This window comes from Mastacembelus armatus, chromosome 15, assembly GCF_900324485.2.
Source record: "Mastacembelus armatus chromosome 15, fMasArm1.2, whole genome shotgun sequence".
Lineage (NCBI taxonomy): Eukaryota > Metazoa > Chordata > Actinopteri > Synbranchiformes > Mastacembelidae > Mastacembelus > Mastacembelus armatus.
In genome coordinates, this window is record NC_046647.1 from 18,599,859 (window position 1) to 18,737,959 (window position 138,101).

The 138,101-nt window shown below is 39.9% G+C and overlaps 5 protein-coding genes across 11 annotated transcripts; 3 read left to right on the plus strand and 2 right to left on the minus strand.

Moving 5' to 3' along the window:
* Positions 1–10,279: 10,279 nt before the first annotated feature.
* Positions 10,280–39,258, plus strand: LOC113132160 (inactive phospholipase D5-like). Of its 2 annotated transcripts, none has more exons than XM_026310080.1 (10): positions 10,280–10,768; positions 27,511–27,647; positions 32,277–32,463; positions 34,282–34,390; positions 34,695–34,822; positions 37,090–37,287; positions 37,734–37,870; positions 38,024–38,189; positions 38,275–38,365; positions 38,514–39,258. In XM_026310080.1, the coding sequence occupies exons 1-10, from the start codon at positions 10,763–10,765 to the stop codon at positions 39,047–39,049; spliced, it is 1,695 nt and encodes a 564-aa protein (XP_026165865.1). In that variant the 5' UTR covers positions 10,280–10,762; the 3' UTR covers positions 39,050–39,258. The 2 variants fall into 2 exon arrangements, with proteins under 2 accessions (XP_026165865.1, XP_026165866.1); XM_026310081.1 differs by having other exon boundaries at positions 32,282–32,463.
* A 4,351-nt stretch (positions 39,259–43,609) lies between these two features.
* cfap36 (cilia and flagella associated protein 36) lies at positions 43,610–52,619 on the plus strand. 3 transcript variants are annotated; one of them, XM_026310008.1, is made up of 12 exons: positions 43,610–43,964; positions 44,356–44,420; positions 44,547–44,648; positions 45,803–45,917; positions 46,013–46,100; positions 48,004–48,163; positions 48,432–48,518; positions 49,241–49,343; positions 49,515–49,699; positions 49,896–50,054; positions 50,239–50,331; positions 50,816–52,619. In XM_026310008.1, the coding sequence occupies exons 1-12, from the start codon at positions 43,859–43,861 to the stop codon at positions 50,897–50,899; spliced, it is 1,347 nt and encodes a 448-aa protein (XP_026165793.1). In that variant the 5' UTR covers positions 43,610–43,858; the 3' UTR covers positions 50,900–52,619. The 3 variants fall into 3 exon arrangements, with proteins under 3 accessions (XP_026165793.1, XP_026165795.1, XP_026165794.1); XM_026310010.1 differs by lacking the exon at positions 50,239–50,331; XM_026310009.1 differs by lacking the exon at positions 48,432–48,518.
* Positions 52,620–52,935: 316 nt separating this feature from the next.
* ppp4r3b (protein phosphatase 4, regulatory subunit 3B) lies at positions 52,936–62,496 on the minus strand. The gene is made up of 16 exons (XM_026309526.1): positions 62,070–62,496; positions 61,477–61,532; positions 60,895–60,993; positions 60,056–60,679; positions 59,267–59,344; positions 58,582–58,698; positions 58,322–58,438; positions 57,302–57,433; positions 57,021–57,123; positions 56,876–56,917; positions 56,445–56,603; positions 56,018–56,187; positions 55,763–55,902; positions 55,475–55,620; positions 55,252–55,388; positions 52,936–55,073 (listed from the first exon to the last, which is right to left on the minus strand). Exons 1-16 carry the CDS (start codon positions 62,209–62,211, stop codon positions 54,969–54,971), a joined length of 2,367 nt encoding a protein of 788 aa, XP_026165311.1. The 5' UTR covers positions 62,212–62,496; the 3' UTR covers positions 52,936–54,968.
* Positions 62,497–62,704: 208 nt separating this feature from the next.
* Positions 62,705–72,298, minus strand: pnpt1 (polyribonucleotide nucleotidyltransferase 1). Its single transcript, XM_026310147.1, has 28 exons — positions 72,101–72,298; positions 71,877–71,937; positions 71,387–71,461; positions 71,011–71,116; positions 70,846–70,895; positions 70,631–70,694; positions 70,480–70,527; positions 70,213–70,326; positions 68,428–68,614; positions 68,094–68,145; positions 67,820–67,877; positions 67,601–67,697; positions 67,405–67,507; positions 67,202–67,272; positions 66,939–66,975; positions 66,767–66,833; positions 66,586–66,675; positions 66,377–66,430; positions 66,022–66,131; positions 65,791–65,862; positions 65,567–65,630; positions 65,396–65,479; positions 65,191–65,274; positions 64,916–65,022; positions 64,536–64,591; positions 64,291–64,369; positions 64,162–64,209; positions 62,705–64,039 (listed from the first exon to the last, which is right to left on the minus strand). The coding sequence occupies exons 1-28, from the start codon at positions 72,217–72,219 to the stop codon at positions 63,893–63,895; spliced, it is 2,304 nt and encodes a 767-aa protein (XP_026165932.1). The 5' UTR covers positions 72,220–72,298; the 3' UTR covers positions 62,705–63,892.
* Positions 72,299–78,133: 5,835 nt separating this feature from the next.
* On the plus strand, positions 78,134–137,523 carry ccdc88ab (coiled-coil domain containing 88Ab). Of its 4 annotated transcripts, XM_026308865.1 has the most exons (37): positions 78,734–78,796; positions 78,921–79,021; positions 86,710–86,818; positions 97,752–97,821; positions 102,450–102,508; positions 103,225–103,308; positions 103,511–103,651; positions 104,573–104,745; positions 107,777–107,858; positions 108,279–108,437; positions 109,189–109,335; positions 109,572–109,716; positions 110,311–110,489; positions 111,894–112,031; positions 112,765–112,948; positions 113,047–113,177; positions 113,630–113,923; positions 114,298–114,480; positions 115,183–115,461; positions 115,596–115,720; positions 115,908–116,046; positions 116,953–117,129; positions 117,254–117,415; positions 118,373–118,650; positions 118,876–119,019; positions 119,177–119,363; positions 119,643–119,788; positions 119,941–120,033; positions 120,394–120,596; positions 120,857–120,904; positions 124,050–124,124; positions 125,701–125,937; positions 126,114–126,167; positions 129,900–130,180; positions 130,526–130,979; positions 135,643–135,746; positions 136,650–137,523. In XM_026308865.1, exons 1-36 carry the CDS (start codon positions 78,734–78,736, stop codon positions 135,696–135,698), a joined length of 5,580 nt encoding a protein of 1,859 aa, XP_026164650.1. In that variant the 3' UTR covers positions 135,699–135,746; positions 136,650–137,523. The 4 variants fall into 4 exon arrangements, with proteins under 4 accessions (XP_026164646.1, XP_026164650.1, XP_026164647.1 ...); XM_026308861.2 differs by lacking the exons at positions 135,643–135,746; positions 136,650–137,523 and having other exon boundaries at positions 78,134–78,796; positions 130,526–132,536; XM_026308862.2 differs by lacking the exons at positions 120,857–120,904; positions 135,643–135,746; positions 136,650–137,523 and having other exon boundaries at positions 130,526–132,536.
* Positions 137,524–138,101: the final 578 nt, after the last annotated feature.

A 138,101-nucleotide genomic window follows, 5' to 3' on the forward strand; every position in this document is an offset into this window, starting at 1 on the left:
TCTGAGTTCCTCTACCCCTCCCTTCTCCTTTCTGCTCTTCCTTACACGTATGCTCCCACACTGGGGATGCCTGTGAATCTGTGAAAGTCCTGATCAGAGTCGTCATAGTCCCTGCTCTGCTGAGACCTGAGCCTAACAGGTTTGTGCCCAGGTAAACCCAGTTCAGCCTACCTTAACAAATCTGGAAGATCTCTGCATTGTGATGAGGGGGAAAAGCCTTGCTTTCTGGAAGCATAATCGAAGAGGATTTCCTCCAGCCTGTGGACATTACATTTGCCAGTACCTGTGAAGACGGGGATGCCCCAACTTTTTTAACATAGAGGTATGATGACATGAAAGCTATTAGATCATGCATCTGCAGAATGCAAAGCTTCAAATGAGATCTTATGTGTTTAAGTCCAAGTGGTAAAGGGAGATGAGGACATGGGTAATACTGGTGTTTTTGTGATTTCTTTTTTCAATTTTCTCCACATTCTGTCAGAAGACAACCCACTGGAGCTGAATGCTTGCAGCCAAGAGCTTTGAAAGGAAAATACAGCCTTTTACTAGACAATTACATAAGTTTATTTATTTTTTCCCTATGCGCATAGGAAATAAGAACCACATTTAAGCAGAATGTACACAATGCACGCCCAAAAGGAAGATATTTCTTCAGTTATTAAGAAGAGAAGTTAACAGATTTCTTTTTAACAAAGACGAAGAGATCATTACACCATCTACCCAGCTAAATGGATCTGCGAGGAGCCCGCGTGTCAATGGGTGGCCAGGACCAGAAGGGTCAGGGGTTAGGATTTGGCATCCCCACTGGGATTCCAGCCAGTTCCGTAATAACGGCCGTGCAGCAGCAGGACTACTCAGCCAGTGTCTGGCTTCGCAGGAGGGACAAACTGGAACATGTGAGTTCTGAATACGGGAGCTGGTATCTGAGAATCAGATGAGGGTGAAATGTTGAGACAGAAAGACGAGAGCTAAAATGTTGGGCCTTGAGCAAATATATGAATATTTAAGTGATTCTAATTTGTTTGTTGCGTTGTTAATATTCGTGTACAAAATATTGCTCTGCTGAAATATGTTTTGTAAATTACACTTTGAACTTCAGGGAAAATTTGCAAAGTTAGTATAAGCTGTAACACTGTGATCAGACTGATAGCATCATGGTGTATCACTACAATATAACACGATCTGAAAGGAAACTGGTTTTATAAGGTTGTCAGAAGATGTACATGTTGTATAGAAGTGCTTGAAGGCAGGGCTTGGTTTAGAGGCACTGAGGGACAAAATAAAGGATTTGACATAAAATTATGGGACTGTTGGAGACTATGAAGCAGAGATAATACAGAATTGTGTGTAGAGTTGTAAAAGCAAACCCATGAACTGAATAACTGATTAATGGCTTCTCATTTTATTGAGAAAATAAAGCTGATTGATGTTAGTTGCAGAGCTAATTATTTGCTGTGTGGGTGAACTTCAACTGTAAACCTTTGTTTGAATAAGACACAGTGTAAGCTTCTGAATTTTGCATGCTGTGTAAGAGCTCCTGTTACTGATGGAGGAACCAACTGTTTTCCTCTTTACTGTTTTCTGTTAGAGTTATAATGTCCTCAGGAGACTCACTGCTTGAAGGGAAAGACTCTCATCATTCCAGGGAGAGCTTCTAGGTGTAGAGATTTAGCGTCAGGGAAGGAATGAAAAGGGTGTGTGTTGAATATTTGATGCTGGAGGGGAACAGTGCCACATCCTGAGAGCTGCTTTCTAAGACTGTCTGCAAAACTAACTAGGATGATGTATCAGCCTGTCCCCTTTATGCAGCACCGCACACACATACAGTGCAGGAAGTGTGCACATGCACACACACACAAACATACAAGTGTGTTTTTGGAGACACCAGGTCATGCACACAGACAGTTAATTTTTCAGATAAGCCTGCAGCAGTCGCTTCACAGACAAGGATTTGCAGTTTAACATCACAGCAAATTGAACCTGATACACACCCACACTCTATGCAATGTTTAGAATAAATTATGTCTCTCAAATATGCTTCTTACATTTTCTACTCTAGTCACATCAGTTGATTTCTTATTCCAGTCATAAAAAGCCTGATTATTACGTAATGCAAATTTCTTCAGATTCAATAAACACGACAGCTCAGATACAATAAAGAAGAGAGCCAGAGTTGTCCTGCTCACAGAGCTGACAAATTGGAAAGTATAATGAGAAAGAGATAAGAGCATTATAGACAGAGAGAAAGAGAGCGACACAAAGTGCTTCAGGTACACTGAGTACCACTATCAAAGCAGTTGTGTGATTCAAGTAACAAGTTCAGCATCAACCTGTCAAACTCTGAGTCAGTGATGCGTCTCAGGGAGTCACAGACCCAGCTGTCATTTTTAGATAAAACTCTTGAAGCCTCATTTTTGCTTTAAATATACAGACGTGTTGCTTATTGTCTTTCTAAGAACAATCAAGTTTTTGAACCTGAAATCTATTACATAACTGTTGCCAACAAAAATGCAGTTACAGTATGACAATTGTCACAGTGGTAAATATTGTTTGATAGTGCATTACAGAACAGTAACAAGTTCTAATCCAGTCTATTATAACCTCTCTGATGTCACAGGGTGAGTTATTTGTTTGCTTTGCTACTGTTTCAGAACATGAGGGTGATGCAAATGGATGACACAGGTTGATAAAATGTCTCTGTCTGCATTTTTTCTATCGGACCTACCAGGCATCTGGTAATGATTCAAACTGATTACTGGACTCATCTCACAGATGAACAACAGGCCAGTTGGGTGCCAGCATGCTGTTAAGGGTTATTAGCCAGGAGCCACGCATGCATATTTTCTTCTACTAACTTCTGTTTCCTGTTACATGATACTCCTCTGACTGATTAGTTTTAGCTCATGCACTGTGTGGTTACTGTGTTTCCTTTGTAAGTGCAGCTATGTGGATTTAATACTATTAGGAATCTGGTTAATGGCTGGATGGATGGATGCTCCATTATTTTGTTATTTTATGAGTGGTATTGTTGTAGTCACTAATGACAGCTTATTGGTTTCAGATGCACATTGTACTGAGGAAAGCAAATTAACAGCTCAAGTATCTATTGAGGCAATAACTGAATGCGGAACGAGTTGACTGCTTGCTCTTATGATGGAGTTAAAAGTAGATGAGGCAGCAGCTGACAGCCAGGTGGGGAGACTAACTCTCGATCAAAGAGGGTGAATTCTCCCAGATGCATTTTAAGGGTTGGCAGCTCAAAGTAGAGCTGGCTTCCCACAATGATTGCATTTTCAATTTCATGGTGATAGGAGTGATGAATGGACCCAGGTCTGTAGTACTATTGGTCACACTATGTAGTCAGGGCCCGGAGGCTTTCTCTACCCAATACAAACTGGTTTGTACAGCATCTGGTTTTATTTGATTTCTTATCTCTAGATGTTGGGACTGAGGAGTACATGATGAAGACAGTTATACAGCTTCAACTCAAGCCAAAAAATAGATTAAGCCATCAATCTATTGGAGGTTAGTCACTTAATGAAATATTAGTATTTATTATACCCTAGAAAATTCTAGATATTATTGTGTGTAGTAATATAGTTGTACCTCCAACCTGTTCATATTGTGCAAGTGGAGGTTAGAATTGAAAGCAGGTAAAGAAGATAAATTCCTCTCTATTAAAATAAGCAATTTTGTGTTGCAATAATAACATAGATCATGAGCAGTTTAGTAAAATGAAACAACTATAAAGTTTGTTTATGGTTTACATAACCACAGGCAGTGACGCTCCTCTATATCTTTTCATAAAAACTCTAGGTCAAGTTTCAATTGAATTTTTATTTGCATGTTTCTGAAATGTGATTTTAATAAAATTAGCTTTTTGTTACCAGTTTCCCAGCTGTTAATATTAGTTACAGACAACACACAGAAGGTACAGCAAAGTAATATTCCTGAGATTTAAAGGTAATTTTCACAATGAGTGTTGACAGATTTACAGACATCAACAGATTAATCCGGTGAAAGTCTGTAGGGTGAGTTAAACTCAGTTACACTTCAGCTCCTTCAACGATCTTATTTCCTTTCATCACATTTAATCTCTGTAAATCCTTTTATAACCAGAGCCTCATTAAAGCCGCTGTCTGTTGAGCTTCCCTACCAGGTGTACAAATCCCTGCTGTTCATCCCTATTATGTGCTGAAGACCTTGAGCTTTGCCTCCACTTTGCAAAGCAGCACAGACCTGATGTTTTTAGCAAAAGATGAACATACTTTTCAGACTTTTATATACCATTCATTTTTAATTGGTGATTAGTATCTGACAGTTATTCAGCCGGAGAAAATACTTACCTTGAGATAAGCATTTTATCTGTGCTGTAACTGCCTCTCAATACTTGAAGCTAAAGATTTGAAGCTGCTTGACCCTTAAGCTGTTAGCAACCTTTGCTCTGACTCATTTGCTGACTGTCTCTCACTGGCTAATTAAGGGTGTTTTGTCCTACCCATTAGACAGGTTATTCTCTCTGGGTGGTCTGTGGAAGACAGGCAGTAACAGAAAGCCTGAAAAACCAGATACACTTCAGTGCATGTAGAGGCTAGTTAGGTGAGCTTTGACATATTCTGTCTTTTACTCTCTACCTGAGTTACCTGTCCTTAAACAGAGAGTTTCCTTATCTAAAAATATTTAGACTCCAGATGGTGTATATGTAGATACCTCTGGCCAGAAGTTAACTATCATCCATCACCTGCTCTCATCGTGTTCAATAGATACCAATTAAAACGGATGCTTAGGGAACTTGGCTCATTCTTTAACAGCTTGGCTCAGGTTCAACTTCCCTTCACTTCACTTCAGCAGCAAGTTAACTTTGTTTTTAGACTTCTGCCTTTAATTAAAGTTTCCTCCCATCTGCTCACTGCTGAAATGTGTCATGCTGCAGCATGACATGTAATTGATTTACACAGTTGCATCATCTGAGCCGACTCACCAAATCCATCACATGGATGAACACTAACCATTCATGCTGGCTGTCAGTTATCTTAATGTTATCTAAATGCCACTCACTTAATGCCACCCACTAAAGCAACAACCAACTATAAATCACTATAATGTGGTCTCCATCAGCTTATCCATAAATCGTCTGCCCATTCATAAGATATTTATTTAATGAAAACTCAATTGTAACATTTTATCGGTGATCACTCTTTGCACAAAGGATTTATGAAAGCTCAATGCATAAAGCTGCATTAATGTAAAGTATACTGCAAATCCAAACAGGGCTGGACTGGTGCAAAAACACTGGCCCTGGTGTTTTTTGTCCCACAAACTGAATAATAAATGCTGTGGGCAAAAGTACCAGTGTAGGTGAACCAATGTACTGACTCACTCTTGACTGACTTCTAATATATACAATAAACTAATGGGCTGCTGTCTCCGCTTTGTGGAGAAGTGCGTCAGCCCAGTGGGAATATGTCCAGTATGGCAGATAACCTGTCCACCCCGAATCTAAATAAGCATTGATGCAGCGACTGGAGCTATGCCATTAAGACCTCAGACAGTAGAGGGAGCTATTGTTTAATATAAAAACACCACAGCCATACAAAAACATGAAGACTTTCATTTATAAACATAATGTTTCAAGATATTTGTGTCTCTCTGTGCACATATCTGACTGTCTGTGCGTAATTATTCTTGCTGCAATAATGAACACTATTCATTTCAACGCTACATAAATAAATGTCTCTCCGGGAGGGTTTGAAACTTGCTGTCAGTTTTATGTCTGTGAGCTTTAAATTTCTTACATCTCATTTACTTTAATTGGCTGCTTTTTTTTTTAATTTGTTCTCAGATGTTTTTTATTTTTGCTGTGTGTCATCTCACAAAAAACTTGCTACCTCTATCTCTTTACACACACACACACACACACACACACACACACACGCAAAACCACATGCCGAGGCAGATTAATGGCGAATATCCACTGGATGCCTTGTGCTTTTTCATGAAGTGAACTAATTAGGCAATTAGCTAAAACTCATTAGACAGTTTGTGTGTGCAGTCTTTGGGAAAGGCAAGTTATTTTAAATGAAAAAGAGTTACATGAGTGTGATTGCAGGGTGCTCATTGATTTGTGAAATTCATATATCATCAAAATGTCAGAGTGATTTAGCCCAGTAATGAATATCCAGTTTGTATCTTCAGTATATCTCCTACAAAGACACTCTCTGGCTCTTTTAACACTTGTAGCCCTGAGTTGAGGACAGTGATTAAATAGTAAATATTCATGTTGGCATTTCATCTCATAATCCAGTTTAATATTCCTCTTCAGTCCTGTCTAACATCTTGATTTATAGAAATGTTTTGTATTAAATTTCACAGGCGAGCAATTCGCTGCTTGTGGTTGTAATATTGGAAGCTATATTGCACTCTCATGGTTCAGAAATTTTCAATAAGCAGATGAAACAGAGCAGACAGTTGTTGTGGTGGTGGAGTCTGTGGCTCAAGGTGGAATCATTTCTTTGCTTATTACTTCATTACAACAGCAAGTTTAACAAGTTATGTTGCATTTGTTTAATCCATACACAAAATGAAAAGTACAAATTGTGGGTCTATGGGGATTTATGTGTTCTTAGCAAAAGGGAGGCATAAGAGCCAAGCAAGCTGCCTACAGTCTTCATGCTGGTTAAGCTGAGCAAAGGGATGAGAACAGCATCAGTCTTCTCATTTATATTCCACAACAGGATGAAACAATAATATGATTATTGTGGTGGTTTAGAGGTTAGAGGGCGACACAAAACAAATCTTTGGCCAAGAATGAGAGCAACATTATTGATACAGCATTGATCAGATCTAGGGTTCATTAGGTTAGTTTAAGGGGCTTGTGATGGAAGATCTGCAGGATAGTGTTTTATTTTTGAATAGGATTCAGGTTTGAGGTAAACATCCTTGAGAGGCAGAAACACATTTTGATTGTGGCTCATTTTCTCATGAAGAAGCAAATGTATGTAGAATAATGAGGTTTCTATGATGCTTCACTTCTCTAGACTCCTGTTTCATGTAGTACACTAACCTTTCTAGCAGTGTTAACAACAGTTATGTGATGTGTATCCATCAGAGAGCTGAAAGTGACTGTAAACACTTAAACTGTCTGCTTGGAACTGGGACATCCTTCCTTACCTCAGCTTAAACTGTTGCTAGTAAAACACAAACAGTCCTGATATTTGAGAAGATCCACTCTACTTCCCTGTCAACTGTAACAAACAAGTAGGTCTTATCTGTTATAGGCTGGCATTTATAGTGGTTTCTGAGCTTCATATAATCTAAGAGCAACTAATAGATAGTGCACCTAAGCATTGAAAACAGTATATTTTAAATATGACAAATGGCTCTTGCAGTTTGATGACCAGGCCTTCAGTGGAGTGTGGGATGCAAGGAGATGTCATAACCAAAATTGGAAGTGTCTTTAGAGTATATTTCCCATCCTAATATTTTTGAGACTGGGTTATAGACAGTAAATAGGCAACAGGATTGTATGAAGTGATAAATGATATAAAATCCATCTATCAATTATCTATGCTTATCCTGTTCAATGGTCTCAGACAGGCTGCAGCCAATCCCAGCCTGCTCAGGGTGGAGGCATGGTATATTATAGTATTATAGAGCTAATATGTAAAGACTAAGGATGCAAATTATTGATTCATTCATTAATCATTAGTTGGTTGACCTTGTTGATCGATTAACAATTAATCCTAATTATAAGTAGCGATTTTCCTGTGAACCTAAATTTCTCTCAGTTTATATAGGGATAAAATCTAAATGTTGCTTATATACTGAAAAAAAGTGCATGTCATATTCCTTAATGATTTAGGGATACACTGCAGACCATGGCATTTATGTATTATAACAAAATAAATTCTGCGTAGAAATTAAGTAAAGTATGTAGGATACTCATCTGTTGCATATGAAACATTAGCAACATAAAATAAATTCTGAATACAAATCTAAACAAAGTATTATTTAGCTTTAGCCTACATAGAATTAAGCCTACATATAATATTATTTAAAAGAAAAGAAAATATTACCCTAGTAGGCTACTTAATATGAACAACATGAAACATCAGCATTTACAAATAATCTATCGTCACATACTTACCTTCCCAACACTGCAGAGATTGTAGGTTGTGAAGCTGATGAACTCTTCACATTCACACCTACAGGCAATTGAGAGTTACCAATCCACCTCACCTGCATGTGTTTGGACTGTGAGTCTTAGTTTATTGCAGTTTATATAAAAGTACATTATCTACAGGAGAGAAAAAAGTGGGGAAAAATTCCTATTCAATTTTGAAACATGTGCATCTGTCCCATCACGCCAATTAGACTCTGTATCTTGTCTTCACTTCGCACCCACATACCCGTAGTAAACGACTTAAAAGCCACCTGGGTATTTTCTGTCACATATCACCATCTGGTTCAGGTTTGTTTGTACACAGAGGTGAAATCAAATCAAACAGCGGGCATTGTTTGTTGGTGCAATTCTTTTCTAGGCTGTCACATTCTGACACTAAATCCCACAGAAACCTTGCAACAGCTATACTCAAGGTACACACGTTATTTCAAAGGTGTTTTGAAGCTTCACAGTTTGAGTTAAATGCCTTATAAATCCAATCTGGAAATAGGACACTTCAATGACAATGCATGAAACTCTCACAAGAGAGCAGCAACAGTAGGGTTTCAGTGACAGGGAAACACATCATCATGCTGTCTAACGTCCAGCTCACACTGACCAGAAAGCATCAGCAGCTTGACCCAGCAGCTGGCAGCTCCCCACCACATGACGTAACACGGGGAAGGAAAGCTGGAGTTAAAGCCTGAAAAGTGGCTGTGAAAAGACCTGAACCCACAAACCAAAATGCCGATGTACTGTAACTAAGACAGGGCCAGCCAAAGTCCTCCTTGTTTTTTGTTGTGAGCCATGCCAAATCAACAACAAGCTCACAGTTCAAAGCAACAACCAATTCTCTCCAACAACACTTACTATGTACTATAGATGGATATCATAGATGAGTGCTTATACTGCATCACTAACACCTGTGACAAATATAAACACAAGTCTTTTTGGTGTGTGTGGATAGAAAAACTGACAATAATCTAAGTGGATAGTTTTAGTGATTGTCACCTGTTATTGATATGAATAAGAATAATGTTCCCTAATACAAGTGTACAGTCCATTAATTGCAAAGTGCAACAATTTTAAACTTGAGCTAAAGGTCATCCTGCATGTGATTTGTGAATGTTGGCAACTGTCTTTGTTTATGGGCTTTTATTGCCAATGCAGTAAAGTTGTACTAGAGTGGAGGGCAAGAGGTGCAGGGGGATGCTCAATAAAATACAATGACAATGTTCAGTGTAAAGACAATGTATTTATAAGAGCTTTAAATATAAAAACACATTTTCTGTATTTTCTACTCAGTATTCTTCTCTTCTCTTCTCTTCTCTCCTCTTCTCTTCTCTTCTCTTCTCTTCTCTTCTCTTCTCTCCTCTTCTCTTCTCTTCTCTTCTCTTCTCTTCTCTTCTCTTCTCTTCTCTTCTCTTCTCTTCTCTATACCAACAGTGCTCCCTGCTGGCCATTCTTTGTCAGTACACAGCTACAGACAGACTTTAAGACATTTACTGTCTCTACCTCTGATCAGGTGCTGCACTGCATTTCAATGTGCTATTATTGCTGTTTATACTTCAGACTGTGAACGTATTAGTTTATAATATCTTTATTTTGAAGTCACAATCAAGAATCAGAAATGAAGTGCATTATTGTGTGTGTGCCCTTAGTTATTGCAAAATAATAAAAGGAATGTAGATATAAGATTTAATACTTTATAATACAGTAGTATGGTTGTTTACAAGTGTCCCTGGATCAGTATCAAAAAGGTTTTCCTCCACATTTTTTATATTTCTGATTGAAACGCTGAGCAAAATAGACCTGAGAGGAATAGGTGTGCATGCCGTTTGCTTTAATCACATTGAACAAGGGTAGGGCAGCTGTCAGTGATGCACAGTAGGGTGGGAGGAGAGGAGCAGGACAGGAAAACGAATGGATGGTGACAAAAGAGGCGAGTCAGACCATCTATTAATTTTCTCTTCCCTCCCTCTTTCTGTGCCTGTATGGGAGAACAGAGAAATGCGAGCTTTCTATTAGACAGAGAGGGTGGGGAGATAGCAGCAGTGAGGGTGGGAGAGAGAGAGTTAGAAGGAGGTGGACAAACACACGATACCGTGAGATGAGAGGAAGGGAGGAAAGTGAGACAGAGAGGAGAAGAAGAGGAAGGAGGGAGGACAGATAACATAAAGAAGAAAGGAGATGATAAAAAAATAAAAGGAAAATAGATAGATAGGTTGACAGGTAGCAAGAGGCCGATAGCTTTTAGATGACTGGATTGGCCGTGTCCTTTTGTGTTAGAGTTTTCATTCATACAAGAGCAGGGGAGTCTAGGAGGAGCAGCACTTTCCCTTTCCAATACACACACACACACGTGCATTTACCAACACCAACAACACATACATTTTTGCTTCGGGGAAGAACGGACTGCCCTCCCCTGTGACTCCAGGGGAAGGAGGGAAACAACAGATCTTATTGCTCTCTCCTCACTCTCTCTCATTCTTACACACACGCACACACACACACACACACACACACTTTCTGCTTCTCTCCTCACACACACTCAGGAAAGCACATGTGTTAGAAAGTGGACTAGCAACGGAGGGATGCGTCATGAAGGTGAGCTCTCCCTACTATACATTTATTATAGTTCTTTTTTTCATGTGAGTGTGTGTGTGATATTACTTTAATTGTCTGTCTGAGAATAATGCTCAGACATAATACTCAAACATTTGTGCTTGTGATCCTTGTGCTGTAGATGTGAAAGTGATTACATTTCTTACTGGAAGTGACAGTAATTCTCGACTGCTTCACTGAGGCTTTTTAACTCAGTGTGTATGTTTGTGTGGAGAGGCTTGAACACTGAAAAGGATATTAATCAGTTGTGTTAATGTTGTTCTTGATTATTGTGCTTTGTTAAAAAGCACATACACACACAATGCACTGAGAATGTGTTAAGAATGTGCAGAGTCTACTTTTATCCATTGAATTGATGTTTCTATGAAAAGTAGCTCAAAGCTATTTTAATGTACTGCATGTTATACTGCACATATATCTGAGTGAGTCCTCGCAGGCCTTCAGCACTGTGCATGCTCACACAGACTACATACAGAACACCTAGAGGATGCTGCTATTTGCTTTATTGTGTGAATATTTCACTCCGTGCAAGTGATAAACATTCTGTGCCCACAGGGCAAGTTTACAGGCAACCATCCCTGTAGCTACACTGTCTTAGCGCTGCATCACAGCTTCTTCAGTACATTCGGAACACGTGAAGCCCAACTCTGATGCTGAGCGGAGCCAGCAAGACTTTGATCATAGATATGATGTTTTTGGTCTTTTTGTTTACCACAATTTCTTTGGTAATCAGAGGAAAATGGGTTTTATTGCATTTCATTTCTTCATCTATTTAATCATTATGTACTTTCTTTGTCATTTCATAGACTTTTTATAGTGGGGTGGGGGTGGATGGTGGCTGACTTTGAATTCATGTTGGCTGATGACATCAGCTTAATGTATTTTTTCTGAATTCCTGGAACTAACTCAAATCCTCTTAAGGCTAAAACAATCACATTTGGAAAAACACAGGGGCAAAATCAAAATTTGCTTAACACACAGGCCTGTTGCTTAAACAGCCACTGAAGCTGAAACTGTAGCATTGTTTAATATCTGTCCCTCTCTGGCTCCTAGTCCCGTCAGTTTTTCAGCCTGCATGCACAAAGTGGGCTCCTGGGCCAAAATCAGTTGGCCAAGTCTTACTTGCTGCACTGAAGGGGCAGAGAGGAGAAGAGGAGAGCTAGTGATGGGGATGGAGTTAAATCACAGGAGTAAAAAAACAATGGAAGGGATGACAAGATCAAAATGTGTCATTGTGATGAGAAGAAGAGGAGAGGGGTGTAGGAAAGATTACAGATTACAGAGACAGAATAAGTGCTGTGGCAGAGAAAAAAGGGTCTTTTGTTATTCTGTTCACAGACAGCATCAATACGCTTGGTATACAGACACACACTCTCACGCCTGTGCACACAAACAGACCGAGAAGCCATCAGACCATGGTGCAAAGCACCAGAAGAGAGTAGAGACCAAAACACCTGAAAAGGTATCCATGGCAACCAAACCACTGGCCTCTGCATGCTAGTCAAAAACAGTGGGACAGATCCAGAGTCAGCGTATTCGTTGTGATATTTCTTCAAAGACAGATCATCTTAACCAGACCTCACTTCTTGAAGAGGCTTGTTTACACTGCAGGTTAGAGTTTAGATTAGCTGAAGTTCAGGGGTTAAGTTGTCTGAGTCAGTGCACTGTCTAGAGATGGTTTATATGTATTATACATCCATCCTGTGGAGTGTGCTTATGTAGGCACCCATTATGTCTGGAAATCTATGATTTGAATGCACATTTCAAAAGGCAGCACAAAAATATTTTTCACTCTTCCCTGTAGACTGAATCTAATCATTTCCTTTGCTGATCTTTCCATTGAAGGATATTGTCCAAGCAGCTGCCAGTGTGCTGCTGTCAGAAACTTGTTTTTGCCTTTTGGAAAAATGTTCCTCATTTTCCTATCCTGTAAGGTATGCTGAAAAAAAGGGAGGAAAAAGCTGACAAAATGAAAATGCATTGTACAGTAGAATACAGAGGTGGTTTTTGCTGTGTTGGCTGTCACTCTGAACGCTGTCCAAAGTTTGATTTAGGTGTCAAAGTAACATTTCAGCAGTGTGATGCAGAACTACCTGATTTATTTGTTCTGTTGCCAGAGGCAAGCTTAGCAAAGGAATAATATAAAATCCTAGCACTAAATCAAACTCTGGTCTGGACCTGTATACACACTGACATAATGGTCTTCAATATAAGCTCGAGTGCTTTTGAGACCATTTTTAATTGTAACTAAGAACATTTTTGCTTTTAGGCCAAATTCAAAACAACAAATCATCAAAGTACAATCATCATACAAAGGCTAAATCTCTGTGTTTTGTACTGTGCATTTTTGCTAGTTCTTTGCCTTTCATGTCAAAAAAGAAAGGTGCTGTAGAAAACATAAGTCATAATCTGTGAGAAATTAGAGCTGATTTAAACAGGCCTGTGTGGTTAATAACAAAAACTGCCTTATGATTTGTTGCTACATACATACCACAGGCCGCTTGACATATTTCTGAACCAATGGCTCAGTCCTCTACATTACTGATTGGACAAACACACACACTCAGACACACACACACACGCACGCACGCACACACACACACACACACACACACACACACACACACACACACACACACACACACACACACACACACACACACTTCCTGAAGCTCTATCCATCATTTTCTGTTAACAAGGTTTTAGCAGGCAAAACAAATGACACCTCTCAGATCATTGCAAGATCGTAGCGGAGAACGCAATGTCTGATTTATCAAGGCATTAATTATGGATGAACATGATTTCATTAGAGGAGAGTTATGGATAGGACAGGATTTTGGTCAGTGCTAATCAGGGATTCAATCATCATTGCTGTCTGGTTAAATTACTTTTCACTGTTTACAGTGTATAATATATCTACATTTCCAGTCTCTACACATTTAATAAGTTTGTTGTTGATATGTATTAACTTGATAGTTCTGAGACAAGCATGATGGCCGATTGACTTTCAGTATGGTAATAATACATCAGTATAATTTTACAGTTTTATAGCTGTTGTCTGTGTGACAGACCAGCAGTGCACGTTTTTCACAGCTGTAAAGTCAGTATCTTCTTAAAGTCTGCAATAATCAAGTTTGTCCTTGATTTTCAGTGTGTGCTTTAAGTGCAGACTCTTTTATTGTGTTCACGTCATGTTCAGTTCATCCATTTTATGACTGTCACAGCTTTACTGTGCATCAGTTCCCATTAAGCTTCTGTCACTGTGCAATAAACAGCTACATTCATTTCGCTTTAACTAGGGAAGATACTGTACAGCATACAGAGTATCACTTTGTCAAACAAGATGTGCCTCACACAGCAGCTCCTTCACACACTTATGGAGCTTTAAAAACAAACAGTACCAGTACCATATGTTCACCCACTGGCAGGAACACAAAAGCAACAAACTAGCAAAGACTTGCAGAGGTCATCAGTGCTTTTAACTTAAATTCTTGACGGTAGGCATGGTGGAGAGTGGGGTATACAGTGATTGCCTTTCAGTGATTACACTCTGACACATCTGCTGTTAGAGTAGTGGTAAAATGAACAGTTTTCAATGTGAGTAGTTAGACATTATTCAGACGTGTTCAACTCTTTTTTCCACTGCTTCCAATTATAACTTTTTTTCTGTTAGCACTTTTTAATGGTCACATCTGGACAGGCTCAGCAGGACTGCAGACAATACGTAGGAGGTTGAGTTTTTGTATCAGTGTGAGTGTCATTGCAAAAAAGTCTAGACTCAGTGTTTTTAAAGTTAGCTCCCTGCCCCGGTGTTAAGAGTTAAACTTCTTAATGTGTCAGCTCATTACTATAAGCATCAGCAACCCTGGTGCCTGAGAGAGAGAGAAAAAAGGCCAGAGACACAGAAGGCTGAAAGACTGTCAGGGCCGGGCACACAATGACATTTTAGTCATACATTCTGCTGATGATAAGATGTAGCATCAAACAAATGCATCAGTGTACAGCAGCACAAACTGTTCTTTAACACTGCATAGTGCCTAACGCCTCCGGTTATTTCATTGTAACTGATTAACAAAGCTAAGTGTCTACTGTCAGGATGGCAGCTCTGTGAGGCTGCACTGAAGCACAGCACTATGATAATGTGTAATGGTGGCCACAGTGAAACTACACTTAGTGTGTCAGCATGCTAACTTTTGATAATTAGCAATAAGCACAAAGTACAGATCAGGCTTCAGAGAAGGTTTTTCAGGTATTTGGTAATAAACCAAAGTTTGTAAACAATGATGGATTTGTTCATTTATATGGAGGGCATCAGATAAAAAAGTCACTCTGAGTCATCTGATCATCTGTAAAAAAAATGGATATTAATTAATTAGTATCTCTGGTGACATTTCACTAAAGCCCAATTATGTAAACCTTGTCAGATGATCCAGTAGTTGGTGAGATATTTCAGTCCGGGCCAGTGATGGGTCGACTGACGACATCGCCAAGCCCAGAGCCGCGCTGGCAGCTAGCAGCACTAAGTCAACATAAAAAGAATCACGCAGGCATGTTAACTTGATGTCTGTTTTTTAATCTGTTGCCATAAAATAAACAATTAAAGAGACATTTGGATATTCAAATCACAGACACACAAATGGAGTGTTGACAGGCTGACAGCACCAAACACACACCCATAAACATAAACCACTCACACCAGGAGCAGTCAACGCTAACACGTAGTGTTCCTGTCAAATGACACATTGTCAGTGAGCTGCTGCTGGGTTCAAATTTGTGTAAGACACACAGTCTTTGTGTATTTGCCCACACACAAGCACCCAAAGCGCACAGACAAAAAAAAAAACTTCACAAAGATCTGCATCATGAAAAGTTTTAGGGGCTACAATTCTCTAAAAAAGGTCACGGAGAAGAGTTGTGCTCAGTTATATTTCAGCTGCACTGCAGATATTGTAGCGAAGCCCCTTCTCGAGAACAGCTCATCTCTTGGTCCCCAAGGTGATAACTTTGTTCAGCCACAGCAAAGAAACCTGGTTCTAACCTCATTTTAATCAGTGCAGCGCGTGTGCAGTATGCTTGTTTGCATGTGTATGTTTGCAGCTGTTTGGAGAGTTTTGTTTTCACATTATATTCTCATATTCTCCTTAAAATTGAATTTCATGGCACATTGCTTTGTGATTGTTTGACTGATATCCTGTTTTTAAAGCTGCTGATAATGTCCTCACTCAGTCCTAAAAAGTCCAGTCAAATTAAATTAAACAAGAGGAGGCAGATAGCTGAGCCCTTATTGTGAATCGATTCATGGCAGTCTCCCTCCCTCTCCCTCTCTCCGTCTTTCTTTGTTCCCTGCCATTGTGGTAATTTAGCCAAGGCCTGTGGCTTGTCAAGGGATCAGGACCAAGCAGCTCCACTGGCAAAGCTTTAATGAAACACTTTTGGCTCGCAAAAGATGTTTGTGCTTGACTGGGTATGTGTGTGCGCATGTGTGGGTGCTCAGTAAAACATACTACATCTGCACCAGCTGAGCCAGTGCAACTGAATACCCTGTTGATTCCACCACAGACACATGAAAGCACACAAACTCAACATATGCACATGGTAGTGATGGTAGTGACAAGAGCAGTGGCGGGACGGTTCAGTAGCCGTTTATGAGGAGAGCGGTGGGAGCAAATGACATCAGATGGGCAGGAGTGTACAGAAAAATGCAGGCGTCTGCAAAAACATCTTCTTTTTAGTAAGATGAGAAGACAGTAGTAACTAACTGTTATAATTTGCAGTAGCTGCATTGATGTGTTTAAGGTGGGTTGCTCAGCACTGCCCTGTGTACAAATTTCGTGTATCAATATTAGTATGTCCTCTGTATTAATCTATATTCAGTCTTACCTACAGAAATGTTGTTGAAAAGTGCTACTAGTGGGTGTAATGTAGTTTTCAAGCACTACACTGAAGACATGTCAGTGAATGATGCTTAGCTTCTGTGCTAAGATAATATATAGATCTTCAGTAGTATTCTCTCTGTGTGAGCTTCCTGTGACGTGCCAGCTGTATGAATGACCAGTACATATGTTCTGTTCCTATTCAACATCGACAAAGAAGCAAATCTCACACGTATTATTTATCTACAGTGTCCACCCCCACCGCTGACTGAAGGAAGATGCTTAACTTTCCCATTATAGTTGGTTTCTGACTGCACTGACTGGATGTGTAAACATATGATTGATTGGTAGGTTACACAGGGCTCAGCTCTCATCCTGGTCAGCAGGGCTCTCATGACAGTTTTACTGAATTATCTTTATTCATTTGAAAGCCCAGCTGTGCACAGCAGCTTTGCAGAGGAGGGACACATGAAGACAGCGATTGAGAGGAAGTAGATGGAGTGCCTGATAGTGACAGAGGTGCTGTTGTAATGGCAGTAAAAGAGGCAGCAATGACATTTTATATTGCCTGACATAACATCTTTAGAGTTTACATGACTCTAGACATATTTAATAGTAACATAAAGAAAATACATAACTTAGCAGGTAGGGTCAACAAGAGGCAACTACAGCACTATGTAAAATATGTGACAGATGATGGGAGTGATGGCCCATGGCCATAACAGGACTTTGTCAAAGTTCAGAGGTTAAATAAACAGGTTTACCACTGGACACACAGCCAGATCCGACAAACATACAGGATTTATCTTTACCACTAAACGTCTGCAAGAGCTGATGTACCAGCTCACTAATGTGAGCGTCAGCATTTCTGGTGACATGAGGCTGACAGACTGTCAGGGCCACATGCAACATAAAATTCAAGTCATACACTCTGCTCAGTGTAGAAAGCAGGGTAAAGAGAAAGTATGACTAACAGGCTGCTTTACTAACAGGCTGTTTTACAGGATAGACAAGTGTCCACTGCTGACGGTAACATTAAAGGTATTCAAGAATCAGGTAGTAGAAATGGCTCAAACGCCTAAGGGCAATTCAATACAGACTCATGCTCTTTTATGTTTTGTCTTAATGCCATCTGTCCTTTAACAAGTTGCTGCTTGCACAATGAAAATTTGCAGAGTGAAAATTTGCACATTGAAAACTGGGGACAGCCGTTTAGTGAAAATGCCTTCAAATCTTTACCATTTAAACTTTAACCTGCACACTTCAACAATGTGGTTACATTGACTAAACCTCATGGCTGTAATTAATTCAGTTATCTCTGAGTCAATAAGTCTGGTTTTTACTAGAACAGCAGTGCAGTAAGTGTTCTGTCTAAAACCTTAAATTCATCACCATGTCCAGCTTTGAGCCTTTCTTTGGGAATCACTATGATTTCTGTCCATATTTCACTCTCTCTTCCTGTCTCACGTACACAAACACTTTCAGGGGTGTGTGCCATCCTTTGAAGGTCAGCTTCAGCACTGGTGTTTGTCTTCACAGGTGGACACTGACCTTTCTCTGTTAAGCCAGTTACTGAAATGGTCAAGGAGAAGGTCACACAAAAGCTACTGTGAAAGAGTAACAGACTCCACCAGATAAGGGTATAGATGATGGCTGGGTGGGACTTGTAGGCTGCTAATAAGCCATCACTCATCACACCTATTGCACAAACATAAATCAGCCCTTACTGACAGTGTGTATTCTCACTAGATCCCATTTTTGTGACCAGTGCACTGCAGCAGTAATCATAAATTATTATTTTCATTGCTATTGCACCAATTACACACACACATACACTAATTCTGCATCCCAGACCCACTGGTCAAAACATATATAATGGACTGTACTTCAAGTAAAGCGGGCCTCTGTACAAGCCAGTGTTCTAACCTTCAGCGCCAATGAGCCCCAAGTGAGAACTGGAGAATAGATCCAGGGATGAAGCGGGTGGATAGAGGGGTGGAACAAACAACTTGAGAGACCAGAGCACATTTCCCAGCTGAGCAGAAATTGATGAGCATGGTATGAGGGTATATGACTGTAAATCTAGGAAAAGACTAGAGCTGCTGGGACTGTATAGCTCAACCCGTCTCATCCCCAAACTGTCTTGAGAAATGATGGATGGCATTGCCATCAGCTTCAGGAATAGAGTCCTTAATTGATACAGAAGCAATTCCACATGGAACAACTATATACAAGAACATACAGCAGGGACAAACCAAATATCTATTTATTGAGCAGTCATTTGTCAAATAAACGAAACCAAAGAACACAAAACAAATACATACAGCATGAAATATAAGAAATATATATAAATATGATGAAATAGATAAAAAGGATAAGAATGTGTGATGTGAGTCTGTGCATGTGTGATTTTGTTTGTGGACAAATGCAGCCAGGTGTTGTTCCAGTGCATTGTTTACCTGCCCAACTTGCAATGTTACTGTTTATATTTACTATTTTCAGCAAAAAAGGCTCTAAGGTGGATTCAGCACTACTGAGCTGTATCTGCATTAATTGCACAATTAATTTTAGAACTATATTTTCATAGGTTCATTAGCATCACTATATGTCAGGAAAAACATTTGCAGTGTGAATGCATGAAAAAATGTGACTACTTTAAGAATTTATATACATTTTGTGATTTTTATATCATAAATATGTCTCAACTCATAAAATAATGTCAGTGACATCTAATCACCTTCAGACAAAGTGAGACACTTCTATGACGCTATATGTTCTATAGATTCAGCCAAAGTATATTAAAAGTAAATATGCGATATATAGTGTTCCAGATTATTCTTTTGTCCTGTGTGTGCACCTGTCATGGATGGATGGATGATGTTCCTGCTGTACTGATTTGCATCAGCAGTGCTTCAGACTGAAAGTGAAAACAATAGTACTGGCATTAAATCAGACACTTTTTATGTTGACCAAAAGCTTTGGAATACACATTTTTGTGTATTCTGTTTTTGCATGTTTGTTTTTATGCTTGTGTTGGGTCCTTGTCTGTAAGCCAAGTTTCACAGATCAGATAATAAAATGACTGAACTAAACAGGGCTGTGTAGAGGCAGACAGGCAGATAATGTGGAGAAAACTCAATAATGTTATAAGTCAATGTTTATTTTTGTACAAACTATGAACAAGACCTAAGGGACTTTATATACAATAATGGTACCACCAGTGTCAAAAGCCATAGCATGCAAAAAAGTCCCAGTGAACAGCTACAGAAAATGAATCACTGCATAATTCTTGTCCATGATAAAAATCATGTCATCCAACTTTATGCCTTGTAAACAAAAGGCCATCTGGACCCTTGGGTGCATCACAGTGTTTTTTAATGACATCTGAGCTTGCAGGATCAAAAAGCACCAAACATAAACATGGTGTTTAATTACCATAAGGCAAAGCAGGGCAATAATGAAGGTGTAGAGAAGGGACACATGACATATTACCAGTACAACATAACAAATGAGGATGCTTCTGTGCAGCCCATGAGGGATTACTCTATAAATAATTATATGGCTCATATGTTATGGCCTTTACAGTCTATAGATCTCAGTGGGACATAAGGCCAATGTGTTTGACCAGCCTTGCAATTGCTATCATGACAACAACCAAACAAGGGACAGTCTTTAAGTAGAATGATGTTCATCCCTCCTGCAGAGTTCAAAGACTTGGATAATTTATAACAAAGAGAACTGATGCTGTTCTAGCTCATGGGAGCATAACATCCTACTAAAACACCTTCATCATCATCATCAATTTGATTAACGCATTAAATAGTATATAATCTACACAGACCTGCAAGAAGCATCTTATAGCCTAGTTCCAGACCTCTGAATCACCATCTTGGACTCAACTGGTTGATGTTGCGACTATTAGATTAGCATGAAAGGCGTTAAATACGTCGCAGTTTTGTTGCATAGAAAGGTGCTAAAGAAATACTGACAGGTTTCAACTTAAACGCAGGTAAAGATAAAGGAAACAAGACTATGGAGAAAAAGGCCATAACAATTTAACATTTTAGTGTAAAGTAAAAATCATTTATAGCATAAGATTTTTTTAAAAAGCTGGGCAGCTACTTTCCCCACCATAAACAGAAATGGTATGTTGACTAGTACACTGTTTAAAAAAAGGAAAGTGTTCCTTTGAAAGAACATCAACAGATTGGGTATATAATTGATTCAAACAAAACAAAATACCAGTAATCACACTTCACAAATACCTGCCAATGACAGGCTCAGTGAATTAAGTAAAAATGTAAAACTAAATTTGCTAAGTTTGTCTTGTTACCTCAGAGGTACCCTGAAAGTACAGCTCTCATTTTTCAGCATGAGGTGACCTTTAATAGAACTACATCAGAACAGTCTTATATATACAAGCATTTTATATATTAATAACTTACAACTAGTTGGTTAGATGAATTCTGGCTACACTGGTTTTTAGTAACAGTTTCTGTTCTGCAGTCATCAACACAAACTTGAGCAGACCCATAAATGCACAAGACTTGACAAAGCTGTCAAACAGACCTATAGTGAAAAATCTTTAAAGACATAGCTCTGGGCTTCCAGCCATTACAAACCAAGCACCAAGAAACTGGACATCTATTCTTTTCTTTTATTTGACCAGTGGTGTCAAACTGAGATAATCACTACTTTTCAAATTAACCAGAGATGGAAAAAGGGATCTTGGCCAACCACCTACTGCACTCTGTAATTCAAAGTCAACTGTATTTCCTTTGTACTCTTAAAGACATTTCCTGATTCAGGATAGACTCTCTTCTGGACTTGATGCATGTCCAGTACTGTCCCGGATGACTAAGAAAATGCATAAACACAGTACCCTTTTTTGTCAAGGTGAGCCCTATTGTTATGGAGTCACATCCTTATAAAGCTGCTGTAAGTGTACAGAGCTCCTCTGGCTGGCAGAGCATACTCAGGAGATCAGACAGTCAGCGAGTTGAAGTAAGAGCACACTGTCTCTGTGGAGAGGAGCACTCAATGTTACTTTTCCTAAATCAGGAGCAGACGCACAAAGGTGATAAGACGTGACAGTACAAATGGAGTAGCATGCTGTCATTTCTTAGATAGAACGAACCAGATTCATTTTCTGTTCCTCTGTCTTTCTTCTCAGCATTTATTTGGTTTTAAAAGTGAATACAATAAAGTACAGCCTGTATTGAATAGACTGTGATGAGGTATCAGAAGACTGCAAATAAATATATTAACCACCAAAAGCAATAAATCAGACATAAACACTCATTGGTTTAATGTGGAGCTAAATGGAGGGTAAGTGACAGCAGATGTCATCAACTGCAAGTGATATACTGAAGCAATTATGGCTGGTTAAATGTCCTTGAAACAGGCCATAATATGCAGTTATGCCTGAGGTATTGTCCCAAAGGAAAGCACAAAGGAAGAATTATTCAATAGTGCAACACATTAACAGACATTACCTGCAACATAACTAAAAATATCAGCCCCCAAATCCACTGAGTGGTGTTTACAGGTCATTGCAAAAAGCTGATAAATAGCACCAAACCTAACAGACTCTAAATAAACATTTAGTGTTAACACTGCCATTTGCTTTTAATGCTTTTCTCTAGAGGTTTGTTCAAAGTGAATTTTTTTACCCTGTGTCATTTGCACAAATTTGACCACTGAACCGTTCATGCAGTTTGTTTATTCACCCAGACATGTGTTGGGCTGTATCTAAAATTTCTAGAAATTAGAGGAAAGCTGTTGTTGTGCAACTACAGCTGTTGATGGTGTTAAGTAACTGTTATTACTAAAAAACTAATAAACCCAGATGCAGAGTAGTGAGCAAGATTTCGGACACATGCTGCATTTACACAGTGGCAAAACACTAAAATAACACCTTACCTCAAGGTGGCAAGCGTTGGGAGTTATTGTCTGTTTCAGAAATTGTAATTATTTAAAAGGTTATGACATAAACACAGCATGAATCTAGTGACTATAAGGGCTACTTGTTGTGACTACACTTTGTGTCTATTTGTGGTACTTGGAAGAATAAGAAAGGAGATGGAGAAAGAGACAAAAGAGACAGATCAAAGACACTGACTCAGATAGTAAACGTAGTAAAATGATAAACATAACTGGTTCAACTCAACACACAGAGATAAAAAGAAATGCCAAGTGTAAGAGAGAACAACCAGACAGTTTATTGGAAACACACTGTGTTCCCAGCATCCTGCCTCCCAGCACTTAGGGACCATGGCAGCACACTGATATTGCTCTCATACTGTCACTCATTCTCACCTCAGGCATTCAAAAGCTACTGTACTCTAAATCTATAGAGTGTGTTTTTTCAGAGTACGCTGCCTATAGCAAAACAACAAAAAAGTATAAAAAAACACATTATTTATCCACATGTAAAATGGATTGCACAAATGTATGTATAGGATGGCCAGAACACTATGAAATGTGTGTGTTTTCATGGAAAAAAATAGCACCTGAAACTGAAAAAGCATCAGACTGCTAAACTTACCTAATTTCCTAATTGCTTATCATACTTGGCTTAGGTGTATTATATTTCTTTACTTTCATTTGAGTGATACTTGATTTTGAGAAACAGCTGGATTCATGGATGGAAACTTGGCTGCACTAAAAGAAGTGTCTTTTTAAAAGCCAGCAAAATTGCATCCTGTCACCAAGCCTGTGGCAATCTATGCTCTACCCATCCTGCTTGCTTCCATATACAACATCTGCAGTGCTCCAAGCACTCATTAGACAAATTAGTCCAGGATATGTGGTTGATAGGTCAGCCAGATTTCTGTTCTCTAAGCAGCATGGCTCTTTGGTCTCACCATGCCCTGATATAGAGCAAACAGTCATGAGAGAATAATTAGGCCCTGACACTTTCCTGAGGCTATGCTGTAGAGAAATTCAGTCTGCATCTCTAAAGGCACAGAGAAACACATTTAACATTTCCTACATGTGCTTCCAAAGCTACAGGGACCATATGACTTGTGTTCATGGGCTGTTAGTTCACTGCAATTCTTCTAATGTCCTTTTACTTTATTTCAGTAACTATATACTGGCACTGCATCAAAAGACAGAGTCAAGAAAAACAGACAATCCCCATAATATTAGCTGTCAAACTCAGAACAGGTACAGTGGGTACGGAAAGTATTCAGACCCCTTTAAATTTTTCACTCTTTGTGTCATTGCAGCCATTTGCCAAAATCAAAAAAGTTCATTTTATTTCTCATTAATGTACACTCAGCACCCCATCTTGACAGAAAAAAACAGAAATGTCGAAATTTTTGCAAATTTATTAAAAAAGAAAAACTGAAATATCACATGGTCATAAGTATTCAGACCCTTTGCAGTGACACTCATATTTAACTCACATGCTGTCCATTTCTTCTGATCCTCCTTGAGATGGTTCTGCTCCTTCATTGGAGTCCAGCTGTGTTTAATTAAACTGATTGGACTTGATTAGGAAAGGCACACACCTGTCTATATAAGACCTTACAGCTCACAGTGCATGTCAGAGCAAATGAGAATCATGAGGTCGAAGGAACTGCCCAAGAAGCTCAGAGACAGAATTGTGGCAAGGCACAGATCTGGCCAAGGTCACAAAAGAATTTCTGCAGCACTCAAGGTTCCTAAGAGCACAGTGGCCTCCATAATCTTCAAATGGAAAAAGTTTGGGACGACCAGAACTCTTCCTAGACCTGGCCGTCCAGCCAAACTGAGCAATCGTGGGAGAAGAGCCTTGGTGAGAGAGGTAAAGAAGAACCCAAAGATCACTGTGGCTGAGCTCCAGAGATGCAGTAGGGAGATGGGAGAAAGTTCCACAAAGTCAACTATCACTGCAGCCCTCCACCAGTCGGGGCTTTATGGCAGAGTGGCCCGACGGAAGCCTCTCCTCAGTGCAAGACACATGAAAGCCTGCATAGAGTTTGCCAAAAGACACATGAAGGACTCCCAGACTATGAGAAATAAGATTCTCTAGTCTGATGAGACCAAGATTGAACTTTTTGGCGTTAGTTCTAAGCGGTATGTGTGGAGAAAACCAGGCACTGCTCATCACCTGCCCAATACAATCCCTACAGTGAAACATGGTGGTGGGAGCATCATGTTGTGGGGGTGTTTTTCAGCTGCAGGGACAGGACGACTGGTTGCAATTGAAGGAAAGATGAATGTGGCCAAGTACAGAGATATCCTGGAAGAAAACCTCTTCCAGAGTGCTCAGGACCTCAGACTGGGCCGAAGGTTCACCTTTCAACAGGACAATGACCCTAAGTACACAGCTAAAATAACAAAGGAGTGGCTTCGGAACAACTCTGTGACCCTTCTTGACTGGCCCAGCCAGAGCCCTGACCTAAACCCAATTCAGCATCTCTGGAGAGACCTGAAAATGGCTGTCCACCAACGTTCACCATCCAACCTGACAGAACTGGAGAGGATCTGCAAGGAAGAATGGCAGAGGATCCCCAAATCCAGGTGTGAAAAACTTGTTGCATCATTCCCAAGAAGACTCATGGCTGTACTAGCTCAAAAGGGTGCTTCTACTCAATACTGAGCACAGGGTCTGAATACTTATGACCATGTGATATTTCAGTTTTTCTTTTTTAATAAATTTGCAAAAATTTCTACATTTCTGTTTTTTTCTGTCAAGATGGGGTGCTGAGTGTACATTAATGAGAAATAAAATGAACTCTTTTGATTTTGGCAAATGGCTGCAATGACACAAAGAGTGAAAAATTTAAAGGGGTCTAAATACTTTCCGTACCCACTGTAGCTTCTCATCTCCTAGATGAGTAAAATGGATTTTTCAGCAGATAGCAGAGAGCAAAAAGTCTCTGTTTAAAACATCTGCTGCTGATCTGAGGATGTAAAAATCCACCCTTTCTGCACTGGCCTGCACCTCTGTCTGCATGTGTTTGAGTGCAGAGACATTAACAGTGGGAGAGTGTGTGCTTTTTATATGTCTGGCATCATGCCATCCACCTTGCACAGCCTTTTTTAGATGGACTCCAAGGAGCTTTTTAAAACAGCTGGCGAGCAATCTCACTAAATCATGTTATTTATGATGCTTTTTTGCAAGTCACTGAGGGCTATCTTAGCTTTTGGTAGAAGATTGGAATTTTCTAGCATATGCTACAGTAATTAACTGCAAAGAGAAATATCCCAAATTGTGATGTGTTTTGAAAGTTGTGAGATGAAAAAAAATGCACAAAGGTTTGATTACTTTAGTTTGGCATTCATATTTTTAGAGTTACTGCTTTGGGGATGCACGTGAATGGGTTCAGTACCTTTTTCTTTTTTCCTATTCCTATTATGTTTAAACAGTCTTGCTGCTGTGACGCAGACTACTTACTGCAATCGATGGTATATTGATGCTTTCAGGTGCTCCAGTGTCAGGTAACACTGTCCCTAATGCACACTTTGACTGTTTCATGTACACCTGCCATTATGCACATATACATCCAACCACATCTATATGAAGCAGCTGGTAGATAAACACGTACGAGAATCATGCAGCACTTGCATGTCCTGCAAGTAGAGCTTCATCTGTACATGCGTTTTATTGCAGTATGTCTTATATAAGGTGCAGCAGATGAATGACAGTTTTGATTTAACCTCCATTTACCCTGTGAGTTGTTTGCGGAGTAAGCTTTGGTTAAGTGCCTGGGGTTCTTTGGCAGCGTAAGATCAGTGGTGGAGAGAAATATTTCTATTCTTTCACCTACATTTTTCCAATCATGTCTGTGGATGTGAACCAGTTGCTTTATGCTCAGGAGGTCATTCACTTTAATTTTCATGTGTTTGACTTTCAGATAGCGGCACATAGTAAATAGCTACTGAATAATGTTCCACCCGCCAGCACTGCTAGGAAACAGAAATTTCCTATTCCCATGTCAGACATCAGCTCAGACCAATAGCTTTGTGAGGACGAGGGCTTGAAACTGCCAATGTCTCTCCAGTCCACTGGGACCATCCATTGGCTGCAGTGGTTGGGAGATTCATCTAATTCCCCCATGAGAAACTATGGAAATGAACATCTTTAGATTCAATAAACACAATGAGACAACCCAGGCTTAGTGTATGTATTAGCAGAGGTCGATGGTGTATTATATGAGATTTGTCTCTGAGGATAAGAGCTGGCTCCTCTAATGATCTGCTGTGTTCAAGGATAATTAGTTTTGGCTCTAGTGATTTTCAAAGGGATCAGGATGCATTTATTATTGTTTCACAAATAGCTGGGGCGTTTCCCAGTAACTGGGTTAAATCCACTGTACATCAGCAGCTCAGTGAGTTGAAAGCATGAGTGAGGACATCCTGACACTGCAAAAGACAAACTTTCAGTCCTGTGTTTGCCTTTTTGTCCTATGTTAGATTAAACACTAAAACGAAATTAAATACATGCTACATAATTATGTAATAATGCTTAAAATAGGAGCAAGAGGTTTGTATTATGACCTAGCATGAAAGCTAATATGAAAGCTCATATCTTTATATCACTGACTAGTATAGTATCAAGTAATAATCAATACACAGGTCTCAGTCTCCAGCAGAGATGTTTACTAGACTGTTTTCACATCATTAATAGTTATAAAAATACACTGATCTTGCAAAGTCATATATAAGTCATACTTCTACATGTTTGTATTAAATCCCCTTCTATATAAAGTTGTGACCTGCTGACGTGTACATGAAATCTGGAGACATGTCAGCTGGGAGAGCCAAGGTCAGAGTGCTTTGGCCTTGTTTCTGCAGAAATGTTGCAGAGTAGAAAATACACCTTGAAACTTAGTGTTGTTTTCCTTCTCTTTGTTGCAGTCTCAGCAGAAGTGCATTATAATATTTGCCTTGGTGTGCTGCTTTGCCGTACTGGTGGCATTGATTTTCTCAGCCGTGGACGTCTGGGGTGAAGATGAAGACGGGATCACAGAGGAGAACTGTAGCAAGAACTGCAGGTGAGAACACCCAACATGAATCCACATTTTATCGTGACTTAGTCTTCAAACCATGTGTCTCATGACCCCTCATCACAAGTTATGGCTTTTGTGTGGCCAAATTGATTTGCTTTTCTTTACCTGAATGTTTAGTTTAGAGGCTGATGATGAGAAATATCCAGTGTTTCACAAAGAAAATGAAAAAAGAAAGAGAAGTTTTAAGATATTTAGAATTTTGTCTTCCTTCCTCTCAAATTGATCTCTGGGCCCTTTGGTGGTGCTGACCCTGAGGTTTGGGAATGCCTACCCTGCTCTCAAATTATCTCCAGGCTGTTTTAAAAGTTACTTTATACCTGACCTAAGCAGGTTTCTTCTGTTTAAGTTTAAAGAATATAGATCCCCAGACAAAACTCTGAAAAGCACTGTAATAACTTCTGGTGGTCCAGAGTGAAACTGGCTGATCAGCAGTCACTTGGCTGATACAGCACTTCTTGTTCTCCTAGTCTCCACTTCCTTCTGGTTCCCCTCTATTAGGCTCATACCATTCAGCCTTGAATTACTTCCCTCTCTTTATGTCAGTGTTCATCTACTCGCCCCCTCTTCTTCCTGAAATCAGCCATTTAACAGCCTTCCAGAGAACTCTATCAGGCATCTTTCTCTTCCACTTAAGGCTGGAAGTGTAATCCTGACTTGTAAAGTAGAATTGGACTTCTCTCCTCCTCTGTGCGTATAGAATGAGAGATAAAAGCAAAGCTGGAGAGGGGAATGGTGGAGAATGAGGATGAACCAGGTGGTGGGAGAAGAAGAGGAAGATATTAGACTAGATTCTGAGTTTTGACATGATGGGATCACTGGGGGATTGTTAGTTTAACATTAAGCAAATCTCAGAAATGGGTGCTGTCCATGTCCTCAGGGTGCCCTGTTATTTACAGCCCATAAGCTTAATGATCACAACTGTTTTATTAGTGTTATTTTAAAAGACCTACAGTATACAGTGTGCACGTGTAACATACTGAATGATTTCATACAGTACTTTGCTCAAAGGAAGGTCAGCTGTAATATAGGAAACATGATAGATTACCATAAGCCTGACACAAATACTATGGGGTTTGATGCTTGGTCATGCTCAGTTAAATTCCAGAAGTACTTGTAATTAATCAAAGGAAATGCATCTTAAGCCATTTTAATCACTGCTGTTTTATACACATAATCATTGCATTACCCTGAAATCCAAGACTGCTCCTACTGAATAATCTAAATACAGCAGACTGACCTGCATCTTTCTTGTTTTACTCTTTCTGAGCCAATTACTCTCCCAAATAATGACTCAGCAGCTCTTTCGTTTCTGATACACAGCTGGTGGTTTGTTATTTATATTTCCCTTTAATCAGTTTTTGCCTGCCTAATGAATGATGCTACTCCATTTCAGGGACAGGAGACCTGTGGTTATTGTTAATGTGCATGTGCACAGAAAAACACCTTTGACTAGCAATCAAACACCAAATTAATTTGATATATATTTTCCCTGTGAGAATCAACAGCATCAGATTGCAAATATGATTACAGTAAAACATGATTTCTCTTAGGCTTACAAGAGTGTGTGTTGTTGGACCAAAGAGGGAGCACTTTATAGCCTCTCATCCAATCATATCCAGATGCCAGGCTGCTATATCCCCAGTGTACATGCATAACTGCCTGGTGTCAGACAGCTAATAAGGAGTTTAGCATTGATCTACAGTTGCTTGTAGTTTGATAAACCAAGTCCTTGCATAGCTAGAGGACTCTACATTCATTCATTTGCATAAAACACCAATCTCACAGTGGATCAAGTTTAAGATAATAGATTGAAATTTACATAGTAATTTTCTTTACAATGGCAACAGCATTTTGGTGGTGCCTGATGAAACACTGCAATTAACATTTACTGTTGAAGTGAACAGCATACTGTAAGCAGAGCAGCAGCAGTTCCTGTGATGCACATATTAATGTCCTCACCGCTCTACACCCAGAGCTTGGGGCAGCTCATGAGAGGGTGGATAATTTGTATCAGATGTCAGGAGCTGCTTCTGCCACACTGCAATTTTCAACACGATCACATGCTGTTACTCAGATTGCTAAAGCAGACACACTGTGTCACAAGCATTTGCATATAATTGGCATTTTTATATAAATTATCCTTATATGCTGTAGTAATTTTTATATGTCACCTACTGGTTAACATGTAAACCTGCATCAGCCCTGACATTGTTGTTGTAGTGGTGTTTGATATGTGCGACTTTTTGGAATAAAGCATTTTAAGAGATTGGCTTTGAACTGTAGGAATCACTGATTGTTCAGAGGTCCCTGTGAAATTTTGCATGTATGCACACACGCACACACACACACACACACACTGTGAAGTTTATACCACTTAGGAATTGGCTGATCAGGCTGTACCACATCCATGACTGTGCAGATATGTTACAATGGCGGCGACCAGCAGTATATAAATCGATGAATCCTCTGCAGGAAGTGACAACCCCTGTCTTGCTGCTTTGTCTTCTTTTAACACCAAAGCCTGTCTGGTTGTTTGAACTGCTCTGAATTACCATTCATCATCGCTCTCAGCCATTAAAATGAACTGAATGGTTTTCTTTCATCCTCAATCTGTTGTCCATTTATCCTTGTATTTCCTCACTGTGAGGTGTTTACAGTAGCTGTCCTAGTTTTTGCTGTTGTTGTGGAAAAAGCATTTCCCATGTTGTACATTCATCTTCTATTTAATCAATCACAGTTCCAAACCCACTACACTAAACCAATTGATTAGCATTACCATTAGAAATTAGCATGCTATGATCACAGAGGGTGTGAATGGTTTGACCCTTGGCCACTTTCCAAAGTCTGACTTACTTTAGACAGGAATACATTTCAAGCTGTGAGTTGGCAATCGGCCTCTTAGTGTGATGCCAGTACATTATCACCTGCAACACATGCTCCTGCCAGTGTGCCCTTGAGTGAAGCACTCATTAGACCACGAGCTGTCACACTTTGGCTGACCGTGTGCTCTGACTGGGCTGAGTTCAGGAGCTCTTTGTTATTACAAAGGCCTGTAGTTGTCTTTATTCTGAATTGATCACCAACCTAAACCATACAGTGGCCTCTCCAAACTTTTAAACCTCATATTCAATTTGATAATTCACCAAAAATAAATGTTATCAGGTGGCTAAGAACAACAATCAATATGCAATCAGAATAAAAACACTCTACACTACTTCAAGAGCTGCACTAATCAATATTGTTATATCAACAAAGGATGCAATTGCTTTTGTAAGGGTAATGTGAAAGGTGTCACATTAAAGACAGTAGAAGTTTTCAGGCAAAGACGTGCAGATAAATGACACAAATGATAAGCAATAACATTATTAATGATAGCATTACATGTAGAACTATGTTCATCAGGCTGAAATAGCATCATGTTTTATAAGATTTCTAAAGACACAGTTTGGCCTTTTCCCTGCTTCCCTTCGACCATACCTATGACAATCTATCATAGGCACAGTCATAATAATTCACCCCCTATGCAGTATTAAAGCACTGTTGGTGGTGTGTTTCTGCTCGCTTCTTGGGCAGGATTGTATATGGAGAACTAATCAACCAGCAGTGGTGCCACACAATTTATATCTGAGCTGTTCAGCCTTGCTAAGCATCATCTCCTTCTATATATTTCTCACTTAAAATACAGTTGGCAGAAATCAATGTGTAACTCAGATAGAGAGAACATGTTGAGCACTGGAGCTTGATAATAGCCTGGTTCTGTGTGGCTGCAGATGTGGGGCTGCAACAGCTAATTTAATCTGTTGACTGCAGTAGTAATGCCCCTGCTATTTTCAGGCATCCTGGTGGAGTAAAATGGGAAGTGGAGATACGTTCAGGAGAGCGGAGAGAAATGGTTAGCCACACAACTTGACATTAGGCCTTGGCAGGGGGGATCCTCACAGTGATGTATATGAAAAATTAAATTGCAGAACTATTACTTTAGCTTTATGATCAAGAGAAATACCTGACTGCACATCATCTGAAGCAGAGGATACAGCTGTTTTGTACTGCCTACATATATGATTTCATTATATACTGCTTGCTGTAACTTTAGCTTATTAAATCTTACTTCTATTGATTACATTACTGTAATAGAATACTGTATATGAAAAACAGGACTACAGCAAAAATGAGTCAATCCAATCTACATTACTGAGAACTGCACATTAACCTTCAATTATTCTCAGCCCCTGCCACAGGCAACCTGTACAAGTGATTTAATCATGCTTGATGGATTCTAAGGTTACGTGTGGTCGAGAAATCTTGATTCCTCTCATTAACTAATTATCTAGAAAAAGAGGAAGAAGGGTGCTGTTGGTTAATTCAGCCTGGAGTAGTCTTAATTGAGGAGAGGATTATGACCTAATTTCAGTGGCACTGTATATCATAATAATTCTGCCACCAATGCAAAAGGATAATTCGTTTGTTAAATACCATGAACCTCACATTAATATAATGCATTTAACCATTATTATACTTAACCCTGTGGCTTTTGTTCATGCAAATTCTGAATATTTTTTCTCTTCCATCATTGTGTTTTTCCTTTACTCAGTTTTCTCTCTTTGTTGTCCACAGAGTAGTGCTTGTGGAGAACATCCCAGAAGGCATCTCCTTCTTAGACAATGGTACACCCCATGTCCCGCTCTCAGCAGGGCTGCACAACTTGCTGGACCAAGCTATCCGGGTCGTAGAGATAGTTTCACCACAGTGGCTCCTCAACTCCTCTGATTATGAATCCAGCTTCCAGCCTGCTGCCAGACAGGTAGAACCAAAGCAAACGAAAAGAAACTTGACTCTAAAAGTTAAAACATTTATTTAAATGTTGTGCCTGTTTTATATTTTCTCTGTCTCCTCATAAAATGTACCAGCTCTGCAGCAAAATGCCCCTTAAAGTTATATATTATTATTATACAAACTGGAGCCTTACTGATGCTTCACAAAGTAAACAGCATTTGACTGTTGTAGCTGGAGCTGAGCTTTTTGTAGCTATTATATTTAAAATGTACAATAAGCAAATTAGACACTGCCTTATATTGTGGGATCCCAGAAAGAAAGTGTAGTGAAAGTCTCCCAGAATGCACTGGGGTATCAGATTAATATGCATTATTTTCTTTGTGCATGTTTCAACACACTGAGATTTTCTCAGAGAAAATGTTCTCTCCCTGCAGTGCTCTTGTTAAAAGTTCAGACAGAATATTTGACTACCGCTACAGCTGTCAAATAAATGCACTGGAGTAAAAAATATTTCCCTTTGAAACAAAGTGGATTTAATTTATTTCAAATGGTCAATATAAATACAAATACTTAAAAACTGTATCTGATCACAATGCAAGTCACAGTGCATTGTTACTTTCCACCACTTCTAAATATACATGTAGCGTGATAGAAAGTTAGTAACGCTACATGTTTTACAGTTGATTTTTCAACATTAAGGAGATCTTGAAGCAAGTGATTCATTTTGGACTTATAGGAAATGTGTATTACAGACATCTGCTTGGAGTGACTGGCCAGGCTGTATGCACCACCACAGAGTTGGGCTTTAAAAAATAGAGGTTGTCTGAAGCTGTTGATTGGAAAGTAATAGCTCCTTTAGAGGCCTCTGGGCAGCAACAAGCTAATGGACTTTCAGCCTGCAACAATCTATCGGCAAATAGTTACCAAGAAACACCTGATCATGAGGGAGATTGGACCAGAAAATATAACTAATATAGTTTACTGTAAAGACAAAGTTAGATGAGGTGCTAGAAAGCATGTGCACTGCATGACTGTCACTTGTACTGTATAATATTGTTTTAATGTATGATAACTAAATTCCGTGACATCCAAAGCTTTAGGTGCAGTTACATTTTTAAAGACACAGCATCAACTGCATCACCTGGAATTCAAATTACTTTGCTTGCTTCGGTTTCTTGTTTCTGATGTGCTTCTTTTATATGTCACTGCTGCATGAATGTTGATGTGGTTGCTGACTATCTGCAAAAGGAGGAGAGGGACCACACACAGACTTACTTCTTATCTTCCTTGTTAATTTTCTGCCTTCATCAGGGACTCAGATGGCAGATGCCAAAACGCTGGGCTTTTAATTTAATATGCTGTCTGAATAAAGACGCAAATAAGAAGTAAGACTATGTGTGGTCCTTCTTTTCATCAAGAGTTCCCGGGTCACCAGCACCAGCACAAGCTTTTATAAGGTTGAGGTGACTTTTTATTCAACAGCAAAGACGTTCAATTCTATTTTGCTTCATTTCACTTTTGCTCAGACTTCTCTCTAGGTTTTCTGCTTTAAGTCATGTATATCACCAAATGTAGGGCTTTCACATAGAAGAATTACATGCATATACAGTATACCCTGAATGACCAAATGAAGTCTCGCTGACCGAGCAAAGAATGAAAAATGTCACCAAGTAAAATGAGTATTTGACCAAAACAAAATCCATCAAATATTGCATTGCAGGCTCCAGTAAGAACAGCATATAAATTAATTTTGATGGTGGCACGGTTTCAAAGACAAGCTTAAAAACTAAACGTGATTCTCGTCTGAGAACATTGTTCATGAATTTCTTCGGTGTGCTTCCCTCAGGGCAGGGCTCTGCTGTTCAGGCTGCAGGGGCTGAAATCCAAAGGAATTCAGCTGAAGATCTCCAGCGGGATGATCGACTCGTCTGAGCTCAGGACACTTGCCAGACATGGTCAGTTCTCACTCACTTTATTATACATTCTGTGTCTATTTGTGTTCAAACATGCTGCAGCTTAGCTCTGTCTGTTTAGTCTGTTGACTGTTCTCTCTCCCTATTTGTCCTTCTCAGTCATTTCAGTCTCTCATTCCATTTTCCCTTCATCTGTCTTTGTGATTCCTGTTTTTGAGGATCTCTCTTTATCCTCTTGCTTTTTTCACACATAACTTCCTTTAGTACAGTCTAGCTTTCTTTTTCTTGTTATTGTTTATCTATTTTTTGATATGTACTGTATATCTGCTTCTGTTTATCTCCATAGATGCTGAGGTCCACTATGTGAACATGACAGCTCTGACCAAAGGTCACCTCCACTCCTCCTTCTGGGTGGTCGACAGGAGACATTTCTACATCGGCAGTGCCAGCATGAACTGGAGATCCCTGGCCACAGTATCCAATAAACACCACATAACACAGAACACAAAGAAACACACATAATGTACATAGTTCTTGATGCAAAAGGTATAGATGGGATGGATGGAAGGTGTTCGGAAGGTACATTCAAAATAGAAAGCGGTCATTCTTTCATCTTCATCTTCAAAACTGATGGATCTTGGATGGTTCGTTAAAGTACAAGCCCATTTCTTAGGCAGCTACATTGATCTTTTAATGTCCAAAGATACAAGAGACTTTCATTGAAGAAAATGAATTGCCCAGAGCTCAAGGTGACCACCTAAATTTTTATGTAGTTTCTTTCCAAGAGGTTATGGACTGTATTTTTAGTCTTTCAGAGTACATGTTGGTGTGGTTTGAGGGCAGTAGAATAGATGGTGTCAAATAAGACTTAGGTAACTAGGATCTATTCTTAGGAAAAAATATGCTCATGTATGTGGTGCAGTGAGAGAATGAATGTGCAGAGTGAAAGAGAGAAAGAGAAGGCCATTCAGAAGGTACAAGCTGTGGATCTGCAATTGAGAAGTGGCTCTTTGAAATGAAAATACTGCAAAGACCAAAGAGAGAAGATCCACTGTAGTGTTTACTCATTCCCTGCTGTTGTGATGAAGAAGAAGAAGAAGAAGTAGAAGTAGAAGAAGAAGAAGAAGTACTTTATTAATCCCCTAGGGGAAATTCAATTGTTACAGCAGTTATTCTAATTTAAAGTTATTAAATGTAATATTATTTAAATTATATTAATTAATAGTAATTAATAAAGTAATTAAAGTAATTCACTTGTATGTAGAAAAGTAATAAAGTAATTATTTATTTTGGGGGGGTTGTGTGTGTGTGTGTGTGTGTGTGTGTGTGTGTGTGTGTGTGTGTGTGTGTGTGTGTGCGTGTGTGTGTGCGTGTGTGTGTGCGTGTGTGTGTGTGTGTGTGTGTGTTATTGTTTATATTGAGGAATTATAGAGTCTTATGACCGTAGACACAAAAGACTTCCTGAATCTCTCAGTCTTGGCTTTAGGAGGAATTAGTCTGTGGCTGCATGAACTTCCCATTCACCACAGTTCCTCATGAAGTGGGTGGGCAGGATTGTCCAGCATGGAGTTGAGTTTGTCCACTATCCTCCTCTCTGCCACAGCCTCCAGACTGTCCACTTCAGACAGATTTTGTCTTCCTGATCAACTTGTTTAGTCTGTTGGCCTCACCAACCTTGATGCCACCTCCCTAGCACACAACTGCAAAGAACAGTGCACTCGCTACTACGGACTGATAGAACATCTTCAGTACCTTGTTGCACACGCCAAAGGAACAGAGTCTCCTGAGGAAGAACAGTCTGTTCTGTCCTTTCTTGAAGACTGCATCTGTACTGTTTGACCAGTCCAGTTTGTTGTTCATGTGTGTAATGAGCCTCAGAGAGAGGTTGAAGAGTTTCTGAAAAACCTCTGCAAGCTGTCGAGCACACACCTTAAGTACTATGGGACTGATCTCATCTGATCCTTTTGCTTTCTTGGTCTTTTGTTTAGCTAGTTCCTTCCTCACCTGTTCGGTGGCAAAGGCTGGGCCTGTGTATTGTGTTGAGGAGTCAGATGGTGAGGGTAGGGGAGGAGGTATTGGAGGTGAGGTATACTTCAATGTTATATGGCTGCTGATAGAGGAGATGGCATCAGTGGGCAATGGGGAGGCAGCATTGGCAGAGATGTTGGTGGAGGGATGTGAAGAGACCCCAAGGCATCAGCTAGCCTTCTTATAGCCAGTCATTATTTTCATCCCATTCTGTCTCAACTTGTGCTCTACTCTGTCTCTATGGAGCTGCTTTGCCTCCCTCAGCTTCCTCTTGAGTTCTTTCTGCACCTCCCAGGTATCCTCCCTGTCTCTTTCCATGAAAGTCCTCTTCTTCTTGTTGAGGGGACCTTAATGTCCTTATTTATCCATAGTCTATTATTGGGGAAACAACGAACCTTTTTGGATGGAACAACATTGTCCTCACAGAAGTGGATGTAATCTGTGATGATGGGCAAAGGCCTGTAATTGGATGAGACTTGTGGGTAGTATGGCCTAAACAGGGAAGATGTGTGTAGGTGGCTGGATGTATAAAAGTAATAAAAGCACATTCTGGGTGTGATTCTTTAGAAATCTGATGGAAATGTAGATGGTGGATGGAATTTTTGGAGGTGATGGTTAAAGTAATGTCAGTAATGTTCACAGCAATTACAAAGACAATAATGTAAATGTTGGGCTCTTATTGTGATCTGACAAAAGATTTGTCTGTTGTCCAGAGGAAGGAGCTGGGTGTGTTAGTGTACAACTGCAGCTGTCTGGCTCTGGACCTGCACAGGGTGTTCAGTCTCTACTCTGGGCTCCAGCACAAAGACTTCATCCCCTCCTTCTGGTCCAAGCGCCTGTTTGCCCTCTTCAACAGGGACACACCACTGGATCTCACTCTCAACAGCACTAAAGCTCAGGCCTATGTCTCTGTAAGTGATAATGTCAGCCGGGGTTTGAACTAATGGCACAATTTTACATTTTTTATATTATATTATATAATTAATTATTAATTATTAACACTTCATGGGCTGCATTCCATTTAGGTGAGCTAGTTGCAAGTTTTAGTATAATGCATGGAAGTGACTTGTGCTTAATAAAGTTTGTTTCATTTGTGTGTGAGAAAGGAGAAGGGAGAATGTCAATCAGGCCTGATCTGTACAGTGTGTACATAAAACAAACAGCAATCAAACATCTAGTCTTTTGTTGCTATGATAAAGATAATACCAGTGTTTTGATGCTAATGCTGCATATTATTAAGATTTACTTCTGAATGAATTAATAATTTTGATAATAAACATCTGCAACACCCTGACACTCTTATACAATTGCCAACATTTCCTCACTGTGTTTGCTTTTTTTCCTCCTCTGTTGATAGAGCTCTCCAGATGTTTTCAGTCCCAAGGGTCGTAGCAGTGACCTGGAAGCCATATCCAGGGTCATTCAGGAGGCTCACCATTTCATATATATTTCCATCACCGATTACTTGCCCCTGCTCAGCAGCAGCGCACACAGGTTAGAACCAATCTGGCACAGAAAAACTTTCTGTCTTTAGAATCATTTGACATGGATTTGCCTTGCTTCAATTCAGATGATTAAACTTTGTATATGTCTGTGTGTCCACCTGGCCGTGTGCCGACATTTTTGTCTGACTGTATCTGTGCCAAGGTACTGGTCTCGAATTGATGGTCTTATCCGGGAGGCTTTGATCCTGAGGAAGGTGCGGGTCCGACTGCTGATAAGTTGCTGGGAAAACACTCATCCACTTACTTTCAACTTCATCTGGTCCTTGAGGAGTCTATGTATGGAGCAAACAAACTGTTCACTGGAAGCTGTAAGTACAAGACCACCATACTGTTTTCTCTACAGATACACTTTATCAGTGCACGCTGCGCCACTGTGTGTGTCTGTGTATGTAGAAGTTCTTCAAACCCAGAGGACAAAGGGATGGCAGTCTTCAGGGAATAAACCACAACCGGTTCATGGTCACCGACAGAGCCATTTATTTAGGTGAGCTCACTGACTAGACTTTACGACTGTGACCTGTACACGTCTTCTCAGTTCAAAAATCTGCTTATTTTGTCATCTGGGTGTGTTTTTTTGTCTTTTGTGGTCATGCTTTGTTCACTTTTTTGTTCCTTCCTCTGGGTCCTGTCAGGTAACCTTGACTGGGTGGGAAATGAATTTACCTTCAATGCAGGTGCAGGCCTAGTGATCAGTCACCCAGAGGGCGTCGAGGAGAGGAACCCAATGGTGGTGGAGCAGCTACGAGCTGTGTTTGAGAGAGACTGGTTTTCAAATTACACCCGTTCCCTGCAGGCCAATAAGATCCCTGTTTGCAACAAGCACCAGATCAACAGGCTGGTGCCAGTAAAAGCCAGCCACCTAGACAATGGACCAGTGCCTATTAGAACAAGCCAGCATGATAATGGACCTGCACCAATGAGAAGCAGTCACAAAGACGATGGACAGACACCAGTTAAAACAAGGTCCCATGATGACAGACTAAGTAAAATTAACCACCAAGACATGACAAATGGACTGGTGTCAAGTATAGACAGTTACCAAGAGAGGGGACGAGTCAAAATGAGTCACCTTGACTCAAAAGTAAAAATCCATGACAATCCAGTGGATCCCCCGACTCATTCAGCTGAGAGCAGCGGCAGCAGAGAGACTCTCAGTGGATCCCCGTGACCGCAAGGCATGATGGGTTGTTTTTCACTGAATGATGGTTTGAAGACCTGCTCTTTTCCAGTCACAATGGACTCAGATCCCTTCATCTTTGTAGCATTTTAATATTGTCATTTTGTAGAAAACAAAAACTTTCAGTAGTATCTGGTTTGTAGGACTTAAATGTACACGGATGAACTCAGGAAGGAAAATAAATACTCCTTTACAGTCTGGCACTTTTGATGGACTTTTCAAGAAGGAAACCAAAACATGTTGGTTTAGAAGAAATACTAATTAATACACTATAATAATAACTTATAAACTTGCTACTTATTTAATCTTTCTTCTGCACTTGTTGAGTCCTCTCAACCAAAGGAAACAGATTAAATGGGATTGATTGCCTGGATATTGTATGTCATGTAAGCAGTTTGTGGCAGTCATAATCTATCACCCTTTAAAAGGGGGAGTGGCACCTGCATGCCTGTGCAGAGATGGGAGGCAATGCAGGTGTAGCTACACTGGCTACATGTAGCATTCAAGATGCACTCCAGCTTTACACGCTGTGGATCTCTGCCTCTGTACTCAGATTAGTAGTGTATGTTTTGGTCCCATGTAAATAGTATGTGCATCTCCAGCAGTAAGTTACTGTGCATTAAAATAACATTTGCAAACTTATTAATTACAGCCAGTAACTTCATGCCAGACCAAACCAACCAGAAGCCATCCTTTTAATACAATAATCAAATGAATGGAAACAAACCTCACAAGGCCCTGCCAAATAATTTGAGACGAACAGAATTCATATTTTATATTAAAATGTTTTAAATGTTTGGCATATAAATGTAGAATTTAAAATTTATACGTATTAACAGATGCCAGTAAATGATTTTAAACATTTTATTTGAGGAGCCCAGAGGAATAATTTCCTTTGTGATCCCTGCTAAGACTGAATCCTGTAATGGAAGAACACCAACCCACAGTCGTGGCTCTAAAGGGATCGATCAAATTACGTCCACCATGTTTTAATCTCAATATCACAAGCACTAAACACTGTACAGAGACCAGTTAGATAATCTAAAGACTTAATGCAGCATATACTTTATCTTTCCACAACAGGATGGCGTTTTTCAATATTTTGGATTCATGAAGATCATAATTGAATTAGATAATGCACCTACACCACTGCTTATTAAGTCCAGTTGTCCTTTGGCCATTAAACAACTACAGCCTTCATTACTTTAATTCAAAAGTAGGTACAATAGAGGAAGAGGCTATTGATTTGAAAGGGTCCTATAGAAAATCATTACTGTACTGAAAGGATATCTATAGTATCCTTCCAAATGCGATGTTGTGGAGCTTTCAGAAGAAGGGGCCACAGGGTCTCTGTGTCAGCCAAATCAATACAATGAATTTTTAACAGAGCCTAACAGTTGCAGCTGCAGCAGTTTTACCTCAAGAACATGGTGGGCTGTAATGCCCTGCTCGTGACCGAATACATAATCCCTTTACCACGTGGAATAAGAGCCAAAAATACAGGATTGTTAGTAAAGAACAACTAATTTGCCTTTGACTCAAAGCCTGTAGCAACTTTCATTTGCATTTTGAATAACCGCATGTTTATGACCTTTACATACTCTTTGCTATGAGTCCAATTTTAACAACACTGCTTGTGGGCTTATAATGTGAAAGCATTTTTTAACTTCCAAAGCTGTTAATCAAGAGAACAGTAAAACATTGCCAGAGAGCTAGATAGTGATCTCTGCAACAATTTTCCACCATGTTAAGGTGATTGTTTTAATGTGAAAGCAGCACGATCTGTCTTTGTGTCAGGATGAACATTAGAATAATTTAACTGTGCTGGTAAAGTAAAACTGTCACAGCCTCATTGCATGTTAAGAAAAGCAGTAATCTGGAAGAGCTACAGTGACAATCGTTCTAAAATAACAGAATTTAAACAAATATTTTATTAATAAATGCATTGATCAATAGAGATTAATTGGCAACTATTCAGATAATTGATTAACTGTTAATATTTAAGCAGTAAATGCTTAAAATAACATCTTAGGTTCTGGTTTTCTTGGTCTTTTGGCTTTTTGGACTCATAGTTGGGAAATGGAATATGTTTAATTTTTCTAACAATTGGGCCAAATGATTAATTGATTAATTAATTAATTAATTAATCACGAGTATTTCTGAAATTAATTGACAGCTTAATTGATGATGATAATTATTATTATTATTATATACTTTTCAGAGCATTTATGTATACTCTGTATCGGTTCTGATTGTGTTACAGGTTAAACCACGCCATTATAAACAGTCAGTTTTGTGACAGCATTCCTTTCATGCCACTGAACCACAAGCATTTGTCAGTAAAAAACACTTGTAATCTGGTCATTATGGATAACTTCTGCCATCTAGAGGATGCCATGAGAAAAAAATATTTCTTCTCATTGGCTGCAACACATATTTTGTTTGAACTATCAGGAAATCAGATATTCATTCTTTTCAAAAATAATTTTGCTCTCACAGTGTAATATAAAGTATGAAACAGGAGTAATGAAATAAAAACATACAATACACTTTATATACACTTCCTCTTTACACATCATAATGTCTTATATGACTTATATATACATTTTATATGATACTAACCTTTATATAAAGCAAACGCATCATTTTCACATCACTTGATCTTGTCACCACACTGTTCTGCTAGTACACTGACATCTAGAAGTCAGGAGTCAGATTCACTTTATGCTGCTATTATATATGATTGTCACACTGGGTCCAGGAATGCTGCCAGTGCACTAGGTTCTTTGTGTTATCATGTTCATCTTTAGTTGTTTTTAAAATACTTTTTACCATGAAAAAAACTATTTGCCTTTAAAGGTATATTTTCACCAGAGACTTATTATAGCTTGGGAAACAGATGTCAAGGTGTGAAATTAGAAATTGTTTACAGTGTGCTACATGCAAAGTACAAAATATAAGCAAAAAAACAGAACAGGAATGTTTCTGCACCACGTCTCCCCATTCCTCCAGTGAGATTAAATGAAACTGGACAATTTTCACTGAATACTCACTGACAAACAGTTTTTCTTGACGTGAGAATCAACGGTAGTTGCGTTTACGGTTAAACAGAATGATGCTCACTATAAAAGCTTCTTAACGTTGCCTACCTTTATTCTGTTGAATTTTTTCAGCATGACTGCTGCTTGCATGCCCTGCCTTTATGAAGAGCACACAGTAGCTATTAGCCTTTCTAGAGATGATGCTATTAATGAAATGTTATACCTTTAGAGATACAGAATGAATGTATATTGATTGAATATTCTTGTTAATGCACATTGCTGAATTATCTGATCACTAACTTTTTACTCTTAATAAAAAACAAGTACTCTTAACTCTTGGTGTGAGTGTGTGGGTGTGTGGGTGGGTGTGTATTTGTGTGGGTTTAGCTATGAGTAACTTAGCTCTCCTTAACCCAGAGGCTGTTAATTAAAGCAAGGTGGCTTACCTCAGACGTTAATCCTCAGTCTATCACTACACTGTGGCTACCAGTCAGGTCCTGTCCTACATGTGGTCTGAATGAGTCAGTCTATCAAAGCTGTCCAGCCTGTGAGGCTCGGTTTCACACACACATTTTATGTAAATCCGTTGTTTGAATCCAGAAAATTATAATGCAGATAAGGTTTCAAACATTTATAGCTGGGCTACATGTTACAGAATTTACAGAATAAAAATTCACCAGCTGTCTTTCAAAATTTGTTTTTCTTTCATGTTTTCTCACTTAAAGGTGATCACAACCAGAGTTCTATGTATTTACAGTCAAGTTTCTGAATGTGTGCATAATATTGTAAAAATGCATTATGATATTAAGCACCGAGCCCCACTTCCATTGCTTGACCTTTATGAAAGGCTCATCCAGAAGAGAGAAAGGGGGAAGGTGTTATAGATTCAAACTGTCCTGAATATATAACATTTTGCAGTTGTCTGGGACAATGTGCATTTCACTCTTCCAGTCGCAGAATGATTTACAGCACATCCCAACATTGTATGTTACTTTTTATTCACCTGACTATCCCATTCCCTTAACACCACAACAGCAATTCTTTTCTTCATGGAGATGGAAAGTTTATGATGGATGTCTGGACGGGAGTGGTATGATGAGGGATGAGAAAAGCTTATTCCTTAGGTGCACTCAAGAGAGGACAGAATGTGTGGCCACATGCAGAAGACAGGGTGACGGAGTTCTGTAATATAGTGCACAATCCATGCAATAAAGAGGACTCACGTTTTGTTGTATTGGAATCTTGGTTTACCTCAAATAAGTAAACAAATATACACAAGCAGTGTTGTGTATCTTTAATCACTATACATATGTTGTTTGCGTGGTAGTGTAAAAGTTAGATTGTATTCTGCTATTGAGCTGTGAGCTGCATTTGGGTCTGAACTGTCTGTTGTCAAAACCAAGAAAAGTGTGAGCATCCAGCTGTGTTTGCAGCAGCAGCAGCTCCGCACGCTCGGACCTGCCTGGGCGAGTGACGTAACGGGATGACGTAACGGTTACCTCAGCAACCGATCAGGCGTCACCAGTCGCCGTTGCAAATTCATGAGTGCGCACTTCTTGCGGGAGACCGTCCTGTCCAGTCAGTAGACGAGAGAAAAACTGGGACTGTGCCGTGCAATGGGAGCCAGTTTATGAAGCACATTACACCAGATGTCTTTTCCCATCGGGCTAGGTCGGGTATGTTCGCGCTGTAGCGGAGCTGGACGCTGTGCGGGTGCGGTTTTTGCTAACGTTACCCAGCAGCAGCAGCAGCAGCCAACATGGCTGAGGATGACAGCGAATGGGTCATAGAGAGCATCGTCGGCTACCTGGGAAGCCCTGAATGGGTCATTCCTGTCACGGACTTTATGGAAAACAAATGCACAGGTAAAAACATCTTCAGTCTTGGTCACGGAGTTAAGCTTTTGTGGAGCTGCGCACCGTTAGCGCGGTGGCTAAGCTAACATCTAACAACTTGTGACATATATTTGTAATCTCTGATATTTTTAACATGAATAATCTGCAGTCGACCTAATAATTTACGCGTCCCTGTTGTGAGTAATTGAGCAGAACATGTGCTTAGCTAGAGGTTAATCCACAAAGGACGCACGTGAGGCCACAATAAAGTAACCTATGCAGGCTAGCTAGCTAACTTAGCTAAAATGTAAACTTTTTGTTGATAATTATTGGTAGAAAATACCCAGTGTCAATGTACACAAGTTAGTAAATACAATACAAAATACATTTAGGTGCATGTTGCTAATTTTCCCTTTTTCAGTTTTTGATGACGAAGATGAAAATAAGTTGTCATACACAGAAATCCACCAGCAGTATAAGAAACTGGTGAGTAGCGTCTTGGTCCATTTTCCAAAGTGTCTTGTTTGCATTCATAGTCTCATCAGCATTTTTCAGTTGTGGTTTACTGCTGACTCATTCAACTGGAGTTATTTGAGGTGTTTTGCTTTATAGGTGGAGAAGCTGTTAGAGAATTACATGCAGGAGGTTGGCATCAATGAGCAGCAGTTTCTGGATGCATGCACCTCTCCTTTTGCCAAGTCCAAATCTCTGCAGGTATGTTAAGTTCCCTGTTGGCACACCACTGTCAGGCTGTCACTTAGGCTGAAGGGACAATGGAGGACTGGATTTGATTACATAATCCCCATTATGTGGCTTTTTACCTGGTGCCAAATGTAACCGGTATCTCTCGTATTCTTCAAGGCAGATGTGTGCTGTCCAGATGATTCAGCAAATGAGAATCCAGTTCACCAGTGACATATGTGCTTTTTTTAGTTTTTCAGGGTAGTTTGCATTTAGGTCTTTCTAAGCATCTGAGCAAATTTGCCACAGTTCTGTCCTTTCATGTACATTAATCCCAGACCAGTTCCCCATTGTGAGGACCATACAGGACTTTTCTTCTTGTTGCTGAAGACTGAAGATTTTTCCCTCTGGGTGTGTGTTTGGGCTCATCACAATGCAGTGAAAACTGAAATTATCTATCATGCTACATGTGTGAAACAAATAAAGCAGAGTGAAAACTTGCTCAGCATGAGATACCAGGCACAAGATCTTCACTGACAAAGTGGTCTAAAGCATCCAGACTGATAGGAGAGGCCATGAGTTTGAGCTGTGGACAGGACAGAGGAGAGTTGCAGAGGAATGTGTCTTAGACTTGCCTACTGTAGCTGATCTTACCTTTTCTATGAATAAGTTACTCAAAGTAGGTTACATTGTATTGAATTGTATTGTGCAAAGAACCTAAATTTGTATTACAGACCTACAACCCCACACACAGCCTTGGATCCTTAGACCGGGCTCACTCACTTTGTTTGATCTTTATTGTGCTGAACTAAGTAAAGGTTATTATTATAAAAATAAAGATTCAAGCACAGACGTGTTTGAAGTACTGAACAAAAATTAATGTCCCTATTTTTTTTCCTTTATATAATTTTGAAGTGCAGCTTTGCTGAGTAAGGTTTAGCCTATTGGATCAGTTATTAAGAATTTCTAATATTTAAGTAAACTCATCTTAAACATCGAGAAAAAGTACTAGCATCAAATTAAGGCTCATTATGGTCAGAGTATATTAGCACTCACATGTACTGTGTAATGTAGCTGGTGTATACTGATCCATTCACAGAAGTGTCTCTCTACATATACATGATGCCATTCATTCATCATCATCTTATATGTTGTTATTTTCTGTTTTGTTTTGGGGGTTTTTTCAGTCATTTTTCCAGCCAGTTCTGGCTACAGATGATTTCCAGATGTTTCGTTCACTTATGGTCCAGAAAAACATGGAGCTACAGCTTCAAGCCCTCAGGGTCATTAAAGAAAGAAACGGTAGTGTGACTAAACACAAACATACACCCTAACAAATACTTATGAACAAGAAAAGATTACCGATACAGTTGCAAGTAATATGCCTGTGTGTGTAGGGGCCCTCCCAGAGTGTCTGACTGACGGAGTGGACGTGATGACAGAGTTGCAGCAGCAAGAGATGAAAATCCTGGAGGAGGTTCTCAAGTAAGTCACTTATTCTTTCTTTCTTTCTCTCTCTCTCTCTCTCACACACACAGTCTATTGTCCTACATTTGTGATTTTCTAGATGTGATATCATACACTTGAATTCTTTGCAGTGGCTGAATGTTTAATTTCATGGGAGCTGCAAATAAATAAAATTCGTCAGTTAAAACAAGGATTTGAATTTCTTTGATATCCCATGATCTGATGATGAACAGTCTCTTTGACTGAAAATTAAGTTGAGTATTATGGGTAGCAATGATGAGTTAGCTAATGATCATATGCTCTTTTAATTTCTGATAAAAAGCACAAAATCATTAATCAGTGACAGTATTTATGGAAAATACAGGCCTTGTTTGGTCTGTGAATCCTGAACACTGAATCTCATAAATACATGTATGTCATTCAACAACTATCCATATTAAAACAAATGTCTGTTTATGGTTTAGGGTGACATGTGACATTGCGTAACTTTGACATTAAAGTGTGTCCCTTAAGGCATCTTACAATTGAATTCAGTAGATGTGTATTTTTTTAATTGTTTGTTTTTGACTAATTTATTTGCTTTTTCTGCATTATATTATGTTTATATGCAGTTATTGCCCATATGTGCAAAGGTTTCTAGAAGCTCCTGTCCCTGCTCTCTAATGGGATTTTGCTAGTGGCCTGGAACCAAGTAGAACATACCAGGTCTAATGTCGCCACAGTTAAGCTCCTTAGGATCCAGCTAATTTAGGGATTGACACTAAACAAGTCACTGAGAGAAATAGTATTTTTATCCCCCTTTGTCATGCCAGACTACTTTGGCTCCATATCATCACTGCATTCTTCTGCTTGCTTTTCATGTTTTCTGTTAGTACTGCCAATACAGCACTTTTCTGCAGTTGATTTCTATACAAGCACCTGAATGCCCCATAAATATATTTTTGATAAATAACATTATAACATACCTTGAGAATTCTATACCAGCTAAATCTTTATAATGTCAAACATTTAATCACTAAATAACAGAATAGACATGCTGTAGTATCATTCTGTTGATGCCCACTGCATAATAGCTACAGCCACACTGAAATAAGACAGACTTTTAGTCCAAACATGTTGCAGTAGCAATATCTCAGTCAATCCTCTTAGATGCTACAGAAATATTTATAGGATTTCTGACAAGGCACAGTTGAAAGAAAATGAAAATGCTGCAATCCAACTATACTGTAATATTCTATTCAGCAGCAGTTTGTATTAGACAATTCGTTTTTCTTTTTTACATGATCTCTCCTTCTATCTATATACCTGCCAGTAAATGCTTTGCGGAAGTCTCCACTAAGGCAATTAAAGTTGTTTAATAAATCAAATTAAAGGATCTGTGTGGTGTTCTGGAGATGCCTGTGGGCAAGCTAGGGCATAGCGTGGTTACAATGTGGAAATCCCTGACATTCCTGTCTAATTCTAATTTCTAGTCCATTTGTGTCATTGCCTTGTCTAAATGGACAATAGAACCTGGTTAACTCTAGATTAAATAGGCTATTATAACACCTAGGCTGCTAAACATACCCTGAAACAGCTCAAATGGGTTCTGTACCTGTTTCAACATTTGCAAAATAACCTGGTTGAACCCTAATGTTGTTTGTCTGTGGAGATTCTCAGTCTAATGTTTAGTGTGTGAAAATACAAAGAGCACATTAAAAACACATGGGGATGTCATGCATGAGTTGAGACATGTCTTGTTGTAACACTTTGATTGTCCAACGCTGAACTGACTATGCAACAAACCAATTTAGGCAGCACCAGATAAGACAACCTTCGTACATTTAAAAGTGTTATTGCACTGTAGGAAAAGGAATTAATGCCATGTGTCACTAAATTGTGACTGTATTAAAAACGAGTACACCTGGTACTTTGTTCTCAGAAAGTCAAAGGAGGAGTATGATGAGGAAATGTCCAAGAGGCTGTTGTTAGAGGAAGACGTTGCTTCCACCTCCATGGGCTGCAGTGATAGGCCAGAGGCAGAGCAGAGAGAAGCCCAGAATACCACCTCTGCTCACGGGCAACAAAGCAGCACTGCAAAGGTAATGAGCCTCATATGACCCCAGTGGCATTTTTTGTGAAAGCCCCACCAAGAAGAAATGTCTGCTTTGAGAGACAAGGTGACAGGTGTAAAACCTGCAGCATCACTCTGTTACCTTTGATTTCATATCATTTTTTTAGCAACTCTAAATGTTTGCGTGATGCTACAAATCCTTAATGGTTATTACCAACATCCGTTTTCCCCGTAAAGTCCCATGTCTCCTTTACAACCTGACACTGTCTCCCATGTGCTGTTTATTCCATGCTAAGGCCAAAGGTGAGGGCAATGGTGACAACAGCAGCAGTGGTCACCAAACCCCACTGGTGAATGGAAACACTGCCACTGAAAATAATCTGGTAACTGAAGCATCTGTGTAGTAACATTTTAGTCAGCGACCTAATAATACATACACCACCATGCCCAATGTAAGGATGCATTGATGCCATTTCACCTGTATCTGTAATGGCTAACAGTGTGTGAAAGGGAAATGTAAAATTGAAATTGGGTAGATAATCCAGTTTCTTTTGTTAGACTGTTGGCATAAAAGGCCTGCTCTTACAACTGTACTGTGGTTCACTAGTATTGATATGATATTCAAAAGCATTTCAGTGCATCCTGAGGGCAGCGCTTGCATAACCTGCATAGTAGTCATGTAGTGTCTTTGTAGTTTTAAAGCCTCTGAGTTAGGTTGCTCATGTTGTATGAGTAGATTAAAAGTTTCTTACCCTATTAACAATTGTAGCATTGTCTTTTTCAAAAGGCTGTTTAAAGGCTGTTTCACATCTGAGTTATTTATCAGGTCAGGATCTGCCCTCACCACTTTGTTACCAATCAGAGCTTAACCATTAGAAAAGAAATGGTGCCTGGTCACAGAAAAGCAAAAGTACAGAAAAGCCAACTAGATTAGTATGTATGGGTTATGTATTCCTAAATCTAGTGTCTGCAGATTTACAATGTGAAGATGTGTATGTCTTGTAGATGTTGCTTTTCAGTGTATGTTGCAATAACTGCTTCAGTTTAATTCAGTGTTTGTTTCATCTGTGCAACATGTATTAATGGCCCACCACCACCCACCCAGGTCAACAGCAGCCCTATCAGAAAAGAGAAGAAAACAGCTGCCCCAGGAGGTGAAGATCAGAAAAGTGCAGCTAAGAACTGTTCTTCATCAAAACCCACAGCAGGTAACACAACAGAAACACACTCTCAAACTCCCTACCACAACCGACTGGCTTACTTGTTTTATTTTTATCTTAGGAGTAGTTAGATGACAAACTGTGTACTTCATAATGCTGTGTCATTTACGACAGTCAACCTGAGAAAGTTACAAGTTACCATAATTCAAATGATTACAGACTGTGGCAGTAACAGTGTGGAGTCCAGACTCCTTCCAGCAGTGAGAGCTCCAGTGAAGTCCAGTGAGCCCTCCGTCAGCAGCAGTCCTCATACCAAGGAGCAGAGCAGCAGCACCAGCCAGTCTGCAGCCGAGGTGTGGCTGGAGGAGGCGCACAGGGAGGCTGGCTTTTCTAAGCCATATACTGTAAGTGTGTGCGCCTGCTACATAGATTTATTCTGCTGTGTCATGCACACAAATCTGAATTTTCCCATAAACACTTGTTGCTTTAGTTGTGAACTGAAATGTAAACTATGAGCTAGGAAAAAAATCACCTGGGTAAAATGTAAAATATTTATATTTTGCCTGTTTTTGACTCACCTTCACCTCTTCTTCCCTTCAGGAGTTGTCAGTGTCGCAGCAGGAGCAGCTCCAGCAGAGGGCAGCGTATCTGCGGCAGCAGCGAGACAAACTGCAGGCGCTGAAGAAAGAACAGCAGAAAACCAGACAGACCACCACACCAGAGGAGGAGCCCACACCAGCACCCACCGCCAACCCCACGGTAAATACAACCTGTTCTTCTTGTCCTGCCTTAGTCCTCCCCCCACAAAGAGGCTGGAGGTCAGGTTCAGCTACCTTTAATTTTCTGTTTCACTCTATTTTCTTTAACCCATGTTCCAACTTATTTACTGGGTTGTTGTTGTGCATTTCCCTTTGCCTTTGTCTGCCCTGGTCTGGCCTGTCAGGAGGCAGTGGGGCAGTCTCAGAGGAATGGGGCCTGTACCCCTCCTCTGCCTCCTCCTCCAGCACAGCACTCTGCTAACGCCTCCAAACAGAAGGTGATCCATCGGCTGCCTCTGCCTGATGTGAACGTGCTCGTGTGTTGATCTGCTCTTGCAGTGTAGTGCTTTCTCCCCTCTGTCTCTGCTGTACTGTTTTACACCAACAGTCCTCAACCCTCAGGCCATACAGTAGCAAATGAATAGACTGCAGTCTGAGCTAATTTCCTCTAGTTAATTACTTATTAAAGCCACAGAGTGCAGATAATCAGCTCTCAGTTTCTTTGTGGATTGAAATGACAACCACTGAAGAGCTTTTTGCCACTACATATATTTGATTCTTTACTGCCACTTTGAAATCCCTGAAAATATAGGTGAAACTTTCCCACCACCAGCTGCTTGTGTTTAGTTTTCTTGGTAGAAATAGTATAAACATTGGTTTGGTTGTATTTTCTACTGCTTTTCCATTCCCTCAACAACCTTTGGTGACTATTTTATCTATGAGTGTGTTAAATCTGCTGCCTGGTCTGGTGTCTTTACACAGGAGATGTCCGCTGAGGAGAGGAAGAAGCTACAGAAAAGAAAACATCTCGCTGACAAGCTGAAAGAGGAAGTGATCAAGAAATAACTTTCCTTCCAACTGCAATATTCTTGTTTATAACTTGACTTCCATGTCACCTTCATCCAAATTATTCACTTGACGTAACACACACAGCAGGGGTCCAAAGCAACATGAAAACATATGAGATCTTCTTTGTTCAGTTCTTATTTGCTGTCAGCAGATGTAAATGGTACATCTTTGTTTATGTTTTAGATGTACCAGTATGCGGCAGTCTGCAGTCTCTTAACTGACCAATCAAATATTGTAAGATCTCTTTGACAGAGCAAATCCAGAAAACACCAGGTGAACTAAAAAGTCCATGGAGGCAGTCAGGCAATGATGATATTACGTTTGAGTGGAGAAGACGGAGGACTTTTACTTTACCTGACTAGACATACCTGGCCTGTGTCCAAAATGACTCCTGATTTACCACTCAGTACACTGCATTTACTGTAATGACAATTTTCAATTTCCAAAAAATTGACAATCTATATAAAAAAATAAAGTGTTCACAGCATGCAAACCTAAAAATAAATAACTTGAAAAGTATTGTTAGTCGCAGCCCAAACATTTCACAGTGCAATATTTCACCTTAGGTGCATGTAAAAATGACACTACACAAGTTTGTAATGGCTATGATGAGCAAGGGTATGATGATAATGGTGCTGAGCTTTAATCAGTGCCACAGTGACATCTGGTGGATTGTCGGACTTACTTTTGTTCAGTGCTTCACATTAAATATGTCACTGTGCAGCATGTGACTGTAAAATAAATGACACTTATGATTATGTATTTCTAGTATGCATGGAAAAACTCAGTTGAGCACCAGTGACGTTTGAAGCTGTTACACTTAACTGTGGTGCTAGCATACTAACCTGGCGGTATCCAGTGGAAGTAAAAACAGCTAACACTAACAGGCTCGAAAACCAGTGTGGTCGTGGACCAGTGTCTGTATGAAATGACTATTAGTCAAACGACTAGGAGATGCAAAATAAAGAGTAAAAAAATTATTTCAAACAGGCACAAAGTGACACAAAACAGGTATGACACTAAATGGCAAAATATGCTAAATTACCTCCTAGATTACATAAAAACACAGACCAGAAAAGAAGCAAAATACCTCAAAGAAGGAAAAAAAGTACCTCAGACTCTTTCTTTGTGGGGTCTGGCCTATCTGCAGAAGGGGAGAGGGCCTGATGTCTCATAATCCCTCCATGCTTATAAGTGTCTGAAATCTCATTCTACTTCTTGCTACAGGTGTAACTAGTGACTAAAATGCACAGAACAGTGAATGGAGTGTTTTTGGACACATCCCCAGGGATGTTTCTCTGTACATGAGTCAGAAAGTTCACAAAAGTACTGAAACAACCAAACTCAGCCAATTTGGAATTAAGTGTTAATTCTCAATAGAAGCCTTGATTGGGAGAGTCCTATGGGAAGGTAACATTAACTAGCACAAGTGCAGTCTAGGTTTCTGCTGTCATTCACTCTCCCAGAGGAACAGTTGCTACATCATGTAGCTGAAAAAACTAGCAGCTCATCCTAGTCAGAGCGCTGTGGAAGCTGTCAAGATGAACAGTCCTGTGTCCATAAAAAAAAAAGGCCAAGAGAACAGCATGTCACTCCTTATGAGGATTGCAGTATTTATCTCCAAACTAATCTACAGTCTTCAAGCAATCCTGATGCACCTGTTTCTATGTAATGTTATCATATATGCTGTTTAATAAATCACATTTTATAGAAACAACCCAAACTCCAAGCTGTGTGTCTGTAAAAAAAATGGACAGCTAGTCAGCTGACAGGTACTTGGGGTCAGAAGGTAGGTAGCCTGTCTCAAACTGATGTGTTTTAATCTGGGGAAAAGGTTTTGTGTTTGAAGAGTCCAATGTGTTGCATTTTAATCGCCTAATACCATATGTTCACATTTGTATCCGCAACACTTTGACAATATACTTTGTAGAAGAAGTCAGCTCAGCTAAAAGGAACCGCTCTGAATTAATTAGCACTTTTGCAGCTCAAATTGCCAAATTAGGAAATTGTCAAAAAAAAGCTAGATTCACAAGTTCGACATCAGGTTCACATTTAATTTCAAAACTTATCAAATAAATCCATACAAATGTTAAGAATGGATAGTGGTAGTAAATGCACTTTGTACAAATTCATCAAGGGAGAGCAGAAACAGTCATATTGTTGGGCAACACTGACAGTAGGAGACAATTCACTGCTGAACTCCTGAAAAGCACACTGGCAATAATCGTACTTGTGCTCCTAACCTGCTGCTTGTGGTTTAACTCAGAAGTTGTAGATAAAAGTCTGGTTGAGCATTTATGCAAGTTTTCAATGTCTCCATCTGCCTCTCAGCGTGCGTCTGGTCAGGGCTGGAGAGAAGATACAACAAGAAGTCTTTCAACCTGACACCGAAATGTTTTGTCTTCAGACAGTGAAACCTGGGGTTAAATCATCATTATGACTCATAAAAAGAGCCCATCTCATCAAATTTGAATTAAAACTAAAATACAATTTCCATCAACTATTTTTTGATCTGCAGTTTTACAGAGAGGCCAAAGAAAACTTGAGGTAAACTGCAGAACTAGGCTGAATATGTCCGACCTGCATCACCTGGTGCTGAATATGCTGGACATTCAAACTGGAATAAAGCCCCTCATAACTCACTGGAATCATTCGGCACTCGAAAATAAATGAGATGTTTGACCAGACAGCAGTGTTACAATGCACAAAGTGGGCAGCTTTTTGTTTCTGATGCAAACTGAACTCTGAACCTGAGATCTGTGAGAAAGAAGGATGCCAAGGCTTGAACCTCCTAAAACAGAAGCGTGCACTAAATCTTCTCCAAGCACACCAACAGCTCAGGTGTCAGTCAGTTAAAACAAAAGACTGGGCTATGTGTGCGTCATACCGAGGCCACTAAATTCTTCAATCCGCTAAAATACAAAACTCCAGACATCTTCAAAATGTTGGCTGCAAAAACGACTTTACTGCAGTTTTAATGTTTTTAAAACCATCATTTGCAACTTCTCTGCATTTTACATTGGATCAAACGAACTGGACTGAAAGGGCGAACAGTGACCCCACCTTTGTGTGCAACAAGAACAACAAAAATACACAGGCAGGTAGGCAACTCTCTCCCCTTTCAAAATCAGATCAGGGTCAAGTGATTAAAAAGGGAAAAACATCTGTACAGTACTTTTAACAAAGTCAGGAAATACAGGATTTCTGGCTAACACAGTCCTGCGTGTGAGAATGTGTGCACCTTGGCCAAACTGACACCATGGCTTTAGGGTCTGAGTCCTGCTCCTCTGGATCCAAGTATCACTACTGCAGAGTTTACAACCTGCCACGTCTTGTCATTTATCACCTCCCCGTGTCTCTGAATGGTTTAATTCTTCTATGGTGCCTAGATCCCCCTATCCCCAATAGAAGTGAACAGTTCTGTTGCAGGACGGCGCACACACTGCCTCAGCCAGTCAAGCTTTCTATAACTGTGACGGCTAGTCCTGCTAGCCTGACTGGCCTCTCAACAGTTCGTACACTGGCTGGCTGTTCTGGCTTCCTCCGTCTCTGGAGCTCATTGGTTTGGGTTTGAGAATGACATAAGGAAAGAGTTTAAATGAGGATGTGTGAGGGTTCATGTGGGGCTGATGGAATACCAGTTTCCTTGCTACTGTTGCTATAGCAACGAAAAAAGAACTGGAAACCAACGTGGCGCTGTGATTTTCACTGCAGCCTCAGTAGCTGGTACATAGGATGGTAGATGAGGACAAGAAGGTTATTCAGAGAGTGACTAGGAGAGCAGGAGAGTGTTATAAAACAGAGGGATGAGTCTGCAGAAGGATCAGGAGGTTCTGGGACCCCCTACAGGAGGCTGTTGGTAAGAGTTAAAATCAACAGGTTCAGCGAACAGATTGATCTGTCTGTGTTTCCAGAAAAGAGAAGTTCTCTATCTTCATCCACCAAGGGAGAAAAGTGAGACTGACAGGTGGCTCAGGCAGGCTAAGGACCAATGAGGCAACCAGAGGAGGCAGGATGGGAAGGACTCAGTGTCCGTCCACCACGGCCAAACAGAGGACAATTAGCTTTAAGAGCTCAGACGGGGCCGCTTCCTTGGAGACTGCTCTTCCTCCTCATCTTCTTCCTCTTCATCCTCATCATCAGGGTAGTCCACCAAACCAACCAGAGCAGTCTGTGAGAATCAACAAAGTGTGACAAGAATGTGCCAATACCATGCATATGTGTTTGAGTTTTGTCGTTGCTTATGAAGAGTGTACAATGCTGAATCGCAAGAGACAACATATTTTGGTCTTCACAGTCCACACATGCAGAACAGACTTCATCAGATTCACTGCATTGTTAATAAATACCTTGACTACGGGCGTGGCAGGAAGGCCAACTGTTTTCACAGAAGCTGAACTGTTGTTTGGAGTGACAACTGGTGAGGCAGGCGGGATTGCAGCAGCCTTCCCATTGTTGTTGGCACCATTAGCTCCACTGGCAGCTCCTGCAGAAACATATGCTGTAAATATCACACTGTAGGGCTTGTTTCCAGAGAGAGAGAGAATACTAAGGAGAAATACCAAAACGTACCTTTTTTGGCTTCCATGTACTTGCCGTAGCTGTCAGAGAAGTCATCCTCCATTCTCTTCTCCACAGCCTCTCCATCGTCGTCATCGTCGTCGTCATTGAACCACAACTCCTCATCCTCATCCAACGACCGTGCATCTCTACGATATCTACAGATGAAAAGCTGCTTCATAAGGTACAGTTTTCTACAGAAGACTCATGAACAAATCTGTGTGTGCTTAAAACACACATAACATTTGTAAGAAAGATCTCTTCACTGATTTGATCTTTGTGTCCAATCAGCCCACTGACCTGCTGTGTCTCTGACTCTGTCGGTCTTTCTCCTGTTCGTACCGGCCTTTCAGGCCCTTAAAAGTCTGGACATACTCAATAGATTCAAGTGCGTTGTAGAAGTTATCCACAATGTGAGCTATGAGAGATTTAATGTCCTCCTGAAACAAGAAAACATGATGGAAAACCAAGAACTATCCCACTTTCACCACACCTTGTGCAAGCACAACACAAACGACCAGTTTTCATTAAGGCAGAATGTGTGTGTTGACTCACCACTTTAATAAATTCAAAGAGTTCTATGATGGCCGAATTGAGAAGATTGTATCGAGTGCCGTTGTCCAGCAGGGCATTAATGACAGGCTCAAACAGGTTCCCTTTGATAATGTAGCGGTTGTAGTACTCATCCTTCAGACCAATGATCCTGCGCATGAAACGTAGCGCACCTTGGACAACAACAGACGACAGTTTCATAAAAGTGAAGCTTTGTTTGCGTTTAACTGAAGAGAAACAATGCTGTGTGTTTGATGATGCCAGGTTGCATACATCTAGCTATGCCACAGCTCTGGCATGGTTAAAACCCATGACAATAAACTTGGAAAAAGTTCTTCAGAAAGAAGAATGATTGACAGAGGGGGAAAGAAAAAGCAGCAGAAAGGTCAGTGCATGTATGTGTGAATCTTTTGTGTGGGGAGGGACTTACAAAGAGCAAGGAAGGTGTGCTTAGAGTTCATGAGCACCAGCACTCTCCTGAGCAGGTCTTTGTTCATGATATATGTCTTGATGTGATAGGTGTGATGCTCCACACAGAAGGTCAGAAGCTCCAGGATCAGTGCTAGCAGCTGAGCTGTCTGGAAGTTGTCTACACAAACAAACAAAACTACTTCAGGTCAATAAGTCACAAGTACGCAATGCAACATTTCTAAAGCTCACTTTATACATTTACACTGCAGACTATACCCGAAACTCCTACCATCTCTATAGGGTCAAGCCAGTTAAGCAAAGTCCTCGTCAGTTTTTGAGGGGTCCAATTAAAAGAAATACTGAGTGTAAAATTAAATTTAAAATTAACACTATTCTGTTAGATAAATAATTCAAAGAAAATTTCCAAACACAAAGTTAAATAACACCCACCTGGACAGACTGGGTTGATTTTATTTGATCCCTCTGGCACATCTGAAAATTCATGACAGAGAATAACCATAAAATTCTCTATGTCATTACCCGAAATACTCAAAACTGAAACACAGTTTATGTGAGATCACTTCCCCTCGCTGACCTTTTGAGTTTTTGTCATGTGCAGTGTTAGCCAGCAGAGGAGCAGTCAGGACATGCATGCAGTACTTGTAGAAGAAACTCAGAAATTCTGTCTTCTCAGTTTTCTAGAAGGAAACACGTGAAACAGAGTGTACATTTAAAAGGCTGGTCAAGGAAAACACATTGGGATTTAGGTTAACTACTTGCAGGTTTGATGGGAGCAAGACAAATGTATTACATTACAAAATACATTATTTTTTTTGCCATTCCAATAAAATTATTCTATGTGCTGGTTTTGCTTACATTGGTGGAAGCCAACATGTTCTCAGGGTCAATGAGTGTCCTGAGCAGACCCATGAGCTGCACAGCCCCTCCTAACTCTGGGTCAGAGTCACAGATCATCTGCTTGATGACTACATTTATCAGCAGGACATCCTGCAAACAAAAGAAAGCACACAGACACAGTCAAACATGATGCAGTTTCAGATTAGAAAGAGACATAAACTTTACATGACAGTGAAACAACTCTAAGCAACAAAATATATTTTAGAGATGATCATGGATTCACTGAAGTAGACATGACAGCATATGTGTAAAAGTGAAAGTGTAAAAATGTTTTTTTTTTTTTTTTTTTAATTGTTAATTTACTAAAGCATCTCTAGCTGATGGTGCTGATACTGATTCCCACAGGACACTTGTGCATGTGTGGTATATATGCTTTTATAAAAGTATATGGGAGGTAATAGGAGCAACTGCTCAAGGCATGGCAACACCATGGCCATGGTTCTGTAGTAAAACCCAAGCTTGGGTGTGGCTGAGTGGTCAAGTAAGAAAACTGAGATGTGAAAATTGTCAAACAGTGGAGGCACATCTTCATGAAAATTTTGACCCAAAAAACACGCACTTGCACAAAAAAGTCATACACCTTTTAACTTGACTGGAGGAAAGGAAAAAAAGGATAAAGTCTGATGTGAAATTCAGAGTTCACCTCAATATTAAGTACTCAGAAAAGTGAGAACTTTTTCAATGTTTTTTGTACATTTTTGTTATTTGTGCACATTAGCTGTGTGAAAATTAAATTCACCAGAGCCAAAAAAGCTGTATGAGGGAAATGTATGTTTGTACATAAGGGATAACACATCATACTTGCATCAACCAACCTGAGGATGATACATAAATTAAGCATTGTTTTCAATTATTCCTTTTGTCACAAAATACTGCGCTACACAGAACTTTCTAAATGCTGTGCTACACTGAACACAACCCCTCCCTGACCTCTAAAAACTGCAGACATGCTTATACCAGTGATGTTTAGGTGCTTACGTCATCTGTCTGCTGTGGTTCTTGCATAACAAACTCCCTGACCATGGATGGACTGAATTCCACCAGGTAAGAGAAGATGTCTGTAGCTGCCGCCCTCACCTGCAAATCATCCATTCCCTAAACAGAGAAGCGGACACAAACATAGAGAGAACTCTGTACAAAAGCATTCAAAAAAGACATTCTGGAGCATGACATACCATAGAATAACTCTTATTAACAGCATCTTACATATTCATGTTCATTTTATGTGTATAGCATACCATGACAATTTCAAGAGCAGGTAAAATGCCTAGATTTGCCAGAGTTTTGAAGAAAGCATCCCTGTTTTGTGGTTGCAGCGTTTGTGAAAAAGCACAGAATTCCTTGACAAAGTTCACCTATGGAAGAAAGGGGGAAAAAAAAAAAAAAAAAACAACCTGTAATGACTGTTCAGCCTGTCACACATTCATTCAAACTATTCACAAAAACAGCATTTCCAAGCACTGATTCAGTTTTTATAGCTGAATAGCTGTATTAAAAAAAAAAATCATTTCTTGCTAAGTCTCAAACACAGGCATCTTCATTTAGAGCTTTAAAAAGTGGAATAAATGGCTAAAACAATTAATACAATCAAAAAGTGAATAACAGTTATTTTGTTTTTCACTCAGTGACAGCCTCCAGTGTTTAATGAACATTTCTACCAAAGTTGATGTATTACAATCTATTTGACAAAGACTACATTTGCATCAAAGAGAACAACACACCAGGATACTAAATGTTTAGCCAATGCAAAAGAAACTGTTTTATAGACAGCAAAATGAATCCATAAATCAAGAACATCAACACTGAGCACATTTTACTCTCACCAGTGAGAGAGAGAGAGAGAGTACCCAACATTTTAATTTTTTACATTTTACAACATTATTCCTGCATTTGACCTACAGCTTTGATGATGATTTGACTTACAAGCTCTCTCCTTTTACTGTCCTCCGTGGCTTCATCCGTGAGCTGTGCAAAGACCTCTGTAAGGAACTTCTCGTCCTCCTGTGGCACAGGAAAAGCTAATTTAAGAAATCCAGACACTCAAAAAGTGAGAAGCCAAAACAAAGCATATAAACAACTGTCAAAAAATGAATTATTCCATCAACACAGAGAAATCTATAATTCCTAGAGAAAGCCACTTGACTTCTCATCAGACCTGAAAAACAATCACACATTATCATACATTAAACTTCAGCACATTTGCTGTATTACTTTTAAAATATGTCAATCATCTTTCATGCCTTTCTCTATCATTATCTTTAAAGCCACACTACAAAACTTGTAGACTGTTACAATCATTCACTTCAGTTTATTTAAGATTTAAACTCCTGTCAATCTGTCCTCAAATGTGCATTTTCCACATGATTTTACATTCAACAATCCCAATAACAATTCAATACATGTACATACATTCAATACATAATCCATTTATCCTATACTGCTCATCCAATTCAAGCTCACTGTGGGGTTATACACTTATCAAGCATGAGTTATGTTATCGTCCTGAACCAGAGACAGGGCAGGTCTCTCACATGTGTAAAACAGATGTCAGTCAGATGTAACAGCTGAAAATTCAACACTAGGCAAACAACATAGTAGATTTAGGATAATACTGTAGATGCAGATGTGTTTAACTGGAAATGACATTTGGTCGGGCTTGTTCATTAAGTGGGCTTGGAAGAAAATTACGCATTACCTGGTTTGGCTCCTTACCTGCAACATACTGACAATCTCCACCTTGTTGAAGAAGATGAAGGAGTTGAGTGTAGACAGAAAGTTATCCTCAAAGACAGAAGGTGTGGGCAGGATGATGTCCTGGATATACTGCACCCGGTAGGTCTGGTGGATCTTCTGGCGCAGTTCAGAGTCCGTAATAGGTATCACTTCCTTAAACTTTGCTGTCTTGGTCAAGAATTCTCGATGCCGTTTAGGCTGAACTAACGCCGGGTCATACTCAAGGCAGCCCACCACATCCATGATACAGTCGTCAGAGAACATCACCTCAAAAAGGGCTGCTTTATTGAGGAACAAGACACCTCGGACAATCTCATACAGGTGATGTAGGCCTTCCCTATTGTCCAGGTCCTCACATACTCTGAAGAGCCCCAGGAGTTTCTTAATGTAGCCCTCGCTCATCAGTGCCAGGGCAAGTTTTTCCCTCCGAATTGGTGAAGACAGGACAGCAGTAACCAGGTCAGCTATCTCCTCCAGTCGGCTTAGCTCGCAAGGAGGGAGTTCCACCAGGTGGCTAGTCTCTGGAATCTCCTCAAAACGCTCCTCCTCTGACTCATCAATGGGGTCCTGGGTGATGTCCAGGGAAGGGTCCTTGCCTTGAACCTGAACAAACAATAATTGGGAAAAAAGTAAAGAATTAAACTAAAAAAGCTCATTTTCGAAAGTATCAAAGTCCCAGCACCAGCAAACTCAGGCCACTCTTGCTTGTGAACATCCGAGTTAAAAAGAAAGAAAAAAAAATAGCTAAAAGAAAGAAGGAAAAAAACAAAAAAAAACAAAAAAAAAAAAAACCAATGGCCGAAACTCGATAAAACTACCTGGCAAATCTTCTCCCAGATCTCATCACAGCCAGCCTTTTCCTGGAAACTCAGGGCAAGGTCATAATTATCTGCTTCTGACCAGACAATCAGTGTGTCCTGCAAAGAGAAGAAAAACATCAAACTATACACAAAGAAATTCTTATCAGAACTTACAGTTCAACATGCTTGAATGCATTCTCACACAGGTTACAACTGAAAACAAGACAAACTGGCAACAAGTCCTTTAAAAATGTTAAGAAATATTCCTTAGTCTATAATATGCAAAATGTGGCTCAGGTCTATTTCCAACCACATGGCAAGTTTCTACTACATACTTATGCCATCGCACCGACTTAAAAATAAGTTTGCTGTTATTGCAAATACTAAAAATATGTCCTACTTGTTCCCACATTTACAATCGGATACTTACATTCATTTTGTCTACAATGAATCACTCTGGCACTGAATTACAAGCAACAATATTAGTGTTGACATTACTAATCTAAACTAACAATTAAAATTTACATTATTGAGTTTCCTAATCATTTTCAGTGTGCATGCCTTTGTTGGCTGATCAGGACTAAGGTGATCTCTACTTACCTGTTGTTTCTGATATGCAGTATTTGGGCTTATCTTCGACTCCAGTAGTAGTGATCCTAAAACACAAAGAGTAACGTTTACTTTTAACTTTCCAGCCAGTATGAGCGATTACTACACTGGGCGATTTGATAACTTTACAAATCAGTAACGTTATCACGCTAAGCAGATGTTGCAAAAGTACAAAGTTAAAATTTTCAACAGAAGGGATTATTTCCCACTGCTAGCCTTTTCTCGTGATGCTTTGTTTTCCTTTTTTGCGATCTGCCAACAAAAACCCATCATCTCAAGTGTGTATGTTTAAGACCAGACTGGATGGGCCCCATGGCACCGATCACGTCTGTTGCTAACTATCATTAACGCGCCTGTTAGCACAGCTATTCCAAAATCAGCTTTCCTGTATGAACAGGTCTAATATTGGTTATTCAGTCTGAAAACAATGCCTCCACATGTTACAGCAAAGGGAAACACAAGCACTACACAGTAACAAAGGACACAAAGTGACCAGTTACAGCTTTCTGTCCGAATAGGACTTAGCTAACATGCTAACGTTAGCTAGTGTAACGTCAGTGCGGCTAAGCTAACTGGGAACTTACCGTCTGATTCCGCCCGAACTAATAACGAGATTCCCTTCAGTCGCTCAACAAAGGTAGACGAAACGTGCCCAGTACCCCGATCGTCCCACTGTCGATCTTCATTCAGCGTATATACTTTCACTCGCCGCCGAGTGTCCGACATGGTTAACCGAGTCGGGGCTAGCAGGCTAGCTAGCTGCTAACGAGCTATCACCTCACTCCGTCTACTGTTCTCCTGTTAACTTTGATTCCACCCGCATGTTAGGAGACATGTGAAGTTCACAGCGGCTGTAGCATATATTTATATCTATTTCATACACATTTTACCATTACGGTGTAAAACAACTAACCAAGAGGCCTAATATCAAACTGTAAAATTCACAGAGCACACAACAACTCCAACGGCCTCCTCGCTAACAGCCACACACCGCCATCTTGTAATCCGATCTTGTGTTCTTCTTCTTCCTCCACGTCAATCAAGCGCTAACTGCCGCGGGGGCTCCTCCCCCGAGCGGCTTCGTCCAATGGCAGAACAGTAGCTCCACAACTTGAGGCAAGAACAGTAATAGCGGCAGACACCTGCAGAAGATATGATGTGCAAGATGTTGACAAAACATGTTTGATTTCTACTAGTTTGTGTTTATTTAGTAGCTGTTGCAACACGGTACCACGCTAACTACTTAAAATAAAGACGTACATTAGTACGTTTTGATGCAGGATATAGTGTTTAAATAAGAGACAGAAACCAGGTTATTTATATTTACAGTTTACATGATCATAACAGTATTCAGCTTCTGATGGTCTGTGTGCAGGTGTCCTGGCTCCTGAACATCCCATGATATTATTTATTTGCTGACTGAGTTACCTCAACAACGTAGGATCAACAGTTCTGAAATCATCTGACCACTTCTGGTTGGAAATGAGAACAATAAATGTCATGATCTGCACTGCCAAATCAGATTTTACCCTTTAGGTGTGCTGATCATAATTATTTAAACCATTTACCATCATATTTTTTGCACACCTAGTTTAATTTTTATGGATCAATTTACACTCAGTAAAGTTTTTAGATTATTATTTTTTTTGCAAATGTATAAAAAAATCCTAAAATCAAAAACTAAAATCTCTCATTTACAAAAGTATTTAGATCCTTTGCTTTAATTTTCCGTGAGATGAAGAACTTGACTGGAAAATGTGTAGTGACACTTAAAGATGGTGCTTCACACCCACACTTGAAAGCAGCACTACCCAAGGTAATGAAGGAGGTGACTCCTTTAACAGCTGATAATGCTCCAGGCAGTATTCTTGCAATATCACACAAAAGGGGTCTTCAATTTACAACACACATGAAATGAACTAATCTGTATAATCAACGTTTATTTACCTTGCTTATAGTTGTGTCATCCCATTAATATTATGGACTAATTTGAAGCATTTTCTTTGTCTTTTTTCAAATTTGGTATTGTACATAGAGGAGCCAAAAGAGTATCTAACTGTCTATGATAGCTGGGGTGACAATTCTGAAACATCATAAAAGGGAATAGATAAAAATATAACACATTTATAACTTTTGACAACATGTCTCCCACTCATTATCATCAAAGTGTTCTTGTTCTGTGCACATCCCGAGAAGCACAATGTCAGCAGGACACTGTATTTTATGAGCTGCAGTTCAATCCAGTCCATATCCACAACAGCAGGGAAAACCTTTCTCTGGTTCAGAGGTTCAGTTTGAGACTAGATCTGATTGGTCATTTTCTAAACAGGACTGTTTAGTGGCAAAATCTACTCTCGGAAATCCAGTTTGGTGGCAAAACCAGAAGTTATCCCATTGTGCTGATGTGTCACGAATCATTGCTGGCCGTGCTTGAACCCATAGAGATGCTCTGTTTCTCATTTAGTGTCTTGACAACTGTTGTAGCAGGAGACTGGAGCACTTTCCGTGAAAGTCTCATTCTGCCATCTGTGGGGTCCCGTCCAAAGTACTTGACCTGTTAACAAAACTCCAGTTAGGAACAAGAAGCCCAGAATGCAAACACATGAGGTGAATTTTGACAATACAATATATGACAATAATATTGACAATATGTGTTTAGTTGTTATTGACACATACCTGTATCTGCTGTCCCACCTCCAAACCCAAAGCAGTAGGATGTTTGATCTGAAGAGGGAAATATAAAGCAATGACTTTAAAGTAATGTATGATACAATGACAAGGCAAACACTAAAGCAAATTGCTAACCCGTTTGTTGTCCAGCTGTGAGTTGTGCAGCAGGACAGGAGTCATGTTGGGATAAAGTTTCACCATCACACCAATGTCCCTGAAGCAGAGGAGGATAAGTCCTTAGGAGTTGCGAACTCAAGGTCTGATTTAGCCATAGTGTAATTTCATAGTGTGATTCTCTTGGCTTTTAAGATCATGCAAAAATTCTCCTTAGATAGCTTGTCTACGGTGGCTGGCAGAAATAAAACAATGATTTGGTTCACCTTATTTCAATGATGGTGGCTGTGTAGATAGCACCAAACTCCAGCTGCTGTTCTTGCTACAAAAAAACAAAAAAGAACATACATGCATGTTAATGAACATTCATGTGTATGTATATGAACCTAATGTTTTCATTTAATAATGTAATGATATAAGTCAAACTATATGAACAACATTGAATTTACAAATGTGAATAAATAGACTTGTCAACACATATGTGAATATGCACACACATTCAGATACTTGTGCTGTTTACCAACTCCATTTTCAGCACATCACCAGTGATATGTTACAGTCAGCGACAGTTTTTGCTATGTGTTAAAAATGATAAAACAGCTTCTTTGCAGCTTTCCAGAGGCTCGCACAAATAGCAGGCACTCACATCATCTTTGCAGATCTCACTGATGAAATCTTGTGCTTCATTCATGGCTCCTGGTGTTGGAGCAAACACAGAGAAAGTCTCCTCGTCCACCTGACTTATTGTCACACCTGAAGAAAAAAAAAAAAAGTGCTAAAGTTTCGATATTCTACCAAAGAGTTTGTGTTGTGTAGCTGAAAAAAAGGTGTGATCATCGGTTAGTGCCACATCAAACACATCACAGTCTGGTTAATTTCCTGATTCACTGAGATTTAGACGTTTGATTTCATGAGTCTTACCTGTTTCAGCTTGTAGTCTGCGAAGGTTATAGCCCCCTGGTCCAACAAAGCGAGCTCGTCTAGAGGCAGGCACCCGAACATTTTCTGAAGACAGAATACAACTTTCCCACATCAGACCTGAATATGTCCAACTTGTTCCAGGCATGTCCCTTCTACATTACAACGTATATGGACATATTTACACTTGTTTAAACATAAAACTTACCAATAACAGGTCCATTCGCTTTCGTGGCCTCTCTGGGTTTTGCTATACATTTGTTCATGATGCCTAAGATTTCCCTCTTTGCCACTGAAACATATTGATTTTGAAACAAAGGCCATCAAACCACCACAAACTACATTCAAAATGTTCCGTTTCACTGGCATTTGGGAATACCTGTGGCTTGTTGAATAGCCTCCATTACCACTTTCAGAGGCAAACCTGGTATCTTGACATCAGCCTGGAGGTTAAACACAGAAAAGAAACCGGAATTAGCATTGAGAATATAGCTGTATTACTGGTGATCTAAAGCAATGTCTTTCAACAGCTGCCACTAAAAACATCTTTAGCAGACAGACCAACAAAGTGAAACAAAATGTTTACTACGAGATATCAGTCACCTGTAAAGCAGTGATGCCCTTGTTTGTGCCTGCCAATTTAAAGTCCATATCTCCAAGATAATCCTCTATTCCCTGTTTAGAGAAAAATAATTAGCTCATACTCAACATCTCCAATATAATTAAATTGGGACAGCAGCTATAACTTTTGGAAGATTTGTATGGATTAACTACACACTTTCTACCAGTTCAAAGCAATAAATGAGCACATTTCCACAGTTTTACTGTATGTACCAGGAGATCAGTTAGTAATCTGTAGTCTTCGATCTCAGCAGGTTTCTCTGGGTTAGGTTTGGAGATAAGGCCAACTGCTACACCTGCCACAGCTGAGGAGATGGGCACACCTACAAAACACAGTTTTCGACTGTCAGAAAGCCTCTATTTTTTTAAATTCCAACTATGGTACTTGGAGTCTGCAGAGCATGTAATAATTAACTTTTAATATCAATTCAATAAAAATGTATTCTTTAAGAAATCTATTAGAAAATGCTACAGCATTTAGGTTGGATAAAAACAATAAACATGAACAATTTTACCAGAGATAATATTAAGAGTCCAAAAGTTATCTCATGCATTTCTACTCTAGTACCTGCATCCATCAGGGCAAGACTTCCTCCACATGCTGAAGCCATTGAGGAAGAACCTGAGAGGTGATAAAGACGTGCAAACAGGGAGAGAAAATAAAAAAAGCTTTCATTGTAACGCCATGCTCCTGTCAGACATCCTGCCAGACAATGATCAGATTTCCCATGATGCCTGTGTTCTTTCACACATTAAAAACAGTGTCACCACACTCACCGTTTGACTCCAGCACCTCGGCAGTGACCCTGATAGTGAAAGGGAAATCTTTAGGAATGACTGGTCTCAGAGCCTTCTCAGCCAGGGCACCTGGGAAAACACACGTAAACATGAACAAATACATGTGCACATTCTTTGCAGGTCTTTATGGAGCTGAGTTCAGCAGACACTAAATACACACCATGACCAAGCTCCCTTCTGTTGAGGCCTCCCATCTTTCCAATCTCATTAGTTGCATATGGAGGGAACTGAAATTCAAGGCAAGGATGATTTAAAGTTCTCCTTGATAGGACACAGAATCATATATTTAATAATCTATGTCAGTTTAAACATGACAGCAGGATTTTACTCACCTCATAATGAAGCATGAAGTTTTTGTCTTTAATGCCACTAAAGAAAGGAAATTAGTGCTGCATTAAACTGTCTTAATGGTCTATTTATTCTGTGAGGACTATCTGAGCTGGGCTTTCCACATATGACCATACAGTGACGTGACATTCAGATATGATAAGGAAGTACCAAAAAGGCAGTTCATTCACCAATGCTACCTGACCTGTGCTGAACATTTGAACAATATGAGAGGGGTTTCATGTGTGAAAATGAATGATCATTTTACCTCAAAGCTGTGGTGATAATATCTGCTTTGACACTGGATTCCAGGGAATCAAATGTGACACTGCACAGTACCTAAAGGAAACAGAGGAGAACGAGCTCTCTGATAAACTACTGTAACAGCTTTTGTATTGCAACACTCGTAAATCTTGACCAATAATATTACTCTCAGCTTTTTAAAATCTGATTTTGTTGATCTTTACATACCTGTGTTTGTCCTCTCTGAAACAGAGCTGAGCCATGGAGTGGCTTAAAGAGGTCTACATCACAAGAAATGTTCCTTAAAGCAGTCAACTCCCTCCCATCACACCTAAAGATTTTTGTTATACAATAAAATGCAATGCTGCATTCAGCCAAAAAGGCACATCATCAATATCAATAAGAAAACACAGAGAGTGCTTACCTCCTGTACTCATTCAGCACTAAATTGCGGAAGTTTTCTTTGCTCACAACATTGAAGGATTCAATTATTTCAAAGGGCTCAGCCTGAGGAAATCTTTCTACAAATGAAAAATGAAAATGAAATGTAATAAATATAAAATAATGATTTGTGTAAAGTAGGTTGCATCAATACACAGCCAACTTATTTTTTCATGCAACATAAATAGTGACTGTGACCTGCCTCTTAAGTTCTCCTCAGTTTCTAGTCGAATTTTGTTGATAGCTTCATCTCTTGACATCTAAGACATGATTATGAATGTTATTAATCAAGCAATAAAGTGACCTTCTGAAGTACATCACAGAGAAGATAAACTGTGAGTCAGTGATTCTAGTCATTATAAATGACTAGAAAAACTCCCAACAGAAAACATTATGCTAACTAAAATGGTATCTAGAGGAAATTCCCACTTGGACATAAGTGAGTCAGGAAATGGGGAACAGATGTCAGACTTTACCTTATCGTGGGTGTAATCAGTGAAAACACCATAGATCCTCTCGGAAGCAAATCTGGAAGAAAGAAAATGAAAATCAACTAATTAGTAACATCTAAAATAACATAAATCAAGTTATCAAGTACAACAAATACATTAATTAGTGAACATGCCTCCATCTTACATTAATTAGTGAACATGCCTCCATCTTACATACAAGTTGACTAAAAGAGCATCCTGGAAAGTTATTAAACACAATCTTGTTGCCACATTCATGTTTTGCATTTCATGCCAAAATTTTTGCATTTGACTGGTATCACTTTGAAACTATGAACAGCAGTTTCATTATTGGCCTTACTGCCGAACATGTTCCACCATGTCAGTTGGGGCTGAGAAAACCCTGACTGGGGTGCGCTTGGTGACCTTCTGCTCTCGTGTCAGCTGCTGGATGGCCTGTATGATCTGCTGGGTGTGTTTGACTCCCACCTTCACTGCATGGCAGAAGTCCTGCTGCAGCACATTTTCAGCCGATGCCTCAATCATCACTGACAGAAAGACAGCCACATGAGAAAGCAGTGTTGTATGATGCTCATCAGTAGCAGCAGACAGAAAGAAAGCCAAATATAGCCGCAAGCGGCGATGATCGGCCCTCGCCTCGAGCGAACCGCCTCCCCCGGCGCGGCGCCCCCGCGAGCGAACCGCGTCCCCCACCGAACCGCTTCCACGAACGAACCGCCTCCCCAAGCGAACGGCCTCCCCGAACGAAACGCCTCCCCAAGCGCCCCCGCCCTCCGAATCGACCGTCCCCCAAAAACCGGCGGCCCCCCCAAAACCCCTCCCCTGAGGAGACCGCACCTCCCCAAGTAGACCACGTCATTCAGCGGACCCCCACGGAGGTCTGTGCCAAATTCGGTACAGTTCTGACAAAGTAAGTGCAAGAAAATAGGGGGCGCCATCCGCCCCCCCCCCCCACACCGCCCCAAGTAGACCATGTCCTCTCCTGGAGCCCCACGGAGGTCTGTGCCAAATTTGATACAGTTCTGACAAAGTAAGTGCAACTGCATAGGGGGCGCTATCCGCCCCCCCCACACTCCCCCAAGTAGACCACGTCCTTCACTGGACCCCCACGGAGGTCTGTGCCAAATCTGGTACCGTTCTGACAAAATCTGGACATTTTGCAAAATTCCCATAGGAAACGAATGGCGAGATCCGGTCATCGCCAAGGCAACCACATGCAAATTAGGGCATGGGTCCGATCGGCTTTTATGATCAGGACGCCCTAAAGGATGTGTGTGCCAAATCTGGTACAATTTTGACAAAGTAAATGCTTTGGTTTGAATGGCAATTTTCAAATCGTTATACAGGGGGCGCTATATGGCCTATTTGGATTTAGTTTAATCAGATGGGTCCAGGGCGGCAGGGACTACAATTTATCAATTGGTCCGATTCCAATCCGACAATGCGTGTGAGAGTTATTACAAGTTGAAGAAACGGCGGCGAGCCAAAAGCCTAGGCCAAATTGCCGCGCCCGCCAAAGGAAAACCGTAATACTTATTCAAAGAATTTGTCACACGACCGGGACACAATAAGCTTTTTTGCCTGGCCTGACATGAAGAAGATGTGTGCCAGTTTTTGCGACTGTACGATGAAAAAAGTGTCACTTGACCTCCCATAGGCCCAATGTATCTCGACCTCTGTCGGGGGCGCCGCAGAGCCATTCTTTTGAGGTCGTTTATGAAACCCATAAAATATCAAATTGTGACGCGATTCTGAGGGGGGTGCAAATTTTGATGAGTTTTCACACACGTTCAGGGGGTCAAATAAGGCTGTAAACGCTTCTTCATCCCTTGCCAATTGAGCGATTATAATAGTCTCTGCGCTGGGACCTCGGTCCTTGCTCGGGCCTAATTAATAACCTGTAACACTGGAATAAAAGTCACAGATGTAGTGATGACATATACATAACATCTAAATAACTTACACCGTATCTGAGGGTGACAGCTCTCATCTCACATGATTTATACAACTCATTATCATTTCAGATGGACAATGTTATTCCTATCAAGTCTATTTTCTGTATGTTTTTTGCAGTACAAAAACACCTGAGCTTTTGCTGGGAGTTCTATCACGTTTGGCAACTTACCCACTTGACTGCTGGGAGCTCCAGCCACAATCAGGTTAAGACTGCTGGAAGACATTTCTGTCCTGGTGGGGTTGATGAGCAACTCTCCATCTACCATCCCCACACGCACAGCACCTGCAAGAACACCAAGACATAAGTGGTGCAAAGCTAGATTTAAGTATATAATTATATATAATTATATCACAGGAACTGAAACAGAACTGCCAGGATTTTCGGTTAATAAATCAAAATCTGTTAACAAGGCTGAATCTGTTGTGTGTTCCTCACCTATGGGTCCATTCCAGGGGATGTCAGACAGGGCCAGAGCAGCTGAAGCTTGAATGAAAGAAAAAAAAAAACTTCCATCTTAAAAAACAAAACAAACAAAAAAAAAAAACTACAACCTGTGGAAAATATGAATGGCAAAAATGTAACTTACCAGCATTAATAGCCAAAACATCTGGATCATTAACACCATCAACTGCCAGAAGGTTACAAAGGATCTTCAGGAGGCATAAACACACATACATATAAAGGGTTAGCAACAAATACACACGTATGACACCTTTGTTCAAATAGCAAAATAGGGCAAAACTTCCAGCCCATTATAGTAAAAAAACAAACAAACAAACAAAAAAAACACACTGAACTGACCTGAGTGTCATAAAAGTAGCCAGGGGGGAAAAGTGGTCTAATTGACCTGTCTGAGCAACAGAAACATGAAGCACTCAAGTCACAGGCATTCACAGTACAACATCAGTATACACATGTGCTACATCGAAGCTACATGTATAACAAGACACATTCTTATCAACTCACCGATAAGTCTGCTGGTAAGGATCTCATTATCGGTGGTGCCCAGCTCTCGCCTTAAGTAGTTGGTGGGTATTCGACCTGCAGCAGCTGCTTTCTGTCTATAGTCCACCTGTCAATTAAAGTGGACATTCATTTACCAAACTGAGCGCAGACACAAGTCAACAAATCCATTGTGCTCTAAGATAATCTTACATGAACATCTGTTTATTTTCTAGTCCAGGCAAACACAAATTATTGGTGTCAGGATATATAGCACTTTATATCTTCGACCACACCCAAATCCATTTATATCACATATAATCACAAAAAGAAAGCTTCTATTGAGAATGAGCTCCATAAACTGTACACCATCACTGGGAAGGTTAGTTGGAGAACATACCACAAGAGGCATGAACTGAGATGGAGAAGGTTTGGTTTTGCTCACAGCAGTTACCATCACAGAGGTATCCCCCAGCTTCAGGCAGAGAAAGAGATGGAACAGGTCACCAAAGAATATACAAGATTCATATCAAGCATCAAACAACTAGGGCTGCCTAGTTCAGCCTACAGCACACTGTCTTTAAATAATAATAATCCATAAATAAGTATTTTAATGCTCTGTGACATGTTGGCATAGATTACCTGAACAAAATACATGAGCCCCATATTCCCATACTATGTGTCAAGTGGTTTGTATTGATTTGTCCCTAAAAGCACAATGTGAATTCAAACATTGAGAGCCTGACTGTGGCTTTTGTATCACTGTCTGTTTTGTCTATGTGTTTGAAGAGGTGTTGTCAAATAACAAATGAACATGATGTGTAAGAAGTCATCTTTGCTTGAGCAGCTTCAGGTGATGCACCTGTCTGTCATCATTTGTTTTTGAGTACCTGTACTACAGCAGATCCATCAGCAAACCGGGCAAACGTCCCTGAAGAGATCTCAAGTTTCCTGTAACAACCAGACCACAACGGGTTAGACTGTATGAAACACTAAGCTACGGTCATAATTCCACGCACTTACAGCTACATGAATGGCCACAGCAGCACAGGTCACATATATTGTCAATACAAACCCTGCTGGTAAACACACATTAAGATGCAAATCAACTCACTTTTGCCCAAGGTCCACTCCCACTCTTCGTGGACATCCATGACTGCTGTAAACACTCTGGTGACACCAACGGAGCTGAAAGCGGCCAAGCCGACGGCCCAATCGGAGAAAACTCTTCATATCGACAGAGCACGGAGACAAAACCAGAAAGTTACCGGGAATCCTTCGCAGATGTGCGCATGTGAGCTTCCATGACAGTTCATCACATGTACGGAAATACGTCGTAAAACCGCGTCTGCTGATTGGACTGATCGAGATCTGGGTGTAACATTCAAAGTGTCCGTACCAGAAGATACACAACAGTTCCGCGTTACATGTTTCAAATGTACATGATGTAAATAAGTGTTGACGAGCCTGTAGGTAATATTAAATATTTTAAACGTCACCGAACACCCAACCTCTTCTAATATCTGCATATCAGACAAACCCTTTTATTTTGATTTAGACTATTTCACATTTCCACTATTAAAATGTTAGAAACCTTTAAAAGATCATTTGTGATGCCACTTTCATGTAAAGCCAGTCGGCTTTCTACGTGTTTCAACATGACTGAATATAATTGTTTTATTAGTAATTGTAGGCAGTCAGCTCCTTACATGTGCGTTTGTACTGCCATCTGATTACAACTGTAAAACTGTTCAATCACCTGAACAGATAAAAAAAAATCAAGGATAAAAATGACTGCCTTGTGCACACCAATAACATCATATTAACCCATTACAAATACATTTAGGCTATATGCTATGTCAAGGTCCACTTTACTTAATTATCTCAATATCACAATAATTTTGTCTCAAGGGGCTTTACAAACTGTACATCATAGAACATCCTCTGCTCTTATATCCTCAAATCAATAAAGGAAAAATTGCTTCAGTCATTATGAGTTAAGCCTGGAAATATAATTTAATTGCTTGTAAACAGCAGTCTGTGATTTCAGTATGCAATTTGGAAACCTCACCACTAGATGTCAGAATTACCCGATAAGGGTAATCTTTTTACTGAGAACAAATTTACAAAAAAAAAAAACAAAAAAAAACTGATCTGCTGCCTTATACATAAGAAAGTTTTTTTTTTTTTTTTACTAATATCTCATTTAGGTCGACATCCACAGGCTACTTTTAATTTCTCGACACAGAAACACGAAGGCCCTTTCAATTGTATTTCACTGCAGGTGTGGAGAAAATTGTTCTGTGTCTTTATCTTCCTACATTTACTGAAAATGTGCCTCTGCTCAAGTCAAATGTTCACAAATGAAGATTACTGTTGTTGTTAACTGAAATCTTAAATGTTACAATCGACTCTCTGTGTCTTTCAAACAACCCAGTCAACACATTAGGCAATCGGGAAAATCAGTGACCTTCATTTTAAACAATCAGTCCAGAAGTTAGTTTATCATCCACACAGCCCTCCAGTCAGACACAGAGCCAGCTCACTAACGGTGGGGCTGCTACAGTTGTTATGGCAACAGATAAGTGCTAACAGCATCTATCACACTCTCTGTATTACTTTCAAGCAAAAAAACACCAGCATGTACACAAACCTATGCACACACTCCCACTAATTGCAGGGAGGAAAAGTAGGATTTCACACAAGCACAAACACACTGAGAAACACAAGCACCCATTCCTATTATCACCAAGGTTTTTACTAGTATTATCTTGTTTCCATGGCTCCGGGTGACATCAAGATCTCATTGTTACCAAGCAGAGCCACTGACTATTAGTGCATAATGGACCAGTTGGTGCTTATAGTGGTAGATTGCAGGATCCTAAATAGCTCAGTAGAGGATGTTGAGTTGATTTGTGTTGAGAAGGTTTTACTTTTCAGAGAATCTTCGTGTCAGTGTCCACTGAGCTACATAAAAGACACTTAAGACACTTAAAGACACATAAAAGATTTCAAGATTGAAAACATATGACGGAGTCACTGCAACTTGTCATAAGAGTGATAGAGAATGTATAAAAGTATAAAAATATTCTTCCTTAGGTAAAATTTCAAAGAGTGTGTGGGTGCTGTGTGTGTGTGTTTGTAACTCATTTTGCACTTTTTTACTCACATCCATTAATTTATGTGACTATAGAACATTTAGCATTATTCCTTCCTGTCAATAAAAACACAGTTACTGGTTTACCTCCCTTTTGACTGATATTGACATGCATAAGTATGAGGGAACCACCATTGAGACAGCTCTGTATGAACTAGATGGAATAATTCCCTTTGTCACAAGTGTAGTGATTTCATTATTGTAGGTTTCCAGGTTTTATTCTGTCAGAACTAAGTGGAGCACAGCTGCAACATTTGAAAAAGTACTTGCAACACCAAATGCAAGTACACAATGGTGGAAGAGCTGTTCAGTACTAAGAGTCATTATGTTCCTGTTACAGTATATCACATATTATATTGCCAGAAAATACTATACCTAAGGACTATCAGCCCTCCATACACATACAGCTCAAAGGCAGATCAGCCTTGTTAATATAAAACTCAATAAATTAACTTCAGAGGATCAGCCTGTTGTTTGGATGCAAATTTAAAAAAACAACTGGATGTGTGTGTTGACTGTCTGAATATGATGATAGGTAGATAGTAGATACATGTCAGTAAAGAAATTCTGATTCACTGCCAATCAATCAAACCAGATTATCCATCCATCCATCCATTATTTATACCTGCTTATCCCTATATAGGGTCACGGGGATCTGCTGGAGCGTATCCCAGCTCGATCACTAGTATATCACAGGACCACATATAGATGAACAACCATACATGCTCACACTTACTCCTATGGGCAATTTTAGAATCACCAATCAACCTGACATACATGTGTTTGGACTGTGGGAGGAAACCAAAGTACGGGGGAGAACATGCAAACTCCACACAGAAAGGCCCCTGTTGGGTTTCAGGAAACTTCTTGCTGTGAGGTAACAGTGCTAACCACCGTGCTGCCCTCAAAACCATATTACTCAGTTCTTAATAAAATTTTAGGAGAAAATATAACATAATTCATATAAACAATATTTATTTACTGGGTGTCTACATTTTAGGCTGATGTTTAATGGCATGCAAAAGGCACAATGGTTATAATCAAGCCACTTTAATTTACTACATGGTACAGCAGACACCAATGTGTACAGCCTGTACAATTCTATGTTTTAAAAATAAAAAACATTTTCAGGGATGAATTTCATGAAAAATATCAAGTGACTAAAATTTGTTTAATTAAAACCCTGACCCTTTGCATTTCTAAATATTGACTCCCTGCAGCAATGAGCTAAAAAGCCTCTTAGACAGAGGGCAAATACAGTGATTTAAAGCCTTGAGACCTGGACTGGAAAGCGCTGATTACTTTTTGGTCAAGCCTTGAATCCAAAGAGTCTCATGTTGAGAATCTCAGACTGTGCTGTGGCTCATAATGGATAGAATAATCTGGATTAAGCAACAGAACAATAAAACAGACCCAAGCAAACCTATAATATAAAAATAAAATCAGTGTTTGCCATAGAAGCTCTACAGAATAGAGACGAACAGAGACAGAAGATGGTCCTAGTGACCTGCATCGTCGAGACAGAAATGTTTGACAATTCTTGTAAGAGAACCATAATGTGAGTTTGGTGTAAAACAAGATACAGTGTTGCGAAAACTACTGACCAGATTAGACTACCATTAAATTTATCATTAAAACCTTTGGTCACATCCAGATATTTTATCATGAAATATTCTTACAACATTCACTGTCCCCACAGGATGTAATGTCATATTTGGCACCTTAAGAGAATTTGTTTAGATTTGTGCTTAAATATATACTTGTACACAAAATATTGTCTGATTTTGACTCATGTCCTTTTGTATGAGGAAGTAACCTGAACTATCTTCATCAACAAAAAAATGTAACAACATTGTCCACCTACCTGTGACATTAGCCACATTAAGGGCATTCAGTACATTAGACAGAGTGAACACTTTTCAGTACAGTTCTGCCCAGCATCACCCTACCACAAATTAAAATGTTTGTGGTGACTTTATCTGAGGCAGGAGTTGCAAGGCCACACAATTCAGAATTTATTTTTTCTGTTGTGGATTTCAGAGTAGCTTTGACTTGTGGTTAATGGATTTCCTCCCCTGGACTAGATAATACCAACTATGAAACAATCTCGTTTATCTTAATTCTATAGAGTTGAGCTAAAAGATGTTGTTGGTGGGTTTCCACTAAGTTTTGGCTGCCTTCATAGCTGAGTGTATGTCTGAGGAATGCTGCTGTGAGTCAGTACAATCACTGAGTCATTTGGTGGAGGTGGACTTTGCCTTGTGGCAAAGGTTTTTAAAAGCATCCTAAATAATAGATTTAGATGTAACAGGCAGGAGCATACTGTTTAGTTCAAGGTCAATGAAGTCCACACCAAAGCAAACAAATGCTAACATATACACACAAACCACAAATACACTGAGCTATACAAAATATCTATCTAATCCCCCACAGTAATTGAGCAGAACATAACTGTGCTCAGACTGCTGTGTGAGCAGAAGGCACTACTCAAGACATGAGAGGTTTTCATTATCTACATTACCCTTTAATAGTTTCCTATAAAGTTGATAGAAATTGTTATATTAGATAGGATTTTATACTGATGCAAATCCCTGTTTTACATCATTAAGATAAGATTAACTTCTACATAGAAACTGAATAGATACACTTGATTTGAAGAGATAAAACAAAGTATTAAAGGTAATAACGCTAATAAGAATTCTGCTGTATCCTAAACACAACCCATCTGTTAGAAGCAGAACCTGATATAATTGAATTAATGTCTAAAGATGCATAAGGGCAGCAGATGCATAAAACAGAGAAAATGAAACACACTTTTTGATAGCTTGGTAGTTTCTGGTTGTAACATCAGGGATGTACACTCACTACATCCTAGTCAAACACGTTTTACAGAAAACAAGACAGAACAGGTCCAGTCAGTATCTCATATTGCCTCAAGCTGAAGCTCTAACAGTGACCGTTACTCTAAATGCAAATGAGATTCTCTGCTTGTCCAAGATAGCTGTGGTTGCTGAAATGTTCTTATTAAAAGTTTCAAGGGAACATACAATAATCCATTCATCCTAACTGGGTTCCTGAGAGGTGACTCAGGTCCCAAATCAGTGGTTGTGCTTTAATTGGCTATTTGGCCACATGGCCTCTGCTGTCTTTTGATATGGACAGAGTAATTAATCAGCTGCTGATTAGGTGTCTTCAGTATGGAGAGTGATTCATTATTTTGCAGGTGATAAAGCTAAAAAAAAAATAAGAAAATTAAGTTCATTGTGCATTTTTTTTGCTTCAAATTTGTTGTCAGTACATAGCACATAACACATAGCACAGCAAGCCTCCATCATAGCAAGGGATTATTAGTCTACAGGTTCTGAGTTAAGTTAAATATATTTAATACAGTCAATTGTTTTAATCATTGAACATTTCTTAATGTGCCTATTTTTCATCCTGTATAACTTTGTCTTGTCATGATTACAAATCATCCAGTCATTTTGGGGTGAATACTAATACTAATTAATAGTAATACTAATGGACTGTTTATAAATATTTTCTTTATATTTGGATAAAACTCAGGCCAATCATTTGTGCATTACCCACCAGGTGTCAGTAGCCTACTTCCTTTACTGAATGCTGTAAATGCAGACAAAAGGACATGGAGCCCAAGTATTTCTACTTGGAATAAAAAAATAAGCAAACAATATTTAGTATGTCATAACCCATAAATTATTACACTAGAGTTGCAACTGAGTTATTCCCACTTATTTTACAGCACCCGTCTTCAAAAAATTTAATTACATCAGGTGACCAAATGTTTATAAAGACCAAGTTCTGATATTTCAAGATCTTCAAATCTAAATAGAAAGGGATGCTTTGATCAATGCCCTATTTTTCCTTTGAGTCCAAGAGGCGGAGGGAGATGCACAGGAGAGACAGAGGGGGTGGTACTAAGTGTCCTCCAGTCATCCTCTCCGCTGCCGCTGTTCAGTAGTATGCCGCATTTGAACCAAGCCAGACGGGGAAGGACAAGAGCTGGGCAGAAATGACTTTGCAGTAAATTACAAGAGTAAATCGTCAACTTGAAAACCAGGACGTTAAATCTCTGCAGTTTTTTCGCACTGGATATTTTATTTATTTAGCCGTTCAGGAGGAATATTTCCCTTTAACTAACGTTAGTTCCTCTCTGTGAGCAGCCGTTTGCTATTAACGGTCATTTTTCCGCTAGCTTAAATTCATACCTGGCACAGGTCTCACATAGTCTGTCTTTGCCCGCGTTTGTAGACAGCTAGCTGAACCCAAAGGAGCTAAATTAGCTCGGGATTTCACACAAAAAATGTGACTGCTTTTCCTTCCAGTGAAGTAGCCAAGCCCCGTCGCTGGCATCTGAAACAGCTGGGTCGTGTCGAGAAGATTGTGGATTAACGTTTTTTTTTTCCTCTAAGAAACCCCAGAGCTCTTTCAGTGGCCTTTCGCCAAAATGAGCGTCGATTTAATTGAATCAACTACATGAGTGGAGTCTAAACAAACAAATATTTCTCCCCAGGAGTCAACATTTTTTTTCCATATTTGCTAAAGCAAACGGCGCCAGTTGCCCTGGAAAATATGGAAAGCAAGGTTTTCACCCCTTTGCTGGAGCAGTTTATGCTGACACCTCTGGTCTGCTGGGTAAGCTCCCTAATTAACTATTCAAATGTGTCTAAAGCTCACTAATTAAACACCTCTGTCCTGTGGAGGCATTTTAATGTGTATTGATTATCTTACCACCTATTTGCATTGTCCAATTTACCAGGTTAAGACAGTGGGGCAGCCGTCAGTGACCGATGGCACTAAATTATCGGAATATATCGAATTAGTGGATGGGATTTATCTGAACGAGATCATGCTAGACATGTAAGTAATTACCACACAAAATCCATCTGTTCCTTGTAGAACTGGTCAAATGAGGGTCCTCAAACTCAGCATGTTAATATATGTTGTCTATATTCCTCCAAAGCAGTAGTCCTAACAGTTAGATAGGGATATATATGAATATATTGAGCTTGTTTGCTTAATATTCAGTGCACAGAGGTGTGGAGGTGGTCTAAAATGATACTCACCCTGGAGCCTTTTGTGAGGTCATCCCCTCCATGAGCAAATTAAGCAATTCTTCAAGAACTCAAACCTCTGCCCAGTGCTTAAATTGTCTGCTCAAGTGAATGTAGGCTACACACAAAGGGACCTTGTATTGGGGGCAATGACGGGTCACACTGTCAGAAATCTTTGCGGACAGTTATTGTTGGGATCCCTTGGAGCTGTGCAGATTGTCTGTAAGCATCTGTGGTGCAAGGAGGCAGCAAGCAGCTCCACAAATTGTGCTCTTTTTTTTTTTTTTTTTTTTTTTTTTTTTTCTCCTTCAGTCACCTAAACACTGTCATCTGCAACTGACTGAGATGCACCCGCCTCTGGAAGCTGCAGAGCTCACTTTTCCTGCTGTGCTGTAGATTAAACTGGAAATCATAGCCTTAAGCAGAGAAACACTGGTAGCAGTGCAGGATCTGGATGCAGATTACACAGCAATACCCCAGGCCAGTGCAGGCACACAGCTGTTTGTTTTTATTCTTTTAAAAGAGAAGTAGATGCTGTTAAAAGAGAAGTAGATGCTTTTGTAACTCTAGAGGTGAGAGAGGGTGCTGCTGGAGGAACCTGATAAATTAGATGTCAAACATATACAAACATATACAGCATGACAAAAGACAGTTTTCCATTTCTTTGTTTTTCATATTTTCCTCTACACTCTACAGTGTCAGCATTTACCCCCCAGCTTGCCTATGCTTGAAGCTGTCAACTAGTCCTGTTCTTGGTGGAAATGATTTTTATTCTCAACAGATAATGACTGATGGGAAAATCCTATGTCACTTTGCTTCAGCATCTTATATCAGTAGGTTATTTTGGTAGAATTGTATGGATAAGAGGCAACTGGCTTTCTCCAAGTCCAAGTTGTTATATTGTAATTTCATCAGATATCTCTTTATGTATTATTTATATATAAATATATATATATATATATATATATATATATATATTGAATGTAAGTTAAATTAGATAGATTAAGCTGAAGCTGTGTTGCATATGGAGCTGATTATCTGTCTCTGGGTGGCATCCTCTTCCTCCCACTTGCTGTTGTCCAGTGTCCTTGACCTCTTGGTTCTTGGCTATGTCCCTCTGCTAAGCTGCCTACTTTCAGGTTTCAAATACCTCTTCCCAACACACTCTGCCATGCTTGTTTTTGCTCTTCCTATTGGCTGTTTCATTTCCCTCACAGGAACCCTTCAAAGTGTTTCTGGATGCCATTGTGGATTCTGTATGTCTTTTCTCTTCCACACACAGCCTCTTTAAAACAGTGAACAAGACTGAAGTATTTTTATAACATTTTCCCTTATGGGATATTGTATAGTCGTAAGCAGCCGGAAGGATGTGAGGGGGAAGGGAATGAGGAATGAGTGAAACAGAAAATGATTTGCCAAAATGGTTAAAACATTTAGTTACACACGACAGGGACGATATGTAGGGTAAGAACAAGAGGGTGACATGCAAAAGAGACATTCAAGACCAGGTACCCAATAAGGTTTCTGTCAGCAGAGAACAGAATGAGTAGCAGTTAGCTGAGTGCTCCTGTAGAGAAGAGGCAGCACTAAGGCTAACTGAACTGTTTCTGACTAGCTTAGTAATAGTCTGACAGGATGTCAGGGGTTGCTGGTCACAGCAAGCTGGGTTTTTATGCTTGTGTGTGTTTTTCTAGAGGGATTCTGTGGCTGTGTGGGAGTATGTGTGTCTGGGTGTTTTTTTTTTTTTCTTCCTCTGTGCATTTGGTTTTGGACTAAGGCAGCTGTTTGTAGCTGTCTTGCCCAGCCACCCTCCCACACAGATGGCCTACAGTATTGGTCGGATGTTATGACAGTGATACTGCTCTTTGTCTGCCTCTCCCATTTTACCGCATGTGTTCACCTCCAGTAGGCACAGCTAACTAAAATAGGCTGTATCATAAGCTAAAATTCCTGTTACCACTCATGCATCTCAACTTTGCAGCCATTGATTGCTGTTTTGGATGATAGCACACATTAAAGACCTAAACAGAAATGAAGTTGAGGGTATATAACCTGAGGTTTCTTATTTATAGCTGTATAGTGAATGGAAAAATTACAGTGGTGTTTAGAAATGCTTCAACATTTGCTTACTGTTACTTTCATTAAAAGCAGCTCAGAAACCACAGGTGAGTTTCCAACTTCTTTGCAGAACTGCAGGTGTTAATTAAGAGGGATTGTTTGTTCCAATTCTGGACCTCCCACAAACACCCTCAAGTATTGTGTTGTGTGTGTCAGTTGGAATTGCACAGCTCGTGATTGATTTTGTTGTGTTAAAAAAGCTTTGCTTTTGTTAGCCTTAGGCCAGAAGCTGCTGAAAAAATGGCATTTAACACTGATGACTGTGTAGTTAAACAAAATGTTCTCTCCAGACAAGTAAAACACTTGTTTTCCAGATAGGATAATAAACTCCCAAGATATAAACACTTTAGTATAATTGCTTTTGAAACATAATTTATTCGTGTGAACTTAATAACTTTAAACTTAAAAACTTTACTATTTCTGCTGGCGATGTCAGTTGTATCATAAGCTGTAGTGTTGCTGGGTGAATGTCTGTCTGGCATTAAGCAGGGATATGGTAGACAGGCTGGCAGCAGTTGTCATCAGGTCAGCATGGGAGAGCATAGACCGAGAATACGAGAAACCCCAGGATTATCTAACGTTTGCTGACACCCAGATGGCACCATGTTCCCTCCCCTCCACCCTCTTGTGACTGACATTATCTAGCCAATTAGATAGCCTCCTCAGTGCTGTCAAACCAATTAGTTTTCCCGCTCAGCAATAGGGAGCCAATTAATTTTTTGTCACAGTGACAACTGTCCACTTGAATTCTTTGCTTTCATGCCAGTTCTGGTGACCTGTGCTGGCTCGTTGGCCTATTCAGTCAAGCAGGCCAGTCTGTCCTTTATGGGCTGTCAGGAAGGAATTATGTGAGTGAGAAAGATGGACACTTGCAGTTATAAAAAGAAAATTAAAAAAAGAATATGACCTACTTGATTTTCCTGAATAGTCGTTGTGACACTTATTTGTACAGCATAACCCAACTTCAATCCTGAAAATTAGTCAAAAGTGTTTGTTAATTTGGGTGCAGAAAGTACAAGTTGAGAGAGGGAAACAAACATGCATTAAGAAAGGAATGCTGTTATGCATGTTCTACAGGTTAATGTTTCTGTTGAGGCAGATCCCCGTATGTCCGCAAGTCTTTCTGCCTGCACATAATGGGATGAGAGTAAAAATAATGTGAAGGTAATTATCACATTCCAGGTTTTTAATCTGCAAATCTTTTTCTTTAGATATCATGGATGAGGGTGCTTGCCAGTAGTAAACCTCTGGGTCAGTGAATGTGCATCTTTTAATACTGTGTGCAGATTTTAAAGCTTGTTTTTCTCTTAAAGACACATTGCATTAAATCCATTGTGTAGGTTTATATGCACAGATTGTAGCCCTCACCATGCATGTCATCACATCCTTTTATGTCAAAATTGGTTCTTTGACACATCACACATAGAGACATGCTCAGAGCCTGAGCAGTGAGCTTTTTATAGGAGTTGTGATTTGTGAAATTGTCTTTTTGCTGGCCTTGACTGTGAGATCCATCATTTAATTGATCTGGAAATTCCTGTACTAACACCAGTAGGTTCCATAATGCCTTTCTAAGCTTTGTATACCTTTGTTGCTTTATTTCTCCACACCTTAGTTGTTTTCACTGTCAGCTTCATTTTTAGTCATGTTGCTATTGTACCACTTGCTCTTTTCCCCCTTCTCCTGCTGTTTTTCTTTCTTCATTACTGCATCTCTTGTTTTGCCATTGCCTCACATCTCATATTGTCCATCCCTCTTTCTCTCCTCTGTTTTCTTTAAGCACCATGGTGAAGTCTTTGTAGGATTTTTTCTTTTGTCTACGGCTAGTTACAGCAGACATAGTTGGGATTCCAGTTGGTTTGGAGAAAGGAGGCAGGGAGACCTGTTGCTTAGTTGTCAGCCTATGTGGTTCTCCCACTACTACTGTCTGGACTGTAGGGTCTATAAATTTCCACATCAAAGTTTAGAATCAGACATCAGTGTAGCAGCTCTCAAAATGATCTTAGCTCTCATTCACTGTCTAGCATTTTATGAGACTACAAAGACAGAAATTGGTAGAGCCCTGTGGAAAAAGGTTGAGAAACAAGTCCTTGAAAAATCATCAGAAGGAAATAGGGTAATGAGAAGCCCATACCAGTGGTCAGATCCAATGTGTTCTCTTTGTGTTCTGTAGTTCAATGGAAAAAAAACTGGTAGATGACAAAAGGGAATAAAGTAACCTTTGGGAGTAAGTTATCATGGTGGCAAAATACAAAATATTGACACTTTACCTGTAGTACCTGCTAGCAGAGCAGGTATTGCAGGTAAAGTGGTCTGGCATTTTGACAATGGATTGGATTTTCTGAGTGAATGTCTTCTCATGTTAGCCAGCATCTTTTAATATAGAAACACCCTCAAAATAATCCTAAACTGTTAACTTTAGTGTGGCTGCTAATAAGGGCTTGTTCCTCCTAGATTTCTAGTGTGTGTGTCTGTGTGTGTCTTTCTCACACACAGGCACAAACACATACTCCCCTGCTGCAGCTCATAAGCTCTATCCCCAACACGTGGCCAAATGTAGCACGCATTTTCTTTGTGTGTGTGCATTTACTCTGCTCTGTGTTAATGTCTGGGCCTGTGCCTGGCTGCTCATGCTGACTGTAATCTAGCCTGTCATATATAGGTTAACACTACTCCCTAACCTACCCAGCCAATCAAAACCAGGAGATGAGAAAAGAAAGCCCATTGGCCCCAGGCTCTACATAAGGCTGCTGTGCCCATCGACAGCACCGATGGAATGGCTTATTGACTGGCTGACTTGCTGACCAGTTGTCTGCTTTGCTGGCTATTTGGCTGGCTTTCTGCTTGTGTAATCAGTTTGTTTATAGAAAGTCTTAAGTTTGCTGTATCAGCAGGAACAGAGAGAGAGATATTAAGTGGGATTTTTGACCCCCGTTGCATTCTAAGTCCCTTTATTTGTTCGCCTACTAATCCACAGTGGTGGTTGGCCTTTCATGTTCTTGTACGGGAGGGATACGAGATGGAGTAAGATAAACGAAGGGTGTGTGGAGTTGCCGTAGTGTTATTGTGGTAGCTGCCATGTTCTGACTGACTGGTTTTGAACAGGCCACCCATCCCTTGCTGTCTTCTCTTTTTCTTTTTTTTTTGTCTCTGACACACACACACACTTCATTCAGCCTACCACCCTCCTCACCCTGATAGGATTACAGCCGCCTCTGTGCTTTTTAATTAATGGGTTAAATAGACCCCCTACTATGGACCTCGAAAGGGGCTGTGTGTATGGAAGGGGGAGATGGGGATGTCACATGACTGTTCATTTAGACCACTATTAAAATGAACCCTCTATCCTTCTGATTAGTATGATTGTGTGTATCAGGGATGCAGCTGATCAAAAGACTAATTAACCTATGCACACTGCAGCCAGTTTAGAGACACAATTTTTTTATTTAAAACCATAAACTCTGCCCTTTATTTTTGTGTAAAATAGAGCCTATTGTGCTGCATTAAAATTTGGTTTTAGGGTTAAGATACTAAAGGAATATTCCAGCAATTATCTGACAGTTGTTTTTGACATCGCCATAAAAATTCGAAATTGAGATCTTTATATTCCTAGGCATGAAGTAAGTGCCTGTGGTTTGGTTTATTTGAAATAGATGCCACATACATTACATATATACATAAAAAGTCTTAATTCTATATTGGTACTTCATTTAACCAAGTGTAAGATCACAGATGCAGACACACTTCACACTTCTCACTAAATGCATACATGCATTCACAGTCAGCCAGAACCACCCCACCCCACCCCCACTCAGGGCATGGTGACCCTCATATATAGGTCATGGGATTCAGTGTACATGCTTTAACCCTCAGGGGTTGATGAACGTGCCGGTGCATTTTGTGGCAGCTTCTCGTGATAATGCTGAAACAAACTTAAATTACTCCGTCAATTCTGATCGTACAGATAAAAGCAATATATTATTCAAATCTGTAAAGGGTCTAGTTTTAGTTGTATACAGTCATAACAACAACAAAATGCGGTGCTTTTGTTAAATAAAGAAAGCAGACAGGGTGCGCTCTTCTCTCTCTGTCATCTCGCTTCACAGACACGTAAATAAAACAACCAGTGTCTCAGCAAATACTTGCCTGATAAAAATAAGAAATATATGGCTAGAAAGGTTGAAATGTGTTCTTTTAAATGAAACAATTGAAGTCGAAAACAAATCATCACTTTTTATTTAATCCGTATGAATGTAAGGAGAAATACTTTTTCTCCCGTCTCACCTCATTACAGCTAATTTGATCCTGCCTCTCACTGAGCTCACTGTTCATATGGAAATAATCTGAGATGAGCCAGGTAGTTCTGTATTTTTCTCTTTGTGCATGGTAGATGAAGGATGACATTGTTCTCAGTGCTCCAGAGCAAATGACATTACTAATTGTTTTTACAATTCTTGAATGCCTGTATATACAGTAAAATCATTTGTTCTATAAAAAAGACACATAATTAAGTCCTGTCAGACTTATGTGAGGGGGAAAAAATTATTCAGAATTACACTGAGGCAGAATGCAGTATATGGGAGATGGAAGCCAAAAAAATTGTCTCAAAGTCAGCAAATTCTATTATTTCAAGTCAAAGTATGATCGCATTTGTCCCCTGAAACTCTTTCTCTGCTGCTTGGTGAAACTATGGCCTTGGGGCTGCTTCTTTCACATCACCTCTGTTATGTGATCTGAGGAATCTAGGAAATATTAATTTCTTTTTGGGGAAAAGTAGATATGACTGGCTACAGGTATTGCATGGTATCAGTGAATTTAACCATTGACTTAAGTATGGAAAAAAGTATCATTTGAACAACCTTTTTGTTAATATTTTCATGTTGTCAGAGTATGCAATTAGGAGCACTCCTATGTGAACTTTACAGCTAAAACATGAGAAAATAGTTAAAAATTAGTCAAAAATTACATGGATGTCTGCTTAGTACTTGCATTGTTATTGATGGCATTCCAAAAATCAAACGCAGACACAAAAGTTGCCAAGAAACTCATACATTTGCACCAGTTATTAGTGCAATAATGTTTCAGTCTGGAAAAGTGGTTTAAAAAGAGGTTTGATATTCTAATGGTAATTTCCACAGTTATACATATCGTTTCAAATTACATTGGTTGGGGAGGTGGTACTATGCGAGTGTGTTGATTGTTTGAGGCTCATTAAAACATTTTGACACCTGTGATAACATCATTTGTCATGCATGCTCCTTTATAAGTCCCTTGGGCACACTATATACTCAGCCTGTAATCTTCAAGAACAACCAGATATAACTTCTCCTCGATTCAGCTGACTTAATAGCAACATGTCATTTTTTTTCTCCATAGAAATCCTAAGGCCACAGTGCAGAGGACCAACAAGAAAGTCAACAATGATCCAACACTCCGCATCCAGAACCTTTCTATTCTCATCAAACAGATTAAAGCTTACTATCAGGTAAGATTGATTTCAGGTGGACATTTACCCCAACAGTACAGGAGAAGGTTAGATGATATTTTTGCAGTATCTTATGAAAGAGGAAATTTTTACACTGATATGTATAAAATATTTTTACACTGATATGTATAAAATTATTATTCATTGAGCAGAACCTAATCGCTAAGTAAAGCTGTATGTTCTGGCCCTCTGTTCCCTTATTCTTGAACATTTACCCCTCAGTGGAAAAATACAGTTAGACAATACAGTATTCACTTGAACACATAGTACTAAATGTGTTCAAGCAAACACATACCACATGGAGACTTGGCAGCATAAACATAGATATATTTGCAGATGTGTATATCTGACTGTATACAATGTGTTATCATGACCCCCATCCATAAGAGAGATGGTCCAGTAAATACACAGAAACATCAGGAATGTTAAACACGTTACAACCACCGATGTAGATCTGCTCGTCCTTACTACTCTGATTCTTTATTTTTGCTTAATTTACTTTTCTCTTTTATCTCAAAAATCAGTTTGTGCACCATTTATGATAATAGTGAAGTACTATATTGGATTCATTTAGTTGCAGACTTGCTCAAAAAAGACCAAAACCACAAAATGCAGGACACATTACTTTTTTGCCTACAAGACAGACCTAGAAGCTTTAGTCAGACAAGTGTGAAGCAGACAGATACATGTAACAATATCCTATTAATCTAGTAGGAGAAAGTCAGTGTAGAGTAAAAGATGAGGGATGGGCCCCTTTGATAACAGAATATCAGAAAGTGAACCCCATGCTTCTTACTCTATTCTTTTAATACCCAATGGCAAGTTGCGGTCAAATTTGTGCACTTTTTAAAAACGTTTTCAGTCTGCTGTTATACATTGTCTAAGGTACTGTGTGGACTGTGCATATGTCTTGGTTAACTGTCAGCTATTAGGTATGTGTATTCTTAAGCAATCTTTCACTGTCTTTATGTAGCGTCATGGTTCCTGGAGGAGCACTGCTTTGCATTGCTATGTACTATGTTTACTGTATATGGATGAAATAAATAAAAAGCTACATGACTTGACAGTATTCACACTATGCTATGTCATTTCCTTATTGTGTGTAACTGTTAAGACAATTGTCAAATTTCTGAGCGTTGCAAAATGAAAAAAATCCAGAGAGAATCTGATTCACTACATGCAACAGTGTCCCAGCTGTGGTTCTGATAACCAGAAAGTGAGACTGATCCTGCATGCTGTTGCAACAGTGCAGTGAGTTAATGGCCAAGCAGTCGCACTGACAAAGACACTGATTTCCCACACTTCAGACTTAGGCCTGTGACCCATATCCTCAGGGGCCTTGCGAATGCAAAGGCTGTGTGAAGGCATTTACTCTTCATGTAAATGGTGGACTTCAAATAAAGAACTATTAAATTGCAAAACTGTTACAGGTTTTAGCATGCTCCATATTGTCTCTGAATCTTGATAGTGTAGAATGCCCTGAAGATTGATAAGTGAAAAGCATCATTGACAAATTGGTTAATTCTAGAATACTAGTTAGCTTTAATTCTAAACATCCTGTTACTAATTCACTAGGTCATATTTTTTAAACTATAAGCCATTGTGTAGGCTTTGATGCTATGAGCCTCTACCAGGCTGCTTCCAGTGGCAAACAGAATTATCTGTCTGAGTAAGGCGGTATAATGACATGTTGGATTGACATGATGGTACTGTTCATTCTTTAATTAGTTCTTTGGTGGGAATTTAACCCATATTCTCAGTTATTTTAGCTTCAGGAGGACATTATAAGCCAACAATGAAACCAACCGATTGTTTCAGTTTATGGTGGTTCACTAATCTTCTTTGTCCTTGGATTGCTCTGTTGACCTTACGGTCATGCTATTGTTCAGCTGCTTGGTTCTCTGCCTCACAGAGGCCACCTACAGATTTAAATCCTCTATAGTTCTCTGCTGTCCTACTGTATATGTCTGTCGCTGTGATAGTATTTTAGGGACATGATACAAATTCATGTTTTCTACAAGCCCTCAAAAGCGCTTATATACATACTACAATTTTGGATATGTGTTCCCCACACGTGCATTACAAAACATGTCACCAACCATGATTGTATTTGGCTGAATAACATGAAAAGATCATACAAAGGCGGTTTGTGCAACCAGCTAGCAAGATTATGATCAAGGATGGGGAATGATTATGTATACACACAAAATTAGTGTAAACCTGTCACTAACTCGGCACAAACTGGCATGCTGGAACCAAAACAGAAGAAAGCGTGTTAGCATACAAATACTTTTGAATTATACTATATGTACCCATACAGCAAAAAGGAGCCCATTCTAATGAAAAGGAAAATTGTCGCTCAGTTGTTGCTCAACAGTTTTACATTTCCAGAGCCATATGGATGAACCATTCAGGTTTTAGGCTAATGTACTTGGCAGGTTTTTAGTTTATTTGGACTACTTTGCACTTTATAACAGGACTTGTAGTGAGTACAAAAAATGTTGCTGGTTGCTCTTGGGGACTCAGTCATTTGATCTCACAAAAGTCTTCATACTTCCCAGTAATCATGGATTACTCACTTAAAAACCTCTCTAGGTAAGAATATTAGTGTGTGTCATTAAAGCAAATGGTGAGCCTATTTTCCCTCACTGCATCCAAAAGTAATACAACATGAGCTTGAATCATATCATTAAGTAAATGTCTAACTCCAGGTTAAATGCCAGTGCACTGGTGTGCATAAATATGTTGTTTCTGAAAACGCTCAGTATTACTTTAGACTAGTATGAAAGAGGAATGGAAGTCAAATTCAGGAATGGTTTCCATTCCTGAATTTGAGCCTTTGCCCACTCACCAAAGAATCTTCTGGTGGAAAATAAAAGCTAATTCATTAACCTTCTTGAACCATCTAAGAAAACAAAGGACCTTTCCCTTGTCTTTCTCTTCCCCTGTCTCTTTCTGAGACTGCTTTTCCACTTCCCCTTCATGTCCCTTTTTTCTATTTGACATGTAATCTCAGCAGTCATTTTCCACCTGGGTACAGTGTAGAAATTGTCTTTGAGCAAAAGTGAATTGGCTGTAGACTAGAAAGTCAGTAGCAGTGGTTTTTATTTTATCTAAACTCTCTTGAGCTGACCTTGCATATAAAGAGAAGTGTGTGACTGTATGGGTTTTGAGTGAAATGGAAATGTGTGTGCTTATATGCTTTGCATTTAAATGCTACACTGAGGCTGACATGATGATTGAAAGGAAATTTTCAAGCTATCAATATTGATATTTCTACCTTCAGTGTAGTGTAATAGGTCCTGTTAGTGTGTTTTACAACATTGTACAGAGTCCACTGAAGGTTTAATTTCTTTGGTGGTCAGTCCAAATATATGCTGGGCCTCTTTTTAATTTAGTGGCCTTGGTTTGGCATTCTTAAAGTGGGTGTAATGTGAAACTTCAGTTAGCTGAACTAAATTCTTTGTACTTTTACTGGCTTTTTTTCAGTATGTTAAGTGAATCTCTTTATCATGGTTTAATCAGGCCTTTTCTGTGTCAGACTAAGGTAATGAGTGATGCCAAAGAATATAAGTAAAAACTAATGTTATACTCGAATCCATCCTCAAGAAAGTGTTAGACTTTACTTTTGGAAGTATGACAGTTTTTTTTCATCTCTCTGCCACTGATTTGGTTTGGGGTGTGGCATAAAGGCTGGGAGTTTTTTTTGACTGGTTAAAGAGCAACAGAAGCCATCATTCATGCAGATCAGGCCTGGCCCCAAAGTTATGCAAGGCTGTAAGAGTAGGCCATGTAAGATATCAGACCTTCTTTATATGTTTTAATTTCACATTGAAGTCTTTATCCTTTTTGCTGAATTTTAAACTAAACATGCATGAGAGCTAAACACTTGAGAGGGTTAAGATTAGGGTTAGGGTTGGGTTTGGCTGTCTTAATTCCTTGTCTGGCTTGAACAACCAATGTTTCTAACACACTACAATAAGAGTCTAGAGGTTGAGTCATGGCAACAGATAACTTCACTGGGACGACTGAGAATCTTCAGATTACAATAAGAACAAACTTCTTTCTCACCTGAATATATCAGAAATTCTGTTTACTTTACAGTTTCCTGGTTTTTTGACAAAGGAGGCTTTTTTCCCCCTTAATAACCTAAAGCCTCACAAGGATGCTCTGTTACTGGGTCAGAGTGCAGTTGAAACGCAGTACACACACTACTCCTCAGTCAGGGGCAGTATACATTAATAGATGGTTGTTTTTGTTTTCGACAGCAAAATTATTGTATATGCCTGTTTTATAGCATTTGCCTCAAGTAAGCTGATATTATATACATTTAATAAGTCTGAAATTCCCCTTTGACTCTTGACTTGCTACTCATTTCAGCATCAGTCATGCACAGATCATTTTATTGGGCCATGTGCTGTAGCTGCAGGCTACATCTGTGTTTTCGTGCAGTCTCGCATGCTAGCTAGTCTGAATGTCCTCTTGATGATGCTGTAACCGGTTAGGTTTATAAGTACTAATACAGGCAGCGCACGGGCAATGGAATTGGTTAAGGTAATATAATTCAGTACAGAGATGAATAAGATTTAGCCAGTTGTTTAATTGTGTAGTTCTTCAAAACCTGTGTTTTTAAATTGAGATGCTGAAGCAACCAGTTGCTTTGAACAAGGGATGTATTGTGGTAAATGTGGCACTTACTGCTACTGGCTTAATGTAAATGGTCACTTGTTCCAAGATATATTTGTACACAAGCATCACATTTTTTTTTTTTAGCTCTCAAGACCTTTTTGTTTAGTGGTGTTTCTGTTTACAGACAGAACCATTTGCCAATCACATCACGTAATCATGGCCATCAAGTGCGAACTGAACATTGGCCCCGAACAAAATAAGACAGGACAGTGTGTTCCTGTATTTCTGTATACATCTGCAAGCACTAACTTTGGGTGTCTAAGATAGATTACATGTAAATTTGTGGTGGTTATGATGTACAGTAGCTTTTCATATGCTACAAGGGAGCTATTTCTGGACACAAGGACAGTGAATGTATTAATGGGAAGTTAGAAGCTGGGTTCTTTTCTGTCACTGCAAAGGATTGGTGTGCACTCTATAGTTGAAAATTATAAAATTCTGACTTGAAAGTGGTTTGAAGGTGTTTATAGGACATTCCTTCTGTAATTACACTTTTGTAATGCAAACTGGTGGCCCCATTTTTCTACCAACTTTACAAAAACAGTTATCACAGATGTTCTACAAGTTTAGTACCTCAACCTTATAGCAAGTTAAATTCAATTTACAACAGGAGATTAGAGTTGAATGAACAATCGACAGAAGCAATCTAGTTTCGTTACAGCGGGTGTTAGGATGGAGGGTGGAGCGCTCCCCCCAGCCCACCTGCCTCCACCTTTGAGACAAGTAGCAGAATCAGCTTGTCCACTCATTCAGCCCCAGGGCTCTGTTGTAAAAAGCACTTTAGCTGATAGATAACAGCAGAGAACAAAAGAAGCATGCTACTAATGACCCATTCTCTCCTCCTCCTCATGTAAGAGACGAACCTTCCATCTGGCCACAGTAGTTTCTGACTGCTTTTTATTTCAGTGGAGTTTACTGTTGAGAGCGATTATAAGCAATTGTTGATTTTTTTTTTTTTTTAATTTATTTAGGTTAAGTCTAATGAAGTAGTAGTTCAACAAAAACATTGCCACTATATTATAAGGTATCCAAAATGCTCTAGCTATATAAATATTTTTTGTTGTCCTAACCCTTCATGCTAACATACTTGTTAGCTTGTTCCCCATTTTCATACATAGACGATCTCTCATATTGTTGTTTGCCTGTTAAAATAGTAGGGAAAAGAATATAAGAAGGTCATCTATCCAATAAGCTTATGAGGGATGTTGCTTTGCTCCTTGAACTGCAGTGCACTAACCCCTTTTGTGTTCTTATGTGCCTAATATAGTGCTGAACAGCAGGAACGAGGCTTTTTGCATTGATTCAGTTTATGGGGATGTAGTGAGATCTGGTGTTAAAGTGGTTTCTTTGTGTGTTAGATGTGAGAGAAAGGGGAAGCATGCTCCTTCCTATTGTTGGTGGTAATAACCTTTTCAGGTTCATAATCTCTGCAGTTTTTCAGCAGGAGAGATGTCCACAGTGCCATACCCAGGAGAGGGCTTGTATGTGTGTGTATGAACATGTGCTGTACTATGTGTGTCAGACTTACTAGCATGGGGAGAATAAACCCATCTCCTCGTTTCTATGGTAACACTATGTCTGCAGAATGGGTGTAATTCAGGCTTTCAGGGTTCAGGCAGGATTTGTGCACACACACACAGTAACAGTACAATCAGTCCCCTGTTAAAGCTGTGCTGGTAACGGAACTTGTGCTTGGGTGGATAGATGGGAAGGAGTTTTAGGAAGGTGTGTGTTAGATGGGGCTAGTTTAACAAGCAGGGCTACTGTGAGAAAGAAACAGCAGCCTTGTCACCTTTCCAATGACGCTACTTTTAACAGACTCACCCTACACATGCTTAGCTTCTTTAAGAGTACAGGCACTATTTTTCTTAGCCTGGCTCTTGTCATGTGTTACTTTGCTGCTGCATGTCTGTGTCTGTGTGTTGTCAACCAGTAGCCCTAAGAAAATGTTGTCTTTGTCAGTAGATGTCCATTCAACTTAAGGCGATAGAGTAGGATTCAGAGCTGTGTCTGTAACATAACTTTCTCTTTAAAATATGTCAAAATCTATCATTTCACTAGGTTTAAATTAAAGATGCCTGAGAATAACTCAACGTAAGAAAGATGATAGATGGAAAGATACATCAATATGTTTATAGAAATTTATCAGTTCTTAAAAGACCTGCAGAGCTAACTTGAAATCTCTTGCTCATTTCACGTACGCATAAATCCACATGCACCATCCTGTACACTTTTGCACGCAGTATGTGTAGAGACAAAATATAATGAATGAGTAAATTCTGTTGTGTTTGACAATCTCTTTTTAACGGACAGCTCATCTTTCTAAATGTCTCTGTGGGATGGAAGAGGAGCCAGTGCTGAGGGGCTGTGAATCCTGTTGGAATCAATAATACAGCAATGTAGTGTCAGGATAGGGGGATGGGGGAAATGAAAGATGTTAAGAAGAGGAGGAGGAGGAAGAGGCAACTTCCCTGCGTGCTTGGAGTGAGAAGTGATGGAATCAAAGCTGCATCACTCTTTCTTGCTGTCTTCCCTTTCCCCATCTGTTTCTCTTTTCACTGTCATCAATCACTGTCTATATGAATCTTTGCTTTTTTTTTTCTTTAGAAGTTTAAATGACTGGCAATACCATATTCTTCATCTGTTATGATTAGATGGTGAATATTTGAAGAGTGTGATATAGTGAATGAATCAGGAACGTCTCTGCTAGTACAGCTACAGCAAGACAGTGAAAGCCTTCCTGTTTGATGCTGTGTTAGCCTGTGTATGCATGTGGATGCCCCAGACATGCTCAGTGTGGTTGCTGGTCTCTTTCCTGCAGTATTCATGTTTTATGCATGAAAGCAAAGTCTTTGTCAGCTAATCCAAGAGGTATATTAAGCTACTGTATTTTAGGTTTTTTGTTAGCCTGAACCAATTCTCAAAGGATGTTATTACCCACATCTCACAAAAACACAATTCATTTGAGTAGCAGCATATTTAAAATGCTGGGATACATCCACATAATACAAATACAGCTGGTTGGACTTGTTTGCCTTATTTTGCTGCACTTGATGTTATTGATAACCATGTTGTTCTGGCTATCTTTCTGCAGTACCCCAGCAAGTGATTTACTAGTGATTTAAGTTCCCTGCCCTTATTTCATAAAGTATAGATATTGTCCTCTGCACCACTGTGCATATTAGGTAGGGGAGATAAAGTAGATAAGTGATGTTTTTGTGGAGATTCTCAATCGTCCAGGTGAAGTTATCTAGAGGTTGACTAGGAGTCCAGTTGCCATGGCTCAACCTCTAGATAAGTGGTGTTGTTATAGTGCTACAATCCCTTTTAATTGTTATGTAGTCAGATACAGATGAGATCAAAAAGAAGTGGAAATGAATCAGAAGCTTATGATTTCCGAGATTTTTTTTTTTTTTCATAAAGCTTCAAGGTAACACCCGATCAGATCTGAGGAACTCTGACTCACAAGAGCAGTTCAATGGACCCTTGAGAAGGGAAAGGAAGGAAAAGTGGTATTGAATAGGCATAGTGTTGCATGAAGCTCATGACTCTGCATAATGCAGACCATTCCTTTGTAAGAGGGGAAGTCATGAAATGAATCACTTTAGGGTTGAAACAAAAGTGCCAAACACAGTGCTTGTCTGTGTTAAAGTGATGCATGCACTGAAGCTAACGCTTCACTGTCATTTTGACCTGCACTTGTGTTCATTAAAGATGAGCCTTTACTGTTCACATTTGTCTTATTCTTCCATCGTCAGTCATCTGCAAGGCACTTCAAATTGTATGAACCTCTTCAGAAGTTGCTATACAAAAAAGATCCATTTATGAAATGTAGTCAGTGGTCTTCTATGTGTATAACTATATGCATCAGCATGAGTACAACAAAGGTGACATGAAGAATTAACAAGCAATCTTTGTTAGACTGTTCCTAAACTTGCAGCATTGTATTGAACATGTAAGGAATCTGTTGCTGAATTTATCATAACCGAGGACATGACTCACAACTTTAGACATTAGGGTGACTTCTGTGGTCCAGTGTTTCTTTTAATTTTTTTTTTCTTTTTTTTCCCCCTCTTTAAAGTCCTGGCAAATTTTGTCCTGTCATGAGTTCTGCATGGTGAATTGGCTGTTAGGCACACCAAATGCCTCTCTGAGACACCAACTGTTTGAGCTGCACTGATTATTGTCTGATGCTTGAGTCAGTCTCTCAGTCTTTAGACATTATAGCTGTTCATTTCAGACTGGATCTGCCTGGTATTAGTTATCATTATCAGGGTCACAATGTCATTAACAGGGTTACATTTTTTTTTTATTCTATATGTATTTATGAAACATTTGAATTAACTTTGCTATTACTGGTTTACATTAAAGACTGATTCTATTTATAAGAGCAAGGCAATCCACTCTGAATACGAGATTTCATTTGTGTATTTGATATAGCAATAGTCTAATTTGGAATTAGACAGATTTTGGAAAAAAGTTTTTGACTGGCCATCACTGCAGCCAAACGTTGACCTTCACGTCAGGTCATAAAAGCCTTTCTGTGTGTATATATGTGTATGGCAAAAGTATGATGAGTTACAGGTTTCAGTAGGATGCATTCAGTCAGTTTTTGTTTAAATGCACATTGATTTGTTCACGTAAGTCTGATAGTGGCTGTCATAATGACCAGTATCAGCTATTGGCTCTAGTGCAGGCAAGGTAACAAAGGATTTACAATACACTTGTTGCGTTTTTTGTTTTTTTGCATTTTTGTGTTGCATTATTTGTTTGAAACCATGTTAGTGATGTAATGGCCATCTGCCACCCCATCACTTCTTCCCATACAAACTTGTGGTCTTCTGTCTGTGTCAAATCAAACAGCCAACAAAGGTTTAGGTGACCACAGGTGTCATAGTGACCTCTGCTGCAAGCTCCGATAAGGCGTCTATTAATAGCTACACTTATGTTAGCATCTGTACTCCATAAATTTCCCTTGACATGGCGAAACAATGATTTGTATGTTCTTCAAGCCTAACTATGCTGTGAGCAAAGACAGGTGTATGGGAGAAAAGTGACTAAATCATAATATTGGAGAAAGAAGGCCAGTTTAACATTTTATTAACCTGCCACTTTGGATTTAGGATATGTTTGTCGTGCTTCATCAATGAATTTTGAGGATAGCGTAGAACGTATTTTAACTATATATTCTCAGTCAACCTAGTGGGTTGATTATTTTAAGAAAGCATGAAGGCAGCACAGATGTGGCTCTATTTTTAACCAATCAGAACCACAAAGTGATGTCAGATTTCCTGCCCCCCTTTACTTCCACTACTATGATGAGGTAATGCAATATGTATAGGGCAGATGGTTACGGCTTGAGGGAGCCTTCCTCAAAACCCCTTACGTACATAAGCCCCTTTGTAAGATGAATTCAAACTGCAGGTCTAAGAATATACTTGGCATCATGATACTTAAAGCAAAGATAAAGTAGTTTGTTGTTGTTAGTAGTTACCCACTGTGTGTCTGTGGTACGATTTGTATTGTGATTTGCGACTTATTGTTTCACTTTGATTGACATGAATGAAGAAGGTCCTGCAGCATAACCCACACCAACATTTTAACCACATAAATACCACTTGCTTCATCTCTCTCTCACACACACACACACACACACACACACACACACACTTGCATATACTGTCTGACTTCACCACTGCACATAAGACCATCTCTCCTGTCTACAATAGAAGATTCATTTTGGTGGCCCCTGACTGGGTTAATAATTTTTCGTGCCTTACATGTTGTTCCCTCTGTTAAAAACTATACTTGAAGCTGGTACTGTCTTTGAAAGTAGATATTATATTTGGGAGGAGATGGTATTCCGGTTTTAATGTCAGAGCCCTGAGGACTGCCATCATAGTGTTGTATTTTTACTGATGAGCTGAAAGCTCTATTGGATGTGCACTATAACTCTGTTCTCATGGCTGAAGTATACATGCATTGTGCTGAGATTTTTTTTTCTTAGTTTTAGGTGGCAACAGTGTGGACTCAAGAGTTAATATGACCTTAACAGCTAATTGTAAACCATAACTGTGCTTGAATCTTTTGTTGACTTGTTGACCAAACTCAGTTCTAATGACAAAATACTGAAAGACTGAATAATAATTGAAACAAGTCTTGATTTTTCATATTCATAATTGTTTTTTAAATGGTGGCTGTGTTTCTGACAACTGTTTTGTTTTTTCCCTTCTTTGGGTAACAGGAGAGTCTCCAGCAGTTGGTGATGATGCCTTTACCAAACGTGCTAGTACTGGGCCGAAACTCCCTCTCTGGTAAGTGTAGATGTACTTAACATTATCACAACATTACATAGACTGTTTTCAACAGTGACTTTCAAAAATAAATAAAATAAGGAAAATCTTTTTAGGATCTTTCTTTAGTTGAATTACGTGAACAGCATGCATAAATGTGTTGTACAAACAGTTCACAATGAAGTCACATGCAATTTTGCTGTACCTTTGTCATTTAATTGAAATGCCTCAATAGACCTGTTTAATTATCTATTACTTTAATGTTTCAAGTGACTTTCTCTGCACAGTAATGAGCTATTTCCCATATAGTTCCTCATATATATGTATTTCCTGAGCTATTAAAAAATTGACATGGTGGCAGAATGAAAGGGGACTTAACAGAAGAATGTGAAAAAATGCTGAATTTAGTTGTTAGGGTGATTCACTGGTTAGTTTCCAAAATAAAACCAGTTTTCTCATTCATTTGTCAGTTTTGTCTGGGTAAGGCTTAAATTATAATATTTAAATTACTGTGCTGAGCACAGAGAGATTGCAACACTTTTCTTAACTGATATGTTAGATTTATTTAACTCTTGCTGCAAAGATTTGACCTAAAGAATCTTAACCATGTTATCTAATGTCTGAGCAGCTTAAGAGACAATAGCACAGCAAGGTTGGGTGTTTACATTTCATGAAAACATTTTTGAGCAGCTTGACCTTTCCAGCTACCAGTGGTACCTAATATTCCAGAGAGAGTGTGATGAATCACCTGAGGAGAGAAGATAACTAGCAGGCAATCATTTAGCATCATAGTGTTTGTAGTGGAAATGAAGAGTTTAAATAGATAAAACATGTATGGTCACCTACAATCCATCCTACGCATTGGCACAGTTCTCCCACTGCTAAACTTTTGCTAGAACTGCTACAAGGTCATCTAATTGGTTATTTTACTATTGGTAAACAGTATCCACACAAAGGTTCATAGCTTTTGTGTACATCTAAGTGTACTCATCAGATCTTCAAAGCGAAGTGTTTCCAGGCTCAGTTCACAGACCATGTTGATGATATCTGTACCTGCATGTTGAAATGGCTTTTAATTCCCTGTCCTCTCTCAGCTGCCGTTATCTTTATTGCACTACAGCCATTACTATTGACTGAGTTTTCATCACTTTCCATTGGGTGCGGTTACCTTTTTAATTTTCATACACTCCCACTGACATGAAGGGTAAATAGAGAGACAAAAGGCCCTGCACCGGTCTGTGTTCTGTTGCATTTGACCATGTTCCTGTTTCGCGCAAGGATGACCCGTTTGTGAATTTACCTTATGGATTAAAAAAAAAAAAAAAAGAGGTCAGCCTGCCAAAATAACAGTAAGAACAAAAGCCAAGGATCTACATGACCGGTTAGTTTAATCAGTTTATTACAGTATAAACATACTCCAAGTATTCTAGTTATTTTAAACATCTGTTCATGTGCTAGCCATAACAGCAGCTGCTTCAGAAGTTTTCTTTTTTTATTAACTTTCAGTGCTGCTTCCTATGATAACATAGTCTAGTTAGTGTAAAGCCAAGAGGGATTCTTTCATGACCAGAACTCCCAAAATGTCTGTCATATGTCACGTACAGTTTCATAGCACTATGTTTCTGAAAATCTTCTAAAGCTGCCTGCCTTAAATAGTAGCTTTATACACAAGTGAAATTAATTTAATGTGAAATTGACACAATGCAGGCAAGAGTAGAGGCAAGTGAACAGAGCAGGTAGAAAAAATTAAACACATTCCTCAGGGTTCCTTTTGCCCTTTTCTCTCTAGTTCACCACACCAATGGTGGCTGTGGAGCCTGGTTCACTGGCGTAGTGGCTGCCAGCTGAAAGTCATTGGCCATGTGGCTTTTATTATGCTCTCATTATGAGGCATGGGGCGACTCTGGGTGTGTGTTTAGTTAGTGGGTGGGGGAGGGGTCTCTTCACTACAGTCAACAATGGCTATCACTGTAGTGATAATATACAGTTATTGACTGTGAGAAATATCATATCCTCTCTCTTCACTAGTCCAGCTAAAGAGAAATACTGCAGTTGACAGCTTGCCACTTAAAAATCCCAGATTATCCTAATTTTTTTTAAAAATAATTTTTATTAATAAATGACATATAGTGAAGATAAAACATGGCTTAGATGAAAGCATCTGAAATCATTAGCAGTACAACAGTAGCAATAATAGGAAAAGACAACTGTTGTTCACTGACAGCTGATAGAAACACCTAAACAGAAGGGCCTGACAGTTAAATGCTGTTCCATGTGTGTAGGCAAATGTTTGTGTTTATTCAATCTGCGGTGGTGTCCATTGCACTCCATAAAAAACAATGGAGTGCAAGTACGACTGAAAAGTAAGTGTTGGGTTACCTTGGAAAGTTGTAACATTGAAACAATGAAGATAAACTGGAGAAAATGACATTGTTTTGAATACTTTTTATCTTCAGCCAGCTCTGTGATTGTACAAAGGCAGGCTGTATAAATTGCTTCTCATGACACTGATTGCAGTTTCAGCCCTAAAATAATCTGAAAATAGGGTTTGACCAGCTCTGCTCCAGTGAGGTGGCTGGATTACACTGGCTGCTTGTCAAGGCTTTGTCAGCTTGCTTGTAACAGTTTTATCATCAATGTGCAAATCATGGTTCCAGACTTTGTGTGCATTGTACATGCACACAAACACATTTTTTTCTCTTACACACTTACATCCTCAGCCACAGATTAACAATGGCATTGCAGGAAGAAGGTTTAGTCACTGTCCTTCTGACCTCTTGTTTCCTGCTGAGAGGATAAAGCACAGAGGAAAGGTGAAAAAGGAAGCTTAGATGAGTGAATGCAAACACTCAAGGGGCAAATGATTTGTAACAATACTGAAGGAAGGAAGGAAGGATGGGTGGATGTGTATTGCAGACAATAAATGGATGAGTGTATGCGTGTGTGTGCGCAAGAAGGGAGGAAGAGGGATTGAGAAAAGATGATGCTAGCACAGACAGAAAGATGCCTCCTTGCTGCTACTGCTGCTGGGGGGAGATTTCTCTAGTTTATTTTCAGCCTTGCCCCTCTGTCCTCCTCCTGCTTCTTTTCTTCATTTCTCACTATATTATTTTCTTGTTTGTGTTATTTATGCTCTGTGGAGTGTCCGTCTGCTTTGCTTTATTTCTCCATTTTACCGTTTCTCCCTTACTTGCTCTATAAATTTTGTATTATGTGAGACCCTTATCTTTTCTATGCTGTGCCAATAAATTTGCTAAGCTAAGTCCTGCATCTCTGAGAATTACATTTTATCTGCTGTGACGTACTCAAATTTGCTCATATTTGCTCTGGTTTATATTTATTATGATGACAGATGCAGACTTTGTGTTTTTCTTTATACAAGTGTATAAAGTGATTAAGTACACCGTAATACTCGCTCTGAAAATGGTCACATTTTCTTGATCGAGATCACACAAAACATTTCCTAGATAAAATTACTCGAATTAAAAAAATAGTAGTAGAAGTTGTAATGTAATAATGTTTTTCTAAAGTGGATAGAAGTTACTAAGAAACTCATCTTCATTGAGGTCTTGGTTGCTGTCAATGGGATATACACACTGAATCTTCCCAAAGGAACTGCTTTGTCTGTCACAATCACAAAATCAGACTCCTTTGCCTAGCAAAAGCCTTTTTGTGGATTATTTTCAATAATGTGTCATAATATTGAAGTAGTTTTATTTATCTCTTTTTTTTTTAAATCAAAAAGGAAAGTTCAACAAAAAGATGTCTGATGATGTATGTCTGCTGCCCCTTGATGTGATGATTGGCTCATTAAACTAAGAGGAAAACAGACCACCCTCCACAGAAACAGAAACATGCTGTCACTAATCTGGATTTATTATTGTTAGAGCTGGACAGTGTTAGCACTTGATACCCCCTGGGCCATTTGATGAGCTGTTATATCTCACTGCTCCAAATAGGGGAAACACACAGTCCTAGTACAGACATATATGCATATACATATAAAAGACATATTAAACTTGCATATACCATACCACTTAGTCAGTGTAGCAAACAAATGCATCACATGGTTACTGTTTACTGATGAGCTGAGGCCTGTTGAGAGTGCTAGCAGCTCTTTGTGGGTTTCAGCCATTTCTAGCATTATTTTGTGACATGTGGAAGAGTACTGGGAGTTCATTCTGCCAGCCCACTACATTGTGAAAAACACTGTGGCACTGTGATTTGAGCAGGGGGTTTTATTAAGTGGAAATTGTAACTAGGTAAGAATTTGTGCAATGCAGGTTTTTATGGGAAAATACGTATACACATATGCCAAAAGAGGCAGATGAGAAATTCCCCATTTACTAGCTATGACCTAGATAATTTTATAACTCTTTAGAGTTAGAGTAAACAATGTTTTTGCTTTCACGCACTTCATAAAACTTTATTGTAAAGAGGGCGAATATAAGCCATCAGTTAACTACCTCCATTTGTAATGAGATGTTTGAGGTAAAGGTTTCTACCGTTAGTCAATAAAATGTATTTGTTAATCTGTGTTTTTAACTGTTAAGATAAATAAAAGCAAAACATGAACATATCAGACGAGATAAAACAAAAATCAGATTTGGCTATAATTAGAAATATTGACATATTTTTTTATTTTTTAGAGCAAGGCCTGGAGGAGATGAAAAAACTGTTGCTGCTGCTATTAGGCTGTGCTGTTCAGGTAAGAGTGCATTTTAGTCAATTTTAAACACTTCTTCTTTTTAAATGCTTAATTAATTAAGGTTTCAATGAGCAGTAACAAAGCAGCATCAGTCATTGTCAAAATGAATGAACTCAGCTAATGGTATGGTATGGCAGATCTTTTCCTGTCTTTTGACAAAGCCCCCATCTATTTCTTACTCACCTCATTTCAAACAAGATAACTGACTTTTCACCACCACCACCAGCTGTTGTTTTAGCAAAAAGACACTATAGTGCTATACTTGTGAATAACTCTGACTTAATATTCTGTCTTCTTTAAGCCTGTGTTAAGCATGTCTGGACTTGGTGCTGAATTAGCACACATGGAAATGCAGTTTTGTTGTAATCATATCTTCTGCCTGCAAGTGAAGAAAATGATCTTTTTGATCTTGAGGATAAATTTGCATTTGAAGGCTAGATTACATTCCTGAATACCTGTACTGCTTCTTAGAAAACTGCATACCAGTATCAGATCAGCTTCTTGCTTTTGTCTGCAGTGTTGGTTTACTAACCTGGACTTAAACCCCAATCCATCAGACACTTTTAACATCTCAAATTCTCTTCCTCTCCTCTCCTCTCCTCTCCTCTCCTCTCCTCTCCTCTCCTCTCCTCTCCTCTCCTCTTCCCTTCGTTGATTTAACATAATAATCAACGTATTGGTTGTTTTTGTATACTCCACACACTCTGTGTTTACAGTGTGAGAAGAAGGAAGAGTACATTGAGCGTATCCAGACTCTGGACTTTGACACAAAAGCTGCCATAGCATCCCACATTCAAGAGGTAATAGTAAACAAAACTGGAGAGAAATACAATTAATTTGGTATTAAGGTTTTCAGAGCTCGCTACACTTCTCTTGGCTTCATTCATTGTAATTGGATAGTGAATAATTTGTTCACTATCAGAAAATCAGAAAATGTATTGTTTGTTTTTTTGTCAGGTGCTAAAATGTTTTTTATGTTATATTAATATGTAATATTTCTAGGTGACTCATAACCAGGAAAATGTAGTGGACCTACAGTGGTTGGAAAGTGGGGAAATGCCTCCTGAGGATCTGGACAGCCTCTCCAGAAACCTGGCCTTCCACCTAAAACATCTGGTGGATGAAAGGGACATACAGCTGGAGGTAAGGGGATGAAGATATGCTGTGCTTATAGATTTATTGAGCCTTGTTAGAAATTGCTTTTACTACCACAACAACATAAGCTGAACAACCAAGTACAATACATAGAAGAGAGAAAAATGTCGCTAGGAAGCAGATTTTACGTGCAGATACGCATTTGTCTTTTAATTCTGAAAATAGAAATTGGCTACTAAAAGTAATGAGCTGCTTGTACATGGTGAAGTGGAAACCTTTCCCTCTTTTGCCATTTACCAAAAAAGAGTAATTTCAGGAAGGAAGGGTTGAAACGGTTAACTGCCTCATATATGGAGGGTGTGTGCGTGTTTTACTAAGAGTATATGCGTCATTAAATGAGTTTCCAACCCATAGGGTGCAGATGCCCATGGCTGATAATGGCTGATCTGTGTGTGTGTGTGTGTGTGTCTCTCTCGCTGTTGCTCTCGCTCTCGCTCTCTCTCTCTCTCTGGGGTTCTAATAGCCTCCAGATTACCACTGTGTAGTCCAGCCGCTCTCAATTAAAACCCCATTTCCTGTCACAGGCATTAGATTAAAAATGGCTGTGTGTGGGACTGTGGGCAAACTTTTTGCACTGAGGCCTGTGTTGTAGTTTTGGGGTGGGGGTGCTTTGGGTGAATCCAGGGATCTTCTCCTCTCTTTTTGTTTAATTCCATTCTAACTCCATTGTCAGCTCACATCAAAGTATGCTACCTCTAACTGTTGCCTTGGAAAGTCTCTTAAATACAGATTTTAAATATTACTTTTTTTTTTTTTTTAAACTATATTTAATTCTTCCCTAAATCTGGATTTCAGGAGTTAGAAGGTAAACTCACAAAGCCTGATTCCTATTTAGGGGCCCTTGCCTCTCATTTTTGTTGGCTAGAGATCTCATTACTTGCTCTCTCTTTTTTTCTTCTCTTTATCCAGACTATAGTGGAGTTAACTCAGGAGAGAGACTGCATGCAGCTGTCTACACTAGCTCCCTGTCCAACCCAGTCTCCTGGGGACTCTCCCAGCATGAGGAGGACTGAAAGCCGTCAGCACCTCTCTGTGGAGCTGGCTGATGCCAAGGCCAAGATCAGACGGCTGCGACAGGAGCTGTAAGTGACACTGTATAATCAGTGCTGAAATTGGGCAAAGGGGACCTAAATGGTGAAAAAACCTCAAATGTAAATACACCTTGTTCTGTTTCAAGTTAAAGAATTACATACAATGTTATTGACTGGAGCAGGAAAGCAGCTGACACTCATAATTGTTTGATACTCTAGTTCCTATTTTAATATTGCAGCTTCTCCTACTGTCGTATGTTTGATCTGAACTGGTAAGTTCCTAACTGTCATTGACAAGTTCCTAAAGTACAATGATGCAAGGTCAAGTTGTGCTTTGTAAGTTCCTGGATATAGCTACACGTCAACGGGAATTTGTGACAAAGATATATTTTTTAACTTCCTTATTATTACATATTACAGTACTGTACAGGGCACTGGCTTTGCCTGATTTTCCTCACAGATTTTTATTTGCATTAGATGTTGGTTCTAAGCTGATTAAAGATCAGACTATTTACATCTTTACTTTAATAAAACGATGTTGATAAAACAACATTTAGCCAACAGAATGTTTTTGTGTTTTTTTTTTTTTTTTTTTAATCATGATCTTGATGTAAATCCACTAACTAGGAGCATATGCTCTCCATTGATATTGAATGCTTGCAGTCAGGTCTCAAACATGATATTTAAAGAACAGTAGTGATTAGGCAGAGCTGCATGATCCTGGAGACCAATATTCCATTTGCTGTGATGTCACATTGCCCTACACACACAAATAAACATCCCTCTCACAGACCTTAGAGAGGCCTTTTAAATTCTCTCTATGAATAATAGAGCTTCCTTTTTAAAGTGCTATAGGCACTTGCCAATCAAATGGTCAGCACAGATCAGTTAGAAGAAAAGTAGTGGCGGCGGCGGCGCTCCTATGGAATGCCCCTAATAGCCAAGGAGAGAGAGCAGTCTGAAAAACGTCACCGTCCAGATGTCGTGTACGTTAAGGTCTCACAAACATCATAGCAAATAAAAACAAAACCAGCGCCAAGATTGTAATATTAAAAATTGTCTGAAACTGTCCTTAGTTCTGTGGTCTCCCACGTTCTTAAAATTGTTTAAGATTTTAAAATCGTCAAATGTTTGCCCAGCCTAAGTCAAAAACACCATAGTCCATGTGAGGCTAAGTTAAAGTCTAAATTACAGTTCTTTAACAGTTCAGTGGTGTGCAGGTCAACCTCTGCTTGGTGGCATGAAAAGAAACATAACTTGAGAAACATTCATTTAGATTTCTGTGCTGAAAATGTCTGACAATCTTCAGTGTAGACACTTCCCCCTATACTTAATTGACCCAACGTTATGATTTCTTCTATAACAGGGCTAAAAAACATCAGGCAACAAACCAGTGAGTTTTTTTTTTTTTTTTTATGGTCATGTCGTTGACTGAACAAGGAACAAAAAGGGTCTTTGAGTCCTTTCATGCTCATGTAGTTTGATCATATGACAGCAGCTTCTTCTCTGGGGCACAGGGGAAATCTGTTTCTGTTGGTGCATGCACATGCCCAGACATTGTCTCTGCATACAAATGTAGGTGTATGTGTCTGAAGGCCAGGTCAAGTCGGTGCTCAGGGGTTTGCTTCGGTGTTCTCATGGTGTCTTTTTTTTTTTTTTTTCCTCTTAAGGCTTCTGTGACTTAGCTGTACCTCTTCTTTTGGAAGGGAGATTGATATAGAAATGTAGAATTTAGGGTTACAAATCTAAGATTAGGGTGAGGAGAATACAAGTTTGTTGTTGTCAATGGTAGTCTTGTTAGGCTGTGCATACAAATATTGTCTTTGTGATTGCACACATGCAACACACATAGAAACATTAGCATAAGCAGCAGAGCCAGCTAATATGCCATGCTAGAGTTTACAGGTGTTTTTGATTTGGGGAAGGGAGGGTTGCAGGGGAACGAACGGGGTTGACTGATGAAACAAAAAGAAACTGGTGAAGGAACATACTGTCTAGATATGGACTAAAACTTTCCAGATAAAGTTAGCTGTGAGAGAGAGAGGGAGAGAGAGAGAGAAAAGACTGTCTTACAGGTAGCTGTAATCAAATAGACCTTCAAATGATCAGTGGAGCAACAAACACAGAACAACATCTTAGGAATGCAGTCACTTTCCTTTAAAGCAGTGTGACACATTCTCACTCTGTGGTAGGAGCCTGAAGAATTTGCACACTCGTAAACATTCGCCGAAGCAAATGTCAGGCTTTTCTATTTCTTTTTCACTTAAACAAATGATACAGGAGATTGTAAGGTACTATGCGATAGCAAGACCCTGCTGTTCAGGTTAAAAGAATGAGAAGTTTAATTCTGTGTTTTGCACACAACCAGAAGCCAGAAGTTTCTTTTCTCTCTTATTTGCCCCAGGACAGACTTGCATATGTTCACTCATGAACTAGTCACAGGATACGGTTGATTTTTCTGTTGTCTTTAACCCCTCGAATGAGTTTGCTATTATGCAGAATTGTCCAAAAGAAGGAGGCTGTGTTTTTAGTAGCTGAATTCAAGGCAAGACACAGAAAGACATTGTCTCCTTACCACTGCAGCTGTAACATACCAGACACAGCAGTCTGTTTTTACTTAAGAAGAGGGTTAATGGGTTTACTGATGTCTTACAGTCAACATGAGTTACTGGTGTTTCTAACATGCCAACAAGTGCCTATTATGCCAAATGGGATGGTGCCTATGCTATTAGTCAGTGCTAAAGGTCCTTTTGTAAATTAAGAAACCTTTATATCAAAGCCTATATAAAAATTGAATTTTAAAAAGTACCTTTAAGTTGATCACTCACATTTTGAGAAAGATTGAATCTATTAGGTTTTAACAGGTAGGATTGATTTTACGTAAAGTCTTTTGTCGCCCCATTTTGGCTATGTAAGAAAAAATTATGTAAAAATTATGCACAAACTCATAGAACTTGGAAAGTAAAGATTAGTAAAAGTTGTCAAGCTAGCCATACATATTCTAGGACATGTAGCTATTCTCTACATCCTATGACCAATTTTATTTATTATTGTTTAACTCATAACCTTGTCTGTTTTTCAGAGAGGAGAAGAGTGAACAGCTTATGGACACCAGGCAGGAGTTAGAGAACGTGGAAGCAGAACTTAAGAAGCTTCAGCAAGAGGTAACATCAGAAGTCACAGCAACTCCCTCACACACTAACGTGCTCACAACAAAGATTCATGTCACTTCATCTTCATCCAGTCTCCTCCTTCTTGTTTTTTTTTTTTTTTTAAAGTACTCCACAGCGATGCCAGGCTTTAATCAGCCAGCTAGTGACTTAGCTCATTAGGGGCTATTACAGCTATCTTTAGTCTAGTAACAGCCTCACATGGCGTTTGATTTGGCGTGGGTGGTAAGATGACTGCTTGGCTAACAGTGGATGGGTTCAGGGCATGGAGGACACTGTATGTGTGTTTGGGATAATTGATAGTGTGGAGAGCTTGTACTGTTTTTTATCTTTTCATATAGCAGACAAGAAAATCAAAGATGGTTTTGTGAATCCACTTATTTATTCTTTATATTTGGCTGTGAACTCCTACAGAGCTACCAGCTGCTGTCGGATGCTCGTTCGGCCCGAGCATATCGTGATGAGCTGGATGCACTCAGAGAGAAGGCGATCCGTGTAGACAAGCTGGAGAGTGAAATGAGCCGATACAAGGAGAGACTTCACGACATTGAGTTTTACAAGGCCAGAGTTGAGGTATACTACTGCACACACTGTTACTTTAAGCGAAGAAGACAGAAGAGATTTGAGCGTGATTTAATGCAAGCAACAGATAACCATCTTATAAGACCCCAGCAACTGTCCATACTGCACTGCACATAGCACCTACATCATTTGAATATAAATTGCATGTATGTCTATAACTGAACTGTATCAATCCTTGGTATTTGTCAACCTCTTCTCTCATATAAATAAAAACCTCAAAACGTTGGGGATAGAAAAGTTGGAGCTGGTTGAAGTGTGTGTGAAAGTCACACTATTTATATAAAAAAAAAAAAAAAAAAAATTTTAAGCGACAGGGAAGATATAAAAAGTAAAACAAGTTGCTAAAAGTGTTGTGGTAGAGATCTAAAGCAAAATGTAAGGAAATGGAAAGCATTTGAAACAGAAATTTGTAGGTATTACTAATATATAGTATGTATTCATGCAGTATACACACCTAAAACAACTACTGCTCAGCCTGTTACTATTAATGTATCTACAGATTCAAATAATACATCAAATTTGTATAGTGCTTTTCAGGACACTCAAAGATGATGCTTAACAATGTAATGAAAGAAGATATATATATATATATATATTATAATATTAGTACTCCTTAAAATTATTGGATGTAATGATATTAAAGTGTTTCTTAAGAGGACATCTTGTCGTAGTTGCAGTCTTTTGTTTTTTTTTTTTTTTTTTGTATAACTTGTATTTTCTGCTAATGTGATGGCTTCTCTAGGAGTTAAAGGAAGACAACCAGGTACTGCTGGAGACTAAGACTATGCTGGAGGAGCAGCTGGATGCTTGCAGAACCAGGTCTGACAAATTGCACTTTCTGGAGAAAGAGAATCTGCAGCTCAAATCCAAGATCCATGACCTGGAGATGGTGAGATAGAGGATTTGTAGATTAGTGTTTAAGTATCAGTGTATATTGAAGGTATTTTTGAATCATTGCTAACTGATGATTCAGTCCATTGATTTGGATTGGAGTGTATGGAAAGTTAGAACCTAAGGTTCAAAAATTGGGGTGAGAGAAAAGAGTAAAATAGACATGAGTCATTCAGCTGTCATGCATTTAGAATTTGTTTATCTCAACAAATCCTCAAATTCCTTTATCTTCAGGAGCGTGACATGGACCGTAAACGCATGGAGGAATTGTTGGAGGAGAATCTTGTGCTTGAAATGGCCCAAAAACAAAGCATGGATGAGTCCCTGCACCTGGGCTGGGAGCTGGAGCAACTATCCAAAACACCAGAACTGACCGAAGGTAAAAATAAAAAATAAAAAAATTAAGTCAAGGTTCTTTTCAGAAGCAGAGAACAGGTTTCTGGGTATTGACTCACAACTAGTATTGGAGTGTTGAGGAAAGCAAATAATAGCATGCTGTGTTGAAAAGTCATCCAGCAGACAACCACCTGAGGTGACCAGGTTGAAGGCTCAGGTACTTGAACAGACCAGGCTTAGGTCTTTGGCTTGTGGTCCTGGTGTCATCCCCGCAGTCCGTCTGCATGTGCCAGCTTTCACTGGATTTTTTTTTTCCCACTTGGTTAAGACCTGTAATAAATTTTCAGTGGCTCCTGCAGGATAATCACTGTGTTTGGATTATAAAAGATGTTAAAGAGACTTGACTAGCTATGGTTCTGGTAAACAACTTGGGGTTTGTAACTTAAAAGCTTTATGGGCTTTGTAATACAAATCTTAATGGACCTAAATGCAGTCCTAGTGGTTTCAATTTTTTGACAGGAATTGGTGTCTTTCTTTCTATGGTTTTCATTTAGAAGACCAAAAATGTTAATAAATAAATAAAATAGATTTATGTGTTTATTATGTTCAGTCTACGTGTTCTTCCTGTCTTTTACAGTTCCGCAGAAGTCTCTTGGTGAAGAGGTGAATGAGCTAACATCAAGCCGCCTGTTGAAGCTGGAGAAAGACAATCAAACCCTGCTGAAGACTGTAGAGGAGCTCAGAGGAGCAGCCAGTCAGGACACTGTGGCAAAACTGGCCAAAGTCAACCAAGAAAACCAGAGACTCAACCAGAAAGTATGAAATGGGCAGTCTTTGTGTTTCTGTGGCTAAGATTTGACTGTTTTTAATATATTTTGCTTCGGGAGAAAAAGATGTATGACATATCTTTAATGACTCATTGGCAAAATAAAACAAATAGATATACTCTTCTAACTTTTCCTCAGCACCGTAGACATCAGGATGTCATAACAAAGGAGTATGACTTACCCCACATGTATTACTCATTGTGGATGAGACAAATGCCAGAATTTCTCGACAGATAGTTGTGATCTTATGTTATTCAATGCTCATAAGGCAAATGCTTACTTTATCCCATGTCCATACTGTATGATAATCAAAAGATTTCAATTTCATTTATCTCTTACATTATCTCTTTCTTTCAAGGAAAATACGATGTTGTTTAACCCTTCAGGTTCCCTGTAAAATATATTTTCATAGTGGCAGCCTATTGTAATTTGCAAGGCAGGATAACTGAATAATAATATAACAGTGGATGAACATGTGAATGTATAGTTTGGACATTTGTAGTTGGAAATGACTATCAAACATAGAAAATCTAAATATTTGTTTAAATATTGTGACAGGAATAAAGTGATGACAGATGTACTATAGATAGGTCTTCCTGCCTCTGTCTTCAGACACTTCACTGCCTTGAATGTAATTACAATTCAGTTGTCTGCCCCTCGTCAGTCACCACCAAGATTAGCATATTGGATCAGCACTCCTCTATAATCAATGGCCTAACACTTGGCTTTAAACCCTTTTACACAGTAACTGAAATAAAAAGGCGAAGAAAGAGTATGGAGAGGGGTGGATAGGAGGATGAAAGTAAAGCTGTAAATTCAGTCAGCCTTGCAGTCTTTTCTTTTCTAGTCTTCAACACTCAAATGCCCCTTGCTAAGAGAAGTCTCTCAGCTATTTCCAGAAACATAAGCCCCTTTCTGTGCCCTCTGAATAAAAAGCATGAAATGGTGTTTTTCTCTCCCAAAGAGAAAATCCAGTGAGAATTTTTTGACTAAGTAACTCGAGGTCTAGAGCAAAACACGTTAAAATGTTGAACAAAAGAAATATATCTGCCTCTGTGTGTGTACATGAGCTTGTGACAGAATGTGGTGATACACTGTATTGTTTGTGTCATGAATTAATTGCACCAACTTTTTTGTGACTGTAAAATACTGAGTAACTGACACAGTATTAATCCTTAAGTACACTAATATTTGTAACACAGGTGTCTCTGCAACATAGGATTTTAAATAGAAAACAATCTACAGTGCTTTATAATACCATATGTGTAAGTGAAGGGGAAAACAATATTAAGATGGCACATAAAGAAATGATAAAAAGCATGATAATGAGCACCATCAAAACATTAAAATACTGTTTTTAAAATGTTGCTTTACTATTTTTTTCTGTTTGCAGTTGGAGCAGCTAGAGAGTGAACTAAAGGCAGACAGAGAATCACTTCGCAGCGCTGAGTCTCTCAGCACTGACTTAATGAAGGAGAAAGCTTTATTGGAGAAAACCCTGGAAACACTGAGGGAAAACTCTGAGAGACAGGTGCGCACAAACACACACCATTCAAACACTTATTCTTTGTTTTCTGAGTAATAACACGGCAGTTTGTGTACTGGACTAGCATGTGTTGGAATGTAACACATTCTGACAAATGGCTTTGAGACTGTGCGTCACACATGCTGCTGCACACATGCTGATTTTTGTTCAAAAATACTCCAAGGAAAATAACAGTGTTATTGACTGGTGGTCCAGAATCTCAAATCTTTGATTAGTTTAATTCTGTTTTGTATGCAAGCAGAGAAAACACAACAAGGAAATTACTGTGGGCAGTTCCTTCTAGTTGTATTATTACATTATGAAATGTAAGTTCCAAAATCCATAGCAGTCAAATGAGTTTTGTGTAGTTCATGTACACTGTTTTGCATTTCTGCATGTCATTAGTCAGTCTCGATGTCAGTGGAAATTCTGAGAATAAACAAAAATGTGATACAGAAATCTCAGCCTTCCCTTTCTAATCTTAAAATCAGACCTTTCTCCAGGACTGACTCATGTAACTAGTCGCTTTGTATCAGGCTGAAATTTTTGCCAGAAAACGCAGAATTCTGAAACATGAACAATATTTAATTGTATTTTTTTTTCATCAGTCCTAATGATCCACAAACAGAAGGTGTGAGACATGTGCTAGAGTAATGTGATGCCAATTTTATTATTATAAGTGTGCATGACTTACATTAAAAAATTCTTAGTCATTAAAACTGTGATGTCTGTTCTCCAGATGAAGGGTCTAGAGCAGGAGAATAAGCACCTGAGCCAGACTGTGTCATCTCTGCGTCAGCGCTGCCAGGTGGGCGCTGAGGCTCGAGTCAAAGATGTGGAGAAAGAGAATCGTATTCTCCATGAGTCTATCTGTGAGACAACCGCCAAACTCAATAAGATGGAGTTTGAAAGGAAACATCTACGTGAGTGACCTATTTTTAGGGTTTAACGCGTTTGTTCATTTTGAATTGAGAGGATGAATAGTTTGGTTGTTTGTAAGAGTGTATGTATTTTTATGCAGGTAAGGAGCTGGAGGTGATGAAAGAGAAAGGTGAGAGAGCCGAGGAGCTGGAGATTCAGATGCAGAGGCTGGAAAGGGACAATGAAAGCCTGCAGAAGAAAGTTGCCAGTCTTGGAATCACCTGTGAAAAGGTCCTTGTGCAGTTTTTGTCTGCTCTGTATTTTGAGATGACAGACCTTATGCATTTGAGTTTTTTTTTTTTTATTCCTTATAGGCTGTGATCTCTGCTAGATTTTCTGCATCAAATGTATTGAAACTTTAGTCCCACTTTGATATGTGGTCTTTTGCCTCTTACATCATGCACTCATTGTATTGTTCTTGCAGCTTTTGTATAGAAAGTAGTTTGGAGAAAATTTGTTTATTTGTTTATAATATCATTATACTGACACAATATTAAATATGTATTTAAGGTTCAGAGATGTCCTCTTAAAAACATTTTAAATGTATAATAATGCATTTGAATGTGTGACAGCAACATAAAGTAAAGTTTTAGGGTGCGCTTACACAACACCATCAGCACCAGCGTGGTGTCAAACATGAATGCTTTACTTCCCCTCTTCATCCATCATTTGTCTGTGTGTAGGTGTCTTCTTTGGAGAGGGAAAACACAGAGCTGGAAGCAGAGGGTCGTCGTCTGAAAAAGAAGCTGGATGCTCTGAAAAACATGGCCTTCCAACTGGAGGCTCTGGAAAAGGAGAACTCTCAGCTGGAGCAAGAGAACCTGGAGCTTCGGCGCTCTGCTGAGAACCTCCGATCAGCAGGAGCAAAAGCTGCTCAACTGGAAGCTGAGAACAGGGAGCTGGAGAGCGAGAGGAGCCAGCTGAAGCGCAACTTAGAACTGCTGAAAGCCTCATCCAAGAAGACAGAGAGATTAGAGGTAAGACTTCAGGACTGCCAGTTGTATGACAAGTGCTGTTATGACTGGAGAGCAGTGAGAACCAGCTACAATGCAGCCAGAAGCTGACAAGAAGCTTTCTTGGTGAAATAATAAGCAGACTGCTGCTAGTTACAGTTCATATTCAGTAATGATGCTTGGTTTTGAGTTACCTGATCCTTAACAGAGCCTTTTGGTGTCATACAGAAAAGATGTAGAGTTAAAGGTACCTTACAATGTTACATTTTAAAATGTATTATCACCAAAGAATATTATTTTTAGGTAAGTTACAGGGGATCTGGTATAATGGGATCAGGGAGTCAGAAAACTAGTTCATGGCTACTTTTAATATCGCAATCTGGCTATTCCTTTCCCAGGTGAGTTACCAGGGCCTAGATACAGAGAATCAGCGCTTGCAGAAGGCTTTAGAGAACAGCAGCAAGAAGATCCAGCAGTTGGAGGCAGAGCTGCAAGAGGTTGAGACTGAGAATCAAACCCTCCAACGTAACCTGGAGGAGCTCAAGATCTCCAGCAAACGTCTGGAGCAGCTGGAGCAGGAGGTAGGTTAAGAAATAAGTCTCATACATGTGATTGCAGTAATCACATGCTGAAAACTAAAAAATTTAATCCTGAAAATACAGCCTATTTATTTAATCAGTTTTTAAAACTTAGACCCATTTTTCCTTTGACGTCTACTTTGCACTAGATCAGCCACAGCATGCAATGAGATAGTTGTAGGTGTTTTATTGATGCCACTTCAGTGAGTGGACTGATCCTGCCTGGCAGAATGGGGTCAGTTAGATTGGCCTAAAAACTGTAGTTTAGGTAGACTGATGGTAGTGTTTGTATCTTATGTGCAAACATAAATCAGTAGAAATTTGTTATTTGGCACTTATGCAGCACTGCCAATCTTTTTTCATTATGGTAAAATTATTGTATGTTTGCCAGCAGAGTTGGATTATCTCAGATTATTTGTCAAAATAGATTTTTTGCCATATGACTTAATCTGTGTCCACTTTTAGCCAAACATGTATTTTCAAAGCATTTAGTGTAAAAGTAATTCTTCCCCCATCGGGAAAATTCTGATTGTCAGAAGCTCTTATATTCACTTTACACAGAAATGTTACTATATACAGTAGTGTGTGTGTGTGTGTGTGTGTGTGTGTGTGTGTGTGTGTGTGTGTGTGTGTGTGTGTGTGTGTGTTATACACACACGCAACAGTTAATGTTAAAAGGACTAATTACATTCTGTTAACCCCCAGAACAAGACTCTGGAGCAGGAAAGCTCCCAACTGGAGAAAGACAAGAAGCTGCTGGAGAAGGAGAACAAGCGGCTGAGGCAGCAGGCCGAGATCCGTGACGCTAAATTAGAGGACAGTAACCAGAGGATTTCCGCATTGGAGAAAGAGAATCGGACCATGGGCAAGGAGATGATCTTCTTCAGGGACTCCTGCACACGAGTCAAAGACCTGGAGAGAGAAAACAAGGAGCTGGTCAAACAGGCCAGCATTGATAAGAAAACCCTGATCACACTCAGGGAGGTAAGCAGAGTACTTTGTGTCAGACATCTGAAATAATTTGATTACCCCAAAACTAAAATTGTATGATTGTGTTAGTGTATGTTATTGGAATGGTTTTTAAATTACTGTTTAAAGTGATTTTTGTGTGTGTTTAGGAACTTGTGAGTGAGAAGCTACAGACTCAACAGATGAATAATGATTTAGAGAAACTGACCCATGAGTTGGAGAAAATTGGACTGAACAAGGAAAGGCTGCTGCATGATGAGAGCTCAGATGACAGGTATCGACTCTTTGTAGTTGCTGTAGTCTTAATTAATCTGAGGCATTTCTGAGCCAGTGTCTCCTCCACCTACTACGCTCAGTTGGCTTTGCTATTCTGTGGTCAATGTTAACAGATTGCAAATGCGAGATCACACTCAAGACACACTTACACACACACACAGATATAACTGAACCTTTATGCTTAGGTTTAAGCTCCTGGAAACCAAACTGGAGTCGACTCTGAAATCATCTCTGGAGATAAAAGAGGAGAAGATCGCTGCTCTAGAAGCCAGGCTGCAAGAGTCCTCCAACCTTAACCAGCAACTTCGCCAGGAGCTCAAGACAGTAAGCCCATATTCACACAGGCTTCAGCTGCACAAAAAACTCAGCCCATCTCCTTCATTTTAATAGGGAAAGTGCACTGGTAAATTGAAAACAAACACCACGTGGAGGCTCTGCCTAAATGATACAGTATTGTCAAGACAACAGTTTGGACTACTTTGCTATGTTTTGGCATCTAAAAAACTTTAAATGAATAAATCCATTCCTCCAGATGGAATTCCCAAGTCATATTTCCTTGTCACAATTGTACATGAAACAGCATAACCACCAGTGCAGCTCTCTGCCTAATGTAGGTTAAATGTCTTTCTGAATTCAGCTTTACTAATGGATTTAGAGCTCCATACTTATCTAATCTAAACATGCATAAAAATGTAGTATTTTGACAGTGTGAAAAGGTGACCAGCACTGCTACTGTATAGAAACAGACAGTACAGACGCCAAAACACCTATTTGCCAGCCCATTTACTTGAGGACATGTTCCAAAATCTTTCCCCTGCAGCCTAAAACACTTACGGCTCCGATATATTGTTTATTCACCCTCTTCCACTTCTATCGCCAGTTTATCCATTTATGAGATAGCAGGAGTCTGCTGAAACAGGTGGAGCAGATGAAGGTGGTTGTGTTTTGAACTTGTTCACACAAATCCTATTCCAAAACCTTAAACTTTGAGTGGAAACATTCAACATTGTCTTGAATTTCCTCTGGGAAACTGTAATGGAGCCTATCTGCTGTTATGTTAGTGCTACTGCAATGTCATAGCTCACAGTAGTCTGCTGTTTTCAGTTGTACAGTTTCAATCATACGTGGAGCAGTATTTTAAACTTGATATTTGTGGTATGTTGGAGTATTTTAATGTACTCAAGGAGCAGCAAATGTTACACTACATTATTTCACTCTTTCTCTCTCCAGGTGAAGAAAAACTATGAAGCGCTGCGTCAGAGAGAGGAGGAGGAGAAGATGGTGCAGAGCTCACCCCCTAGAGGAGAAGGGGACCCTCATTCTGTCAGGAAATGGGAAAAGGAGAGCCATGAAGCCACCAGGGAATTGCTGAAAGTGAAAGACAGACTCATTGAGGTGGAGCGGAATGTAAGTTACCTTAATGTCAGGAATTTAAGATACCTTAAGTGAATTTTCCTTTACGAAGGCTGAAAGTTTGAAATGTGCACTTTTCTGTCTGATATCCTGTTGTATGTGTGCATTTTTTTCCCAGAATGCCACACTGCAGGCTGAGAAGGCAGCCTTGAGAAGCCAGCTCAAGCAACTGGAAACTCAAAGCTCTAACCTTCAGGCTCAAATAGTTGCCGTGCAGAGACAGACCGCCTCTTTACAGGAGAACAATACGACACTACAGACGCAGAACGCCAAGCTGCAGGTAATCCTCTAGGCATCGTCCACTGTATACAGTGTTACATTCGATATAAAGAGTTAAGCTATTAGTGTAGTAGTTTTGTCATTTTCATTTATATACCCCATAATCACAGTTTTGCATCAGATGAGTCAAATGTATTTAAAATGTTTATGAAAAAAAATTCAAAAATATATATTATGTTTGTATCTTACTGAAAACAAGGTACATATACAACAAACTTGTATTAGTGCAGAAAAGATATAATTACACTAGGGTTATCATAATATCTAAGTAAGGATAAATTGCTTTCTGAAATATTGTATGACACTATAATGCAGTTGTATGTGTGCAATTCTTATAAATTTTGTTAAAACAAAATGCAGTGCTCTGCAGCCTTAGTCTTTATAGCACTTTGTTTGTACAGTTGCCTTGCCAGGCTGCTTAGCTCCCTGCTGTGGATTTAGACTTGTACTCCCTGTTTGGCAACAATTCAAACCCTGCTTAAGTGCAACAGGATTTACACTGACCATCCAGTAGCTTCAAGCTGTTTCAGTGGGTGTGTGTGTAAAGTTGGTTGTTTGTATGTGAGAGCACATGTAAAGGTGTGTGTGCCAGAGGTAAAAAAACTGTTCCTGAAAGTCTATCTGGACTGGGCGTGGGGGTGCGTTTCTGTGTGTGTCTTGATTGTGAATATGGACTAAACGGGAGAGGGATTTTAGACTTGCAAATTACTGTGACCACAAAGGAAACATGAAAAGAAACAGTTTTTCTGCTGGTGTTTTGTGTTTTCCAGCAAAGGCAGGGCACAAACAGAGCAACAACACAATTCCCCCATGTACAACCAAACAATAATAACCTCTGCTGATTATATTTATTGTGGTTTGATACTTGCTTTGAGGAGCTCAGTGTTCTATTCATTGTTTGCAATCATATTCCCTCCTCATTTTTTATTATGTTCATCTCCTCAATCCTTTCATATAGGTGGAGAACTCTACCCTGAGCTCACAGAGTGCTGCCCTCATGGCCCAAAATGCCCAGCTGCAAAGCCAGCAGAGCAGTGTAGAAGCTGAACGTGAGGGAGCGCTGAAAGAGAAAGAGGAGCTGAGGGCCACCTACGAGCTTCTGCTCCGTGATCACGAGAAACTGGCAGCGCTCCACGAGAGGCAGGCGGCTGAATATGAAGCCCTAATTGGAAAACACGGTGGCCTGAAGAGCTCGCACAAGAGCCTGGAACAGCAGCACAGGGACTTGGAAGACAAGTGAGATGGGGCTTTGGAGCTGACGTCTAATTATACTTCAGGCCTCACTTCTAACTTTATACACTTTTTTGCTCTTCTCTGTACTTTTTCCTGTGAGCAATATTAAACAATCATAAAAGCAACCAGGCAGAGTAAATAGTGGAAACTGTAGTTCTGCTGGGATAATAAATAGCATCTGCTGTATATTCCTCCGTGTTGAACTAAAATCTTTTTTGTGCAACTCAGGTATAAGCAGCTCCTGCAGAGGAAAGGGGAGCTTGAGGAGCTGGAGAAAAATCTAAAGGAGCAGCAGGACAAAATGGCCGTGGAGAACCAAATGCATCAAGCCACAGCTGACCAGTGCAAACTGCTCAAAGAGGAAAACGATAGGTCAGATTAACTGCTATCAACACTATCAAACATTAAGCAAAGTAAAATGACATAACCTCTTAAATTTAAGTATTTTTCTTTAATTACACCATATATTTCTTAAAATTGACATGTAAATGTATCAACATATTGAGGAGTCCCTCTGCTCTTTCTTCAGACTGAATACTACCTATCGTCACCTGCTCAAAGACAACGAGACTCTCCAAATGGACCATAAAAATATGAAAAGCCAGTTAAACAGTGCCAAGCTGGAGCAGACCAAGTTGGAGGCTGAATTCTCCAAACTGAAGGAGCAGTACCAACAGCTGGATATCACCTCTACTAAGCTCACCAATCAGTGTGAGGTGAGAAGAGACATGTCTCTTGTTTTGGGACTTTCCCTTTATGTGTTGTACAGCCAGCTGTTTTTGGTGATTTGGCCCTGTTTTTTTTGTAGAGACAAGGTCTTAAGCCAGCTGTATTGTGGATGGTTTACCCCTTTAATGTATCATATTCAGAGTTGAACCAGGTTTATAGCATCTCTTTAATGTGTGTGTGTGTGTGTGTGTGTGTGTGTGTGTGTGTGTGTGTGTGTGTGTGTGTGTGTGTGTGTGTGTGTGTGTGTGTGTGTGTGCGCGCGCCAGTTGTTGAGCCAGTTGAAAGGAAACCTGGAGGAGGAGAATCGTCACCTGTTGGACCAGATCCAGACGCTGATGCTACAGAATCGTACGCTGCTGGAGCAGACAATGGAGAGCAAGGACCTGTTCCACGTAGAGCAAAGACAATATATGTAAATACCTCATAATATAATTTCTTTAAAATGAACAGAAAACCTATTTTCTAAATTGGTCCCTGTTTGCAGTTATTTTAATAGTCCATTAAAATGTATGGTAATGGATCTTCAAAACAAATTGGATACATTTACATTTGCATTGTATGCAGAGACAAGCTGAATGAGCTGAGGAGACAGAAGGAGAAGCTGGAGGAGAAAATTATGGACCAGTATAAATTCTATGACCCCTCCCCTCCACGCAGGTAAACATCTAGTTACATGGAGTAGTGGCTCCTGGCTCCTTCAGGAGTAGTGAGTACATGAGTAAAGTGCGAAGATTAAAGTCATTTTGTGCAAGATAACCAGGCCATGAGTGGGATAACAGTGGTGAATAAGAGTGACTCAAACAGGTCAGTGTATCATAGAAAACCATCATGTAACAAATACTCTTTGCTTGTTGACTTCAGGTTGAGCTTTTAACAGAGGCTGAAATGCAGCCTTAAAGTAGAATACTCACATTAAATGCATCAGTTAAGGTACCTCGGACATGTAAATTCTTTTTGTTCTGGGTTTTTTTTTTTTTTGGTTTCTGTGTCTCACTCTTTCTCGTCTCTTCTCTGCAGGCGTGGCAACTGGATCACTCTAAAGATGAAGAAGCTGATCAAGCCAAAGAGCCGGGACAGGATGCGTTCTCTCACACTGACTCCTTCCCGTTCAGAGTCTGGGGATGGTTTCCTGACCTTTCCACAGGACAATCAAGACAGCTCGTCTATAGGCTCTGGCTCCAACTCGCTAGATGACACTCTCACACACAAGAGGAGCACCAGTGAGTACGAAGGAAATAATGAACAGGATGTAAACCCAAGATTCAAAATCAGCATAGTTACATTTTCTGACATGAATAAAAGAACTTGCAGCTGCCATTTGAGCTAAACACATAATCATACACTCATCTTCCTATATATTTAAAAATCACCCTTCTACTTGGTGTGTGTGTGTGTGTGTGTGTGTGTGAGTGCTTAAATTCCTCCCTTAATTGTTACTCTGCTTCTTTATCTCTCTCTCTCTCTCTCTCTCTCTGCAAAGGGAGGAGAGGGCAGCAGTCCCATGCCCAAGGGCAGGGTTCCACCAATGGTATGCCGTGGATGGGGAGGGTGGGCGGGGTGTTTGACCCGACTGTCACTCTCAGGGCATGTTTTCGTGAGTCCATTGTCCATGTCACTCAGCTGACCTAGAGGTTGCAGTTGAGCTGCACAGCACCAAAATGTTGACTCTTGTGCACAAACCTCATTCAGGAACCAGATACATTTTCTGTGTTTGAACAACACATGGAGAGCTTGATTTCTGTATGTCAATGGCTACTCAAGGAGAGAGCTTGATTTCTGTATGTCCATGGCTATTGAAGGATAGAGCTTGATTTCTGTATGTCCATGGCTATTGAAGGATAGAGCTTGATTTCTGTATGTCCATGGCTATTGAAGGATAGAGCTTGATTTCTGTATGTCAGTGGCTACTGAAGGAGAGAGCTTGATTTCTGTATGTCAGTGGCTACTGAAGGAGAGAGCTTGATTTCTGTATGTCAGTGGCTACTGAAGGAGAGAGCTTGATTTCTGTATGTCAGTGGCTACTGAAGGAGAGAGCTTGATTTCTGTATGTCAGTGGCTACTGAGGGAGAGAGCTTGATTTCTGTATGTCAGTGGCTACTGAAGGAGAGAGCTTGATTTCTGTATGTCCATGGCTACTGAAGGAGAGAGCTTGATTTCTGTATGTCAGTGGCTACTGAGGGAGAGAGCTTGATTTCTGTATGTCAGTGGCTATTCAAGGAGAGAGCTTGATTTCTGTATGTCCATGACTATTCAAGGAGAGAGCTTGATTTCTGTACGTCAGTGGCTACTGAAGGAGAGAGCTTGGTTTCTGTATGTCAGTGGCTACTGAAGGAGAGAGCTTGATTTCTGTATGTCAGTGGCTACTGAAGGAGAGAGCTTGATTTCTGTATGTCAGTGGCTACTGAAGGAGAGAGCTTGATTTCTGTATGTCCATGGCTATTGAAGGATAGAGCTTGATTTCTGTATGTCCATGGCTATTGAAGGATAGAGCTTGATTTCTGTATGTCCATGGCTATTGAAGGATAGAGCTTGGTTTCTGTATGTCAGTGGCTACTGAAGGAGAGAGCTTGATTTCTGTATGTCAGTGGCTACTGAAGGAGAGAGCTTGATTTCTGTATGTCCATGGCTATTCAAGGAGAGAGCTTGATTTCTGTACGTCAGTGGCTACTGAAGGAGAGAGCTTGATTTCTGTATGTCCATGGCTATTGAAGGATAGAGCTTGATTTCTGTATGTCCATGGCTATTCAAGGAGAGAGCTTGATTTCTGTACGTCAGTGGCTACTGAAGGAGAGAGCTTGATTTCTGTATGTCAGTGGCTACTGAAGGAGAGAGCTTGATTTCTGTATGTCAGTGGCTACTGAAGGAGAGAGCTTGATTTCTGTATGTCCATGGCTATTCAAGGAGAGAGCTTGATTTCTGTATGTCCATGGCTATTGAAGGATAGAGCTTGATTTCTGTACGTCAGTGGCTACTGAAGGAGAGAGCTTGATTTCTGTATGTCAGTGGCTACTGAAGGAGAGAGCTTGATTTCTGTATGTCAGTGGCTACTGAAGGAGAGAGCTTGATTTCTGTATGTCAGTGGCTACTGAAGGAGAGAGCTTGATTTCTGTATGTCAGTGGCTACTGAAGGAGAGAGCTTGATTTCTGTATGTCAGTGGCTACTGAAGGAGAGAGCTTGAGTTCAGTATGTCAGTGGCTACTGAAGGAGAGAGCTTGTTTTCTGTATGTCCATGGCTATTGAAGGATAGAGCTTGATTTCTGTATGTTAGTATGCTACTGCTATGCTACTGAAGAGTTGGAGAGCAACTATAAAGTGCCCATGTTCTTTTTTTATGCAAAGCTGAGGTAACTGGCTTTAGTGAACAGATATGGGAATGGTATTAATATTCTCATCTTACTCGGTACCAAAAAACTTTTTTTTTTTTTGAAACTGTCCTTTAAGGCACCTGTTTTTAACTTGTCAGTTATTATAATATGAATTTCACTTTGGTAATAATGGTGCAAGTAGTAAAGACTGAAAAACACTGAGTATATTTTTGAACTAAGTGCTGTTCACACTTAACTTCTCCCACAACAGGTTTCAGGCTGGTTAGCTCTGTTATAATTATGTCAGCCTGCTGATCTGTGCAGTTCAACTGTAAATGAGCAAGATATGCCCTCTAACATAGCATCATAGCTATTAAAAGGTGCAATGCTTTGTGGCTCACTTTCTCTCAGTGCAAGATGTGTCAGAACCCATGCTGGTCATTCACTTGTACTTATTTTAATTATACATACAAGTGGGTTTAATTCTTCAACTAAACCAAATGATTGTATAAAGTATTGTGGAAAATCAAGAAGGTAGTCAGTACAATGAAGACAAATGGGAGATCACAGAAATATAAGGATATAAAGCCCTTATTAAAGTACATGTAACCTGTAACACTATAAGAAAAAACAAGCATTAAGCTTGTAGTAAAATGTACATTACAATAAGTGTACCTAAGACAATAATAGTTAGTAGCTATTTTTTCTGATTCTTATAAATGTGCATAATAGAAACACTACAGTTCTCCCTAATGTCGTTAACTTGCCCTTTTGTCTTTTTCACCCTCCTGATTGCACCCTTTAATACTCTCCGTCGTCTTTGTCTCATTTAGTTGTGGTAATGTGCTGACACTTGTGTTATGTAATGTATGTAATGCTTAACAAGTAACGTAGAACACTCATGCTAATTAACATGAGAGAGGGTGTGTGTGTGTGTGTGTGTGTGTGTGTGTGTGTGTGTGTGTGTGTGTGTGTGTGTGTGTGTGTGTGTGTGTGTATTTGCATAATCTGTTTACATTGTCTTTTCATAGTGTGTTTTTGTATGAAAGTCTGCCCTTAAAAGTATTACTGAGGTTTTAAATAAATCTGTGGAAGTTTCAGTTGATCCAAAAGGCACCATATTTTATTTAAAAGTCAGAAACATGCATTCTTAAAATAATATTGCTCTTTATAATTAATTATAGGTTATATATTGTAGTGTGTATTGCTCTCTGTTATCCAGGGAATCAGCCCTCTCTGGTCACTCCCCTGGTTGTTTGTGAAAACATTAACCACATCCCTCTGTTCTACCTTCCTTTTTCTTTTGTGTTCTTTTCCTCCACCTCCCTCGGTCTCTCCCTTGTCTGTCTCTGGCTGTGCTCTGACAGCTATAAAGTTGCCTTTCATGAGGAACAGATCCAAGGACAAAGACAAGGCCAAGGCCATCTACCGGCGCTCTATGTGTAAGACCTCAATTAGCCGCCACACTAGCCTTCCTCCGCCTCCTCTTCCTGTCATCGTAACACTAGGAGAAACAAAGAAGGAGCAGTCACTGATGTCAGGGTGACCACAGTGTGGGGGTGTGACAGTTTCAAGTTTCACTCACAGCTAATAAACCTACTTAAAAATGTAGTCAGTTATTTGAGATTATGGTACCTTACCTGGAAAGACTGAGTATTTCATAGATGATGTGACATATTTCTGCACAAAATTTACCAAATATTCAAGTTTGAATGTTACTGCTTGATGACCAAATTCCTCTGTTGCCCTTGCCGACATCAGTGATTCATCCTAATATTTTTTTCCCTAGTAACCCTAACTTCTCACCTCAAGCTGCCTCCATTCCCTCCTCTGGAGTAGCTACTCATCTTTTTTCATTTTTCACCAGTGTAGTGTCACTGTGTTCTCCCTTTTAGCTGATGTATAAATGGCACCAACTTCAGTTACTGTATTAAAGCACAGATGTATAAATGAAAATAACAAAAAAATCTGGGTCTAACCTCACTAAAACCATATTACAAAAACTTATGTAACAGTAGGGTTTTTCTGTTTCTATAGATGTGTAATGCAGTGTGATTTAATTTCTTTTAATTCTGAATGTCATCTAGTAGAGCTTTCAGTTCGATTGTGGGAATCCCTATGAAGTGGGCAACGTATTGGGCAGCTTTATCATGTGCTATGCGTTTCATTTTGCTTGTGTATACTGAATGAAAGAGTTTTTGTGTGTGTGTGGAGAGTTTACAGGGTTTGCCTTTCAAGCATCTGTGGTGTGTTTGTTCCCACCTTTAATTACAGCATGACTAAGAAAAACATCTGATCTGATCACTGCTGCTCACACTCACCATGGAGGACATGAAATGGAGCCTTTAGCTGTTTCTCATTATCTCTCTGACACTCTCTTTTCCTCTGTCAGCATGCTGCATTTCAGATCTTATTTTGCTGACATGGACTTGCCTCACTCTATGTATGGCTCTAATCTGTTATGTACAGTGCTGCTGTTGCTACTGCTGCTTGAAGCGGCTCTGCATGCTTCATGATTATATACCACCACATAAACACAGTAAACAAAGTGCATGAAGAATGTGGGTCTTTGGGTGATGTTATCACCTGTCTAAAAGAGGACCTGGCTAAATCTGAGTTAAGGATGAAAAACAATGAAGCTGCTGCTGTTGTGCACTTTCGATAATGTTTTAATCTTTTTCTTTTTTCTGGTGCTGGTTGCCTGCATGTGCCTTGAATTTAAAAGGCTATATTTGATTTTGTTTGTTTGTTTAATGAGAGGACTTGATAATTTTGATCAAGACCTCAACAACAATGCTGACTTTCTGCAGTCATTCCATGCTAACTTTAGGAGCTATGCCTTGTCCTTTGTGATTATTGATACCATGTTAAGGCACTGTTGGTAAGTTATAAAACTGTAGTTTTCATCTGAACCATGTTGCATCCTCAAATCACTAAGTCTCACTAATGAGATGTAAGGAAATATACAATTTTATGATGTTCCTTTCCTCGTTTCCATCCATCCATGTGTCCCATCAGCCATGAATGACTTGCTGCAGACCATGGCAGTGGCCGGGGGTCCTGGGACTCAGTGGGCAGGCAGCACAGAGAACCTAGATGGAGCTGAGACTGGAGACGGTAGCATGACTGGCAGCAAGAGGCGCGGTGGGCAGCGCATGAAGGAACTTGCCTTATCCACTAATGCCATCGACAGTGCTACCCTCTCCCTGCCCTCTGCAGGTCACAGCAGGGCCAAGCACCAGCTTCAGGTCAAAGGTCAGGGTGCAAGTTTTGTTTGTATGAGTTTAGAAAAAAAATGGGCATGTTGAAATTCTGACGTTTTTTTTTTTTTTGGGTGAGAATCTGTATATAAGCACTGCTGTAAACATCCATATTTAGTAGTCACAATGACAAAAGCAGCTGTATCATCAACCTCTTCTGTCTCTCGACAGACAATGCATCCTGTGAGGATGTTGCCGGCTCCCTAGATGACCCTAGGAGTCAAGGTAAGGACTTGATATCAAGCGGATAGCGTGTCAGTTAAAGGAAAAGGCTCATATTTGTATTTAACTCAAACATGGAATGAGTAAAGACTAAATAGCTCCAAGGGTCATTTCCTCAGCATTCCCATTGCTAATCTTTTGGCAGCCTTCCTGCCCTTCGATTAAGCTTAATCTTCAGTTGGAATAGCAGTTTTAGTAAAGTGTGTGAGAAAAAGATCAGCAGCAGCCAGTGAATCTGGAGCTGAATCTATTCCAGACTTCAGAATGTTATCCAGGACAGTTAATCTGCAGCTATGCAGCTATTCATCAGTTCCATGCTGCTGTGATGTTGATGACCCTTTTTTTTTTTTTAAAACACCACCACCACCAAACTACAGATATATTTACAGCACTTAGGGTATGTCCTCACCCTATATCTTTTTTGTAACCCTTTGTACATTTCTTCAGTAGTTTAAATGTAAAATCTGTAATCTGTAGTTTCAAATGATCATTAAACTCATCCTGTAGGACACTTTACATTAGTGCTTTACATTAATGCTTAAGCTGGATTCTTCTCAGCTGATGGTTTCCCAGAATGCACTTACAAAATTGTGTATGCTGTTTTAAGACCCATTTCCGCAATGTTGCCGCAGTGGGTAGAGGAAACATCCACTCTCACTCAGACACCGGATGTTACTTACAATGCATCAGTCATAAGGTCACCTTCCAGAGATTTTATGTGTAAAGTCATTAATGGTAGGTTGATATGTGTTATGTTTCCCAGCAGCTTTTATGGCTGCCATAATATTTTTCCCATTTTGTTTTGTGTTTCACTTTATTTTAAAACCATTAAGACATATTAAACTTTGTGTTTTGCGCAGTGGGCAGCAGTAATGAGTAGTGTCATATGCCTTTTAATCTTTGTCCTATCAGGCCTGCAGGTGTATAGTTTGGCTCTGTGTCCTTCCCCTGTTGAGCTGAGTGTTCTGTGCAGAGTGCCCTGTAGCATCTGTAGTAAGTGACAGCTACTTGGCACTTTCACTGCGGGCCACAAATAATGGGCTGGTTTCCTAGACATAGTAAAAACCTTGATACTGATCAGTAATGTAAAGGTTAATTTTAAATTCCAATGTGGTGTCACCCTTGTCCTGAAAATGAGTTGAGATAATTTCACGGTCCCTGGTTTCCAGCTGAGACTGTTCCTATCATAAGATGAAGCAAGGTCACATTCTCATCACTCCTTTTCAATTCCTTTTCCTCCTTCTCACTTTGTTCTTCTCCTTATACTCACATATATACAGTATAATCTGGGCCTCCCATTTCTGCATTTTTACTTCTTTGCTAATTCACTGAGCAGCCTCTGCTAGTCCGTATGATCTTTATCAGTTTTCCTAAGGTGCACTGGTCCTTGGATTTAGCACCCTGCCACTGGTTTCTTTGTTTACTGACTGGACATATTGTGGCTCCAACCTGCCACTGAGCAACCCTCCCTGTCCCTCTGCCTGGCATGTGCCATCTGCTGCCCCAGCAGGAGGCAATCTGTCAGACTCTTAGCATGCACTTACATTTTACTCTTTGTGCTACTCTGTGTTGGTAAATGTGCATATATATCCTAACTGTGCACATATGTGTGTGTGTCTTCCCTCTTGTTCCTTAACCAGCTTCCAGACCCTCCAGTCTCCATAGCCACAGGACCATCAGTACTTATAGTAACAATAACTCCCACCTCACTTCTCCTTTGGAGGGCAAAGGTATGACCCTCCCTCCCTAATCCTACATTTCCTCTCTCAACGAATGACTTTTGCCTTCCTGTTTTTCTCCTTTCATCATTTTCTTTAGTGCCTTTACCTGTCTGAGTCCTTCTATAAAAAGAATTAGTAAAGTCCATTGGTCCTGATTTAAAGGTGAAGTGTATCTCATTTAATAATAATAATAATAATAATACATTTTATTTCATGGCGCCTTTCAAAGTCTCAAGGTCACCTTACAGATAGAAAAGGAAGCATACAGCATGATATACATAGAGTGCATTAAAACAACAGTAACAAGAATACATAAACGGCGGGAGAGAATGTAAAGGCAAAAGGGTGGATTATCTAGGAAGTGGGCGAAGTACAGTAAAAGTAAATTGAAATACAGAAACCCAGATGACAGAACAACAAATATGAAACAGTATGAGACAATATGAAATAGGCAGAGGGTGGTAGGACATCACGGGCTGCTTTGAGAAGTTAAGAGAGTTAGGTGGAAAACGCTATACGGAACAGATATGTTTTGAGTGATGATTTAAAAGTTGATAGGTCCGGAGACGACCGGATGCGATGAGGGAGAATGTTCCAAAGGCGGGGCGCAGTGTGGCTGAAGGATCTAGCGCCCATGGTGGCCAGGCGCGCTGTAGGGGTGCAGAGGAGAGTGGAACTGGAGGAGCGGAGAGGACGAGGCGGAGAATAGATATGAAGTAGTTCAGTGATGTATGGTGGGGCAATAGAGTGGAGGGCTTTGTAGGTGAGAAGGAGGATTTTATAGTTTATACGGAAGGACACAGGGAGCCAGTGAAGTTGTTTAAGGACAGGGGTGATATGATGTGAGGATGGAGTTCTGGTGATGATTCGGGCAGCAGAGTTCTGGACAAGTTGAAGTTTGCGAAGTGATTTGAGAGGTAGACCAGTGAGGAGTGAGTTACAGTAATCCAAACGAGAGGTGACAAAGGCGTTAATGAGTATTGCCGTGCTATCGGTGGTGAGTGAGGAACGGATGCGGTTTATGTTACGGAGATGGGAGTAGGCCGACCGGGTAGTGGTATTGATATGCTGAGTGAAGGAGAGAGTACCGTCTAGGATGACACCCAGGCTTTTAACTTGGGGGGAGGGGAGGACAGTATTGTTGTCAATTTGAATGGAGAAGGTGCTGGTTTTAGAAAGGGTGGATCTGGTGCCCACGAGGAGAATTTCAGTTTTGTCAGGGTTGAGTTTCAAAAAGTTATGGGTGAACCAGGATTTGATATTATGTAAGCAGGTAAGGAGGGAGGGAGGGGGGAGGGTAGAAGATGGAGCAGCAGAGAGGTAGAGCTGGGTGTCGTCTGCATAACAGTGGAAATTGATGTTATGTTGCCTAAGGATATTTCCGAGAGGAAGGAGATAAATAATAAAGAGGAGGGGCCCCAGGACAGAGCCCTGAGGCACGCCACAAGTGACAGTAGAGGGCTGGGAGTGGAAGTTCTGGAGATGGACGGACTGGGTGCGGTCAGATAGGTAGGAGGTGAACCATGAGAGGACCGAGCCGGCTATGCCGATGGAAGCAAGGCGATGGAGGAGAATATTGTGTGAGATGGTGTCAAAAGCTGCAGTTAGGTCAAGGAGGATGAGGATGGAGACAAGGCCAGAGTCTGCGGCTACTAGGAGGTCGTTGGTGATTTTGACCAGGGCAGTTTCAGTGCTGTGAAGTTGGCGGAAACCAGATTGAAAGTGTTCGTATAGGCTATTGGCGGAAAGGTGGGTATGGACCTGGTGGTGAACAACTTTTTCCAGGATTTTGGAGAGGAACGGGAGATTGGAGATAGGGCGGAAGTTGTTAATTTAATTATTTAGTCTCCTTTTTCTCACATTGAAGATTTATTTAGCAAATTTAAATGGGATAGGTGACATAATGACTGTAGGCAGCAGTTTGATCAAAACTAATGGAGTTTGTTACGCTGAATGATATTGTTAAAAAAAAAAAAAGATTATTTTCCTCATGATCTGTCTTACCCTCCCACAGGCACAATGAATGGCAGCCTCAGCAGGCCTCACAGTGAGAGCAGTGGAGAGTTCAGTCTGAGTTTAGATCAGGAGGTGTGGTCCAGCAGTGGCAGCAGCCCTGTCCAGCAGCCCACCTCCTCACGCTCCTCACACCAGAGCCCCTTGCAGCTACGCAGGTCCCTGGATCCGTCCACCACCACAGGCAGCACCAGCCAGAACCATTTCAGGAAGATGGGGTCCCCAGGCAACGAGGTGCTCTCCCTGCAGCAGTTCCTGGATGAGGGTATTGATCCTGCAGAGGTGAGCCCTATAACTCTGTAAATAATGGAGGTGTTACTCTATGTTGCTGTTAAGTGTTGTTTGAAACATACAGAGGTTTTATGGAAACCTAAGTGCCATATTTTCTCCTGCTGGTTTGCACTTATGAGGAATCAGTGAGGGGCTGCAACAAATAAGTATTTTTGTAACTTTCAGATATATATATATTTTTTTTTTTTTTTTTTTGGTAAATTGGGAGCTTGTGGAACCAGAGGCTGTTTGGCAAAAAACGTTCTGAATCTAAGGGATTAATCAACTAATTTTTACATTCCATGCAGAACGGATTGTATGTTTCTGATGCCAGGTTGTTTGTTCTGTCTTCTGTAGTCTGGCAGTCAGGAGAACCTCACTGTAGACTCTCCTCGTCTCTCTACTTCTTCTGAGCATGTGCAGAAAGAACGCACTTCGACAAAGGGCCGGGGCATATTACGCTCATCCAGTGGGAAAGCTGCACCATCCAGCTCTGACCGCCCACCGAGATCCTCCGGACAAGCGGGGCGCCCGTCCCTGCGGAAGGCAGAGAGCACCCGTGTGAAGGGCTCTGTCCCAGTCCGCTCCAGCCTGTCCTCGCAGGGAAAAGCCACGTCCGTCTCCGAACGCCTGGACTCTGCTTCATCTACACTGCCTCGGGCCAGCAGTGTTATCTCCACAGCGGAAGGCACCACACGGCGTACCAGCATCCATGACCTGCTCTCCAAGGACAACCGGCAGCCCGTATCAGTCGACTCTTCTCCTCCCGTCTCTTCCACCAAGGCTGGGGTACGCTCTCAGCCTACACCCAGTGAGTACCACCCCAACAGCACCAACCTAAAGGAAGCCCTTACCACCATCGTCCCCCTGCCCAAGTCACTCAGCTTACCTTCTCATAGCTTGGAGGACCCTGACCTCTCCACTCTTGAGTCTTTTCTTGGCCCATCCTTCACTGTAGAATCTGTGTTCATGGACTCCATCTTTAGTGAGTCAGATGCCAAAAACGTCCCTTTCCTGTCTCTAAACCCCACCCTTGTCAGCAACATCAGTGGGCCACCAGTCACAAATAAAACACACCCTCCTCCAATCCCAAACCTCCTTTCCACCCAAGCCCAGAGCCATCGCAACCAATCAAATGGCCAGATGAAATCCAGCTCAGCTGGTCTGAAAGTATATAATGAGAGCAGTGATCCAAACCATGTGAATAATTCGGACCAATCACTGAGCCCAGATGACAACCAGTCTCTGTGGTATGAGTATGGGTGTGTGTGAGTGACAGGCTCTTACTTGCTGATTCTTTACTAGACTGGATTGGAAGGATGGAAAAATGCCAAGTTCTCTTCCTTTGCATGTATTATCAGAGCAGTCTTTATCTGTGTGTATTGGTTTGTCTTCTGTTTGCCATGGTGTTGATTGGTGATTCCCTGTTTTTGTTTTTTTTTGTTTCACCTCCTGTTCTGATTTTTTTTTTTTTCTGCTCTCTGGGGTGGGGACTTTGATTTTCTTCCATCCCTCAGCCTTATCACCTTATTTTCACATCAAATCCGTTGACACTATGGATGACACCTTGCCATTATCTGTTCTAGTGGTCTGCTAGAAATTTGGAGATTTTTCTGAATTGAGTTTACATGATACTGATACACAAGTGCTGAAGTGAATCTGTCACTAGGATCCAGAAAAAGCAGCAGGGCTTCTTAATGTCAGAAATAGCTGGCTCTGTTAGAGAGCAAAGCATTGTGGGACAGATTTCTTCAAATTAAAGTCACTGAATGTGTCAGATAATAGATTGACTTCCCATTTTTCTGTTTATTATGGTGTTTTTAATGTATGGGTGAAAAGGGTGGGGCAGTAATACAGTATTACAGTATCCAGGGGTATTGAAAATGTGGTATTCTTGTGTTACTGTCATGAAAACAAAATCTGATTATATTAAATGTCTAAAGTGTATGATGTCCAGCAGCAGCACCAGTAGCATACAGTAGCAGCACAGTGCCAAGCATCACAGTGCATCAAATCAGTGTTTGGCTGGTCTGGAGCTGCTCCTGGTTGTTTGCATGTGTGTGTCTTCACATTGAGCCAGCTGCTGCTGGATGGTAGGCTGCTTATAGGAAAGAGCTGAATCGCTGAATGCACAAAAGTAAACTCTCATCTAACATTGCACACACAACATGCTGTCACATGACATCAGTGTTAAAAAAATGAATTACAAAGCCATGAAGAATTTAGATTTATTTCTAACACTCATTTTATTTGATTATATTCCTGAAAATATTTTATATACAAGAAATGTTTTTATTGGACCTATTCTGGACTTAATGTAGGTCACTGTTGAGCTTTGTATGGGGGGCAACTGTAGTACCTGGAGAAAACCCCCACAGGCATGGAAAAAACATGCAAACCCCACACAAGAAAAGCCCCAGGGATTTGAACCCAGAACCAGAACTCCTATTACTGTTTTCATAATAAAGGCAGATTAGTTCTTATTACATTAGAAAATGGAAACGACTCTTTTTGACTAGGTAGAATTTGCAGGTCCTTTTGGAAAAAAACCAAGCTCGGTCAGGGCAGGTCTTATCATCAGCATCAGTGGGTCTGATGGCAGTTGTCTTGTTACTGGCAATTGGCAAACAATCAGTGTTTGTATTGTCATCCCTGAAACCAGCAGTGGAAGTACCAGCGTCTCTGAATCCATCATAAATATTAGTTGCCACTGAAGGTCTGGCTGAATTTTCCTGCCTGGTATGTCAGTGTCATAATGTCCATCATCACTTGAACTCTCGGTGTCTGCACCACCAGAAGTGTCAGTGACTGCCTCTTCTCCAGCAGAATTATCTTTTACATGGGAACTAGCAGTGGATTACTCTCTCTGTAAGTCAGCCTTGAGGCCTGACTCTCAGGAGCCACCTTCATCTTCTCAATCAGCTTCTGTGATAAATGACTGATGCAGGTGAGAAACAGTCATGAGCAGAGGAGCTGCTTTCTATCTACCATCATCTACCAGATGAACCAATGTTACAAATCTGTGTTTTAAGGTTTAACTTGAAGCTGTTGCCCTTGCAGGAGCCAAATGTAGACTGCATTTTAGGAGACTTACAAATGCCATTATATCTTCATACTCAAGATGATCCTGTTTTCCTGGGCAACTCTCTACCATATGCTCCAACGTCTTGGCAAAGTTACAAAAAAAAAAAAACTCAGTGAAAACTTTTGGCTTGCATCCTGGTACACCTGTGGTGTCTTTAGTCTCCATCTTCAAGTTGCAGGAGTCCTGTCCCCTGCTTGAAATGCTTCCAGGTGTAAATGGCAGCATGCAGACCCTGAAGGTGTAACACAGCTGTCATCCATTGATAGTCACAGTTAAAAGGGCACAGATGACGTCCAAACTACATGAATCCCATGATGCATCTGATTCCCCATATATCAACAGCTTGAATGGCTGGTCCTTGTGATCGATAAGCATTACGTTGTCAGGTTTCAAGCCCATGTGCAGTATGCCAACATCCTTTAGGGCTTGAGTCACGGGACAGGTTTCATTAAGACCGGGATCCTCCTTCTCCCCCCTCAGGTCCAGCATTTTGAAAGGCAGACAACAGAGGCCATGACTTTATTTTTTTTGTCAGGTCCGGAGCGCTGACTGCCTCAAGCACCTTCACGTCGCTTTGAATGGCGCAACTTTGTCTTCCCTCTTGTAATTTAGGGACCAAGCCCTCTCTCTCCTGATCTTCATTACCAGGCACCAAGTGGAATTGCTGAAGATATTTCACAGTCCTGTACCAAAACTCTCACTTTGGGTCGGCCCACTATCACAAGCCGATGCCGCGCAAAGCTGTTTGGGCGGGCCCTTTAAAAATGATCCAGCACTATGCCGATCAATTCCGCTAACAGTTAGATACAGCAGGAATGTGTTGCCCCTTGAGGCACCTAGAATCCACATTTGACCTGTATTTATAATATATCTGCATTTAATAAATCAGTCTGAAATCAGAGCTGCTAACATTAGCTAACGTTTCCTTCCACCAGGGCTGAGCAGCGTTTATCACGATCCAGGCCAAAGCCTCAATTTTCTAAAAAGAAACAGTTAAAACGATAAAAGATATGGTGGTAAGGCGTGAAAATATTGTCCTCACTGCTTTTTCTCATCGTGAGAACCTGCAACGTGACCATCTCTGTCCATTGTGTCCTCTGGTTTGATTATGATGGCATTAAAGTTTCCTAACTTGAATCGTATCTCCTTAGTACACATACACACACACACACACACACACACACACAAATACATAGGTAAAATGAATGAATAATCCAGTGATATAACCACAGCCTAAATCAGGTCCTTGTAATTTATTGTGAAAATAACATTAAATATTGGATTAAATTAGATGATGGACGCATGTTGTATGTTTGATAGTTTCATTTTCGTCCCACCACCATCACTGGTTCCACTGGTGTCACCAGTAATCACAGAAAATGAACTGTCAGCAAATATAAAATCTAAACTTTTTTTTTTTTAAACTGGTGTCACTGTGGGTCCACCTGTCCAGGCTGTGTGTTGCACATACAGTAGCAGACCAGTGACAAACATTAAAAGCATTAAATCAGTGTCAGGTCAGTCTGGAGCTGCTCCTGGTCGTTTGCATGTTGTAGGCAAATGGTTATACTAGATGCTGGAAGAACTGGATACTGCCCAACCCTGTGGGAGAGTGTTTTTTTTATTTATTTTTTTATTTTTTCCCACTGCTTTTAACTCATTTGCATTATCCACTAAACTGCATGGCTCTGTTCTGAAACATTTTGATTACTGTGATCAAAATGATCAAATGCTTCTTTATTTTTTATTTATGCTGCGTATTGTTTGTTTTTGTATTTTGGACACATTTTCTGTATTTTCTTTTCATATGTGTTAACTGGAGCAAATGAGTTTTGACCTGTTGGCTTCTTGGGATGGAGACAAAATGATGAAGCTTCATTCACTAAATGATGTTAGGAATGGATCTAGTTGGTGAAGTGAAAGTTGACAGTGGTGGGGATATGGTTACATGACCAGAGTGTTGAATATTTTATTTTAAGGCAGTCTTCGACAGTTATTAACACAGGAAGTCAAAAGAGTATGTTGAGAATAGTTTTAAGCGTTCAGGTTGTTTTGTGAATGATGCCGACATCATTTTTGTTTTCTGGAAACTTTTCTTTGTTCATCCTGATGCACGCCAGCTTGAGAATGGGTAATATTTGATAATGTGTTCTAGACTGGCAGATCTTGTACAGATTGTTATAATCAACGACGAGCACTGCTTATTGTACCAATACTAGTGGAACTGTCTGCATCTAGATACTTATTTATTTCTGCTGTTGTACTCTGTAGATGTTGAAGTTGCTTTATTGTATTTATCTTGATCGACGGTATACGCAGGTATAAAGTAAATTATGATGCTCATCTCACTGTCTCCAGATGTAACATAAACATTGCCTTTGTCCTACAGATGTGGAGGGCAGAAAGTCTAAAAGCAGGAGCGGGGAGCCGCAGCAAAGCTGCTGAACCCTGCCCCCCACCCTCGTCTGTCTGCTACCATGCTGTGAGCGTGTGGTGAGTGAGCGTTGCTCGAGCGGGAGAAATAGGGAGTGGGGCGGTGGAGGGGAGGGATCGGTCTCGTCTCCATGGGAACCCCAAAACATGGTGTAACAGATGTCTTCCATCCTGCTGTGCATTTGCTTCCCCTGCTTCTCTAAGCTGTTACCCCAAAGCTTCCCCTCACTGTCCCTGTGGTGCCAAACGCCTGTTCACAGAGCCTGACGGGACCCTGGGCTGAATGGCATATGGCCCGCTTCACCATGTTGCTCTGCCCGTTTGTCTCCAAATCCCTCAACACAAGGAGTCTACTATATCCCTCCTCTGTGATGTGTCTTGTGGTGTTGGTTCAGGTGACCCTGAGTGTTTATTGCTGGAGAAAAAAGTTGTCCAGTTGTTTATTGTACGTGCATGACCTTGGTGTCACCCTGAAATCCTTCCCCCCTTCTCCTTCACTCAAGCAGTGCATGTAGATCCAGGCTGGCTGCTGTGTCCTTTGTATCGCTGACCATCTTTACAAATCCAGTTTCTGACTTTTAACCTTTTCTCTGTTTCGACTTTGTCTTCATTTGTGTTTTGTTTTTTGTCACATTGGCTTCTTTATTTTTCTAACCTGTCTCCTTTCTTTTCTTACTCTTTCCACTCCTCTTTGCCTGGGACTCAGACAGAAAACTGGCCTTGGAATTGTGTGTCTGAAGCCTTGTAGAGTTAACCTGCTGAGACTGTCTGCAGTGAGGAAAGATTGTATTTCCCAGTTTCCCTTTTCTTCCCTTATTTTTAAACCCAGAACACTTCAGTAGAGAAAAGTGGCGTTCTTCTCTGTTTGGTTTTTCTTCCTTGAATCAAGGAAACAACAGAAAATTCCTAGAAAATGTGGTGACAGTTTTTTTTTTTTTTTTTTTTTTTTTTTTTTCTCTGAAGACTGCTGTGGCAGCTCACACTGCCATGTGTCCTCCAGTGTGACAGGCTGCTAGATGTGCACTAGTCTCTGTGGACTAAGATTAAAGTGCCAATGTTCACACATCAGCCAAATGGCGATCTTAAACCTGACTGGTGACTACACTTTGGATCTTCTGTGCATCTTTAAAGTCAGCTGGACCTTCTGCCCGGTGCCATGACCATACAAATGAAACGACAGCATGCACAAGCAAAGACGTCAAACCATTTTCAAAGCATGTCAGCACAAACATTTCCCACTCAACCTGCTATCACACTGAAGACTCACTGTCTGCATGGAGCAATCAATCAACCAATCACCCAACTTCCTTTGTCCAATCAGAGAGGAGGACAGTATTTAGTTGGGATATTGCCTGGATCCCAAAAGGGCTTGGACAGGAGGCCATGACAGCTATGTGATTGGTGTTTGTTGCCTGCCAATCATGAGCGAAGGTTGTATGATCTGAGAGGGCGAGAGACTGATCATGGGAGCGTTCAGGTCATCTATATGACAGTCAGCAGCAACGGCTCAGCACGATGTCCACCACACACTGAGCCAAACTTCACCTTTGCTTAAATCATGTATCAGTGAGCAGCTCACACTAATTCATCTCATTTATCACTTTCCATCCTGCTCTGAAAAAGAAAATAAGACAATTAAAGCACACTTAGAATTCTTTAACATATTACTACAGTTTTGTATCTACTTTCTGAAATGTAGGTGACCTGTAACCTGCCCAGTGTACAGGATTTCTGTAGCTGTGATGTTGAACATGGTGGTGATGATGAGACCCAGTGTTTTCCTCCTTTTCCACTTTTACATAAACCCATTTGATGTAATTAAAATTTATCGAGACTACTGTGTGTTTTTGTGTTTTATGCTGAGCTCTTCCAGAATATACAGACCCATAATATTGAACTGTGCTACTGCTTCAGTGTTAACGTAGGGTTTACCTGCAGGAAAGTCATTTAATTTTTTTCAGTTTTGCTCTTAATGGAGTTCTTTGTTGAGAAGTGCAGGACATGTAAAGCAGAAGATTTTCTATAAAAAAGCTGAATCAATCAACCATTGCACCAAATGCTACATATTTTTGTACCATTTTATTTTAGATACAGCTGGAAGTCAGACGCTGCTCATTTCAGCAGCAGCTTGTCGTTCTGTTGTTGGTCCTCATTTTTAAAACCAGTTGTTGCAAGTTACTTCACAGATTATATTTATATTTTTTAAACAGGCAAGCACTAAATGAAACCACCCACTGGTCTATAAAATAGTTAGAATAACAATGGGAATTCTGTTGATTCCTAACTGCAGCTTTGAATACAAGACTTTAGCTGTTGGAGTATTTTCACATCCTGCTCTTGTTTGTATTGCTGGTTTTGTGTTAGGCCTGTATGGACAGGTGTTTATATTTTGTCCACACTGTTGATGTCCCTAAG

What these genes read in the sequence shown, in the direction of transcription:
- LOC113132160 (XM_026310080.1), top strand. An exon ending in AACTGTAGCAAGAACTGCAG is followed by an intron (nt 27,648 to 32,276) that starts GTGAGAACACCC and finishes TGTTGTCCACAG; the next exon opens with AGTAGTGCTTGTGGAGAACA. An exon ending in TCCAGCCTGCTGCCAGACAG is followed by an intron (nt 32,464 to 34,281) that starts GTAGAACCAAAG and finishes TGCTTCCCTCAG; the next exon opens with GGCAGGGCTCTGCTGTTCAG.
- cfap36 (XM_026310008.1), top strand. Translation starts at nt 43,859, where the DNA reads ATGGCTGAGGATGACAGCGAATGGGTCATAGAGAGCATCGTCGGCTAC. An exon ending in CCAAGTCCAAATCTCTGCAG is followed by an intron (nt 44,649 to 45,802) that starts GTATGTTAAGTT and finishes GGGTTTTTTCAG; the next exon opens with TCATTTTTCCAGCCAGTTCT. An exon ending in CACCCACCGCCAACCCCACG is followed by an intron (nt 50,055 to 50,238) that starts GTAAATACAACC and finishes CTGGCCTGTCAG; the next exon opens with GAGGCAGTGGGGCAGTCTCA.
- ppp4r3b (XM_026309526.1), bottom strand. Translation starts at nt 62,211, where the DNA reads ATGTCGGACACTCGGCGGCGAGTGAAAGTATATACGCTGAATGAAGAT. An exon ending in AGATTGTCAGTATGTTGCAG is followed by an intron (nt 59,345 to 60,055) that starts GTAAGGAGCCAA and finishes CCTGTGCCACAG; the next exon opens with GAGGACGAGAAGTTCCTTAC. An exon ending in ACATGTTGGCTTCCACCAAT is followed by an intron (nt 57,124 to 57,301) that starts GTAAGCAAAACC and finishes GTTTCCTTCTAG; the next exon opens with AAAACTGAGAAGACAGAATT.
- pnpt1 (XM_026310147.1), bottom strand. Translation starts at nt 72,219, where the DNA reads ATGAAGAGTTTTCTCCGATTGGGCCGTCGGCTTGGCCGCTTTCAGCTC. An exon ending in GGAGTGGACCTTGGGCAAAA is followed by an intron (nt 71,938 to 72,100) that starts GTGAGTTGATTT and finishes TGGTTGTTACAG; the next exon opens with GAAACTTGAGATCTCTTCAG. An exon ending in CCCCTGGAATGGACCCATAG is followed by an intron (nt 70,327 to 70,479) that starts GTGAGGAACACA and finishes GTGTTCTTGCAG; the next exon opens with GTGCTGTGCGTGTGGGGATG.
- ccdc88ab (XM_026308861.2), top strand. Translation starts at nt 78,734, where the DNA reads ATGGAAAGCAAGGTTTTCACCCCTTTGCTGGAGCAGTTTATGCTGACA. An exon ending in GGGAAAACTCTGAGAGACAG is followed by an intron (nt 112,032 to 112,764) that starts GTGCGCACAAAC and finishes TCTGTTCTCCAG; the next exon opens with ATGAAGGGTCTAGAGCAGGA. An exon ending in TTCGCCAGGAGCTCAAGACA is followed by an intron (nt 116,047 to 116,952) that starts GTAAGCCCATAT and finishes TTCTCTCTCCAG; the next exon opens with GTGAAGAAAAACTATGAAGC.